Source organism: Carya illinoinensis, chromosome 1, assembly GCF_018687715.1.
Source record: "Carya illinoinensis cultivar Pawnee chromosome 1, C.illinoinensisPawnee_v1, whole genome shotgun sequence".
NCBI classification, from domain to species: domain Eukaryota; kingdom Viridiplantae; phylum Streptophyta; class Magnoliopsida; order Fagales; family Juglandaceae; genus Carya; species Carya illinoinensis.
This window is the reverse complement of record NC_056752.1, coordinates 9,091,212-9,235,390: the sequence shown is the minus strand read 5'-3', so window position 1 is coordinate 9,235,390 and position 144,179 is coordinate 9,091,212. Positions and strand designations below refer to the sequence as shown.

Genomic DNA, 144,179 nt, shown 5'->3' with positions numbered 1-144,179 from the left:
GAGCCAGGACAAGAACGTCGGACTACCAACTCTAGTTTTACACTATCGAATCAGAAAAACCAGTTTGTTCTGGTTTGGATGAAATCTACACTCTCAGAAAAAGTGCTGTCAATGGTCTACGAAATTAAAACTACCAAAGAAGCATGGGTGACACTAGCAAATCGATATGCATCATCCTCAGCCTCAAATGTAAATCAACTAAAGCGGCAACTACAAGGCTTGCATCAAGGTGGCAAAAGATGTCCTGAATTTGTTGGAAGAGCTAAAACTCTTGCCGATCAACTAGTAGCCGTTGGGAAGCCTGTAACCGAGGAGGATCTCATCTCCCACATCCTTGGAGGACTCAACAATGCCTCTACACCATTCATCTCCAATTGTTACTTCGCACAATGAGAAAGGTTACTATCTCTAGCTGATTTTGAATATGAACTTTTTGCCTTTGAATCTTTGCTTGAGAATCAATAGAGAAACTTCCAAGGTGATCATCAAAATTTTGCTATGACAACAAACAAGTTTGGGGGAGGAAAAAATGCCAAAAATAATAACAACAAAGCATGGCAACCCCGCTTCAGTGCACCACCACCACCTCAAAATCGTCCAGCAAATCCTCCTCAACAAAATGTGCGTGTCCCAGCTTGGGAAAATGACGTTGATTTTGATCCTTATGCTTGCCAAATCTGCAAGAAAAGGAGTCATATGGCTCTTGATTGTTTTCACCTATACGATTACAACCATCAAGGGAGACATCTACCACAACAACTGGCAGCCATGGTTGCACACTCCAACTCCCTCCATGAGGATAATACTTGGCTCATTGACAGTGGCGCTAATCAGCATGTGACTGGGGATCTCTCCAATCTTCACGTGGTTGAACCATTCAATAGAGGTGATAAAGTAGCTGTAGGAAACGGTAATGGTTTACATATTTCACATACTGGTAAATTCACATTACATGCACCTGGCTCAACCCTTCAGCTTAAAAGTCTTCTACACTGCCCACAAGCTGCTATCAACCTTTTGTTCATTAATAAGTTTTATCTTGACAATGCTTGCTTTTTTGTACTCACTAGTTCTCATTTTTATGTGAAGGACACCCTCACGGGCTGAATGCTGCTAACAGGACGGAGTGAAGGAGGGCTATATCCCATCCAAGTTGATTGTCATTCTATCAATAAATTGTTGGAAAACCCTCCAAGTGTAAAAATGTCATTTGAATATGCAGCCAACCAAGCCACCCACTAAAAGTTTCTAGTAGCAAATATTGACCAATATTTGTGCACCGAAAGAAGGCTACATCTTGGTCAAGAAACGTGGGAGTTTTGTCCCCCATGGCTCCTTCTATAAAAGGAGGTCATTTGCTAAAGATAAGTTATCCTCATTGCGGTGAGAGATCAAGGCAGGGCTAAGAGCGAAAATAAGTTCTAGAGAAACCTAGAACAGAGGCCATTTGAGAGAGATAGAAAGTTGTTTATGATTGTTTGTAAAATTATACAAACATATTGAAAATACTGATTTTCTGCTTCAATGGACGTATGCAAGTTTCTGAACTACTTAAATATTGTCTCTCTATAGTCTTGTGTGATTTTTGGACAGGCCAGAGTGCGCAATAATTGGTATCAGAGCTTTGGTTTCGTACTGTCCAGAAAAATCAAGTTGATCAAAATCAACTTTTGACCACATAGTGATGTTCCTCACGTCAAGACGAATTCGTTGTCGCAAATGGCATAAAAAATGGATACCAGAGGAGCCCGTACCTGCCCCTACAAGTTGGAGAGTGCACAGATGCGCCTCAGTCGCACCAGAGGAAGAAGACGAGTGGGTAACACGCACCCACGCACCCCACTCGCGTCTGGAGGAAGAAGACGCGTGAGGGACACGCGTCCACGCGCCCTCACACGCACCGAGGGGTTGAAGACGCGTGAGAGGCATGCTCTCATGCGCCCCCACGCGCCTTAGGAGGCCTCTGGTGCATGTTGGCCACGCATCACACGCGCCTTAGACGCCCTACTGCAGCGCGTGTAAGACACCCGCCAGGTGATCTGGACCGTCTGTTTTTCAGATCTATGTTGGGCTAGATCGAAGCCATTCGAAATCTGATTTCAACGATCAAATAGTACTTTCCAACTATTTGGATTGTTCGGACTCATCTGTACGGTGAAAATGTTGAGATTCGCCATCGGTGCTTTCGATCTGAACCGTCCACAAGTTACAGATCATTTTGGGTTAGATCTATGCCAGTTGGAGTTCAATTGTGATGATCAAATAATATTGACAAACTATTTGGATAATTCTGAACTCATCTGTACCGTGGGAATGTTGAGATTCGCTATCGGTACATTCGATCTGAACTGTCCACGAGTTGCAGATCATTTTGAGCTTGATCTACGCTAGTTGGAGTTCCATTGTGATGATCAAATAGTACTGACAAACTATTTGGATCATTCTGGACTCATTCATACGGTGGGAATGTTGAGATTCACCATCAGTACTAATGATTTGGACCGTTCATACTTTAGATCAGTTGTGGGCTTCATCGCAGGCAGTTGGAGTCGTGACGAACTCATCTGTTTTAGGTTTGATCGCAGCCAGTTGAAGTCGTGACAGACTCATTTGTTTTGGGCTTGATCGCAGCCAGTTGGAGTCACTCATTTGTTTTGGGCTTGATCATAGCCAGTTGGAGTCGTGACAGACTCATTTGTTTTGGGTTTGATCTTAGCTAGTTGGAGTCGTGCCAGACTCATTAGTTTTGGGCTTGATTTAAGCCAGTTGGGATCGTGAAGTTTGAAGGAGTAAACTTCAGATCATTGGACGATGTCGATTAAGTTGTTATATCAGCAGGTTTTGCAATCATACAACTCATGGAGCATAATGTTATTAAGAGGAGAACTGCAACGGATCTCATTGTAGCTTTCTTTGAAAAGCCAGTTGCAAATAACAAAGTACAAATGAAGAAACAGTTCAACTTCAGAAAATGCAGAAGGTACTATTTTGCCTAATAGTATTTGGCATTGTGGTCAAAAGGTTGGGAGGTCATGAGAATGGCTATGAGTAATTCTGCAAAGAAAACGAAGTTGAAGTTTCTTAATGTAAGAGATCTTATCCTAGATGAAGAGGTGCGCAGCAGAGATTCTGGCAAGATCTCGAGTTGTTGGTCCTGAATGTTGATAATAAGGGCAGAGGCAAGTCAAGATTTGGACAACAGATGACTCGCTAGAAATTGTGGCAATATAGGCCACAAGAGACTGTTAAAATCAGGAGAAATCTTGCAAGAATGGAGATTATGCAAGTCGAAGTTAGCAAAAATTACACACAAGATAGGCACATCGACTGAAGACAACATCAGGATGATGAGTCAGCCAAATCAGAGATGGAGACCTCAGCAACAGGTTCTCTGACATGTGTCAAGGTCCATGCGAGACCATTGGTTCCTAGTGCAGTAGGAGATGTGTTGCCTTGTATATATGTGTTCATTAAGGGCACTGTACGTGATAAACTAAAGTTATGCATCACTTTAGTTAGTCTTCTAACTTGAAGACATGAGCTGTAAAATTGTATAGATTATAAGGGATTATGCTGGAGATAGAGGCTAGCATGTTGAGAACCAGTCTCCAAGTTGGAGATTGGTGTGATTGTAGGATTATGGAGCCTGGTTTGAAAGCTGTAAAGGCACCAGACAGATTGTTTGCTCGGTTGTGGCTCGAGTGAAGCTCATTTCGCTCAAGGTGTACATGAGTGCGGACTCATGTACTCGAGCGAAAGAAGAATCCTAGAGAGTTGAGATTGTGCAATAAAGTACTTGTAAATCTCCTCTGAAGAAAATCCCTTGCAAGGTCCGTGGATGTAGATGATGCTGATGCATCTGAAGATGTATTTGGAGAGGCATTTGGACATCCATTTGAAGATGTACCTGCAGATGCATTTGATAGCGGAAATCTCTCATGGTTAACAAGTATTCCAATGAAGGAGTGCAATCATTTGAAGGATGCAACCGTTCGTAGCATTCTAGTATGGCACACTTGGGTGGAGGGGGTGATTGTTGGAAAACCCCCCAAGTGTGAAAATGTCATTTGAATATGCAGCCAACCAAGCCACCCACCGAAAGTTTCTAGCAGCAAATATTGACCAATATTTGTGCACCGAAAGAAGGCTGCATCTTGGTTAAGAAACGTGGGAGTTTTGTCCCCCATGGCTCCTCTTATAAAAGGAGGTCATTTGCTAAAGATAAGTTATCCTCACTGCGGTGAGAGATCAAGGCAAGGCTAAGGGCGAAAATAGGTTTTGGAGAAACCCAGAACAGAGGCCATTTGAGAGAGATAGAGAGTTGTTTATGAGTGTTTGTAAAATTGTACAAACATATTGAAAATACTGATTTTTTTGCTTCAGTGGATGTAGGCAAGTTGCCAAACCACTTAAATATTGTCTCTCTATCGTCTTGTGTGATTTTTGGACAGGCCGGAGTGCGCAGCATAAATTTTGTACTCATGTTGCTCTCCTAGGTGTTTGCACCACTTTAGATGTTTGGCATGCGAAGCTCGGACATCCATCCTTGCAAGCCACCTGAAGTATTGTAAAAACTTTTGCCTTACCTACTTCAGCACCATCTAACTTGGATCATGTATGTGAACCTTCTCTTATGGGAAAGGCCAAACAATTACCATTTGGTGAATCCTCTCGAGTCTCTTCTTCTCCTTTAGATCTTGTGCATTCGGACGTATGGGTCCAATAACATCAAATAAAGGTCATCGCTATTATGTGCTTTTCATAGATGACTTTTTGAGATTTACCTGGTTGTACCCTATCAAAAATAAATCAGAAGTTTTCTCGTGTTTTATGCACTTTAAGTCTCTTGTTGAAAATGTGTTCTCCACTAAGATCAAACAATTACAAAGTGACAATGGTGGTGAGTATCTTTCGCATCAATTTCAAGGATTCCTATGAACATGTGGCATTCATCAATGCCTCTCGTGCCCTTACACCTCACAACAAAACGGTATAGCTAAGAGGAAACATAGAGATGTCATGGAAGTAGGACTTTCTTTGTTAGCATAGACACATTTACCTACAAAATTCTATGTTGATGCCTTCATGACGGCTATATATCTCATTAACCGAACACCCACACCAACCTTGTTACAAAAATCCCCATTTTTAAAACTGTTTGATCAAGAACCAGATTACTCATTCCTAAGAACTTTCGTTTGTGCTTGTTACACCTTACTAAGGCCTTATACATCGCACAAACTAGTCTTCCGTAGCAAGCAATGTGTGTTCCTAGGATATTCCTCTAACCATCATGGTTATCGTTGCTTTGATCTTATCTCCAAGAAAGCCTACATTTCTTGGAATGTGGCTTTCGATGAGTATAAGGGAAGCATGTGTGGATTCTATTCAAACCAAAATAGAGCATGTATAGCCGAAAATCATATCCAATATTCTGTCATTAATTCCATATTTGGAGAATGATTCTAAGGCTGAATTCTAGAATTGTATATTGTAACAGTAGCTTAGTTTTAGCCTTACGGTTTACATGTTTCCTAAATTAGCTTCACAATCACTTTGCATATATTTTTGAACTTCTATCAATGAAATGTGTGGGAAAATTATTCATTGAAAATCACGGCAATACTTACTTCTTTACATGGTATCAGAAGAGCCAATCTCTACCGAGTCACCGATCCAAGCCACTACCATGTCTTCCCCATCTGATCAAAATCCAAATTTTACTCTCAACACCCAACCTCCTTCCGCAGCCGATAAACCACTCATTGCTCTCAACATCACTGCCCAAATCAATGAAAAGTTAACTCCCTCCACCTTTCCTCAATGGCATGCTCAATTTGAAGCACTCTTTATTGGTTACGATTTACTCGACTATGTCGAAGGCACCCTTCGGTGTGCCTCTTCCGCTGGTACCGCCGCTGATGAGCTACACAAGACCCACTGGGTTCGACAGGATAAATTAATCCTGAGTGCTATTTTAGCATCTACATCCCCTTCAATCACCCCCCTCATTGCTACGACAAAGACCTCCCATGAAGCTTGGAAAAAGCTTAAAAATTTATATGCTAGCCAATCCCGAACTCATGCTATGCAGTTAAAGGAAGAACTCACCTTAATCCAGTGTGGAAATCGGTCAATCACAGAATATCTTCATGCTGTGAAGGCCTTGGCTAATGAAATAACCATTATTGATCATTCAGTTTTGGATGATGACTTAACCCTTTATGTGTTGAATGGTTTAGGTCCATATTTTCGAGAGATAGCAACGCCTATTCGAGCCCGAGAAACATCACTAACCTTTGAGGAGTTGCACGACCTTCTGGTTGGACATGAAGCATATCTACGGCACTTGGAAGCTGCAACGCAGCAACTGGTTGCTTCTGCAAATTTCACAAAGACGAAGTAGTCTACGCAAGGGGGCAGTCAATCGTGGTCCTTCAGGAAAAATGACACTGCACGTGGAACTCAAGGCTTCAGCCCAGGCCGAAATAATAATGGAGCCCAACGTGATGGGCGTTGCTCCAACAAAAATTCTAGCAGGCCCACTAATTCCAATCGGTGCTACCAGCCCAAATACCAACTTTGTGATCAGCTGGGACATATTGCAAAGTCTTGTTTGAAATTCCATTCCCAGAATGTTTCTGTCAATTGTGCCACCTCTTTTGATGGAAAGGACAAAAATTGGTTGCTCGATTCGGCCACTTCTCATAATATCACGGGTGATCTTTCTAATTTATCTATTCATTTCGAATATGATGGAACTGACTAAGTAATTCTCGGTGATGGTTCAGGTTTGGCAGTCTCACACATTGGTTCTTTGTCTTTGCACTCTCCTCATCGAACTTTTACATTGCGTGGTACTCTTTGTGTTCCAAACCTTTGCAAAAATCTAATTTCCGTTCACCACCTCACCAAACAAATAATGTCATTGTTGAATTTCACCCCTTTTATTTTCTTGTGAAGGACAAGATCACGGGGGTGATTCTACTAAAAGGAGCATGTGACAATGGCATCTACACCTTCTCGGAATCAATGGTGACATCAAAAAAGGTTGCTAATGTGCATGAACGGACTTCTATTGATGGATGGCACAAGCGTCTTGGGCATCCTTCTCTTAAAATTGTTCATCATCTTGTTAAGCATTTTTCTCTTCCTATTTCATCGAACAAAAATTTGTCTTCACTATGTCATTCATGTTCTATTAATAAAGCCCATCAACAACCCTTTCATGCCAATAGTCTCCAAAGTCATGAGCCCCTTGAACTTATTTACACGGATGTGTGGGGTCCTGCTAGTTATATTGGAATTGATGGATCATGATATTACCTTATTTTTGTTGATCATTATACAAAATATATATGGTTTTATCCAATGATCACTAAATCCGGTGTTTCTAATATTTTTCCGCATTTCAAAAAGTTTGTTGAAACTCGTTTTCAAAAATCAATCAAAACACTATATTCAGACAATGGTGGTGAGTTTGTTGCTTTGAAAATCATATCTCTCGCTTCATGGAATAGTTCACTACACCATGGCTCCACACACCCCGCAACAAAATGGTGTCTCTGAACGTCGTCATCGTCACCTCATTGAAACGGGCCTTACGCTTCTTCATGATGCAAATCTTGATTTTTCTTATTGGCCTCATGCCTTTCAAACAACATCTTATCTCATAAATAGACAGCCCACGCCCCTCCTTTAAGAAAAATCACATTTTGAAGTCCTTTTTGGTCAAAAACCAAATTATTTGAAATTAAAAAAATTTGGTTGCATTTGCTATCCTCTGACACGGCCCTATAACTCAAATAAAATGCAGGCCAATCGAAAGCCTGTCTTTTTCTCGGTTATTCTCCAACTCAAAACGCATACAAGTGCTTTGAACCTCAAATAAAAAAAATCTTCATTTCACGTCACGTGTTGTTTGATGAAAATAAACAACATTCCAACCCCTTTCAACCTGTAGCTTTCGTCTCAACCCAGAAAAATCCAAAACCTCAGAAATCTCTTCCTCTTCAATTTGGTGCCCAGCAGGTTGCAGTACCTTCATCACTAGTGTCCGGCGCATCAGCATCATCGCATCTTCCGGAAGGTCCACCCGCTTTTGTCACGTCCTCCTCAGGTAATTTCAGACCCCCTATTTCTTTACTTCATGATTCTTTTCATGCTCTAGATCACAATATCTCTAATCCGAATCCTTCTTTAGATGAAAATAGGACTGTTTCTCCATTAAATCTGCCACCATCCTCTCCTATTTTATCTACAGATACACACCTAGGTTCAGATTCTAATCCCTCAAATCCGAATTTCACAAACCCTCCCCAAACAAATAATCCCCCCCCCCCCCCCCAACGCACTCACAACATGACCACACGATCAATGAATCAAATATTCAAGCCCAAACAGATCCATATAGTGTCCAAATATCCTCTCCCCTAGACCATAGAACCAACGAGTGTGAGCCAAGCCATTTCTCAACCTCACTGGTGCGAAGCCATGTCCAATGAGCTCACTGCTCTAATGAAACATGGGATTTGGGACCTAGTTTTACCACCTTCAAACTGTCAACCCGTGGGCTGTAAGTGGGTCTTCCGAGTAAAAAGGAAAGCTGATGGGTCAATGGACAGATTCAAAGCCCGTCTAGTTGCTAAGCGTTATAATCAACGTCTTGGTGTTGATTACAAAGAAATCTTTAGTCCTGTGGTTAAACTAGCAACTATTAGAGCTGAATTATCTATTGCAGTCATGAATGGATGGGATTTGAGGCAAATGGATGTCAGCAATGCCTTTCTAAATGATGAATTGACTGAAACAGTTTTCATGGCACAACCCTCGGGGTTCAAAGATTTGTTCAAACCTCACCATGTTTGTAGATTGAAAAAGGCGATTTATGAGCTTAAATAAGCCCCATGGGCTTGGTACATAGCACTCAAAAATGCCATTCTTCAACTGGGTTTTCACAATTCCAAGAGTGTTTCTTTTCTCTTTATTTACAGCTAAGGCTCAAATCTTTGTTATTTCCTAGTCTACGTTGATGATCTTATCATTACTGGAAATAATTCAATTCTTGTGGCCAAAATTATCAAGCAGTTGGGTGATATGTTTTCTCTCAAGGATATGGGTTCTCTTAATTTTTTCTTGGGGATTGAGGTAATTCCTACTCGGGCTGGGTTATTTCTCTCACAACATAAATATGTTCGTGAACTTTTAGACAACACCAGTATGAGTGGTGCAAAAGATGTCTCAACACCTCTTTCTACGACACAATCTCTTCAATTAGTTGATGGTACTGCTGTTGTGGATAGTTCCGAGTTTCGTAGAGTAATTGACAGCCTTCAATACCTTTCCTTGACACATCTAGACAACTCTTTTGCAATCAATAAACTTTCTCAATTTATGCACAAGCCAACTACAAATCATTGGACAACAACAAAAAGGCTTCTTCGCTACTTAAAATAGACCATTTTCTATGGTATTCAGATCCACAAAGCTGGACCTCCCGTCTTAAGGACATACTCCGATGCCGATTGGGCTGGAAATGTGGCTGACCATACATGAACCTCAGCATATATTAGTTTTTTGGGCCGTAATCCCATTTCTTGGAGCTCAAAGAAACAAAGGGCTGTTGCATGCTCCTCAACAGAGGCTGAATACCGGGCATTACCTAATGCGGCTTCCGAGACAATTTGGCTGTCCACTCTTTTCAAGGAACTAGCATTTCCAGTCAAAGAATCTCCCCAATTGCTATGTGATAATCTCGGAGCCACTCATCTCAGTTTTAACTCAGTTAATCATTCGCATATGAAACATATTCAGATCGACCTTCATTTTGTGTGGCTTAGTGCAAAAAGGAAGCCTCCAAGTTAAACATGTACATACTAAGGACCAATTGGCTGATCTGTTAACAAAGCCATTGTCAAAACAGCGCATGAAATTGCTATGTACCAAGATTGGTCTTGCCGATGGAAGCTCAATCTTGCGGAGCGTATAAGGGAAGCATGTGCGGATTCTATTCAAACCAAAACAGAGCATGTATAGCCAAAAATCATGTCCAATATTCTGTCATTAATTCCATATTTGGAGAATGATTCTAAGGCTGAATTCTAGAATTGAATATTGTAATAGTAGCTTAGTTTTAGCCTTACTGTTTACATGTTTCCTAAATTAGCTTCACAATCACTCTGTATATATTTTTGAACTTCTATCAATGAAATGTGTGGGAAAATTATTCATTGAAAATTACGGCAATACTTACTTCTTTATAATGAGCACCTGTTTCTAGCAAAAACTTGGAACTCCAACACTCCTCCTGCAGCATCAAATGGCTCCATGACAGGTATGGTCCTTGATCTCACATCCTTTTATTCCCAAGTGCTTGATGAGACACTTCCTGGACCAACTCTTGATAATGAGCCCCATATATATGCCAATATCAACCTTCCAATTGTTTCACTTGATATTGACTTGCCACCCATACCACTCGAAGCAACAGATACTTCTCCAGCTGACATCCCTTCATCCATTGTTGCCAACACCGAACATATCCCACAAAAAAAATTCTCCTTGACACCATATGGTTAGTTGATCTCGAACTGGCTCCACTTGGCCCAAAAAGTTTCCTAATTTCAAAATGTTTTATACCTCCAAACATCCTCTATGTGCATTTACCAGTATGCCTAATATTGTTACATCTGTTACCTTTCCACAAGATGTTCTATCTCTGGAATGGCAGCAAGCTATGCAACAAGAATATGATGCATTTCTTGCAAATGCAACATGGGACTTAGTTTCATGACCATCTGATCACAATGTTATTCAGACCAAGTGGGTGTACAAAGTCAAACAAAAATTAGATGGAAGTCTTGATTGGTATAAAGCTATCCTTATAGAAAAAGGGTTCCAACAAATTGATGGAGTTGATTTTGTGGAGACTTTCAGGCCTGTTTTTAAACCAGCAACTATCCGAATTGTACTTGCTCTTTCTGTTCAATATAGTTGGCCCATCCTACAATATGATGTCTCCAATGCTTTCTTGCATGGTAGTCCTGAAGAACATGCCTTTATCGAATAGCCTACAGGTTTTATCGATCCCCACTTTTCGCAACATGTTTGTAAGATGAAAAAGGCCCTTTATGGCCTCAAGCAAGCACTGTGAGCATGGTTTCTTCGACTCTCCACTAGTCTACTTGACTTTGGTTTTGTTTTCTTGTTTGTTGATACTTCATTATTTACATATCATCATGAAGATATTCTTGTCTTTGTGCTTGTTTAAATTGATGATCTGATCATTACAGGATCTTTTTTATCATTCATTCAGACACTCACTTCTCATCTCCAGCAAGAATTTGCTCTGAAGTCTCTTGGCAACCTTGGTTACTTTCTGGGGATAAAAGCTTCTCGTGATGCTCATGGACTTCACCTACGGCAGAGTAAATATATTATGGATGTACTTCACCATTTCTGTATGGTTGGTGCGAAACCATATCCTGTTCCTTGTGTCTCTGATCAAAAGCTTTCAAATGACCATGGGGAACTTGCTGAAGACATGACTTCCTACAGGCAAGTTGTGGGAGCCTACAATACTGCACGTTGACCTGGGCAGAAATTACATATTCAATAAATCAACTTTGCCAACATCTTCATGCTCCAACTAGGATTCACTGGAAATCAGTCAAGAGAGTTCTAAGGTACCTCAAGGGCACAATTGATCATGGTCTCTATTTTAGCAAACAAAGGGACACTAGGACTCACAGCTTACTGCGACGCAGATTAGGCTAGAGATGCCATAGACCGGCAATCAACTACAGGGTACAGTATATTTTTTGGTCTGTGTCTTGTGTCTTGGTGTGCTAAGAAACAAAGTGTAGTCTCTCGGTCTAGTATTGAGCCTAAATACCGAGCACTTGCAATGGTGGCTACTGAATTATACTAGTTATGGATGTTATTAAAATATCTTCACGTCCTATTGTTTTCTCCTCCTACTGTGTGCTGTAATAACTAGAGTGCTTTTGCTCTTGTTGCTAATCCCATCTATCATGCTTGTACAAAGCATCTAGAGGTTAATTTTCATTTTATCCATGAAAAAGTTGTTAATGGCGATGTGAAACTCTACTATATTTCCACATTGATAAGATTGGTGATCTTTTTACCAAAGGACTGTTGTTTGCTTGATTCCAAATGTTGTGCGACATGCTCATGGTGTGTGATCTCCCCATTTGCTTGCAGGGGTATAAAGTAGCCAACCAATGTCGAGCTATCCAACATCAATAACTCCACAACTACATATGCGGGTTGACATTATTCTAGGATTTTCATTTGTACATGCCTTATTTGTTCTATGTCCTGTATGTAAAGTTTTCTTATGTATATCCTGACATAAATGTAATATGTCTGTAAGTGATAAAATCCAAATGCTATGATAAGTTGTCAAAGCATGTTTATTTTCATAAACAACATTGGGAAGAGCTTAGTACACTCCAGACCACACCACACTACACTTGTGGAGCTTAGAAGGAGTATGCCAGTTCAACGCTCCACAAGCAATTGAAAGTGTCTTCCAATTTCACATGGGATTGAATGATTAATTCGTACGCTCAAATTAGAAGCCACATTTTGGCTATGGATCCCTTACCTACTGTCAGCCAACTATATTTTATCATACGTACACTATGAAGAAACTCAATGTCTTCTCATCTTCATTTGCCCACACTGGATGTCATTGCTACATATATTAATTAGGATCAATCTCCTTCTACACGTGATGTTAAAGGCAAGGGAAAGATGACTGTTACCATCTATGAATGTTGAAGCAAAGTTGGCCACTCCAAATCCTTTTATTATCAACTTATCGCTTTTCTTGCATACTGGAATCAAAACCGCAACACTTCATGCAATGGTTATAGGTAGTGGCGCATCCAATCATATGTCTAACCACAAAGCACCTCTCATTTAGCCAAATGTCCTTAGTCCACTCAATCCAGCTCGTTTACCCACAGGTGAAATTGTTCCAGTATCTCATATTGGAACTTTTTCACTTATCTCCATCTCTTCCTCTTTATTAATGTACTTTTTGTTTCTCAATTCAAGTTTAATCTTTTGTCCATTATCATCTTACCAAATATTTGAACTGTGTTGCCATTTTTTTGTTCCCAACTTTTGTGTTTTTTAGGACCTAACCACGAGGATGCTGATTGGAGTTAGTGATGAGCATAATATACTTTATTATATAAGTAGTCTTTACTACAATCCTTCATGTGAATCGATCCATTGCATTAGACATTTGGCACCGACGACTTGGTCAACCATCTTCTTCTTGTTTACCTAAAATGTTATCTAAATCTAGAAGTTTGCTACATTGTGGTGTTTATGTTAAAGAGAAACATATCTGACTTCCATTTACTTTGATTTCAAATAAAAGCATGTCTGCCTCTTATCATATCTATTGTGATATTTGGAATGGTTATCAAACACTATCTACCATGGGTGCTCATTATTTTTTTAATATTGTCGATGATTTCTCTAGAGTCACTTGGGTTTACTTATTGTGCTTTAAATATGAAACTTCTCAATGTATCAAAAATTTATTTGCTATGGTCCAATTTCAATACAAATTCAAATTCTTCATGATCGCATAGAAAATGGCCAAGAATTCTTGTACCACCATTCTCAACTTTTTTCAGTGACCAAGGTGTCTTACATGAAAGGACAGGCTTTGAGACACCCTAACAAAATAGGGTGGCTGAGCGTAAACATCGACATCTTTTTAATGCTGCTCAATGCTTACGTTTTCAAGCCAATCTTCCCATCACTTTCTTAGGTGAATGCATTCTCACTACAACCTATTTAATTAATTGCACCCCTTTGCAAAGTCATGCTCACACCACTCCCTATGAACGTCTCTTTGATAAGGCCTCCAATATGATCATTTATGTGGTTTTGGATGTCTATGTTATGCTCAAACCTTGTGATATCGTAGGGATAAATTTCAAGCTCGAGCTACTCCTTGTATCTTTCTTGGTTATTCTCTTGGTCATAAAGAGTATCGAATGTTTAATTTCTCATGATGTAACTTTTATTGAACACGTATTTCCTTTCCATAATGTTGTCCCTCAATCACCCACTTAGATTGTTGTTCCACATCCTCCTTTAGAGATACCCGTTCCACCCTTTTATCCTATTGTTGTCCCTCAATCATCCACTCAAACTATTGTTTCATATCCTCCAAATGTCTCATCTCCTACCCTCACCCGAATCATTTCCACCAGACCACGTCGCCACATCACTCGTACCACCTATCTTTGAGACTATGTTTGTCCCACATTGCCGACCCTCTAAGTCCACTATGCCTTCCTCCATGCCTCAATGTTCATCCGATACATCTCATTCCATTGTTAATTTTGTTTCTTATCATAAATTCTCTCTTGAGAATTTTGCTTTCCTTTCTTTCTTTGATTGAACATTTTTATCCTAATAGTTATTCTCAAGCTATTTAGCACTCCCATTGGCATGATGCCTTGGCTTCTGAAATTTATGCTTTAGAGGTGAGTTGCACATTGAGCCTTCAGTTCCTTCCCTCTGGTAAGAAACCCATTGGTTGTAATTGGGCTTTTAAAATGAAACTCCATAAAGATGGATCCATTGAAAAGTATAAGGCTCATCTAATAGCCAAGGGTTACACTCAGGTTGAAGGCCTTGACTATCATGATACCTTTGCCCTGGTTGTCAAGCTTGTGATTGTTCGTTGTGCTTTTGTGATTGTTGCTTCTCGCCACTTACATATCCACCAGTTAGATGTGCACATGACTCCTCCACCTGGTTTTTGTTGTAAAGGGAGACTCGTGTTTGTCTTCATAAGTCTATCGATGGGTTGAAACAAGCTTCTCGCAATTGGTATTCTAAGCTTTTCTCTATTCTTATCTTTGTTGGTATCATCCAATCACAAGCTGATCACTCCTTGTTTACTCGCTCTCAAGTCAAGTCTTTCATTGCCATTCTTGTATACATTGATGACATTTTGTTGGTAGTCAATGATCTTAACATGATGTCAAAGATTTTTTAGTCATTCACTTCAAGATCAAGGACCTTGGTAATCTTAAGTGATTTCTTGGTGTAGATGTAGCCAAGTTTCGATCAATTATTGGACATTCTCTTTGACTGGCACTTTGGGGTCTCAACCTATTGTCTTACCCTAATGGAGCAAAATTTTGAATTAACAGCTTACATTTTCATTAAAGCACTTGGTTGTGACTTATTTCATCATTTTGCTCGCAAGTAGAGCATTATGGATTTTTATGTGTCAACTTGAAGGGAAATGTTACCGCACATATATTTTTGTATTAGCCACCAGCCTTTTTCCTTTTTTTTTTTCCCCTTATTTCCTTGGTCAATGCACAACTTTACTTTCCATGTATCGTGTACATTATAGGGCATAATTGTAGTTTTTGCCTTTTATTTAAACACTTGTACACGTCCTTTTACAAATTAATGAAAGAGATTTCTTTTTCATTTAACAATAGGACCTGCGCCAGTTTTAGAGAAGCAAATACGTTGGAGAAATTTTTAGTGAGCTTTAGTTTATTTTTATTTTTACTTCAGGCTTTATTAACACATATAACTCCCAAGGCATTGAAGTTTGTAATCACATGGTATTCTGTCCTCTTAAGTGAAGATTTTTAATAAAATAAAGGGGCTCACTTTTTTTTTTGGTCTTCAAAGAGATACATATTACTAGAAAGAGCATGATAAATCATGCAAGAAAGTGAGAAAATATTTCATAGCCTACTATTTTGAACTTCTTTAGACTTATATTATTGATCATCATTACTGTTTTTTAATTAGTTAAATATGTATTAAAATAGATCTTGTGGTTTATTTTGAGATAAATTTGTCTCTCTATTCAAAAATTGAAATTTCTAATCTCTGTTTTTTTTCGTCATCTTAATTCTTCCATCACTTTTCTGGTAGTTCTACAGAGGTCACTATGTTAGCAAAAATGGCTCATCAAACTCAGCAGTATGTCAACACATGTAGATTGAAATAAAAGACTAATAAAAAATAATTTTAAAAAAACTTAAGACATTATAAAAATTTCTTAGCTAGAAGGAAAAAGGCTTTCCTACTAGCTCCTAAAGTTCTACGGGTGGTGGGATGCTGCCCTTTCATCTTCGGGATCCCCATGTGGTAGTTGCCAATCACCCCCTTTAGTAAAGCCAATAGTCAGATCATATTAGACCTTAGATTGTAAAGTGATATTTTTAACATATTATATGTAGTCATGCTACTTTATAAGTTTATTTTTATGGGATTTATTTAACACTTTTCATACAGGGAACTCCCATTTTTCTCTTTTCTGTTTTGCAAAATTTTATTTTTTATTTTTTATTTTAAAATATATTAATATTTTAATATACACTTGTTGAAATTTCATTGGTGTTGGCGTGCCAAGAGCTCCAACAGTGAGACTAATGAAGAGTAAAGAATTGATTGAAGTTTAGGGGTGTAAGTTATTCGGTACTAGAAAATCCTATTAGGTTGGACTAAACAAATAAATATATTAGTCTCGTCCGGTCTATATATGTCTTAGAATCTCGTTTCTTGGTCCGATCTAGGGGTGTGGTTTTGTCGACCAGACTGGACTAGACAGAATTTGGATGATATTGCATTTTTTAAATTCATTTTCTCTATTTTTTTATTTTAAAGCTTATTATGATTGCTAATTCTCATGGATGGATATGGATAATTTTAATCAAACTTTTTTTAGGTTATTTTCTAGTACAAATATGTAAATAAAGATAAATAGTTGATATTCAAAAGTGTAAACATTGTGGATTCTTTGTATTGATGGACCGAAAATGGTCAAAATATATATTAGGAGTAATTTTAGGCTTTTTGTATGTTTGACTGTTTTACACTAGTTTGGACCGAATTAAACTGAATGGACCAATAGTTAATGGTGCAATTCGGTCTATAGGGGTAATCAGTCACATCTTGGTTTGGAAAAATGGTAGATCAAAATTTTCGGTCTAGTCTATAGGCAATATGGTGGGGTAGCCTAATCATAGAGAGAGAGAGAGAGAGAGAGAGAGAGAGAGAGAGAGAGAGAGAGAGAGAGAGAGAGAGAGAGAGAGAGAGAGAGAGAGAGAGAGAGATTTATATAGAGCGGGAGTTAGAGAGATAAGTTTGAGGAGAAAGTTACGAGCCTGAATTTTTAAAGGCGAAGACGTTATTGCATGGCAACAGGCTCACAGTGATCGAAGTGGTGGCAACAATTTCATAGAGAAGAGAGAGAGAGAGAGAGAGAGAGAGAGAGAGAGACAGAGACAGAGACAGCCAAGCAAAAATTAGGCAACATTTCAAAGCGTAGAAAATGAAATTTAAATGAATTTTACCGACGATATATCACACTATAATAATATTAACTTCAGCCTAAATTACAATTTTCCCTTGCGGCGATTAATGTACTCGATGGAAATTACATATCTTTTTAAGCGAGTTGATTTTTGCCGCGATATGTATCATTGCTTAAAATATTTTTTTACGGAAAAAGTGGGCAGAGATGGAAAACAAGCACTATTTTGAAGTGCTAAATTTTGTGACGATAATATATCACCATAAAAAGTGTGTTTTCATGGCAGTTTATTGTATCGTCGAAAATAATCCCTTGCAATAGTGATTTTTGACTTTTTGCGAGTAAATAATTTGTGCCGTGAAAAAATCTGGCTATAAAAAGTAATATTTCTTGTAGTGGGGGATGTGTTTAAAACGAAACCTAAGACAAAATGACATCATTAAATTTCATTTATATATATATATATATATATAATGAGCCGAGCGGACGGATGAAAACCAAGGTGGGTTGGGGCCCAACTCTGGCTTTGTACCTTGGCACTTCCTACCGGGGGGGGGGGGGGAGGGCACTACTGTCGGTAATAGGGTAGTATCGCCGCTAAAACTCTACCTTCAACTTAGAGTTGGGTTGAAATTTGTAAAATGAGATCTTAAAAACCTCTCATTGCATGCTTGCACAATGTTATTATGTAAAAAGCTTGCAGTTAACTCGAGATTTGTAAGATTACATCTGAAAGCACGTGCTGCTTAAAAAGTTAAATTCCAGAAAAAGAAAAGAAGTATTTATAGGTGACAATTGATTTTCGTTCGGTGTTGTTGTGGAGAAATTATGAAAAACTAAGAAGTTCAAGTAAGCGGAATTTCTATGCTAGACAAACGAGGTTGACTTTTAAAATATGCATCTTTTGATTTTTGAAAAGAAATATGAAAAAAAACCTCAATTATCTCTTTTAGCATTACTCATGAACTCTGTATAAAAGGAAAATTATTTTTGTCATGACTGGTGTAGACATGAGCTTATTTTCTAGCAGTTTGTTTTTAAACTGTGCAAAAAAGAGTAAATATGAAATTTTGTGCATAAATTATATTTTGTGATCGATTCTATTCTATTCTGTTTTAAAGATGTTTTGAACTCTAATATGATATGATTTGATTTCTGAAAGCTTTTGGCATGCAATTCTGAATTTGTGATTTAGTTTGTGGATGGTGATCTGTTTGATTGCCAATAGTGACTTCTATTTGGGTTGGTACTAACTGTTCTGTTTCTAGTGTATTTACTTTGGAAACAAAACGATTTTCTGGTGGTCTTTCCTGAGTATACACTCGGGGCTCCGAGAATAATAAAGAAAATATTCACATGCTATTTATGATCGGCTAGTTACCGAGTTTGCACAACCCTACTACGGGGGTTAAACATGGTCTCTGATGTGATATGATGTTCTAGTATAATGGTAATCAGTTATGCTATACCAAAGCAAATTTTGAATAAGAATATTTTCTAAAACTTTCGCTGTGATATTTTTGATAACATGTTATGATTCTGCATTCTAAAAGTAAAAATATTTTATTCTACATTCTGAACTCTGTTAATGCTCATGTTTGCACACTAGTATATGTTCTCTGCTTACTGAGTTGTTGATAACTCACCCCTTATTTCCACAATATTTTTTAGATGATTTTGGAATAGTTCAGTTAAGGATCAGAATTATGGAGCATAGGTGAGATGACTATTTAAGTATAGTAGATTACTCATAGAAGATTTCTAATGATTGGTGGATTTTATTAAGATATTTTTTAGTATTATGATGATTTTATATTTTGGAGTCTATAAATGTCTTGATGAAATGTGAGTTTTAAATTATAGGAAGTAACTCTTTGATTCCTACAAATCCGGGGTGTTACACACTTTCCTTCTTCTTGCCCTTTCAATGAACTCCATCTTAGTAGAGTCCCTTCACAAGACTTTAACTTCTTTTGTACATTTTGCAAAGGATCTTGATCATCTGCATTATTTGACCATGCCTCTTGAATAATATCAGCACCTTCCTCCTCCAATACCTATTTAGCTTTAAATCTAAATGTTTTTCTCCTCTTTCTCCCATCAAAGTTTTTTTTGCATTCAAATCCAACATAATTGGTCTATGATCAGACATAATAGCATGTAAAACCTTGACCAATCCATTGCTGAATAAGTCTGACCATTTAGTATTAAATACCACTCTATCCAATCTCTCATTTGTGAAGGAGTCATTAACATGTTTATTATTTCAGGTAAACTTGTCTCCAACCCATCCCAAGTCAAAAAGATTATTAATTTCAATCGTAGTTCTAAAATTGTCCATTTGTCTTTCTGGTCTCTCCCTCCTTTTTGACTTTTTAGACTGTGCTAATATCTCATTGAAATCCCTCATTACACAGCAATGTTGATTTTCAAATAATAGTGAAAATAACCCTCCATGTTTCCTTCCTTTTACTCAGGTGGACTATAAAAATAAGTAAAGTACCAGCATGTATTCTTCTCTAAGCAAGCTACTTTGGAGTGAATATGATGCTGGGAATAATTAATAATTTTGATATCCACATCAACAGACCATAGTCGTGCCAACCCCCCTCTTCTTATCAACAAAACATCCATCAAAGTTTAATTTGTTTTTGGTACTTTCCATCTTATAATCAAGTAGTTTTGTTTCAATAAAATAAAAACTACTTAGGGCTTCTTTTCCGTCACCAAATGGCAAAGTTCAGAAATTTTCTAGGGGTTCCCAAACCCCTGACAGTTACAACTCAATGTTTTCATAATGCTTGGCGTGGTTGCTACACAACCACTGCCATTGATTGATTTGTTGAGTTGCTATCTACCAATTCATCAAATCTCCATTTTTTGATACATTGACCTCTACATATTCTTCATCTTCATCTAATAATATTCTTTTAGATCCAACATTCATACTAAAGACAGAAGTATTACCTGCAAAACTAGCTCTTCTCTTCCATCTTCTTTGATCAGACTTCCCATTTTTTGAGTTCCCTTTGTTGTGCTGTGCTTGCATAACAACCAAGTTTTCATTACCGTTATTTTTGCCAGGGGCTTCATCTATGTCTATTTGTTCCAAATTGGGCCAAAGCCCTAGCTCACTAGCCTCTAAGCCCATCTTCTTTTTTATTGTAATACTTGGCTGGCTAAATCCATATTCCCACTTTCAACCACCACCACCACCAAATTTCCCTCACCCACAACCTTATCTTCCACCTTTTTCCAACTTTTGGAATTTCTCGTCTCAGGATTACATTTGTGGTCTTTACGTTCTTTCAATATCCCTTGAAATCTCGACTGATCAATTTCAAAATTTGAAATTCCTTGATTTTTGTATTCCTTTCCCCTCCACCAGATTCCTCCTTGTTTGCTGTGCCATTGACCTGCACTAGAGCCTTTTTTACATTCTCCAATCTCCAACTCTCAGAGCTTTTACCATGATCATTGTCTCTTATTTTGCCATGGTCTACTTCACGACTATTATTGACATTCCTTCTTCTTAAATTTGAGCTTGCCTGAAGTCAAGCTCCAAATTGGTTTTCCTTATTACTGTCTAGCAAGTGTCGCTTTCCTTTCCCATTGCACCCAGGTGGCCCATGCACTAGCTTTCCAAAGGTAAAACACATTCTAGGCAATTTCTCATTACGAGAAGATGTTTAATAGTCATTCCTCTTGCTTGTGACTTCCTGATGTCAATTTCTACTTTAGCTTTGAGGACATTTCCCTAGCCAATTCCATCATCTCTAACATCAGTATCCTTAATAGAGTCAATAGATGCAATGATCTAATTCCCAGTTGCTTGGTTCATACACATTAGTGACAAATTATGTAATTGAATCTAGAAAGTCTCGTAGTCAAAGTACATCTTCTTTGGGGGTGTTGATCCATCAAACAGTTTCAGTGAAAATAAGAAGTTATCAAATAACCATGGTTTTCCCTCTAGCACCCTGCTCCTATCTTATTGATTCCCAAACGTTATTACAAACAGGGGTAACTGCCCCACTTGATTAAAGTGAATGGTTAGATAATATGAAATCTTAGATTGTATAGTAGATATTCTTAACATCTTATATGAGTCATGTCAATTTGTAAGTTTATTTTTGTAAGATTTATCTCTGACTGTAACACTTTTCATATAGGGAACTCCTATTTTTCTCTTTTCTTTTTAGCCAAATTTTATTTTTTATTTTAAAATACATTTATATTTTTATATACACGTTAAAATTTCATTGATGTTGGTGTGCCATGAGCTTCATTAGTGATACTAATGAAGAGTAAAGAAATGATTAAAGTTTAGGAGTGTAAGTTATTTGGTCTGGACTAGAAAATCTTACCAGACCGAAGTGGACCAATAAGTATATCAATCTAGTTCAATTTATATATATATATATATATGTCTTATATTCTCGATTTTAGGTCTGGTCCAGGGCTGTTGATTTTTTTGGACTAGGCTAGACCGATTGAAGTATATATATAGTTTTTTAAAATATTTTTAATATCTACTATTTTATATCGTAGTTATATAAGGTAATTATGTAATTTTCATCTAACTTATTACCATTGACCATATGCATTTGGAATTTGGGTGATATTGCAATTTTTAATTTAATTTTTTAATTTTTTATTTTTAACTTTATTCTGATGATTGCTAATTCTCATGGATGGATATGGATAATTTTGACAATTTTTTAAATTTCTTTTAGGTTATTTTCAAGTACAAAATGTGCAAATAAAGATAAATAGTTGATATTTAAAAGTGATTGTTGACTGTTTGTATTGATGGACCGAAAATAGTCAAAATACACATTAGAAGTGATTTTAGGCTTTCTGCTTCTAACATGGAAGATCAAAAACTTCTTCTATAAAGTCGTGTTGAAAGTACCAGAGCAGATGATTCTCCTTAACATTTGCTTAAACTATGTTTAATAAAAAAACACTTGACACTTTTTTTTTTTTTTTGTAGCACTTGACACATGATCAATATTAATCTTACAAACTAAACAAAATTTCTTTTCCTAAACGTATTTGCAGGAAATACCAAATGAATAGGCTAAAGGAGAGTTGAGTGATGCTGAAAGTTTGATGGAAGAAAGAGTAGATACGATATTAAATGAGTTTCTAAAAGATTTCAAAGACGGTTCTTTAGAAGCCAACGGCTGGCCTGTCATTGTGCTTGCCTACATACTTTCAAAAGCAGCTTTGATTGCCTATACAAGAGTTGTAGCCAAGAAGTCTCCATCTCTACGCTTCAACTATGCTTGTCCTGGCTATGTCAATACAAATATAAACTACAATGTTGGCATCTTAATGGTTGAAGAAGGTGCTGAAAGTATTCTGAGGTTAGAACTGCTTTCTAATGAAGGCCCTTCTGGCCTCTTCTTTTCTCGGAATGAGGTCAGTTGTTTGATTGAAATCTAATTTGTTTCCATAGACTCTTCACAATTACTAGACATAAAAAAGTTAAATACAAGAATTATTCTTCTGGTTTGGTTTTTGGATAGATTGATCCTTGAATACGGCTTGTGAATAAGCGAATTAACGTCACAGGGACTTTGGGGTATAGTGTCAATATTTGCAACATCGTACTTGTCCCCACTCAACTTATTAATTGTTTGTCTCTCATTTTCTATTTTTATTGGCATTACCATATTGGGATTTCAAATAAATTGGGTTCATTTTTTAAGCTTCTCATTACCCACTGGACTGAAGTCCGAGCTCTTGCAAGAAGGATGCCTCATGTTGCTTCCTTTCTTTACTCTCCGGATTCTGACGTTTGTGCAGCAGGTGTTGAATGATCTACTCTTTATAGGTGTGGGAATAGATAAATCAACATAAATGTAAGAAAAAGCAAAAAGTGTACATCAATCCCTATATAGCGGGACAAGGAAGATACAATAAGTCTGAAGAAGAGTCTTGCTTCGAAGTGTAGGGGGAGAGAGGGAAACTAGTTGGCTCAGCTCTGAAAACTGACGGACAAGAGAGTAAAAATTAGCAAGTTTGGATTTTATATAAATGGATTCGGATCAAAACGGGTTGACCTGTTGAGAATTTAGGGATGTCAAATTGTGTTAACGGGTCGTGTTTGTGTATTATCAAAATATGTATATTATATTAGATATGTCAACCCTAATCCAACTTGTTAAATTTATCGTGTCAAAATCTCAAATCCTAATACGATTCATTAATATAACGGGTAGTGTCGTGTCAACTTGTTTTGACCCATTAGTGAATATTATGAAATAAGTTAACATGACACAATATGACCCGTTTCAAAATGTTTATATAAATGGATTGAATAGGCCTGAAATTAACCCATTTGACTTGATTAAATTTAGTATAATTTTATATAAATGTTAAAATCACAATATTTATAAAAATTATAAAATTAACTACAAGTCCAAAATTATAATCCAAATAATAAAAATATCGAAATTAAAATTTTAACAATTTTATTTTTAAGTATGAGGGTATAATTGTAATTTTAACTTTCTTAACGTGTCATAGCGGGTTATAACGGGTTGACTCGTTATCAACCTGTTAAACAATCGTATATTAATGAGTCAATCCGTTTTGATCAGAACCTGTTAAGACTAAATCCTAACTTGCTATTATCGTGTCATGTTCGTGTTGGGTTAACGGGTCGTGTAACATATTGCCACATCTAGTTAATATCTAACTAATAAACAGATCAACTTGATTAACCCGAAATCAACTTGTAATTTATAATTTTATTATTATTGAGTTGTAATTTTGGTATTTCAATATTTAATGGTGCGGTCTGGTCTATAAGGTAATTGGTCATCTCTTGGTCCGGAAAAAGAATGGATTGAAATTTTCAGTTTGTGACCCCCCAGACCAGATCGGACCGGATTAATTGCACCCCTATTAAAAATCAAAGCACAAGAAGAAAGTTCAAAATTGAAAAATAAGGATCCCAACAACCCTCTTGTTTTGCAGGCAATTTCCATGCAACTATGATTTCCTTTCTTTTAGTTTGATTATATTCATTATCTTGCTCAACAGGATCTGGGTGACTAGAGTTGTTGGAAACTTGATTAGCTTAAGGACAAGATTGGTAATTCATGTTCATGGGTCATACTCGTGTCATGTCAAGTCATAGACATTTAATTATATGGATAAACTAGGACCTGACTGTTAAGCTTAATAGGATAGACCTTCGTGCACCCAAATAACTTGGTAAAATTTGTAAAGTCTTTTGTTGGTAAAAGATGGACATTTAAGTCAAGGAATCCTCCTTGGTTATCAATCATTATATTATAAAGAAAAAAATAGAAAAATGTAAAACTATACAAATTTCTGAAAAAAAAAAAAATTTACAGATTACAAATTTATAATAAAAAAAACATTACAATCTATCTTGGAAGTCATGCATCAAATTCTCTATTTCAAATCTCTTGGATATTCTACCCATGGCATAAACCAAAATCCCTCCTTACGTGTTCGTGTGGCGGCGGCCAGCACATACGTAGGCCAGGTCATCTCTCTCTACCCAACGGAACAATATTGTGTACATTTTTTTATATTAATATTGCTGAAAATCTTCTGCTATTTGTATGCTTCTCATATCATTTATGCGAGTAACATGGGCCATTTGTGCAAATTCAGAGCTTTCCACACAAAAGCTCGATCTGGGCCTAACACATTGAGGTAGGATGGCTTCTAAGAGCATTGGCAATGGACTAATCATTGCGAAGTCTAAAGTTTAGTTAGAATGGTAACTTTTAGCTATAATATCAAATTTTAATTAGATGAGTCCACATTGGACTAGTTATTTTAAATGTAAAATAATAATATAATATTATATATTTTAATAATATTAATTTTTTAAAAATATTTTACAAATATAATTCATATATTCATTAATAATTTTATTAAAAAATAAGGACCAATCTCTGAGCTACATGAGGACCAACCTCTCGATGTAAAAGCCTCCATTTTCTAATATATTTTTTTTTGATAGAAATAAACTTCATTTCATTCAATGAAACCGAAGTTACAGCTGTGACTAATCAACACAAAGAAAAACCCAGATTATCAGCCAAACTACACATCTGTTAGGGGCTCCTCCGACCACAAATTTCTTTGTGACGGACATTGTCTTAACTTCTATAAACTCTCTCTTGATAACAATCAATAGAGAAAGCGCTCTCTTAAAAAAGAGCTAATCGACCTCTCTTCCAAATAAGAGAGGTACAAACAGACTCCATCCTCTCAAGGAAGAGGAGTACAACCACACTCCATTCTCTCAAAGAGGAGGAGTACAATCACCCACACACCTCCTAAGGAAGAGTGGGACTCAAATGCTTTGGACACTTGGTCCAATAGCCTATTTCTTTTTTATTATTAAACCAAAACAGAACATAAAATACTTAGAAAAAGCAATCACAAAAACACTTGCAATAGGGCTATAGCACGTGGGCCCAGTCTAAACACATGGCCTAGTCTAAACAAAAGGACATCCTGTTAGCACGTTGGAGCCCTTAGGGTTTCTTCATATTTTGTAGTCGCCGCCACCCCTCTCCCTTCTTGCTTCTACCTCCGTGAGTCCACCACCACACGAGCATCAGCCTTCGCAGGCATCACAAACCACCGTTGCGCAGGAAGCCCATCCATTCTAGTCTGGCGTGTGTTCATCTTGCTTCACTGTGTAGGCGGCTCCTTCTGTCCGTAGCAGAGCATTTTCTCTGTTTTCCTTGCAGCAAACAGAGCACCTCTGTCCATCTCCTCTGACGTTTGGCTCCGAGAATGAAAACCAGAGAGACCAACATGCTGAAATAGCCTTGCTGTTTTCCTTGCCGATATCCGAGTTTCTTCGTCCCTCTCATCTTTGATGAAAACCCAGAGAAACTAACACTCAATCCAACACTTAATCCACTATGAAGGCCAACCACACGTTCGCATAAACCCAAAACCTGATTTCCGAAGGAGAGGTGGTTGCTAAAGGCTACTGTGCGACAGACACTTCCAAAGAAAACGCCCTTAAGCCACCATAAGACAGCCGCCCCAAGCCGTATTTAAAAAACCCAAACGCCTATAAAACAATAAAAGGAGGGAGGGAGGGGGGAGCAACCTCCCTCTTTAGGGTTTTTTTTTGCTTTTTTCTTTAAAGAGAAAGGTAGACAGCCAACGGCGCAATCATTTTCTAATATTTTTAACTTAATGGACTTCACATACTCTTGGATAATCATTGTAACCCTCTCTGCTTTCCAAAATTGTTAACTACAACGCAGGAGCAACAACCACCTTTCTCACTTTTCCTTCAGAATCAATTTTACACAAATCAGCCCACCCGCCAAGAGTTAGTACTAGGCACTGTCATTAATTTGACACAATTACGCCGTCGATCCCCACTGCCTTCACCACTGAAAGCCAGCCAAAGAAAATATCAAGAATTGCACGCGAATGCATCAAGGAAATATACAGAACACCATGCTCAACCTGCTGCAACCATGCCTAACCAACCTCTATTTTTGTTGAGTAAAACAGAGCACCTCTTAGTACACCGAGCATTGCCAGCCCTCCATGTCACCTGCAGTCACCGCTTGTGAACCACTCCACGCCACCTCCAGTTGCACATAATAACTTCCATGAAGAGAGAATGGAATATGAGGGAAAGAGAGAGGAGTTGTTGGACGGAAAATAATATTCAATGTTTTGATCCTCCTACAGTAACTCACTAACAATGGCGAGGGAGACTAATTTACTGTAGCATAAAGCCAAGATAGCATGAGTTTAGCTAGTGCAATGTAGGAGCTTTTTGACAAATATAGCCAAATTTTAGACTGGCATTGGGCAATGGCGAGGCTATTGCCATTGCCAATGCTCTAAAACATGCATCATTCAGAAAAAGGAACAGTCCAAAGCTTGCGACTGCTAAATACTAAGGAGCATTGGTAATGGATTCTTTAATCTTCATATTCAAAATTATATCTTTTGAATATTGATTTTGAATATGAAGAAAAATTTCTATATTGGATTATGTATTTTTTATCAAATAATAATAAAATAATAAAGAGAGAGAAGAGAAAAAAAGCGAGAAAAAGAGAGAAAAGAGAGAGTTGGGAGGAGAGAGAAAAAACAATTAAATATAATTTGGAGAAGGAAAAAAAGGTCTTCATATTTGAATAAGCACTATATATAGTTATTTATAATTATAGATATGAATAAACCAATGTAGATTATTTTAAGGACATATTCTTCAAATTCAAAGATGAAGATAAAAATAAATAACCCATTGCCAATGCTAACACTAACATTACAGTACTTGACTTGCTGAATGGAACGATCTGGCTTGACTAGAAGTATAACAAGAATTTGAGACTTCTAAGGATTTCAAAATCAGGGAGTTTCTACCTACCTTTTAACGTAGTAGTAGCAAAAATCTGCAAGATTAATGGACTGGACAATTTCGTAGATCAGGATAACCATTGGAAGCCAAAACCATAACCCAAAGCTAAGTTTCAGTAAGCGGCCTAGAGTATATATCCCATACTCGAGTAAAAGAAGGAAGCCGGCCATAAACAACTGAATTGTATACCATATGTGGCATATATAGCAGTTTTGAGCTTCATTATCAGACCTGCAGAAGCCAATGTGCACAACTCAAAAAAGTAATAGCTTAAAGTGCCATGAGCGGTGGACCTCCGGAATGGAAATTTAAGAAGGCCAGCCAGAGTAACTTTGAAACCATACCTTTGTGTTCTGAATTGCCCGCAGCAGCTGGGGTAGCATTGAAACAGCTTCGAGATAAACACAGAAGGCCCCGAAATTCCTGTTTAAGATACGATGCTGAGTTGTAGGATGGATTATAAATGATAGCACGGCACCAAGAAAAGATCAGAGGGTAAATTGCCTAAATAGGTTCACTAATCAGAATACATTAATAAAGTGAGTATTACTATTTGCTTTTCAATGCATCACATACACTTAAAAATGCCTAGAAATTGTGGAACTGCAAATATCAAATCTAATGAAAATGTCAGGAGTACAGTAGTCCTGCTAGACGAACCCAAGAATCTCTGAGAACAAGGAAATATGGCTCTGTTCATGGATGCATAACCAGATCAAGTGTTTTCAAATCAACAAGCCAGACCAGACCTGACTTTTGATTTACACTTGGGGAGGCTTGAATTGGCATGCTTATTAGAGCATAAAAAGGTGAACTGAATCTTGACTATCCAAACACCCCAGGAGGGAATCATTAAGCCATACAAACTATGATGACCTGATCATTTATAACAGAAATAATACAAGACGGAACGTTGCTTTGTTCTGCAAAATGATTGAGGACCCACCACATAGTAAATCTTGAACTTGTCACCATTGTTGCTGAATCAAGAAATTCCATGAGAAAACTGCAAAACAAGATCAGACAATTTCCCCTGCTTGCTAGAAACTGATGCCAGGGCACAAAGAGGGAAAAGAAAGAAGGAAGCTTAATGCCCATCAACAATATCTGTGATATGCTAGGAGTTCAGGGAAAGTACATTTTGCAGTTTTGAACCGCCATCATTATTTCCAGTTTGCACCCAAAACCATCAAATTTACTCAGTTTGCAGTACCCTCAGTCAATGATCATGTTACGTCCTATTTTTCATCAGTTTTGAAAGTCAAAACTCTAATCAAGATGCAAATTGAATAAATTGATAGCTTAGGGTTCTAACTATCCGTTTTAGCATCTCAGGGAATAAATTACTTACAAAAAGAAAAGTATTTCAAGGAGTAAATTGAAAAAAATGGTAGTATTTCAAGGGTGCAAAATATAATTTTCCCCCTCTAAATTGAGAACACCAACAAAGAATTTCCCCGCTATAAAAGAGCCACAGAAATACTTAGGCTAGAGTACCAATTTCAGTATCCAATACCCAAAAGAATTCTATTTTGCCCACAACTTTAATCTATTTTCCCCTTTAGTGTAAAAAATATTAACTTTTGGTATAAACCACAAGGCCCCATTCCAAATCAGAACCAAAAACCACAAGGAGATGAGTGTTGCAGCACAGGTCGTCTCCTTGGTGAGCTTGTAGATAAGTGTTGCAGATGACGTGATAAAAGAGGGCATATATATATATATATATATAGAAAAAATATAGTTACAAGCACAATTGTGCATTAATCTATGTACCAATATGATGTGATTGGTCAAAAAATAGATTTTATTGAAAATAATGTTAATTTAAATTTGAAGTATAAATAAATCAATATTAATACACAGATTAATGCATAACTGTGTTTATATGTAGCAAAACTCATATATATATATATATATATTATATGCATAAACTCTAAAATTTTGTAGCTTGGACTACCGCATCGGTTTAAAAACAAGAGACGTACGTCGACCGTTGAAACCAAAGAATTGAAGCTTCATCCAAACTCTAAAACCACATTACCGCGCGCGTGCCCAAGTGTTCTATTCCTACTACAATTTGGTTAACCATAAGTTGTGCAAATATTGAGATCGATCAAAAAACTATTTTCTGTATTGTTTTTTAGCAAAGCCGAAGAGAAACGATCGAGCAGAAAGTCTGAGCACGAATCCCTAAAGGTAGGCAATCTTCTGCTAATCCCCACTTCCCTCTGCATTATTTCTAAGAGTCTTGGGGATACTGAGATCAAGCTAAATTATTAACTCCAGAGAAAAAGGAAATGGGGAGTACGTTTGGTGATGGAGAAAGTTGGGTGAGAGGGCCATTGATCGGCAAAGGAGGTTTTGGGTCCGTGTTTCTTGCCACTTTGAAGAAACCCAAACCAAGGTTCGTTTGTTTCCCGTCAACCATGGCGGTGAAATCTGCAGAGGTGTCTGTTTCTGGTTCGCTCCAGAAGGAGAAAGAGGTTCTCGACAACGTCAAAGGCTCCCCTTACGTGATTAACTGTTTGGGAGAAGAGATTACGACCCCAGAAAAAGGCGAGATGGTTTACAATCTTTTATTGGAGTATGCCTCTGGAGGAACACTAGCAGATTCAATCGAGAAATCCCATGGCTGTCGGTTGCCCGAAACTGATGTAAAGCGCTATACCTGGTCAATCCTCAAAGGGCTTGGTCACATTCATGACCGTGGTTTCGTTCACTGTGATTTAAAGCCTGAGAATGTTTTACTCGTGCCCACCATTGGCCCCGGCGGTAATTTTGTAGCAAAGATTGGAGATTTTGGGTTGGCGAAGAGATCGGCACAGAAAAAGAAGAGGAGGATGGACTTGGACTTTTACTTGAGAGGCACGCCTCTCTATATGGCACCTGAAGCGGTGATTGAGAATGTGCAGAAGCCTCCCTGTGATATTTGGGCTCTTGGGTGTCTTGTGTGCGAGATGCTTACTGGAAAATCTCCTTGGGATAGAGAGGAAGAGTTGAATGCAGAGGAGCTTTTACAGCTGATTGGCGATGAGCGTGAAGTTCCCAAAATTCCAAATGGTGTTTCAGATGAAGCAAAGAGTTTCTTGAAGTCGTGTCTCGTGAGGAAACCCATATACAGATTCACGGCTGAGATGCTAATGGATCATCCATTCCTGACCGGTATAGGATATCAACTAGAAGATGAGTACATGAAGAAAGAAGAACATGAAGTGGCATCTCCAAGCGTTTCCTGTAACGAGACTGATTCTGAGTTTAGTGGTTCTTCTATTTGCAGCTCGTTTTCTGTTGATGATGATGATGATTCGACCTTGTCTAAGTTATCTTCTTGGCCGGAAGATGGGGAAAATTCGGAGGTCCAGAAGTCAGATAAAAAGCCTTTTGCAGCTTCTTTGAACACCCTCCCTTCAACCATACTTCTTAGAGTTTAACAGTTCCTATAATGAACTTTTCAATTGGACAATGTGGCAGTTCCTTGATGTGCAGTGCGTATATATTTTTGGAATGTAAGTTGTAAGTTGGATTTTTTTTTTCATTATTTTCTATATATGTGAACAACGAGGCCGGGAGTTAAAGAAAGTATTAGGAGGAATTATTCTGATCTTGTTCTTATTTCATAATCTTGTAAATGATTTCGTTTGAGCTTCCCGGCCATTGGTCTCGATCGTTTACTCGATCTCTGTAAAGTCATCACTCATATTCAGGGTGTTTCAATTGATTTTAAGGAAAAAATTTATTTCCACTATTTGTTTATAGCATTAATTAATGAACATCAACACCGGCCAACGCGACAGATGACTTGAGATAAAACTGATAGGGATGAGAAGCTGGAACACAACAACAATGTGACAAAGAACCTCATGATACCCGAACCTAACGCATGTAGATATTCATCTCATCTGTAAATTTTATACTAGTTTCTTATCAAGTGCAGAAACACTTGAAGAAACATGTAAATGAGTATAAATATAACAGCTACTCCAATTCAAACTCAAAAGTACTGAGACGGCCTTTCCATCATATTGTAAATAAATAGATTGTCAATGCTCAGAAAGAAGACACATCCGAACAAAAAAGAGGCAGTCATTCTTGGGTGGCAGGGCTAACTTCACAGGATTTGAAGCACCCTCTTCAATAGGTAATATGCCAGTGTTTCAATTCATATCTGTCTTGACAAAGCCTGGGCAGACACTGTTGATGCAGAAACTTGGATACTCTTTGGCTAGGATTCTTGTATAAGCATTCATGGCTGCTTTTGAGACTGTATAGGCAGATAAAAAAGTTGGCCATCCTTTGGCTGCCAGTGAACCTTCTTTTAGAAACTCCTCCAATACCTCATCCACTTTATCTTCCATAAGGTTTTCAGCATCAAGTAAAATTCCTTCAGCCCATTTATTTTGAATTTTCTAAAACAGACAAGAAAGAAAGTATTTTTAAAAAATAAGCTAATAAGATGAATAGCATAACGTACAAAATCATCTATATGTAAAAAGTTAAATTTGTAACTTTGGGCATTTTACAAAATATTATGTTTTTGTTTTCATATTCAAAAATGAAATGAAATTTGGATACATTTTGTTTTCATATTCAAAAATCGTATGATGCTACGTTTTTCAAAATTATCGTAAGTTTATTAATGTGATCACAATTCAGGGACGAAACCAAGATTATTTGTTTGGAGGAGCCGAACACTTTTAGGTGTGGAATAAATAGTTGAATTGATATTTTATAGGAATTCCTCTAAAAAGGTGATAAAAAATGTGTAAAAAATAAGACAAAACAAATAAATCTCAAATTTATATTTTTTGTCATGAACACTGATAGTTTTTCATATATTACAATTAAAAAGTGAAGTTGAGCTATGGAAACGATCTATATAAAAATTATAAAAAAAAAAAAAAGTTAATATATATAAATCATAAACTAAGTTTTGCATTACATTGAATAATGTATAGCAGGAACATATATTTAAAATCTTTTTTAAGTAGCGCAATTACATACTGTATAGCTAACTATGTACTGAATGTGGAGGCATTTATTAAATATATTTCACCAAGATAATTACAAGATTTAAAAGATAAAATAGTCTAATGTAAATATTATATTCTAATATAGCCCCCACTAGCCCCCCTTCTTGTCGCTGAATAAATTCCTTTATATGAATTTAGACAGTTCTTCATTTTTCAATGCATGCAATCAATAAGCCTAAAATTTTTTCCCTTTCATCTATCAATACTGCTATCGTTTGGTGACCTCAGGTACTTGCCGGAGAAAAATGGCGGGCTTTTGAGAGTCTCCTCTCTTTTTCTCTCTAGAAAAAGAGGTGGAGTGGGAGGGTGCAGAGGCACGTGGAGTTGGTTATAACAGAATTGGTGGTGGCACATTTCGTTGTCAGGAATATTCTCAGGGTGGTACAAGGTGGCAGGACGGAGGAAGGAAGGTAGTTAGTAAGAGCTTTCAGGAGGTGAAGACCAGTGGAAGGAGGTGTTGCTGCTGCTGAAAGGATGGAAGAACTGAAAGAAAGGTGGAAGAGGCTCAGGTTGCTGGAGGGGGAAAGGTTTGATATAGTTATTAACGATGAAGCTTCTGAGGAAATGAAAGACAGAGAGTCAAGGAGTTTGGTGGGGAAAGTCTGCTCGATGAGAGCCATAAGCAAAGAAGTAATGGGGTCCACGATGGCCAGAATATGAAGGATAAGCAAGGAAGCTCAGTTTACTGAGGTAAGCCACAATGTTTTCGTTATAGTCTTTGAAAATAAGATGGACATGCAGAGGGTTTGGAAAGGGTGTCCCTGGTTCTTTGATAATCAAATGCTTGTTTTGAAAGAATTTGTGGGACATATACCTGTGCATCGGGTAAACTTTGATTTTGAATGTCTATGGGTGAGAATGCATAACTTGCCTCTATCTTGTATGACAAAAGAACGAGGAAAATAGATTGGAGGCACGGTTGGAAGGGTAGAGGATGTAGATGTAAAGGATGATGGGAGTGGTTGGGGCAGCTATTTGAAAGTACTCATTTATCTGGACTTAACACAACCTTTAGCAAGAGGAAGAACTATCAATGTGAAGGGAGAGAGCATATGGATTCCATTTAGTTATGAGAAGATGCCGAGAATATGTTTTGCTTGTGGGTGTGTTGTTCATGGAAGGAAGGGATGTTCTAGTTTAGTGGGGGAGGTAGAAGGCAAGGAAAATCGATATGGTATATGGTTGAGGGCCAACCAGGGTGCAAAAACCAAGAACTTTAATAGATCATACAGAAAGGAAGAGGAGGCAAATAGCTGGAGGAAAATGGAGGATAGTTTTATATATGGTGGAGGAAATAGTAAGGCATTTGATGGGGAGGATATAAGGGGGAGTAAGATGAGTGAAGGGCCCAATCCGAAGGGTGGGGAGGAAAGTAAAGGAAAGGATCCAATAGAGAAGGTGTTTTTTGTTGGAAGAAAAGGGGCATATTCTGCTCAAGAGAACTGTGTGGAGGAGAGTGGGTGTGAGATGCAAGGACATTCAAAAGAAAAGCAAGGAGAGGGGGGTCTCTATGAAGTGGAGTTAAGGGAAGAGGCAAGACTGTGCATAATGGGGGGAGGGGGGGGGGGGAGGATTCTGGTAATATAGGTGAGAAGATGGTTTCTGTTGAGGATCCAACTAAAAGGGTAAGCAGCGAGGAAGTAGTGTAGGTGGTTAAAAAAGGGGTTTGGAAGAGGAAAGCTAGAAAAAAAGATAAGAAGGAAGGGGCTGTTAACCATGTAGTGGTCAAACAGAGGCATGGAGAGGAAGATGAAGGTGCTCATGGGGGTGGCAAAGCTGGGAAGAGGGGGAAGTGGTGCAGTGGGACAGAGGGAGGAAGGATTCCAAATGTAGTGGCAGGGGCTGAAACAGAGGGAGGAAGGATTCCAAATGTAGTGGCGGAGGCTGAGTTTCAGCCCCGCCAATCAACATGAAAATATTAAGCTGGAACTGCCGAGGGTTGGGGAACCCTCGGACAGTTCAAGATCTCTGCAACATGGCAGAGAAGAATAAGCCCAATTTAGTTTTCATTATGGAAACCAAACTTAGTAATAGAAACTGTGAAGGGTTGAAGAGAAAGTTGAATTGTAAGGGTTGTTTTATGGTGGACTCAGTTGGCAAAGGAGGAGGAATGCTTCTCTTATGGAGTGATAACGTGGGAATTGAAGTGGTAAGTTACTCCCAAAGGCATATTAATGCCTGGATTGAAGATGTTGAAGCAAAGGTAAAATGGTTGCTCACTTGTTTTTATGGGCATCCTAAAACAGTTAAGAGGAAGGCCACTTGGGACTTACTGAAATCTTTTAAACCTCAAGAACATAAAGAGTGGTGCATAGTGGGGGACTTCAATGAAATTCTCTACAATGATGAGAAGGTTGGGGGCAGAGCCAGACCTGAAGGGCAAATGGAGTTATTCAGGGAAGTTATTCAGGATGGGAATCTTTTTGATTTAGGATGGCAAGGAGATAAGTACACGTGGAGCAATTTACATAGGGATCAAACTTACACTAAGGAAAGGTTAGATAGGGCTGTTGCAAATCCAGCTTGGATAGAGGTTTATAAGGAAGCATGGGTGGAAGTGATGGTGACTGGTACATCTAACCATAAGCCTCTGCTTATTCATTTAAAAATGATAAGTTCTTGGAAGGTTACATTCAGAAAGCTTTTAAATATGAAGCTAACTGGGCTTTGGAGGAGGAGTGTGAAATGATCCTGAAGAAAGCTTGGCAGTGTGATGTTTTTGATAGTAACCAATCCAGCAGAATGATGGAGTTATTAAGTAGAAGCAAAGAGTTTTTCCAGAAATGGAGTAAGCAACTCAGGAAGGCTGGAAAAAAGGAGATAGAAGAGAAAATAAAGTATTTGTACAGATTGCAAGCTGAGGAAAATAGATTTAATGTCATTGAAGTCAAGAAAGTAAAAGAAGAGCTATGCTTGATGTTAGAAAAAGAGGACCTGAAATGGAGACAGAGAGCAAAAACTAATTGGTACAAGCTTGGAGAAAGAAATACAAAGTACTTCCATGCATGTGCTAATCAAAGGCAAAAAAGAAATCAAATAATAGAGGTGGAAAATGACAGTAATATAAGGGTCACGGGCTTTAATGATATTGAAAAGACATTCAGAGCATATTTTGATAAAATCTTTCAAACAACAAGGCCATCTACAAAAGATATGGAGGAGTGTGTGATGGGTATCGATACAAGGGTTACACATGAAATGAATTTGAGTTTGTGAAGCAAATGGCACCATTCAAATCACCTGGACCAAACGGTTTTGGAGCCTGCTTTTATCAAAACCATTGGAGTATTGTAGCTGATGAAGTGTGCAAGATTGCATTATCAGCACTTAATGGTAACTCTATGGACCATTTTCTCAATTATACTTATCTTGCCATGATTCCCAAAATAAAAGAACCCAAAAAAGTTTGTGACTACAGACTTTTGTAATGTAATCTATAAAATTGTCTCAAAAACCATCACAAACAGATTCAAAAGAGTGCTTAGTGCTATCATATCTCCTACACAAAGTGCCTTTCTACCTGGGAGAATGATTAATGATAATATTATGATTGCTTATGAAATGTTACATACTATGAAAACAAGAAAGAGGGGGAAGGTGGGGAGTATGGCCATTAAGCTTTACATGTCAAAAGCTTATGACCGAGTGGAATGAGAGTTTTTGGAGTTTGTAATGAAAAAGATGGGTTTTTGTGAAAAATGGGTTAATCTCATTATGAAGTGTGTTAGGTCAGTAAGTTATTCTGTTTTGATCAATGGGAAGGTAGGTTACAAAATTATTCCCACAAGGGGTTTAAGACAGGGTGACCCTTTGTCACCCTATCTCTTCCTCATTTGTGCTGAAGGCCTTAGTGCCATTTTAAACTCTTATGAGAAGCAGAACTTAACAAGGGGTGTGCAAGTGAAAAGAGGAGGGACAAGCATAAATCATCTCCTATTTGCGGATGACTGCATTTTTTTTGGTAGAGCAAAGCTGGAAGAGTGGAGCAGAATTCAAGAGTTGCTGAAAAAGTATGAAAGAGCATCTGATCAGTTCCTCAACAAAGAGAAGACATCAGTTTTCTTCAGTAGCAACACCAAGGCAGAAGATAAGAGAAGAATTCTAGAAGCTGGAAATTCGGTTGTTTGTGGAAATTATGACAAATACTTAGGTCTTCCTACCATAGTAGGGAGATCAAAGTACCAGACTTTCAGCATTCTAAAAGAAAGAGTGTGGCAGAAGATAAATAGTTGGAAGAATAACTTCTTGACATTGGCTGGAAAAGAAGTGTTGATCAAGGCAGTACTTCAATATATTCCTATTTACACCATGAGTGTGTTTAAGATGCCCAAACGACTATGTGATGATATTAATGGCATGTTTTCAAAATTCTGGTGGGGCAAACAGCAAACTGAAGGGGGAATATAATGGAGGAAGTGGGCCAAGATGGGTGTTCATAAAGGAAAGGGTGGATTGGGGTTTAGGAATCTAGCTCTCTTAGCAAAATAGGGATGGAGACTCATCAAGAATCCTGGATCACTTGCAGCAGTGGTTTTCAAGGAAAAATATTTCAGGCACTCAAGTTTTATGGAGGCTAAGCTTGGGTCACAACCATCCCTTATATGGAAAAGTATCTGGTGGGCTAGAGATTTGTTGCAAGAAGGCTTAAGGTGGAAAGTGGGGGATGGAAGAAAGATAAAGATATGGGGTGACAAGTGGTTATCTACTCCTACTTCATATGCTGTCCAGTCACCAATAGGGTTGATCAGTGGTGAATATCGGGTTGAGGAGCTAATTGACAATCAGTAAAGAGTATGGGATGAAGAGAAGATTAGATCCATATTCTCAGGTGATGAGGTCGAGCAGATTTTAAGCATACCCTTGAGCAAAGGAAAGGTACAAGATAAACTTATTTGGGGTCCATCAAAGAAGGGTCTGTTTATAGTCAACAGTGCATATTATCTGCAATTGGAAAGACTAAAAAATAGGAAAAGGTGGTTCCTCAAAGGAAGAAAAGATTGACAAGTGGTGGAGGAGTATATGGGATTTGAAAGTGCCAAGGGTTGTCAAATTCTTTATATGGAGGGCAGGAAATGATCTATTACCTACTAAAAATAACCTTTTCAAAAGGAAAATAGTAGATGAGCAAGGGTGTCCTCTATGTGGTGCAGGAATTGAAATTGTCATGCATGCTCTTAGGGAATGTACAGCTGCAAATGACGTGTGGTCAGATTCTCAAAGTCTGGTTCAAAAATAGAACAGCACAGAACAAGATTTCCTTCACATGTGGGAAAAACTAATGTCAAGATTGAATAAAAACCAGTTGGAGGAGATGGCAGTTGCATTTCGAAAGGTATGGTTCAGGAGGAATGACTATGTATTTGAAAAAAGGCTTTCATGCCCAACAAGAATTCTTAAAACAGCAAAAGAGTGCCTTGAGGAGTTTCAGCAATCTCAAAGAATCCAGAAGAAGGAAGGTCAAACACCAAGATCTAACTTAATGCAGAAAACCTGGAAAAAACCAACAAGAGGGATAGTTAAGGTGAATTGGGATGCTTCATTGGATCAAAGGAAGAAAAGGACGGGAGTGGGAATCATAGTCAGAGATGAAGAGGGAGAGGCTTTAGTGGCTGTATGTGACCAAAGACAACATGTGCAGAATCCAACAGTAACAGAGGGTTATGCACTGTGGAAGGCGATGGAGTTGTGTAATGAACTTAATATACAGAAGGTCATCTTTGAAGGTGATGCAAAGGCTGTTATTCTAGCAGTTTTGAGTAATGAGGAAGACTTATCAGTTGGTGGTTCATTGATTGAAGATATACGGTTTGTTCTAGCAAACAGACCAGATTGGTCTATACAATTTGCTTATAGGGAACTAAATAATGTGGCTCATGTTTTAGCTAAAGAAGCTTTAAGTTTAGAAGAAAAAAAGGTTTGGATAGAAGAAGTTCCAGCTTGTATTGCAGCTTGTTTGGAAAAAGAAAAATATTGTACTGGTTAAAGTTTTTTAATGAAATTTTGAGGTATTACTTTCAAAAAAAAGGTACTTGCTGGAGAAGATGCAATTGACAGCTTTAAGAAATTTCTTCAAACACTTAGCTGCTACATTTTCTACAATTCTCAAGTATTTGTCTACAAAATATCAGAAATATACTCCATAAGCTGGTATTCTCATTGCTGCTGTTATTTTTTGAATGGAGGAACGCCCAAGCCTTCTAGCAGCATCTATTATTTCGACGAAGTATGGTTTATATGCTTTTAACGCAGCTTGAATATACAAGAAAAGAGAATGTTGCATTCAAAATCTCCTACAAAATAAATTCAAATGATATACGAGTGATTCAGCACAATAATTCGAGAAAATTCATTGGTGGCCTTGAAAATAATTTTTTTGGATGAATGTAGGATGCATAATAGAATTATGACGTGATGTTGAACCTCTCTCACTACCCCAGCATTTTTCTTCCATGGAAAGAACTAAATTTAATGCCAACTCATCATCAAACAATGATGAGTCAAAAATCTCAAAGATAGGATTCATAAAAAGTTTATGGAAAGTAGACCTAGATGAATTGTGCAAAGAAATGGAAATAAAAAAGTGGTGAAACTTTAGAACAAATGATTTTAGGAGCTTTGGGTAATATAAAGTAAGGTATATTCTCATAATATATTCAAGAATATGTTGAAAATATTACAATTATAAAAAATAGATATTCTCAAAATATGCCCAAGAATATTTTGAGAATATTCTTTCTCAATTATAAAAAATGAATATTCTCATAACATATTGGAGAGTATTATCATAATATTTTCTTCTTCTTCTTTTTAATATATATATATATATATATATATTGAATCAATTTCAATTTTTATTTGGCTTATAAATTTGGATTAATCTGAAATAGGGCATAATTATATGATATTATATATGAGGAGGTATTGCAAGTATCAAAAGATATAAGGATATAATTGGTAATCAAAGGAGATATTTGAATTGAATAAAAAATATTTAAATGATATAGAAAAAAATAGAAAAGCTGATATATGATATATTGTAAAAGTCACTATGTAAAATAGAAAAAGTGAGTTTTGGTAATATATTTTAAATATGAGGATAAATAAATGATTGAGAGTGCTCTTAGTTTTCAAATAATGTTTAAGATGCAGATCTAGATCTTAAATCAAGTTAATCGACACCTATTTAGTAACGTGTAGTTTATAAGATGTACTGGTATTACAATAATATACTATGTACTATTTATAACTTTTTTTTTTTGGGATGAATATTATTAATATTAAACTTTTTAATGTGAATATCAATATTAGCATCATGGTATCTGTTGGGTATACAATATGCAAGGGTTGTAAGTCTATCTAACTACTGTCCATGTTGTATTAAAAGCCCACATGCAATGATGGAACAAACAAAGAGACAAGTCGACATAAAATTATGATTATTTTGAAAGCTAGTTAATCAATAGAAAACTGTAGGATTGAGTCTGAATAGAGATTTAAAAAAAGAAGAGAAAACTCTTGTAATAAGGTTTATTGATAAAATTCTATTTCTCCTAATGGAGACTACATGTTGAGTTTAAATAGTTTGAAAACTTGAAATTATGAGAATTTTGCTTTAAAAGTTAAATTTTTAATTATTGCATAAAAATTAAATATGTAACTAAACAACAATCCTACAAAAGAATTGTCCAAAACTGAAATCAGAACTATTTCTAACATTTGAACAGAAATATTTTCCAGAAAAGACAATAATGAATGTAAATAAATGACTTGGGGGAAAAGCAACTGATATTGCTCCAATCAAAGGAAGATTCAATGTTTGTTATCATATTTGGGCTTATTTGACTTCTTAAGGTAGTTCAGCATTATGAACATGAATCTAAACCCGGAACCCATGCACTAGTTTAGATTTGCATCATTCTCTTCGAGTTGGTGAGGATTCGTCTCATTGCAACGGCCTTTTGGATGCCCAATTAAGCCATCTTCCTTTTCTTTTGTACTCCCATCCCAATGACCATGACCAAATTGACATTGTTGGACCAGATTGGAATAAAATAATACTCAACATTTCAACCTCCAAAATCAACTCCTTTTTTTTTTTTTTTTTCACAACTCAAAGTCCAAAAGAACTATTTGCATATATAGGAAAAATTGAAAAAAATAAAAATCCAGCTCCCAAGAAAATCAACACAAGTAATTATTTCAAAAGTTGTTTCATCTTTTGACTTTAAACTTTCGCTACCATCTTCTTTTTCAAGATTTTCTATGTTTTCAATAAAAATAATTACCCCTTCACTAGATCGTCTTTGTCAGGATAAGTACCGTAGATAACTAGTTTAGAGTTCCAATATATGGAAGAATGCTCCTCTTGAAAGTCATTTTCTTCAAGGTAGTATGCCTGTTCAACTTCTTGCAACCAATCAATGAAATCTCCAATTTGCAGAGAACTAGAAAATTCTAGTAAATGAACTCTAAAGCTTAGGTCCCAATGACGTTGTTCCTCCCAACCATGGTATTCCTGAAATAGAATACGATCGATTGTGATAGACTTTCGACGTTGGAGTCAAAATCAAGATCGTCCATATGATCCTTCAGGTCTTGCACCTATAGATGCCGATCTAATCCACAATTAGTACATCTTGCAAGTTACAATTATGGTGATGGGCTTCCTCATTTAGAATCTTCCTAAGTCGACCACGTCCTCGACCACCAACCATGAGAAATTGATGAGAAACCACCCCAAGAAAATGTTAAAGTTCTTATACCAAGTAGTGCATGATAGAATTAGGATTATTATGGTGAATAATTAATCAAAATAAACTGTAGGATTGATATTGAAAAGAGACGTAAAATGCAAAAACAGTTTGGTGCCATCTATGGGACCCATTCGTCATTCTCTAGATAGAAAGTTGAATGAACCGTGAAAGAGCAAATCAAAGAATATATGTAACTTGCCTAGTAAAAAGACAAGAGTCGCCTAGAAACACAATTAGAAGCAAAGATAAGTTGCCTAATTATTTTGTCGTTTAAGCATGTTTTATTGTACTTGCAGATTAAGGCACGTTAAGTACTTATAATATTTTGAGTGCTTATTGTTCTCCACATTTGAAAAACTGGCGCCCAACAACTCAATGAGTGACACTAGAGAACTTGCAAATTAGAGAGTATTGGTTAGCATTGATACATGGACCTACATACTGCTACATGAATGGTGAATAGATGCTAGCGGCTCACCCATTACCACCATGCATTGTGGGAAAGTATCGTTCTCTTCCAATCGCCTTTGTTGCCTACCACCTCGCCTACCGAGCAAACATCAAAAGCTCATGAAAAGCACATTGCTTTGGCAATCTTGCTTTAGTGTATGGTCAAGCCAAGTTTGCCTCTAGGCAACTTGCAACCTCACTTCATCCTTTCTCACTTGGTTCGGGAAGATCACGGCCATAAATAGCCCAAGTCTACACTTGAGTTTTTCTTGAGACTATCTTGGGTATCCCAAGTTCTCGCTCTCACTTCATCCTCTCTCACTTGGTTCGGGACTATCATGGCCATCTATAGCCTAATTCTCATCTTAAGTTTTTCTTGGGATGATCTTAGCTATCCCAAGTTCCCGCTCTCACTTCATGAGTTGCGGCCCTGCGTATTCCTCTATTGAGTCTACTTTGGGATTATTACAACCCTTCACAAACTATGGCTTCCTTTAAATTTGTCTCGAAGTGACTTAAGGTCGTAATTGGTCTTCGCTTGAGTCTTCCTTTGGAGGACTTTAAACTTTACTACTTGAGTTCCCCGTTTGACTCTGACTTAGTGACCTGGCCTAGTTATCCCTCAAGTCTACCTTTGGAGCATTGCAAACTTTATTACTTGAGTTTGTTGCATGACGATCGTGATCCTCCATAGGGCAACTTGATGCCTCGTCCAAACCTCCCTCAAGCTTGTCTTGGGGTGACTCATGAACTCCCTAATTTGCCTCGAGACATTAGTGGCCCCCCACAACCTGTATCCTATTATGTTTGCCTCAAGGTAACTTACAACCATGTCGTGTGATACCCCATATGATAAAAATAAGGTTAGGTGGTGTATAAGATCACACATTGCTAGGAAAGGAGAAGTTCTTGCTCTTTATAAGGTTCCAATGGTCTTTCATTGGAGCATTACAAATGGTATTATAGCCTATTCTAATTAGAAATGTGATACTTGAGCCATGCCACCCACAATAAACAGGCCCGACGAGGACATCAGAAATTTAAAGGGGGAGACTATGATACCTTATATGTTAAGGATAGGGGTAGGTGGCATATGGAACCCCACATTGCTTGGGAATGAGAAGTTCTTGCTCTTTATAAGGTTCCAATGGGGCTTTGATTATATCATTGACTATTTCTTTTGGAGTATAGACCATGTGGTTTGGGCCTTTCATTGGGGTGTTACATGTCAAGTCCAGCTTTGAGCTCGCATTGGGACGATCGCAGTGCTCCACAATTAAAACCCCACATTGAGTTCGACTCGGTGCAACTTGGAGCCCCATTTGGTCCTCCCTTGAGTCTAGCGCAACCTCAACCCTCACAACCCAAGCCCCCATTGGGTTTGCCTCAATGCAACTTGCAACTTCCTTCCACGAGTTAGCCTTAGAACGATACCACACCTCATAAATTGAGTTCTTACTCGAGATTACCTTTGGATTTACGGTCTCAACCAGTCCTCCCTAAAGCCTGCCTCATGAGAGACGCGACCATTCATAGTCCAACTCCCCCTCAAGTTTGCCTCATGAGAACTGTGGCCCATCATAAGTCCATTACAAGTTTTCCTTAGGAAGACTTGCACCCTCGCTGAATCTTTCTTCAAATCTGACTTAAAACGACTTATCCCTCCCTAACCTAAATGTATATTTTCTTGAGTCTACTTCGAGATGATCACAAGCTTTTGCATCCCGAGTGCAACCTTGAATTTTCCTTAAGATAACTTACAGCCTAGCTTGGTCCTCATCAAGCACCGCAACACAAGTTAAATCCCCCCACCCTTTGAGTTTTCCTTGGCGCCACCTTAGGCATGACACTGTCCTTCTCAAGTCTACCTTAGCACAATTCAAATCCCCACTCAATTTTTCCTTGAGGCAACTTGTAACTTTGCCTAATTGTCCCTCAAGTCTGCTTCGCGATGATCATGACCATTCATAGTCCCAATCTCCCATTGAGTTTTCCTTAAATCTTGAGGCCACATCCAGCCTTCTCTCAAGTCTACCTCAGGACAATTGCAACCCACAAAAATCCAAATCCCTTATAGTTTTGCTCTAGTTGACTTTTGACATCACCCTGTCCTCTCTTAAGTTTGCCTCAGGACAACCGTACCCTCCATAGCCCAAATTCCCGCTTGAGTATTCCTCAGGGAAACTTGCTGCTATTCACAACCCCAATCTCAATTGAGTTTTCCTCATGTCTTAAGGTCATAATTGATCCTCCCTCACGTTTGCCTTTGGAAGATCGCATATTATATAGCCTCGGTTCCCACTCTAATTTGCATTAAGGAAACTTGCCACCTTGCCCAAGTCTTCTTCTTCCTCAAGAAGACTGCAACCTTCCATAGCAAAAGTCCTCTCTCATGTTTGCCTCAAGACAGCTTGTGATCTTGCCCTCCACAAGCTACCCTCTAGTGTGTCTCAATGGGATTGAGGTTATGCCTAGTCCTCACTTGAGTTTGCATTGGGCCCAATTTTTGATCTCGATTGGGTCCTCCATTGAGTCTGCGACCCTCCACAGCCCAAGTTGCCATTTGAGTTTTCCTTTGGGTGACTTACGACTTGCCGAGTTCTACCTTGAGTTTGCCTTGGAAAGGCCAAGTTGTCCACAACCAAAATTCTCCCTAAACGTTTTCCCTATGGTAACTTGCGTACTCACCCAATCCTCCCTCATGTCTACCTCGTGACAACTGTTGACTTCCAAAGTTGATATACCCCCTTAGAATTTCCTTTGGGCAACCTACATTGAGTCTGGCTTGAGATGACTGCAGCCCTCCATGGCCCAAGTCCCTTTTCTAGTTTGGCTTGGGGCAACTTGCAACTTTTCCCTTTCCTCCCTCGAGTTTGTATCAGTGTGATCATGACACTCCATAGCCAAATTCTACCTCAAGTTTCCTTAAGTAGTCTCATCCAAACTCATTTGAGTATGTCTCGAGACAATGTATGGCTCTTCACAGCCCAAGTGCCAGCTCGGGTTTTCCTCCTAGTTACTTGCAGCCTCACCAGATCCTCTATCGATTTTTCTTGGGGACGATCCCAGTCTTGCACAGCCCAAATCATCCGTTGTTTTTTCCATTGGGTGACTTGCAATCTCGCTCTGTCCTTCTTCTAGTATGTGGCCTTGAGACGAACCTAAATTGCATAGCCCAAGCTCCCACTCACTTTGCCCCAAGCAACTTGCAGTCTAGCCCGATAATTCATTGAGTTTTCCTCAAGCCATTTGCAGCCCTTCATGGCCCAACACCCATTTTGAGTTCGCCTTAGGGCTACTTGCAGCCTTTCCCCATTCTCACTCAAGTTTATCTCGGTATGATCATGACCCTCCATTGTCGAATTTCATCTACTATTCATTAGCTTATGGGAAAACTAGTAACTCACCTAGTCTTTTTTCGAGTTTGTCTTAGGATGATCACAGCCCTTCACAGCACAAGTATCCACTCCAATTTTTCTTGTGGTGACTTGCAGCCTTGCTAGATCCTCCCTCAATTTTCTCTCAAGACTATCCTAGCCTTCCACAACCCAAATCTCCCTTGTGTTTATCTCCCTCGAGTTTACCTAAGATGACTATAGCCCTTCACAGCCCAACACCCCTTTTAATTTTGCCCTGGGTCAACTCATTGCCTCACCAAATTTTCCTTCGAGTTTGGCTTGAAATAACAACAGACTTGGTAACCCAACTTGCCACCCAGCTTTGGCTCGAGCCTTTTACACTATATATAAAATCTTGTTATGAACTTTAGATTATAGATTTTCTCATAAAAAAAGTAAATACGATGTTGATGAAAAGTTTCTTGCACCTTGAACGGAGTTTCCTTTGCCATGAAAATGTGACCTCATAAGATAATATGTCTAAAAGTAGTCAGCCCCTTTTGGCTAAAGGGAGCCTCAGATGCCTAAGTCAATCAGTGAAAAGGAATTTTATGACTAGTCTTTTAAAGAGGGTGATCAAACATACCTTTGGTTTCCCTTCCCTTTCTTACTTATATTCTCCCTTTGGGGTTTGGTAGTCATACTCCTTTAGTGCCCAACTACCCCCCAATGGGCCATGCTCATCTTGACACGAGCATGTATTTCAATTGTGTGTATCAGAGCATTTAATGTGGCGTGACTCTTAATAAGCTTTTCCAGTTAGGGGCAAGTCTACTTAGTAGGGAATTTGACTCACTTTCTGTGACTGAACCCACATTAGGTGAAGGGAACAGATCTCAATGCCTTTGGGGTTCAAATACTGAACTGTGGGCAATTGGCTTTCTTGGTCTTGGCCTTCCCTATTTACTAGGTTGGGCATGGAGAATTTATCTTGTAAATTCTCATTGTGTGCATGCAACGATATATTTTTTTTGCCATGCCACCGTTAAGATGATTTTTCCAATTATCATACAGCTTCGCCTATTCTAGTTCCCCCACTTTCTATCAACTTTCACACATTTCAGAATCAGTTTGTCCTATTGAACATGGTTCGTTGAGAATCTTTGGTCCGCCACCACCACAACAATAGACTTCAGTTTGGTCTGAGTCTTGTACAGGATGTCATACTCCATTAAACTGGTGTCGCTCATCCTTCTTTGGGATGCAATATTTAGTGGGGTCTGTCGATTTGGTTGCTCTTTACTTCAACATGTTTTCCATGGGGCTGTAACTTCCTTTCTTTCACTTGGTTTGGGAGATTCTGGACTTTTTGGGTTGGATCCTTCTTAACTCACTGAGTGCCTGGTAAATTCTACTACCATGTTACATGGTATGGCGCCTGGCTTTGGAACCTATGAATGACGAGTACCCAAACCTTACGGCCCATGAGATCATTAATTCTCACAATGTTCGGTTGCACCAAGGCAACCACATTGATGGGCGTGCAGTTAGAGCCTCGCTTTTCGATATCAAGGAATGAAGCAAGAAGTTTCTCTTTGTTTTCGACACTGGTTGGGAGTTTTCTATGGGTGAAGCAAGTTATCGTAAGTTTCCCGTTCGGGCAATATGGGGTGTACTACTAACTGCAATTCTCTGGATGTGATCCTTTCCCAACGAGAGGTTGGTCGTCTAGAATTTTTTTGTTCCTACGTTAGAGTGAACCAAGATGGGGATCATGATCAATGCTCTCCTTAATCAGGATAATATAGACCATTTTTTTATGTCTCTGGACTGGAGTTGGCTGCTATTCGTTGTTCGAGGTAAAGCTTGTACCCCTAGGAGGAAGAGGCCTTCCCATTCTCTCTCAAAGTGGGAATAGAAAGGGCCATACCATGATCGACCCAATGCCTATGGCTCGAAAGAGATTCGGAGCTAGTGCCCTTCAAGTGGTGTCATTGCCTCCCCACATAGGGACCTTACAACGCCATGTTTGCTAGTTGCATCTTTGTAGGGAGTTTTATACCTACTGGCTTGATCATGGAACTTTTCATGGACCTGGTGAAAGTACTTACCCAAGGAGAAAAAGATGTTAGAGACCTAATGGGGGCTAGTGGTTGAGGTCCCTCTAAAGGAAAGGGTTCCGTTGCGTTTAGGGACCCCTCAGCGATGCTTCTTAATGGCAAGAGGAAGAAGATGTTGGGGTGATGATGGGTTTTGGTTTCCTCAAACCTTGTGTTGACCCAACAGCGAAAGGGATACTCTAGAGGCCAACCTTGTTGCCCCTTTGTTGAGTCCTATGCCTGCCTCCGATATTCACCCCCCTTGATGTCCTCTACCTCCGACGAATTCTAGTTCTATAGTTGGGGGATCTTAAAGAAGGGGAGGAGAGCATGGGGTCGTTGTCTCCCAATTGCTTCACCCTCCCATTTGGCAAGACTAGGCTTCTATTCTAGAAATATCTCATTTTAGTTCACACTTTTTCACCCTATATTTCATGTTACACTCATTCACTAATTTAGTTTCTAACATACTCTCGGTATATTTATGTATGTACAATGGTAAGACTATGATTCTATATTCTTGTCACTTATGATTATTATAAATTGTTATATTATGCTATGCCTTGTCATTAATTTCAATACATGCCTAAATTTTATATGTAACAAATGCCATGTCATATGCTACATGATTATCTGTTGCACATATATTTGTCACATGAATGCCATGTCACTATTACATTTCACGATTGTCATATTGGTTGTTACATGTTATTATGTTATATGTCACAAATACCAATGCAAATGATACACGTTTATCCATTACATGCCATGAATGTCCTATCATTTGTTACACGTTTAGCCATTACAAGCCATAAATGCCATGTCCTCAAATATGTTACATGTTTATCTATTTTGTGTAATGAATGCCACATTATCAGTTACATAGTTATTTGTTATATGCCATGGATAAATTTCATGAGTCACTCGAGTCCATCAAGAAATATTTTTTCAGTCAGTCATGCATGAGATACTTGTGACATAACCGCTATGATTGTATTAATATTTCAATTGATAATTTATACAAGGTATTTCTGGTGTAATCATTTAGATTGTTAGATTACCTCTATTGAAAATGCTTATGGAGTAATCATTCTAATTGTTAAAGTATTTACATTAAAACTATTACAAGATACTCTTGACGTAATCATTCTGATTGTTAAAGTATCTTCATTAAAATATTATGGTATAATCGTTCTGATTGTCCGAGTATCTCTAATAGAATACTTTGGGTGGAATTATTTTGATGTTCAAATATTCCTAATGAAATAACTGGTGAAATCATTCTTTTTTTTTTTTTAGCATTATATCAAGAAGCATGTGTATATTAACAAATTTTCAAGTTCATGTCAAGTTATGTCATGTTTAGTTCAATCTAGTCAAGTCATGTATGTCCATGTTTCAATCACATTATTTTCAATCAAGCACAAGTCATGCTATTTTCATGTTCAGTCAAGATGTATTTATGTCATTTTTAATGTCATGCATGCATTCGTATATTACTGGTAGCTTGGTAATTTACTAGCTGAGATTTGTAAACAAATATCATTTAGTAGTTCTAACTACCATTCCCTCCAAATAGTAAATAATGGGTCAGCATATCAAGGACCCACACCCAGCATCTGGACGAGGCTGAATAGTCCACAGCGAGAAGGCGATGAGGAGGCATTGATAACTTATGTTATCCACTTTTTAGATGTAATCTTAGACATCATAGCCGAGTTGTGTGAATAGCTCAGCAACTTAATGCAGTAGTTTTGTTTCTAGGCTATATTTATAAAGCTCTATCTCTAGTACTTATGTTGTTATAGACCTATTAGACAAGTTTTTGTAACCATAATGGATATCTGTCATTATGTGAAGTTTTGAAGTATATTTATGTTTTTAGAAAATAGTACTATTACATTGTATTGCTCAAAGAAAAAAAAAATTATCTACTGCGAATCTTGTATACTGTTAACTACATATTAGGTGTACTGTATCTTATATGTTATACAGGGGGTATGTAACCTTATATTACATGTCCCAACGCATCAAACTCTGTCAAATCTAAGTGGCAAGGAGTTTAGGGCATCATAGTTATATCCCAATCATGGTACTAATAATATGCAATAACCCAGTAGATAATAAGTTTTTTTTTTTTTTTTAACAACATACTTTATATCATAATGCTAATCCCAAAACATAATCTCATTCCTTTCATATTCACCTAATCAAAAGTCACATCATTGGGCAAACTAGCCTATAAACAAAATAAACATAGTACTGGAGTAAAAACTCCTTAGTTACAAACAAAAATCTAGACTAAACGCCAAGCATCTCACACAACTTAGCTATTAGCTCCAAAATGATATCCAAAAACTGACGAATCAACTTTATCAGCTCCTCGAGACTAGTCAACGTCATCCAGTCTCGGGTTTGGTGCTCCTCTATGCCCTGACATATCTTGTACAATTTCGAGGGTAATAGTAGTTAGGACTACCATAGTTAGATTTATAAATCTTATTAAGTTATGCTCCTAAGTTACCAACAATATATTAAGCATGTATGACATAAGGTTCAGTTTGGATAGTGAGTTGAGATGAAAGTTAAATAAAATATTGTTAGGATATTATTTTTTAATATTTATTATTGTTTTGAGATTTAAAATTGTTGAATTATTTATTATATTTTGTGTGAAAATTTGGAAATGTTCTAATAATGAGATGAAATAGTTCTTGTATCTAAAAAGGGCGTAAATATAACATGTATGCATGATGAACATGGGTTGGCTTTTGCAAAAACATAACTTAATAATATTATAACATTTCATGAACATGGCATGCTTGCTTGCATAAATGGAATTCATTCATTCTTATTATTGTTGTTACATGAATGGATGCTCCATGGTTCTCCTATAAACCATGTGCTCCTATTGGTATTGCATCACATCAAAGATTCTTGTACGAGCTATGAGTATGTCATCATAAAAGTTTTACACAAAAGTAATTCCATATCTTATACTTGTAGCGTGTTTCAGCACCCACTGGCATTAGGTGACCTTAACTTCGCTCCAAAAACCAGTTTCTTAAGTCTCATTCAAAGCCTATTGATTGTACTTTATCAAACTATAGGTTTCCAGTCCATTTTATTCATTCCAGAGTGGACAGAGGAGCTCCATTAGGATATTCTCTCATCCTAGTATTTGAGGTCGTGATAAACCTTAACAACTCATGTATAATTTAGAAAAAATTTAATGACAGATTGTATACATATGACATGACAATCATCACTTGTGACAGAGATTTATAATTAATACTTATAATGAACAGCATGACATAAATATTTCAATTAAAAATGCATATATCATAACATGAAGTTATTGCGTGGATCTCACCATCTCACATACATAAATATACTAGAAGTAAGTTAGAAGCTAACTTATAAATAAACATGTGCTTCGTGACATGTGACAGATATTAATGATTGATTTACATAACAACATGGCATGAAAATAAAATTTCAATTTAATACACATATAATTAAAACTTGGTTCATGTGCATGAATTTTACTATCTTACATACAGTTACATACTAGGACTAAGTTAGAAGCTAACTTATAATTATCTGTGCATAATGAAAATCTAATGTGGGCTAGGACTGTTCAGCCGACCCTACCAGACCCGATATTTGCTATTCCGACCCCGAACCAAAAATGACATCTTCCGAATCACCTGCCGTTTCAAATTTCTGAATTCCATGAACTGCTAAATTCGGGTATTCTGACTTGACCCGTTCGCGAATCTCTCCTCAGCTTCTTCCTGGTCTTCAAGGCACCGAACAGGGACCTTTCGATTGCATTATCCACAAGATGTACGGACGAGACTGGAATCAACAGTTGCACCAGTTCTCGGTCGAACACCTAAACATTGTCGTAATCTATCCGCCGGAGGCCATCGAGAAGCTCCACAACCGGGTCGCCATGCTTGAGGTGGAGACCCGGTTGCAAGCATGGCAACCCGGTTGAGAATGCCTCAAGGAAACGAAGCCTTCAGGGTTCCAAACCAAAGAGTCAGGTTGGAGACTATTGGCTCCAAATTCGATTTAGGACTAGGGCTGAGGTTGTCGATGATAGCAAAGCAGGTGTCGGCGGATGGCAACTTGAATTCACATAAAATGTGCTTGGTGTTAAATCCAAACGGGTTGAAGAGGCTGAAAACACCAATTGTGCTGCAGGAGTTCGTAAACCACAGCGGGGTGATTCCAATGCTGAGAAATAAAGATGAGGAGGATAGTTGTTCCGATGCTAAGAAGTCAGAACCGCCACTAGGATACTAGAGTTTTTCTCCTTCGGGTTAACGGTTATTAACCAACCTGTATCGAAATAATCTGGAAATGTTCCACTTCCCCTTTTTGGCTATTTCGGGTCAGATATTCCAGGTCGAATCATTCGGAACTTCCAGTTCGGGTCGGGTGAGCAGGCCAAATGTCAAGCCTTAGTGTGGGCTAAGAAACCTTCTAGGATTATAAACTCTCATTTAACCAAATAAAAATATAATTTACCAGCCTAAGACTTTATTTGCAAAATTACTCTTTAACTACTGGAAATTTACAAATTTGGTCCCCAAACTTTCAAAAATTACAAACGGGTCCCAAGATTTTCTAAAATTCACATACCTCATGTAAATGGACTTAGAATTAACATAAACACACAGCTAGTACATAAATCTCTCTTGGCCGAACCAAACAAGTTTAAAAAGACACTTGATTTGCTTTTTGTCCATTTCTCACACCATCATGCCGAGGCCCAAATTTAATAAATTCTTCACATTAGATCCCTAGTTCTAAAAACATGCCAAGACACCAAATCATGTATTTTTCAAGGCCATAAACTTGAAGTTTTAAAGAATCACACAAAACACTAATATTAAGTCAAACCAAAGCTAATCTTGATGTCTTTTCACTTGAATTTTGACACTAAGGACTCCAAAATCTTACAAATCCTAACCTCTAACATAATAAACACTCAATCATTGATGATAATAGGCATGACTAAGAAACAAAAATCAATTTTTTTCTCTAACTGAAAATCGGCTTCCATAAATACCATAGGACCCGAAACTTAAACATTCTTGGCTTGAACAAAAAGACTAAATCCCTTAGTTTCATGCATATATACTTGAAATAATACATCGATACACTTCATACTCATGTCCTAACTTGATCACAATATTCAACATATCATAGCAAATCACAACATGAAAGAATCCATTAAACCGAGATACTCGAAACTTTGTATAAAAACATACCACTTTGGGTATTAATCAAAATCCAACAAAAACTCTATTTATAAAGGTTTAAAAAAATCCAACTCAAACCATAAATTAAACCTTTATGAACAAGAGTTTATAAAAATCAAAACCATCGATTTAAGATTCTAAAGCTAAAAGGAAAAACTAGACCAATAACTTCCATGCTTGAGGGTTTCGATTCTAACACTTTAGAGAACATATCAAAGCACTACATCATAGAATTAGATTTTAAAGACTACTCAACATATCAACACAAACTCTCGAGTCATTCCAAAACTCACTCAATAGAGCACTTCATCACCAAAATACTATCATCCATCCTTCAACTTCAAATAAAAATATCCCATACCCTTCCAATAAATCAAAGACTCAAAGTATCAAAAATTTACAAGAGGTTAAACTTAGGAAAAGAAACTTACAAGTTTGAAAATCCAAAAGAACAAAGCATTAAATTTCTCTCCAATACTCTCTCTTGGTTTGCTCTCAAGTAAGGAGGATGAAAAAAATGCAAAGTGAGAGAGAATAAGAGAGAGGCATGGGATATAGAGATGCCTAACTTGGAGTAGGTGGAAGGCATGACAAGTGATGGGAAGTTGGCTTGTGAAAGTGGGGAAGCAATCGGCCGGAGGGTTTGGAACGCTTGCTATCGAGTGCTAAAAATGAGTGATGTAGTTTGAGTGTTTGATTGCGTAAAAAGCAGACTATTTAGGCTGAACCAGGGGCGTACAATTTTACACCATAGAGTGGTTATTCCATGGGGGGAAGCTTATGTGAAATGCTACGGAAATTGATAGGTCTCTCAACTAGAGCAAAAGCACCAATTCTATTGGCATCATATAGGGTATAGTTAGGGTTTCACTTACGATTTCAAGTCTAGTTGCAATTGGTTTGATCAAATGAGTGTATTATGGTGTAAGAGAGTGGATGTGGGTATTAGAGATAGAACATTAATTGATAGTTGCTTGTAGAAATGGTTTAAACCAATGAGGAAAGCATGCATGTAAACCAATTAGCATTTAGGGTTTGGAAAATTTGGGCCAGGATTCGAGAAGGCTAAGGCCTGGGGTAGGTTCGACCTACCTATTTCCCTTGATCAACCCCAATGATACTGCATTTAGAGGAAGTGACAGCAATGCTTCTCCAAATATGCTTGTGGATTTATGAAGGCGAATGATTCTTGGGGTGAGAGGATGTTGAGTTGACCCTACTGTTTCTTTTCTGTTACTCTTCAAGGATTTGGGATTTCATTAGGGTTTCAAATGCTCTTTGGTGGCTGGCCATAGTTGTACTTTAGTAATTGGAATAGTGTGATTGTGTAAGAAGGCATGTTCTTTGCTTGGTTTTCATTCCATTCACATTACACATTTGTACTCCACATGACAAGTGTAAAGGATGTTCCAAATGGAGGGTTGTGATGGTGGCATGTGTCCAATAAAATTCTCTAGTGGTCCTAGGTTGATTTGGACATCCTACATGGCGATGTGACGTTTGTTTGGTCTAGGTGCCACGTGGCACTCTCTAGTTGACTTAATTTTCACTTGGAAAAACATGAAAAATTTTATTGCACCATAAAATCTTAAATATTTATATAAGTAAAATGGTGCAATTAGTTTCTCCAAATTATGCTCCTAAATGCGCCAAATTTGTCCCCAATGCGGATTATAATCCGATTATGCTAACATTGCCACAAGTTTTATATGTGTAGAAAGAGTCCCCATGATGATTGGTGTGGAACACTTTTGTATTGGCTTCACTTGATAGATAGGTAAAGAAGTTCTCCAGGCATAACATGTGTGGTATCTTTGAGTCAGTTGACCGGGTAGCAAGATTTCCTAAGTTGATCACATGTGTTTGGTGTGCATGTGATCAGGTTGAGTGATTACTTATGTTTGATGATTCGAAACTGATGAATTGACTCTCACGTTGGCTGGATTGAGTCATTCCCCAAGTCAAATGATGGAGTTTCATTTGATAAGATATGATGAGTTTCAAGTGTTTGACAAAGGGGCAATTCCTCGCCTTGGTGATAATTATGTATACTTGATATTTGCATAGAGGGTGATTCCTTTCCATGCTTATATACTTGTAGTCTATGCAAAGGGTGGTTTCTTGCCATAACTATGAATATATGTGTTTCTTCTTAGAGGATGATTCGTCACCATGGAGTGATTCATTGTTGGATATTTATGTGATGAGATATGATGAGTTTCATGTGATTCCCAACAATTTTTTCATAGCTAATTTAATCTAGCTATGGCTTCGTCTTGGAACCATAGACTTTGATGCAAACATAACCCTAGAGGAGGTTCCCGAGGAAGAAAGATCAATCCCGCCCCAGTGGTAGAAATTGAGGCCTCTCACTGTTAGTAGTCATTGTATTTTTTTAGAGATGTATTATTTAGTTAGACAATAAATCATGTTCAATCTGTCATACCTAGATGTAAGTAAAGTATTATGAATATTAGTGTTATTAATAGATGAACATTTTTCTGGTTTAGGCATCCAGCACAATTAGTCTTTAGTTTCTAATTAAACCTTTTACTTATATGTGCATTCCTTGGGAAAACTACACGCATATTCCTAACTTAAATTAGGAGTATTACCAACAGGCTAGCTCTGTTGGAACTACAGATTCTCACCAAATTCTTTACCAAGGAACATGGAGCTATATTTTGCTTTTCAAAACATGTTATTGGTTATATTAATTTTTCTTTATAAAATGATTTAATGCCAACTTTATAGAAAAATCATGATCCACCATGCCATATAACATAATCTAGTTAGTATTAATGCAAAGATTTAAACACTTTAGACTTTTTATCTAAAACTTAAAATTTAAGTTGTTAGGGGAGTAGATATATAATATAGGTTCTACAAAATTTATAGTCACTTGAATAATTTTCTTAAAAACTTTTAAATGATTAGTAAATTCTACGAATAGAATTTATGTACCAGTAGAATAATGACTCCGAGAAATATAAATATGAACTAGGCCTGCAACCCGACAAGCCACAACTGGGTTTGTGCCCAACCCAATCTGTCCCATCACATTTATGAAACCAACCTGATCCGAACCGCCCCAATTAGAATAAAACCGGGTCAAACCTGTGTAACTCGATCCTGCACTCTTTCTTCTTGTTCAAACAAAAGCATATCAAGATTTTTCAAAACACTACATAAAATTCTTCAAATATTCTCGAGAATTTCATTCCTAACCCTGCAAAAAACATTAACGAAACTCTCAACTATTCTATTTCTTTTTATTTTTCAACTCTTCGATTCCCTTTACCCCTTCCTCCCAATACTATCACCAATACTGCCACCTCTGCTGCCTTCTCCATCTTCGACCTCGAAAAGCTTCAAGTCCTTGGCCATGGCAATGGTGGCACCATCTACAAGGTCCATCCACCACAAATGTACCCATGATCCTCTGCCCTCAAGGTCGTTCACGCAGACTTGGACCCCACCCTCCACCGACAGGTTTTTTGGGAGATGGAGATCCTCCAATGCACTGACTATCCCCACGTTGTCCGCTGCCATGGTATATTCGAGAAGCCATCTGGAGACATTGCGATTTTGGTGCATGAGGTACATGAACTTGGGTCCCCTTGACTCGCTACTCAAGACCCATGGCAGAATTGAAAGAAGCTGCTCAAGACCCATGGAGTACATGAAGAGACTAGGAGAACTGAAAGTGACCGAGGTTCTCATGAACGAGACTGAGGTTCATCTCAATCTAAAGACCAGAAACCTGTGATGGTCCAATCGGACTAGGTAGATGGAGAAGCATCACCAGGTTCAGAGAGTGTGCAGATCTGGGCCAGGGTGCAGCAACGAAAGGTCTATGGTGAAAGGTGATGGAGAATGGTGAAAGGTGATGGAGAATGCCGACAAAGAAGGCTGATGGAGACGGCGACAGAGAACGCCACTAATTAGGGTTTCTGCGGGCAGTGGGGGAGAAGAGAAACGGGTTTGACGGTTTCGACTGAAAACAACCCGCTATTATTTGTTGACCCGATGAACCTGTTTTTGTTTGGATTGGACGGATCAGTTAGTCGGACGGATCGAGCCCAAGGCCCTTTATGCACAATCTTAATATGAACGCTTTAAGAATTTATTTCAAAGCTTTAAGAGATCACAAATAAGATAGAATTTCTCATTTATACCATACCCTAATTTGAATTTTTTTGGTGCATAATTTATAACAATAATCAAGTTGTGGGTTATAAAATAAGTTAAAGGTTTTGAACAATTTGATAGTACTGCCAAACGTAATGTGTCTAGATAAGTGCATACTTTACATTAGCGACAAAAACAGTCAATGAGACAAAAATATATATTTAAAAACTTTAACAAACACAAATATATAAGAGAAGGAAAATCATCCATCGTTTGAACCCATTGTTTTGTTTTTGTTTATTTTTTTTTTTCTAAGGATTTGTGTATGTTTGTTTTTTAATGTTATGTTTTTAGTTTTTTAATATTGGAAAAAAAAATGCTTTAAAATATAATTAAAGTTCCGACGGCTGGAAGAAGAAGAGGATCTATGTGCCAAATGGTCCATAATGACGGCGGGCTTTTTAACAAAGCGGTCCGTTGTTGTGTACAATTTTAATGGCCTCTATTAAAAAGCCATCACGTCGACAACTTTTACACAAATGAATATAAGATAATTACATCAGATAAATTCAAGATTTCATTAGTACCTTTGTTCATTGTCCTGCCGCCCAGCGGTCCTCTACTATCGGTTGAAAAGAATAAAAAAAAAATATTAGTGGTAAGTATAATTGAACATTAATATATATGTATTAATTTAATGTGTTTGATTAAAAGGTAAATTTTATTAAAAATAATGTTAATTTAAATTTTAAAAATAAATAAATCAATTTTAAATAAAAAAATCTTTTACCATCTGCCAAGTTTGGAGACAGCTGCTGGTGCCAGACCACCACAACTAGTCCTATCGCCGACCAACATCTTTGACCACCAAGATCAGTCGCTGCAGGAGTCCAACATCTCTCGTTGAAAGGCTGTTATTTGAGGAAAAATAGACAGATCAGTTGAAAGTTTTTCTCTTTTTCCTTCAATAGGGGCAAACGTTAGATTGAGATTGAAATACGTACACAGTAGAACCCATGAAGGTGCCGCCACAAAGTTACAGAACTCGTAACTTCATGGAGGCTCACTTTGGTGGCTGACTTCAGAGTCATCGCTCGCGCGAACTTTCTTCCGAGCTCTCTCCCTTTTCTTCACGGACTTCTTCAAATAATGAAGACCGTTCTTCTGGTTTCTCACCATCCATCAAAGCAACACAAACGTAAGGGAGTCCAAATATGCTCTGTTCTATTCATTTTCGTTCACTCTCTGTTTCAATTTTTGTTTGGTAGATAAGAAACGGTTAGAAAAGGAAAGAAGAGAAAAGAATACTAACCGCAGAGAGCAAGAAAGGCTTTTATTACAGTTTACAGTGATATTGAGTTTGGTTCACCAGTTTCGCTTGGTAGAGATGGTTGGCTGTTATTTTTTGTTCTATTTTTTTCTCTTCTGATGTTCAAGGCGACAAAATTAGTTGATAACGGTATAATTTCTTCTTCTGTATTTCCTTTCGCTCTACTCAGCAAAGAAACAGAAAGTTGATATTTGAGTGCTCTTCTTGATACAAGGATGAAACCATACTAGTAAAAGACAATTATATCTAATGCCTCACACTTTTTCTCTGCAACCAAACAGATCAGGTTATATCGGCTTTTTATTTTCTCCTTCTTCTTCTTCTCTTTTTTTATTTTTTTGATTTTCTCCAGTTGAGAAGCTTGCTTTACATTTTGATCGTTTATCATGCTGTCTCTAAATCACCAGTGTCTTCAATTCCAATTAATTTCTACTGCTGGCTGTAAAAACGGGATTAAGAGTGGTAGAAAGTGATCAAATCGCGTTACGCGTTTAAGTTGTCTCACGACTTCGGAGTTGACTAGTCCTTGCTCGAAAAAGTAATAAATATTGGTCATAAATTGCTAAAAATATCATATTTCTTCCTTATATTGTCTAGCTTTCACATTACGTAGCATGGGACATTCTGTAATTTCATTGTAGAGAATATCGAATTATCTGAACTTCTACTTCTGCAGGGCCTGGATTTCAGCTTTTGATATCTGTAACTAAAGTGTGTCAAAATCACGAGTTGAGCTCTTCCTATTGGAGTTCTAATTGGCCGCATGAATGGATTCCAGGCGAAATAATTTTGTAAGGTTAGTTTGTTCAAGCCCGACTACTTCCCCCAACAGTCACCATTTATTGCTCGGTTTCCTCTGGTTTGGAATGTGACACTTTAAATACTTTCTCCAAGGTTTCGAAGTTGGAGTTCGGAGAATTCCATGAACGATGGCATATATGATCGTGAGCCACGAAATGATGATCAGTCAGGTCCTAGGAAGATGAGAGTCCATGATCCGCAGGATCAATTTCTTCAAAGGTGGAACAAACTATTTGTGCTTTCTTGTGCGATATCATTGGCATTGGACCCACTATTCTTTTACATCCCAGTGTTGAAGCTGAATGACGAGGAGACATGCTTATATACGGACAGAAAACTGGCGATTATTATTTGTGTTCTTCGTTCAGTCACAGATGCTTTTTATGCAATTCATATATACTTGCAATTTCGAACTGGGATTATCATACCTTCTTCCCGAGTGTTTGGAAAGGGTCAGTTGATTAGTCATCCTATGACAATAGCAAAAAGATACTTGTTCACATATTTCACTGTCGACGTTCTAGCTATCCTTCCATTACCACAGGTATGCATCGTGATATTCAATCAATATAAAGTTTTTGTAGTTTTGGATCCCTAATTGAATTCTAAAGCTTAGAGTGGAGTGATATATAATCTTGTTTATCACCCGAACCCTATATATGGTCTTTATGCATTCAGCAAACTCTTTTGCTCAGACATGTTCATATGTTTTAACTTCCATTTTTGTTGCTGCTACACCACTTGAGGAAACGAAACAATTATATCTCTCAAGGGAGAGCAGTCACATGATGAGTACTAAAACTTATGCTCGTCTGAAGTATGTATCCAGATATGTTAGGACATTGGATTATGCACACATTGACAAACTATATGGTTGTTATTAATAACAGAATTGATTTATTTGTTCATTTTTTGCTTGCTCTTCAGAATGATACTTCACTCAAATAATGCAGATATCAAATTCTCGAGATTCATAAACAACTTTTTGGTGGCTATAACCAAGCTGGGTTTTTGTGAATTGATTGGTGTAAAAGAACGAACTATATATGATGCTGCTAATTTCAATTCTGATTGTTCTGCTGACTATGTTTAGGTGGTAGTTTTTGTTACCTCTCCGTCATTCAAAAATGCACTTCCAATGGCGATGAAGGAAATGTTGAAGTCCGTAATCTTCTCCCAATATGTGCCGAGGCTTTTGCGGATCTATCCACTATATGTAGAAGTAATTAGACACTCTGGCAGACTAACTAAGACGGCATGGGGTGGAGCTGCTTCTAACTTTTTCGTCTACATGCTTGCCAGTCATGTAAATTATAGAACTTTTCTTTTTCTTTTTTTCTTTTTTCTTTTTGTTTTTTGTTGTTTTTCCATTTCTTCATCCTACTCCAAGATTTTTTGCTAACAAATATATGTGACATACACTAGGTCATTGGAGCGTTTTGGTACTTTTTTGGCATTGAACGACAGGATGCGTGCTGGCAGAAAATGTGTAGGAAAATTAATGGTTGTCGAGATAAAGATTTTTACTGTGGAAATAAACTTGACCAAGCTGACTTTGTTGGTGTAGTAAGTCAGGCTTGCCGTATTGTCGAACCAGATGAAACTAAAAGCTCAATTGATCACTTTGACTATGGAATATTTACTGGAGTTTTGAAGTCTGGGGTTGTGGAATCAAGAAACTTTTCAATGAAATTCTCTTATTGCTTCTGGTGGGGTTTTCGCAGTCTGAGGTTAGTAATTTCTAATTCCCAGGAAAAATATCATGGCAAGTTCTTTTCTAAATTTGAGGATTTCAAGTGGGGGAGAGATACATTAATTTAAGTGCGCCATAGGTGCATGTGTGTAGATTTTATGGACAACATTGAGGTTGTGTTTAGATGCTGAAATTATCTCAGATGATCTAAGTTAGTTTATCAATAGTAATGTTTTGTGGGTCCCATTATGATGTATTTGAATGTAAATAGGTTGAGATATGTATTTAAATGTATGAAGTAGGTTGAAATGAGTTTAACTTTTTTTTATGGGAAGTTGAAAACGTAGTGGTCCCATTAATGATTGAGTTGAGATGAATTCAACAACTAAACACAGCTAAATGCTCTATAAATATTGTAGGGCCCACATCATGTGTGTATCTTTCTTGCTTGAGATGGTCTTATAGATCTTGTTATAAGCATAAGCTTGTCAACATATGGAATGGCATTTTTAACTTGTTCCTTACCTTTTCTCTCAGTTCTATTGGCCAAAATCTGGAAACAAGCACCTTTTTTTGGGAGATAGTCTTTGTTGTTTGCATAGCCATATCTGGGTTGGTCTTTTTGTTAGTACTTATTGGCAATATGCAGGTAAGATTTTGTTCCTCATGGATTCTCTTGGAAATCTATTTTTCAAGCATTATGAGATCATTTCTATGCACGTCTAGTTTTGTCAATCCATATTCATATGCACCTTATCTAAACCTTCCAACCAATGGTTCTATAATAAACCAGATTTCCAGTAAATTATCAATATAAAGCAAAATTTTTTGTTTAATTCAACCATCTTCGAATACCTTTGAGGCATGTTTACTCTCAACAGTTATGCTGTTCTATTTTAAACTTCTAACTGCTAGATTACTAGCAGAAACACGATATGGATTTGTTCCTTCTAATTCTATCCATCCAACTTTAACCAAAAACCTCTTTGCTGAACACTCATAGTTCTAAAATGGACTAAGGTGATATCATGTTTCTTGCTGTCATAGATATATCTGCAATCTACAACAGTGAGGAGAGTACAAGAACTGAGGGTGAGGAAGACTGATATAGAACAATGGATGTCCCGATGTATGCTCCCTAACGAATTAAGGGAGCGGGTTAGACAACATGAACAGCACAAATGGCTTCAAATTAGAGGTGTGGAGGAAGAGAATCTCATCCGTAGTCTTCCTAAGGATCTTAGAAGGGACATAAAGCGTCATCTTTGCTTGAATCTTCTTCTAAGGGTGAGCACTTTCATCGAATGTTTTGTGCACCTTTTTGTCCATTTTCTTTTTACTTACAGTGTTCATCGAGGTAATTTTATCTTTAAGGTTCCCGCGTTCAATGAGATCGATCAACAACTGTGGGATCCGATGTTGGACCGTCTCAAGACAGGGCTTTACACAAAGAACACCTACCTTATTCGTGAAGGGGATCCGGTAGATGAGATGATCTTTATCATGCGAGGAACTCTAACCACTTCTACTGCTAATGGCGGAACAACTGATTTTTTCAACACTAGTGATCTTAAATCTGGTGACTTTTGTGGTGAAGAGCTTCTTGATTTGTTGTCCTCGACCGCATTACCTATTTCAACTAGAACATTAGTGGCTAGAACAGAGGTTGAAGCCTTCATTCTAAAGGCAGAAGACTTGAGGATTATGGCCTCTCAGTTTCCGAAACTTCGTAGCTGGGAGTCGCAGCACGCTTTCAGGTAAGTCTGCAGGCCATGCTTGCTAACTTTTTGCATAATTATTCCTTGGTTTTTTTCTTGCTTTGTTGTACTTTAATTGTCACAAGAATTATTTATAATAATTTGGAAAGATATTGAAATGTTTAGTGAAAAGGAAACTATAATCGCTATTGGGACTCTGATAATCTCTCTCATTTTCATGAATTTCATATTGGAACTGTGTAAAAATGACTTTCAGGTTCTACTCCCATCAATGGAGGACATGGGCGGCCTGTTTTATCCAATCAGCTTGGCGCCGTTTCTGTAAGAGAAAGCATGAACGGGCGGCTTTGTGTGATGCAGAAAATAGATTGCAATATGCTTTGGCAAATGAAGCTGGGACCTCAGAAAGTCTTGGTGCAACTAAGGAACGAGTGAAAGATATAGGCAATACCAGAGTGCTACAACTGCTGCCATCGAAGCTTGTTGAGCCCAATTTCAACGTTGCAGGTAATAAATTATTAGGGGCGTTTCAAGCGATTATTATGTAATTGTAGTTCATACAGTCACGGTTCATCATATCCAGAAAACATTGATCATGTGTTATTTTTATGAATGTGACTGCTGTCAAACCCGGATACTGAATCTCTTGATAATGTATTATTTTATGGGGAAATAGCCTGTTTAATTTTTCTGAGATATTAGAACTCAAATTTTGGAAAATTGGCTACTCAGGTGACAATACTGCACAGGAACGGACTACTGCAGTTGTTACGGAGCCTGCTACTACACAGACCTCAATGGGTCATCCTCCCAACGTGGCTAATATTGTGCGCACGGAGATTTTTGCAGCACTTGAAGAGCATCGTGTGGGTATGGAGAGGATCATTATGCTCATCATGACTCGATTGACGGACATGGAGGGTCATATGGCTGCTATAGAGGAGGTCCTCCGGACTCGAAGTCTTTAGTCTATTTTGGAGTCTCCAAAAGCTGTATTCCATTTTTTTTTTTTTTTTATGTATTTAATTTGGATTCATAGTATTGATAGCTCTGTTTACTGAAGAAGACTCATTTTATTTTGGAACTGGGATCATCTCTTGTGCCTGCTGAAAGCTTTCCATCTCTTCCTTTGCTTCAAGTAGAACTGATTTGGGACTAACAAACTTTCTTTCTAATACATATCTATTTCTTCTTAGCCAAATTCTTCTAAGAACACGTGTAGCTTCTTCCAGTTCCTTCCTCTATAAACTTGTTGCCATCCCCTCCCATATTCTATAGAATTCAACCTCCGCACATTTCCATTTTTTGTAAACTACTCCAATCTTAACAGTGGAGAGTTGTCTTAGGCTTCTCAATATTTAAAGTTTTATTTACGAACTTATAATTTCAAATCTTTCTGTCAAGGAAATTAGCATGACGAAACCAGAACATTTTAATAGAGGATGAAACCATTAATAGAACAAACTGTCACATCCATGTGGACAATTAATTAAGAATCTACTATTAATATAATTTAAAATTAGACAAGTCTGTAGTAACTTTATAAAAAAGTAAATCCCATAACGAGAAGTGTAAGAATGTTTGGGTGCTTAGTTAATTTCAGTTAATCTCAAACCAATTATTGATATATTTATTATTTTTTAACTTTTCATAAAAAACCTAAAATATATCTCAGCCTATTTCAAACATTCAAATACATTTTAACTCACTACTATTCACAGATAACTGATATCACCTCAACACCCAAACGCAGCCTAAGAAAATATATTTTTTATTTTAGTGAAATTCATTTTTTTACAAAAGATTTAAGTGGGAATCATCTATTTGAGACTTTATCCTATTGTGAAAAAGGATGACAAACAAAACAAAACAAACACAAGAAAAACAATCACACGACACAAAATTAATGTTGTGCCTACGTCAATAGAGCTGAGGAGGATTTATTATGCTGAGGAATCACAGAATATACTTTGGGGTGAAATCTTAATATTTAGGACACTCAGAACCTACAAAGTTGTTCATTAAGCATATATTTATATTATCACACAGCGGAAATCCTAATTTTCACTTTTATGCGATATACGCTTGAGTGAGATCTTTGTCTGATATTTGCTTGAGCTACCTGTCGAGTGAGATTCGAGTGAACTCTCTGCCTAAATTTTGCTTAAGCCACTTATTGCGCAAAAGTCAAACAAACTTTTTGCTTATCACAAACAATGCCAAAAATTTTTCCTAGGGGCATTTCCTATGGACCCACACATATCAGCCCAAGCCTCCTTAAAAATCTACCAAACAATCATAATGCATCCTTGTTGGATTGGGTCATCCAATTGGGACGGCACACCAACAAGCCGAACTCCACAAAATTCCTGCAACAACCAAATTATATTACTCTTACACAATTTCTGATTATTGCTTGGGTTATTTGGAAGTTTTGGAATCTAGTACTTTTTTAGAAAACAGATCTTCCTATCAATGCAATTGTGGATAATTGTTTTGATTATGTGGAGAATTATAGGTTGGTTAGGAAAAGCAGACAAGTCCATCAAAACTTATCCTTACTGAATTGGCTCCCGACCTCCACCATGTGAAAAATGGAAACTTAACTTTGATGGGCAGTCTTTTAATATTTACATCATTGTGCAATTTTGCCAAAAGAAAGAGGGGAAATGATTATGGCTATGCCTAGAAAGGAAGAGGGGATTTTCACAATGGATGACATTAAGGCTGTTGCTACCTTACAAGGATTTCAGATGATTAATCATATGAGCTTTTTACATCTGGTTATTGAGGGGGATTCACTTGTTATTGTGGATGCTCTCTACTCTACTCAAGAATAACGGTCCAGTTTTAGACCCTTAATACAGGATATTCACATTCTGCTATCTTCTTTTCAATCCATTGACATTATGCATGCAGGTAGACAAGGTAATGAAACTACACATCTGTTGGTGAGACATGCGTGTTGTGGATGATACTAGTGAATGGTGGTATGACCCTCCTAACTTTCTTCAAAGTAGTATAGTGGTGGATGCTGCAGGACTTTCTACGATGTAACTTTATATTGGTATTTTTTAATTAATAATATTTTTTTATCATTGCTTATACTTACCGTTGCTGTGTGCTCATTGCCTAATATTTTATTGTTTTAGTTAATTGGCCAACGTCCTTATTAGCACCATTGATGGCCAACATCCTTATAAGTATCATTGATGGCCAACGTCCTTCTTTTTATTAATTTATCTTCTTTATTCCCAGATGCCATATGTACAAACGGCTACTTGTTACATGCATGGTTGAATTTTCTATACAATTGGGGCCTCTGTCTAGTGTACTCTTAAGGTTTTAGTATATGGTGTTGTCTTTCTATACAATATAAATAGAGAGAGAAAAAGAGGATTGTATGTAAATATTTTTTAGAGTATTTTCAGATAAAAGAAATATGTTCTTTTGTTGAAACTTTGAACTCAACTACTTGTGCAGAGTTGGTTCAGGCTATAAGCCGATCAGTTGGGCTGTTATATCTTAGAGAAGTCAAGTCAAGAAGAGTTTTGATGCACCGGTAAATTTGAGATTTTGTATACCGCAGAAGGCTTGAATCTCCTTAAAAATGGTGATATTTTCATGCCTCAGTCCAAACTAATTTCGTTTGAATGTTAATTTTATTTTAATTTTTATTATATTATTGTATACTTCACTAACAATTTTAAGGAGATTCAAATGGTGTTTACAATCGAAAAATGCACGGAAAGCAGTGAATGTCTCAATAAACCCTTTCAATTTGTTGAATGGTGGTGAGCAAGTTCTAGTGCTAATAGGTAAATCTGCTATGATAAACGTTTGTTCAAAAATTATACTCATTTTAAAGTAGAGAAAGAAATTACACTTGGTCATTCTAGTAAAACCAAGGCTGTTGAGAGTGGTGAGGTTGAATTGAAAGTCACATCTGGGTGTATATTGATGCTGAAAGATGTGCTTTATACACCGTATATGAGAAAGAATTTGATGTCGAGTTTTTTACTCAACAAAACGGGTTTCAAACAAATTATCGAATCCGATGAATTTGTTATAACGAAAAATAGAGTTTTTGTGGGCAATGGTTATGTTTGTGATGATATGTTTAAATTAAATGTTGAGCATAAAGCATCAAATATTTCTGTTTATATGTTTTCTTCTTTAAATTTTTCGCATGCACGTTTATGTCATATCAATAGTAGATATGTTGCTGTCATGAGTAATTTAGAATTAATTCCCAAACTAACAAAAGATTTTTAAAAATGTGAAGTTTGTAGTGAAGCAAAAAGTACAAAACAGCCTCATAGAAGTGTTGAAAAAAAAAAATACCAAATTGTTATATTTAATTCACAATGATCTTTGTGAATTTGAAAGAATTTTAACTCGTGAAGAAAATAGATATTTTATCACTTTTATTGATGATTTTTCAAAATACACTTATATTTATTTATTAAAAAATAAAAGTGATACTTTTGAAAAATTCGAAGAATTCCTCCATGAAGTTGAAAATCAATTTGGTAGAAAGATTAAAAAATTTAGAAGTGATAGAGGCCAAGACTATGTTTCAAATGATTTTAATATTTTTGTTTAGTTATTGGGAATTATTCATGAAACTACTGCACCATATTCACCTGCAACTTACAGTGTGGCTGAGAGAAAAAATAGAACTTTGATTAAGTTGACAAATGCTATGCTTATTGATTTAGATGCTCCCTCAAGTTTTTAGAGTGAAGTAGTTTTGACTGTTTGTCATGTTTTAAATAGGGTGACTTACAAAAATTTAAAAACTAAATTATGGAGAGGGTATAAGCCAAATTTGGGATATTTTAAAGTTAGAGGTTGTTTGGCTTTTGTAAGGCTAGCAGATCCTAAAAGGCCCAAATTAGATATTAGAACTACCACTTGTGTCTTTCTTGGATTTGCTAAAAATAGCACTGCCTATAGATTTTCTGATGTTGAAAATAAAGTTATTTTTTAATCAGGCAATGTAATTTTTCATGAAAAAAAATTTCCCATTAAATCAAAAAATAGTGGGGCTCAAGAATTTAGAAAAAATATTTTTTCTGAAGTTAGTTCTTCTACTCTTCTATAAAATGAAGAAGATTTTGAATTAAGGAGTAAGAGAGCTATAATTGAAAAATATTTTGGTCCTGACTATTATATTTACAATATTGAGGAAAATTCAAAGAATTTACAAGAAACTTTAGCATTATCTGATTCTATATTTTGGAAAGAGAATGTGGATGATGAGATGGATTCACTAATTTCTAATAAAACTTGAAAATTAGTTGAATTACCACCGGGTTGCAAATCCATAAGATGTAAATGGGTCCTTAGGAAAAAATTTAGACCAGATAGAACAATTGAAAATTTCAAGGCTAGGCTTGTCGCAAAAGGTTTTAAACAAAAAGTCGACCTTGATTTTTTGGACACTTTTTCTCTAATTACAAAAATAACATCCATTAGATTATTGATTGTCATTGCAGTGATTTATAATTTAAAAATTTATTAAATGGATGTTAAAACAACTTTTACTTTTTAACCTAGATGAAGAAACTTATATGGATCAACCCGAAGGCTTTGTAGAGCCTGACCAAGAAAGCAAAGTGTGTAAGTTGACAAAATCCCTATATGGCTTAAAACAGGCCCCTAAACAATGGCATGAAAATTTGAGTCTTCCATTATTGAGAATGGCTATAAGTCAAATGAAAGTGATAATTGTATATATATCATAAATCTTGAAAAAATTCACATGTTATTATTAGCCTATATGTGGATGATTTATTGATATTTGGTTCTAATTTGCATGTCATAGATGAAACAAAAAGCATGCTTAGTAATCATTTTGATATGAAATATCTTGGTTAGGCTAATTTTATTTTGGATATGAAAATCACCAAAACATGTGATGGTATTTATTTTTCTTAATCAATCGCATTATGTAGAAAAATTATTGAAGAAATATAATTATATTGGATGCAAGCATGTTGTTACTCCTTTTGATTCTAGTGTTCATTTATTTTCTATTGAAAATAATGATGATGTGATTAATCAAGATGAATATGTTAGCATGATTGGGAGTACTTAATAGATTTACTTAATAGATTATGCAGCAAGAGTACTTAATAGATTTACTACCAAACCTATGAGAGACCATTGGTATGCAATGGATCGGATAATGGAATATTTATACAATAGAAAACATTATGGCTTGTTTGATAAAATGTATCATGCTGTACTTGAAGGCTTTAGTGATGCTGATTGGAATATCTTGTCAAGTGATTCTCTATCAATTACTGGTTATATTTTTATTTTGAGTGGTGGTGCTCTATATTGGAAGTCTAAAAAACAAACGATTATTGTTAATTCAACCATCGAAGCTGAGCTTATAGCTTTAGCTTCAGCAAGTGAGGAAGCAAATTGGTTGAAAGATTTATTACATGAGATTCCCTTATAGGAAAAACCGGTTCCAGTCGTTTTAATTCATTGTGATAATACTACTACTGTTGATAGAGTACAAAACCGTTATTATAACGGTAAATCCAGATTCATAAGAATAAAACACAGTATTGTGATATTTTATTTGACTGGTGCTGTTATTAACGTGGATTATGTTAAGTCTTGTGATAATCTTGCAGATCCACTAACCAATACCTTGACAAGAGAAAAGGCCTGGAATACATCAAGGGGATTGGGATTAAAACCCATAAATTCATTAACCATGTATGAGGATATCCAACCTGGGAACCAGAGATCTTGATAACCAGGTTTAATGGGAAAAACAAATCATATGATAGTCGTAAGAAATGCACTATTTTTTTTTCTCATTCATATGATGTGAGTGCATTTTATTCTGTAATGTTATGGAGGATGAGTTTTTGAAGAAATTCTTAATAAAATTCTATAGCTCTTATGAGTCAGGTGTAAAAATTACAAAAGCACCCTTGACAAATTTCACCTATGTAAGTGTAAGAGTGGGGCCGCTTTATATGAGATTTTAGTTTATCCTCAAATACACTCATAAAACCAGGATTAGCACAAGGCCATAATGTGCTGGCTAATAAAACTCATGCCAACACCTGGAGTATTATGTGTGAGTAATAATTCTTTATTTTCCTTAAACAGTCATAGTTTAAGTATGAGACCACTACTGATTTTAGAGTAAAGGTTATTATTTCATTAAGTGAGGATTCAATATAGAGCACACTTTCATGATGCATAATAATCATTCTTTGTCTGTAAATATCTCTTTATTTATTTTTTTATTATTAAAAAATAGTAGGGAAATGTTGATATTTTTTAATTAATAATAATTTTTTACCGTTGCTTAATTATACTTACCGTCTCTCTGTGTTAATAGCCTAATATGTTATTGTTTTAGTTAATTGGCCAACATCCTTATAAATATTATTGATGGCTAACATCATTCTTTTTATTAAGTTATCTTTTTTATTGCCCAGATGCCGTATGTACAAACGGCTACTTTTTACACGCATGATAGAATTTTCTATATAATGGGGGCGTCCGTCTTGTGTACTTTTAAGGTTTTAGTATATGGTGTTGTCTTTCTATATAATATTAAAAAAATTCTATAGAAAGAGAGAGAAAAGGAGGATTGTACGTAGATATTTTTTAAAATATTTCTAAATAAAAGAAAAATAATCTTTTGGTAGATTTTTGAGCTTAATCACTTATATATAATTGATTCGAATTATACGACAATCAGTTAGACCATTGTATCTTAAAAGAGTCAATTCAAGAAAAATTTTACTATACCGGTTAATCTAAGATTTTGTACACTGTAGAGGAATTGAATCTCTTTAAAAAAACGATATTTACATGTCTCAATTCAAACTGATTTCATTTAAATGTTAATTTTATTATAATTTTTATTATATTATTACGTATTTCACTAACATTTTATTTAATACAGATGTCGAAAATTAATATACGTTCTGTACGTATATGAGTTCCATTAATATTGCGGGTATTTCGAAGCTTCCCAATTGAAAAGGCATCTGCTTTCTACATTCTCCATCTTCAATATATATTATACATATGTATGTATGTATAAGGGTGTGATCTGCTGTCAATGAGGCAGCTCTTGGACTAGAATAATTTCAGGCAGAGTGCTACAGAAAAATTATTTTCTTTTTGAAAAATGCTTGATCTAAAACAAAATTTTAGGAAAATAATATACTGATATTATTTAATATGATACGAGTCATTCTAAAATACTTTTTATTGTTAAGGTAGATACAACAATAAACACAAACACCAGCCAAGGCAACATGACTTGAGATAAAACCGATAAGGATGAGAAGCTGAAACACAACAACAATGTGACAAACAACCTGATAAGTTGATAACCGAACCTAAAAAATGCAAAATATTCATGGCTGATAACAAACATGTAAATGAGTATAAATATATAAAAATTATATGTACAGTTATTTTTATGTATTTTTCTGTATATTCTATTGATGTGATTGGTTGCATATTAAAAAAAATTGATGTATTCAATCACAACAGCGGAATGTGCAGAGAGTATACAAAAATGATTATATACAGAATTATTCATAAATATAACAGATATTCAAATTGAAAGTACAGAGATTAGCCTTTCCACTTCTTTAAATTTACTATCTTACACAGGCTATATGTATTTTATTGTAATGCTCAGAAGGAAGACAATTCCTTCTGAACAAAAAAGAGGCCGGAAGGACTGCCATTGCGCATCAGGGCTAACATCACAGGACTTGAAGCACCCTCTTCAGTCGATAATATGCCAGTGTTTCCATTTATATCTGTCTTGACAGAGCCAGGGCAGACACAGTTGATGCAGAAACTTGGATACTTTTTGGCCAGGATTCTTGTGTAGGCATTCATGGCTGCTTTTGAAACTGAATAGGCAGATAGAAAAGTTGGCCACCCTTTTGCTGTCAGTGAACCTTCTTTAAAATCTTTTAGAAACACCTTCAACACCTCATCCACTTTTTCTTCAGTAAGGTTTTCAGCATCACGTAAAATTCCTTCAGCCCATTTATTTTGAATGCTCTGAAACAGACAAGCAAGAAAGTTTTTTGAAAAATTAACTGATATAAGATTAACATAAGTTACGAAAGTAGAATAATCCAAAAGACTTGTCACATTTCAGCATTGGCCCAGAGTGAATTCATCAAGTTAATAAATAGTTTTTGCCTTGTTGACTCAGCTTGATCAGATAATGAGATCATTGAGATGAATTTACCAAAATTTGGTCTGTATTTCACCCATTTTACAACGGTCTAAAATTCAAGTTGAGTCTCTGCTAGAAGTTCAAGTTGCCTGAGTTTCAAGCCTTCCAAAGTAATGTAAAACTCTGTCAAGTTTCTTTAGAAGGTGCTAACAATGTGTTTCTAAGTGTAGAATGTGCTACTTTCATACCTCTAACTTCCCCAAGGACGATGAAATGTTAACAATCCTTGGTGAACTGGACAATTGCAGGACAGAAATGAGTGTCTCAGCCATTCTTCTAGCACCATAGTAGTTTGTTTGCAAGCATTCTTCTGCTAACTCAGAATTCTGAATCAGTTTACTCCGATCATATCCGGCTCCTGCCTGCAGTAGCACCAAGAAGTCAATCTCCGTTGTTACTATCACCGAGTACTGTGAAGACCATGGTAGACTGCAGCAATCTATGGAGAAAAGAGAAAATCACTCTCAAAAAGGCTATAAAACAGAGCCTAAAAGATGCCAAGTTTTCTCAAGGAAAAGTAGATGTTTAAAAAAATATATAAAAAGATCAAAAGCATTTCCATGTTATTGCTTTGCAGAATCTGATAGTCCTTAATGCTTCTTAGAAACTCTAATGTCAACAACAAGATGGAGTCAAACGATGATGACTGAGGGTTATATATAAATTACAGGTTACTGTTCGTTTTTTTAAAAATGAAAAATTAAATAAAAACAAAAGATGGAATGCAACCATGACATTCAAAACAGGAGTTGTTCAAAAACTACTGTAAAAAGACAATTGTAGCCGGTAGAAGTTAACTATTTACCCAAGTACTTACCCCAACATCAGCATCTAGTTTCACTCCACCAATCCCTGCGTTGTTCACCTGCACATAGTTTTGACATTTCATCATTCGTTTTGTCTACATGAGCTATTTTATTATAGGCAGGAAAAGATATCGAATCCCTCCTGTTATTTAAAGGATTTCTAACCCATAAGGATTACCTTAATTTTATTAGGAATCTGAAGTGCTAATTAGCTGTTATAATAATTTTGATTAGCCACGTGTTAGTTCTACCATTAATGTATCGAGATCATATGAATATTAATGTATCGAGATCATATGAATTTCATACAAGTTGGTAGTTTCGGCTGTCAATTATCAAGCTTTATCATTTGATTGAAAAAAAAAAAACAGAGAGATCATTCAAGTGCAAAATGCAAAAATTTCACCCAAGAAAAAGGTTCACACGGGAAAAAAACGCAAAATAATAGTAACACAACCATAACTAAGAAAAAGAAGTAAGCTCAAAATAAATAAATAAATAAACTAAGAAAAAGAAGTCAACGAGTTCCTACAAGAAATCAAAATTCAACTAACTCTCCAACCATCCCATGAAGGATACTTAACCGTTTTCGTAATGTCCAGGGGAAAAAAAAAAAAAAATCAGATTTGAATCATATATACCAAGATATCAAGTTTCCCGAACTGGGTTTTGATGAAATCTGCGATAGAAGTAATGCTAGCAGGGTCAGACACATCAAGCTGATGGAAAACCACTTGATCTGAGAGACCTGAGTATTGCAGTTTCTGCAGAGCTTCAAGACCCCTCTTCTCATCTCTTGCTGTTAACACCACTACGATCCCGTTTGAAGCCAACTGTCTAACTATTTCAAACCCAATCCCCTTATTCGCCCCTGTAACAACTGCATATCTGAAAAGCAAAACACCCAAAAGAAAATGGGAGAGATGGGTGTTACACATGTAATGTGGTTGGGGACTGTGACTGAAAGTGTAAAGATGCCATCGAAGGGCTGAAGAAGTTACCTCTTCGTTGATTCAGCCATTGATGACTAGAGTTGGGACTTTGATTTCGAAAATGGATAACGTGCACTCAGCTCTGAGGTTGGATTTTTAAGCTTACTCGTCCTAGGATTTGTTGCTTCTGGAGTTCTGAAGAAAAAAAGAATCCAGGTGTGTTCTGGCAAGTTGGCAACGTGGTTGTCTAGCGAGCACAGAAAGATTGGAAGAAAGGTTTGGGAGTGAGATCAAAATTTTAAGATTAAAATGAGAGTTTAAAATATTAATTTTAATAATATTATTGTATTAGAATTTGAAAAAGTTATATTAGAATTTAAAAAAGTTAAATTATTTATTATATTTTATATAAAAATTTAAAAAAAATGTAATGATGAGATATGAATCTCGTTTTACATATAAGATAGGAAAATGGTTTCTATTTATTATTTTTTAAAAAAATTAAGAACGACGTATTATATATCACATATTTTTTATTTTTTATTTTTTATTTTTTTTAAATTTATTATTCTTAAATTAATTTAATTATTTTACTCATTACCCATATGCTAAACATTTGGTAAAAATAAAAAATAATATGATGTGTAGACTTATATTTTGAATTTTGAATTTTTCAAAAATTAAAGAAACTAAGTTATTTCTAAAATGATTTTAACTGAACTCCTGAATTATTTTTATTTTGTGCGTGTACTAATGCGGGATCACTACTTGATCCATGCAGGGATCCAATTTCACAGATTTTTCCACGCTCCTCTTTATTTAACCTGTTGTTTTTTTTTTTTTTTTTATAAGGCAGAAACAAGCCTTTAGAACTTTTCATTTCAATGAACTAGAAATACACATAGGGTATTCCTCCATAGTGATGATACAATCTGAAATGGAAAGAGCATTCTTTGCAAGAATGTGAGCTACAACATTACCATCTCTCCTAACATGAGAGACTTCCCACCTTGCAAAATTTATAAGTCCTACCTTAGCTTCGAAAAGGAACATGCTAGCACTGCACCACACCTCTTGTTCCCCCTGCAAAGCTTGTATGGCTTGGAGTGAGTCACCTTCCAGCACCACCTTTGACAGCCCCAGGTCCCTTGCAAACTGAACAGCCTTTAGAGCCCCATAAGATTCGGCCAGAAAGGGATCTGTGAGTAGGGGCTTTCTTTTCCTCAGTGTTGCTACAACCATGCCTTGACAGTCCCTTACCACCACCCCCACCCCAACAAAACCTTTTATCTTGTTCACAACTCCATCCCAATTAACTTTAAACCAATCCTGTGGTGGTGGTCTCCACTCAGATTTAGAGGAAGTTGTCATTCCATGCATGTGGACCTGCTGCCTTGCCCTTTCCTGTTCTTCCTGGTCCCATTGAGTTCTCTCTTTCACTTCCCTGGTGATCTTGTATGGCGGCCAGAACTCTTGGTTGAAGATGAATGCATTCCTTCTAAGCCATAGCTTCCTTGCCACCACGGTGAACTCCTCTAGCTCCTCTTCAGTGAGCAACTGGAAAAGGTTTTCTAAGAGTTGCAGCATGGGGGTGTGGGATAGTGTGCATTTTTGTAATCTCTTTGAGCATTGGCCCCACACATCTCTGGCAGCTTCACACGACCACAAAGCATGTGTTGAGTCATCTTCCTCTCTTTGACATATAAGGCACAAAGGATTTGGGACAACCTTCTTTTTATAAAGATTGGATTGAGTTGGAAGGATTTCTTTACAAGCCCTCCAGAGGAACATTCTCTCATTAGGAGTGACTCTAAGTTGCCATATTCCTCTCCAAATTTCACCAGCACTAGTGCTTGTTGATGCTTGACCCTTTACTGCCACCTCCTTAGACTTTTCCAGGTGGTAAGCACTTCGAACTGAGAAGGAACCCCCTCTTGATCCATTCCATACCAGCTTATCTTCTGTTCTGAGGGAGCTTATAGGTATCCTAAGTATCAAGTCAGCTTCCTCCTGGTCAAAAACTTCCCTAACTAGCTCAGATTTCCAGCACTTATTGTGGGGGTCAATGAGTTCAGATACACTTGCATTTGCTTCCAGGATCCTCTGATTACTCGTGGCCTTGGTGGGTGTGCTCCTAAGAATCCATTTATCTGACCACACTTTGGTTTTTTCTCCTGTGCCAATTCTCCAATAGGCCTCTCTTTCAATAATATGCCTTGCAGAAATTAAGCTTCTCCATACATAGGATGGTTTTGATCCAATCTTGGCTAGTAGAAACGAGGATTTAGGGAAGTATTTAGCTTTTATCACCTTTGCTGCCAGAGAATTAGGGTCCTGGAGTATTCTCCAGCATTGCTTTGAAAGTAAGGCTGTGTTGAAGATTTCCAAGTCTCTAAATCCCAACCCTCCATCCCTCTTCGACTGCCCCATCTTCTTCCATGAAAGCCAGTGCAGTTTGTTTCCTTTTTCTTGTTGACCCCACCAAAAATTGGCCATTGCACTATTGATAGCTTGTAGGAGACTTAATGGCAATTTGAAAACACTCATTGTGTAGGTTGGCAGTGCTTGCACGACTGCTTTCAGGTATATTTCTTTCCCTGCCAATGAGAGGGGTCTAGTAAACTTGCTGTTCAGCTTCTGCTTTATGTTGTCTAGGATTGCCTTGAAGGTCTTAACCTTGTGTCTCCCAACGACTGAGGGAAGGCCCAAATACCTTTCATAAGCCATTGCTGTTCTGACCCCTGCAATTGATGTGATATAACCCTGAGTAGCTCTTGCTGTGTTTTTGCTGAATATTATGGAAGTTTTCTCAATGTTCAACCTTTGCCCCGAAGCCATTTCATAGCATTTCAAAATTTTTATCAATTTGACCCATTCTTCAGCTTTTGCCTTGCAGAAAACCAGGCTATCATCTGCAAAGAAGAGGTGGGACACCTTCAGTTGACCTCTGGCTACTGGTATTCCATGTATATGCCTGTTCTCCTCAGCTTTGGTAATTAAATTACTTAAAGCCTCTGCACACATGATACAAAGGTAGGGTGACAGAGGGTCACCCTGCCTTATACCTCGAGTTGGAGAGAATTGTGGTTGAGCTGTACCATTCACTAGAAGAGAATACTTGACTGTCTCTACACACGTCATCACCATTTCCACCCATTTTCTGCAGAAACCCATCTTGTATAGGATTGCTCTTAGGAAACCCCACTCAACTCGATCATAAGCCTTGCTCATATCGAGTTTGAGTGCCATATAGCCCTCTTTTCCTGACATTCTACACTTCATAGTATGTAGTGCCTCAAATGCCACTACTATATTATCAGATATTAATCTAGAAGGTATGAATGCAGATTGAGATGGTGAAATAATACACGGCAGGATCCTTTTTAGTCTGTTTGCAATCATCTTAGAAATAATCTTGTATATTACATTGCACAAAGAGATATGTCTGAAATCTGTTACCCTTAGAGATTCCTTCTTCTTTGGTATGAGGGAGATGAGTGTGTTGTTGATGCTCTCCAAACTGCCTTCTGAGTTCAGAACATTAAGCACAGCTTCTGTAACTTGGTCTCCTACAATGCTCCAGTGCTTTTGATAGAAAAGGGCAGGAAAACCATCCGGGCCTGGTGAACTCATCCCTTCCATATGGAAAACTGCATCTTCTACTTCCTGTCTACAGTAGGCTTTTGTTAGCTGCCCATTTTGTAAGCTGGTTACTTTGGCCTCCAAAGAAAGAACACACTCAGTTTCTAAATTGGGTCTCGAGGAAGTGAAAAGGTCAATGTAATACTCTTGAAAAAGGCCACTGATTCCTTCTTTTGACTCGACCAAATGGTCTTGGTTATCAAGTATTCCTTTAATAAGATTTGTTTTCCTTCTCTGTGTAGCAGCTTGATGGAAAAATTTTGTATTCCTGTCTCCCTCCTTCAGCCACTTCTTCTTTGCCCTTTGCTTCCACTTGATGTTTTCCATTTCTAGTGCTGTATCTATATCTCTCTGAAGGTGTTTTACTTGTTCAGTTAGGTGACCTGAGTTCCTGTTTTGGAGCTGAGCTAATGCATCCATGTTATCCCTTACCCTTCTTCTTGTGTTGCCAAACTTTTTTCCACTCCACTGGTTCAATTTTTCCTTGCAGTGCTGAAGGCCTGCTAACATGCACTCCATCTTTCCTCTAGCATTTTTTGGGGTTTTCCATGAGTTTTCCACTTGCTTGTAGCACTCCTCATCTAGGAGCCGCTTGGCTTCAAACCTGAATGTCTTTGTTTCCCAGGGGCCTGGTCTTGGTAGTTGGTTATAGGTGATCCACAGTGGACTATGGTCAGAACTGAGAGTTGGCAGTATGTGAACTCTTGCATCATTGTTTTGGTCTGACCATTGGCCATTACAAAATGCTCTGTCCAACCTTTCTTTAATGAAAGCTGGTCCTTGTCTCCCATTGTTCCACGTGAACTTACTTCCAACATACCCCATATCAAAAAGGCCACACTTAGTCACTGCTTCCTGGAACCTGTCCATCTGCTTTTGTGGTCTTGCAGGGCCCCCTTTCTTCTCATTAAAATGGAGCATTTCATTAAAATCTCCAACACATAACCATCCCAAATTGTCATTAGGATTCAAACTCTCCAAAAGCTCCCAGCTACCCCTTCTGGCTTCTGTGACAGGGTTTCCATAAAAACCAGTTAGGATCCATTTCTTTGGTACATGACCAGATGAGACTTGTAAGGATATGTGTGAGTTGGTGTATGAGATCACCTCTGCCTCCGTGTCTTGCTTCCATAGAAAAGCAACACCACCTCTAGCCCTTACTGCATCAACAATAAAACTGTTTTCATACTTCAACACTCTCTTGACAGTTTCCACTCTAGATCTTCTGCTCTTTGTTTCCATTAAGAAAACAAAGGTGGGAGACTTGGATTGCACTAAAAAATGCAAGTTATTCACTGTCCGAGGGTTCCCAAGCCCTCGGCAGTTCCAGCTCAAGCAACTCATAAACACTGGTGGGGCTGGGATCCAGCCACCACCATCTCCTCACCATTCTGCTGTTCTGGTTCCACCCCCTCCTGTTTTATTTTTTTCCTTTGTGGCTTGACAGAGGAAGACTCCTCATGGTTCTGCCTTTTGCTTAAAACTGGAATGGTATTTTCTTTGTTACTAGTTGTCTCAGTAGTAAGTTGGCCCGGCTTTTTTCCACGAGCCTTTCTCTTCCATGTGGCCTTTTTCTTAATTTCCTGCAGCACTTGCACCTGATCAGAGACAAAAAGACCAAAAGATGATACTTGGTCCTTAAGCCCATCAGTATGACTTTTTCCCACTGAGCCTACCTGGGGCCTTATTTGTTGACATATTTGCATATCATTCTTTGGGAAATCTGGTTTGTTGCTTTTTCTCATTAAGCACGGTTCAGTTTGGTTTATATACTCAGAGGTGACATTACACATAGGTAGCCTCACTGTTTCCTCTACAGGAAAGAATGTACCTTTTGCAAGTGATGGGTTGGCAGATGTCTGCTTGTTTCCTCCTCGAGCTGCTGAACTGTCTGCATCAGTGTGCTTTGGTGTCTGCCTAGTTGTTGAGATGTAAGGTTCCTCGGTAGCAGGGTCATCCCTGACCTCCTTGTCTGTTTTCCATTTCTGTTCACCATGGTCATGCTTGCTGCTGTCTGTTCCATACCTTTTTCTTCTCACCATCCATAGGTCTGGTTGCTGGAGCTCGTAACCATGGTCCATACTGCCTCATTTCACTACCTGTGTTGTTAGCAGAACAGCCTTTGGCATTGTGCTTTATGCAACCACACCTAAAGCACATGTTAGGCAGTCTTTCATACTTCAGAACAATCCATGACTTCTTCCCTTCAAACGTAAGGAAAAGACCTCTTTGTATTGGCTTTGTAATGTCGAGTTCCACCTTCATACGTATGAATTCTCCCCAGCATATCCCTCTGGTATCTGCTTGTACTTCTAAACATTTTCCAATGCTATTTCCAATTTGTTGGCCAACATCCGAATTCATGCTTGCAAAAGGTGTGTTGTGTGCCTGCACCCAGAAGATCTCCATAGAGAAAGGGATTTCTTTAACTGACTTCTTTCCTTCGAATGAGTGTAAACAGACCAACCATCTGTCAAAGCACCATGGCCTTCCTTGTAGCACCTGTTCCAGGTCCTGTTCTAGGTGAAATTCTACTAGAAATTGGTTGCTCCCTACTTCAGAAAACTGCATCCAGCTAGTGCATTTCCAGGCTTTTGCCATAGTGTTTTTGAAAGCCTCCTTATTGATAGCCCTCTCAGCGATGACCATAGCCAGTAGACAGTGTTGTCCTTGTTTCAACATCCTTTCCTTTGAGCTGTGTGAGATAACAACCTCTCCTTGCTCCTTTTCAGTCAGGCTGAGAGCCTCCCACTTCATAGCTAAATCCTCTTCCATATCCTCTTCCAACTATCAGAGATAGCTTAAGAGACCAGACTCTTCAATGAGAGAAAAAACCTCACCCTGAAAACCAGGAGAGGAGCTATCATTCTAAAGCTGGGAAAAGCAAAAGAAACAGGGAAAGAAAATCGAAATCCCCACTGTTGTATTTAACCTGTTGTTTGATAGAGAAATATAGTATGTACTCGAATGTATCGCTTCAAGTAACTGTTCATCAATTTTATTTTATTTTTTCATTTATTTTATTCTTTCGTGTGAACCATATAAACGTAGGTAATATTACATAAATCTTATGTAGTGTGCGGTTGATTTCATTTTTATTTTGTTTTTTCACTTATCATTACTAAAGCACCGCTGCTCCGGATCCCAGTGGCTGCTGCCACTTTGAGCGGCAGCCAAAAAACTCATTGGCTCCATTTCAGATGCCTGTGTTGACGGACCTGGAAATGAAAGTTCATAGTGATTCGATATACATGTACGTAAAGGGATCACCTCTTTATTCTACCGTTTTTCTGACAATACTGTATAAATACAAATAGGCATAGAATCCTTAGTCGAAAGCAGACACTTCATTCTGAACAAAGAAGAGGCCAGAAGGACCGTCGTTTGGCAGCAGTGCCAACCTGACGACACTTGCAGCACCTTCTTCAGCCGTCAGCAAGCCATTGTTCTGATTCATTTCTGTCTTGACATAGCCGGGACAAACGCAATTGACTCGAAAAGAGGGATATTTCTTGGCCACAATTCTGGTATAGGCACTCACAGCTGCTTTCGAAACCACATAAGCAGTTGGCCAGCCTTTGGATTCCAAGCGTCCCTCTTTGAAATCTTTCAGATATTCTATCAATACCTCTTCCACTCTTTCATCTATAAGTCTTTCGGCATCCCCTAACACTCCTCTGGCCCACTCGTTTGGTACATTCTGAATCACAAGATGGAAACTTGCATTTGAATTAATGGGAAATTGGATCGCGTATGTATATATATAAAAGACTGGAGTGTTTCTAAAATGCCAAAGGTTCGGAAAGACAATCTAAATTATTAGGAAAGACTCCAATTACAATATTGACTAATCATTTTGATGTATAGTATATGCATAGGACTTTCCTTAGATCTCTATCATTTTGAAAAGATATGACCCCTTCCAAAATAGATGAAACTCAACTTGGACAATTTTCAATGGAAAATTATATATACTATGTTACAATTTTATTTTCATCTTATTATATAAGATGTATTATATTTATCACTATTAGATATTTTTACATGAGAAATGCTACTCATCATCCCTACACCACCCACCAATATGTGATTTATCATTTTTATATATAATTTGTCACGTGTTAGTGTGTGGTATAAGAGATGATAATTAAAATTTTACTTCTTACATAGGGGAATGAAAGTCTGGTGTAAAACATTATTTATTTTCAATTGGTATTAAAATTAGAAAAAACATAGTTTTGACATTCCAAACACAACATTGAAGTAGATCCCACAATGATTAAAAAAAAAAATGGTACACATGGATGTTTACACACACCAACTTTAGTTATAGAGAAATGATATTTGCAATCATAGTTATGCAAGCGCCACGCAGTCTTTTTGAAAAAAGTAAATTAATACGGGACCTATATGAAAAAAAAATTAACTTTTTAATCGTGGACTCCACTTTTTTCTAAAATGATTGCACGACATTTGCATAAATACTGCATGTAGCATTACTCTTAGTATAATATCAACTTTCGATTCAAACCCATTTAAAAACTTGTAGAGAACTTCAATATAAGCGAGGATGCTGCACAAATATATCTGTAGTTGCTTCATACCTTCAAGGTTCCATTGGAAGAGGAAATATTAACAATCCTCGGTGAATTGGATAACTGAAGGAGGGGAACAAATGCTTCAATCATTCTTTTGCCGCCATAGTAGTTTGTTTTAATGCACTCTTCAGCCAACTCATAAGTCTGAACAAACATTTTGCTCATATCGACTATGGCACCTTCCTGCATCAACAAGGAAAAAACTCTGACCATCCTCTAGCGCATGTCTGCCCAATTGCGCATCACTTTCCTCGAGTCCACTCACTATTTTTCTGGCAAAGAAAAATATAAATAAATCATGCTAAAAAAAGCACATACCTTACCATGACCTGAAGCTGCTAAAGCGTCCCCATCTACTATAGCTCCAGGAACCCCGGCGTTGTTGACCTGCACAGTTTTTACAAGATTTCTCAGCACTCATTTTGTTCTGAAAATTCAGTAAAACCAACAACAGAAACATGGAATCTGCCAAAACAGAGACCAAAATATCAGCTTCGGATGATATATACCAAGATATCAAGTTTCCCGAACTGGGCTTTGATGAAATCTGCAAAAGAAGTAATGCTAGCAGGGTCAGACACATCAAGCTGATGGAAAACCACTTGATCTGTGAGACCTGAGTATTGCAGCTTCTGGAGAGCTTCAAGACCCCTCTTCTCATCTCTTGCTGTTAACACCACAACGATCCCGTTTGAAGCCAACTGTCTAACTGTTTCGAATCCAATACCCTTGTTCGACCCTGTAACAACTGCATACCTGAAAAAGAAAAAAAACCAAAAAAAAAAAAAAATTCACGAAGGAATCAGAGAGATGGGGGTGCTATATATACGTGTGGTTTGAGGTTTCGATGGAATGTGTAAAAGACACCATGGAAGGACTGAAAAGGGAAGATTGAGGAAATACCTCTTTGTTGCCTCAGCCATTGATGGTTAACACTTCGAAACTTGGATTGAGAAAAACGAGTAAGGTGAGGTCGGGAAATTGGACTGCCATTTGAGTGGTAGATGCTGGCCTTTTATTGTAGAAAAATGCATCTGACGGGTGTTCGGGGAAATTTTGCAAATCAAGTCAGATTTCGTAACCTGATACGTTTTTTACTTTGAAAGGCAGGGAAGGAGATTTGTATATTTTAAAATTATAAATATTATTTTTTATTTTTATTAAATGATTAATTTATAAATTGAATTAAAATATTTACCGTATATATTGGCATAATTATAAATAAATAAATAAAAGTACCCTAGCTAAGTGATTAAACTTTCGTACAAAAATTAAAATCTTATAGGCAATCTATGTATAAGTCAAAATTGTTTTGAAGTTAAACAAATTTATTTTATTTTTATTTGCATGAACAAAAACTCGTTATTTTTTTAGAGTTATGATACAAATCAAGTTGTTGTGGCATCCATCAACCATTAAATTAATTCTACTGTTTTTAAAATAACAAATTCAATAAATGATAGATAATATCACATCAATACAATATAATAAAGTAATTCTATTTATTATCCTCATACACTATATATTATATATATATATATATATATTTTTTTTGCTATAATAAGTGTATAGTATATGAATGATAAGTAAAATAACTCAATTAGTTTAACAAAAATAAAATAAAATAATGAAATAAACAATTTTTTTTTTTTTTAAAATAAGTAAAGAGTATGGTGTGAAATGATGAGTAGAATCACTTATAAAAATACGATCCCATTTGATTATAAGGATGACATGAGATGAAAGTTGAAAATTGAATAATATATTATTAAAATTTAATTATTTTATTTTATTTTTATTTTAATATTTAAAAAATTGAATTTTTTATTATATTATGTGTGTGAGTTTGAGTAAATTGTAATAATTATATTAGATAAGATGAGATGAAATAGTTTAATTTATGCAATCAAACCAGGCCTAAAACAATAGTATACCATATAACATATGTTTTTAATTCCTCGTATTGACACCGATAATTTTATTTCAAAAAACTTATATATCACAAATAAATTTGTTATTTATACTCTAAAAGGTAAAAAAGCATGAGAAAGCATAATATGCGGGGCATTAAAATTTATAATGCCATACGAATAATTTAATAAAATTTATAATAATCTTTTCTAATTCGTGTGATGTGGATTATAGAAACTTGGATTATACATTAGAAAAATTTTAAATATAAGTCCACACACCATATTATATTTTTTTATTTTTTATTAAATATTTGATATATAGATAATAAGTAAAAGAATTTAATTAATTTAAAAAAAACTTTAAAAATAAATAAAAATAAAAATATAATATAATATATAATTTGTAAACTACGTAGCAAAGATCTACAAGTTATGAACCTTCAACCTATGATGCAAGTTATGAGACAGATGTAAGTTATGATTCCAAAGTCAAAGCAGGTGTCCTGTCGATATTAAACGAAGGGGACTTTTTTTGTAGAAATGAAATGGACTTGACGAGTCCTGAAATGGACGTTTTGAAAGATTCAAATTGATTCCTTAATAAGAGCATTTATCTTCTGTTCTCATCTCGTTTTCTTTTTTCTTTTTTTTAATTTATTTAAATTTATAAAAAATAAATTTTATTTCATTCATAAAACTTAAAAGGTACATTTATGATTAATAAATACAAAAAAAAAGATTATTCATTTATAACATAAATTTCTTTATAATAAATATTATCTTAATTTCTATAAATTATTTACTGATAAAATCTTTTAAAATATGAATATATGTTAAAATATAGATATTTATAAGAGATAATAACAATTCCCTAACATCTAAAAGAAAAGTAGAAAATCATTCCTCATCCTCCAAAGGAATAGAGAGAAGACATTTAACAATACAAAAAAATTACCATATATTCAACCGTACAAGAAAATAAATGGCTCAAAAAGCATCACGTGTTGAATTTTTATAACCCACCATAATGGTGTATAATTCTTCTTCTTGGAAGCAACAGTTTTCAATTGTCAATGATAAATGGGAAAGACTTTCTGACCAGGTTTTAATTAAAAAAAATGATATTTATAGTTATGATTGTGCAAGTGGTGTGCAGTCACTTTAAAAAAATGAATTAATATGAGACCCACATGAAAAAAAAACTAACTTTTTAACCGTAGACCCTACTCTTTTTCAAAATGATTGTACGGCGTTTACAATTCCACGACTGTATGTAGCATTGCTCTTTCAATTATCAATGATAAATGAGAAAGACTTTTGCTCCCGATCAGGACATAATTTTTATTTTTTATTTATTGTATATCACGGGATAGTCACATGTGTAAGTTTTTACTCATGTGTTATAAATAGCTATTGTACATATAGACAATTAATTCAATTTGATTCATATTTCGTTCTTCCATAAAACTCTTTACTTTCGTCTTTTGCTCACAAGGGTTTATACTTCTCGAGCACCTCTTTTACATTTCTTTACATTTTACATGATATAAGATGTTTTTTCTTCTTTTTGAATTGCTTCCATGTCTCCATCTCACAAATTCATCTTTGGGGATACTACTTCTCCTTACTTTCTTCACCCTACCGACAGTCGTATTGTCCTTTTGGTCACTAAGCCTCTTTTCAGAAAAAACTATCATGCATGATCTCAAGCTCTCTTTGCAAAGATCAAGTTTGGATTTGTTAATGAATCTCTTCCAAAACATTTGGATCCGATGAATTCTCTCTTTTTTCCATGGCTCCGATGTAACAAGGTCGTGATATCTTGGATTTTAAAATCTGTCTCTACTGAAATTTCTTCTAGTATCTTATATATTGCAACTGCATATGAGAAGTTACAATATATAAGATATGGTCCGATCTTAAGGAATGATTTTTTCAAAAAAATAGACCTCACATTTCCTCTCTTATTCAAGGTTCTCTTTCGGTGAGTAATTATTTTACTCGTCTTAAGGGCCTTTGGGATGAACTTTCTAATTACAAGCCTATTCTTGCTTGTTCTTGTGGTGTTGTACGAACGTTGAACTCTCATGTTCAACAGGAACATATTTTATAATTTTTTATGGGATTGAATGAATCTTTTGCACCTACTCGTGCATAGATTTTGCTTATAGGGCCTCTGTCTCCTCTTAATAAAGTTCTTTTCTTTTATTTTACAAGAGGAACAATAACGCAAAATATTTTCTGTCTCTTTACCCTTTGCTGATTCTCATGTATTTTCTTTTTATGTTGATTGTACCATATCTATTAAATCATTTTCTAAGAAAGATAGAATAGTATGTAAACATTGTGGAATTATCGGTCCTGTAATTGACAAGTGTTTCAAGTTGCATGGTTTTCCTCTAGGCTACAAATCAAAATAGAGGCAACAATCCATAGCTAATTCTATTGTCTTAAGTGAGAGTAAATCCTCAGTTGTTTCTCCTTTTTCATTGACTGATGCTCAATATCAGCAGCTTTTGCCCATGCTTCCTTCTCCTAAATCTGTTGATCCAATTTCTTCTATTGTCAATATAGTTGTTTCGAATAATTTTTCTGGTATTATTTTTTAACATAATAATACTCATTCTATATTTTCTGGTACTCAATCTGCTACATTTGATTCCAATTCATGGATTCTTGATATTGGAGCAACTGATCATATAGTTCCTTTTATTGATTGTTTTACTTCTATTGCTCATTATGTTAATGCTTCTATGAAACTTCCTAATGGTCAATTTGTGTCTGTTACACATATTGGCTCTGTTTCCATTTCTGAACATCTTATCTTACATGATGTTTTATGTGTTCTAACTTTTCATTTCAAAGTGATTTCTATTAGCAAGTTAACACAGTTACTAACTTATTTTTATGATTTCCTCAGACATTTGTCTCATATAGGACCTGATTCGTTGGAGGCTATTGGAGTGGGTAGATTGTATGAAGGTCTTTATATAATGCAACAATCAAGCCTTTCTAATTTTACTTTACTTCAAATACTGCTTGTTTACTTGAAATTATATCTACATCTGTTTGTTCCACTACACCTAAATGCTCTAGTTATGAGCTTTCGCATAATAGGCTTGGTCATCCTTTTAATTTTAGAATGCTGTTTGTTTGTTTTTTTTTCTCAATTGACTGTTCCATGCAATCCTTGTGTGATTTGTACTTTAGCTAAACAGAAAAATTGCCTTTTCCTAATAATGCTTATTTGTCTACTACTCCATTTGATCTAGTTTATTGTGCTATTTGGGGTCCATATTATGTACCTACTGTTGAGATTACAGTCTTAGAAATTAATAATACTTGGACTGTTACTTCTTTACCTCCTGGTAAGAACCCATTAGCTATAAATGGATTAATAAGATTAAATATCATGCTGATAGTTCCATTGAAAGATATAAGGAAAGGTAGTTGCTAAAGGTTATACCCAAACTAAAGGATTGGATTATTTTGAAACTTTTTCACTTGTTGCTAAAATGGTTACTGTTAAATCTCTTTTGGCCAATGCTATTGTGAAAGGCTAGCATCTTACATAGCTTGATGTAAATAATACTTTTCTACATGGGGATTTATTTAAAGAAGTATACATGGTTCTACCTCCTGGTTTTCATGTTAAAGGGGGGTCCCAAGCTTACAAGTTGAACAAATCACTCTATGTTTTGAAAGAGGCCTCATGACAATGGTTCTCTAAGTATTCAACTTCTATACTCAGTATGGGTTTTCAACAATCCAAAGTTAATTATTCTCTTTTTACTAAGACTGAGAGTTCATCTTTCATTGCCCTTCTTGTCTATATTGATGATATTCTCCTAACTAGTAATTATATGAAATTTATTGAGCTTTTAAAGTCCTTGCTTGATGAGAAGTTTAAGCTCAAGGACCTTGGTAAGCTCAAATATTTCCTTACTTTGGAACTGGCACGGTCTCCTACTGGTATTTCTTTATGTTAGAGAAAATATTCTTTGGAGATTCTTCAAGATGCTGGTTTACTTGCTTCTAAACCTGTTGTCTTTCCTATGGAACAAAATATTAAATTGAGTAAGGATGTGGGGGACTTGTTGCTTGATCCTACAGTTTATAGAAGACTTGTAGGTTGACTTCTTTACCTCACGTTAACTCGACCAGATTTGTATTATTCTATCAATAGACTTAGCCAATATATGGCTCAGCCTAGACAGCCCCATTTACAAGTAGGTTACAGAATTTTACAATATATCAAAGGCACTCCTGGTCATGGCGTTTTCTTTCTCGCTGCCAATACTTTATCTCTCAAAGCATTTGCTGATTCTAATTGGATTTTTGGTCCTGACAGTAGGAGTTCTATAAGTAGTTATTGTGTTTTTCTCAGGGACTCTTTGGTTTCTTGGAAGACCAAGAAACATACCATTGTCTCTAGATCTTTTGCAGAGGCTGAGTATAGATCAATGGCTTCTACCACTCGTGATATCATTTGGTTTCTCACTCTCTTATCTAACTTTTGTGTTTCACATACTCATAGTGCTCAACTTTGTTGTGATAGTCAAGATGCATTACACATTGCTGTCAATCCAGTCTTCTATGAAAGAACAAAGCATATTGAGTTGGATTGTCACTTTATTTGAGAAAAAATACAAGTTGGAGTTATCTAGACTTTTCATTTGGCTTCTGGTCATCAACTTGCTGATGTGTTCACCAAACCTCTTAGTAATTACTAGTTTCTTCACTTAGTTTCCAAGATGAGAGCACACTCTATATACTCTTCTTCTTGAAGGGGGTGTGAGGGGTTCCCCTCCCCCACCCCTCCCTTCTTCTCAGTAGTAAGACCCATCACTTACTCTCCCAAGCTCAAGAACCCCAACACTAGCCCACGATAGCCCAAGTCGACTTGGGGGTATCTGTGTGTGAATATGAAGCTGCCAGGGAATGGATGTGAGCAGCCACCTAAGTACTGCACAACCATCCCACCCATTGGAAATTGAAACCAATGAGAGAAGACCAAGGAAAGGGGAGCCATTGATCCCTAAAACTTAGAGAACAAATGGACAAGTGGAAGTCAATTCAAGATAAGGTCAAACAAGCCAAGCGCCGCATTTATGGTGCCTCTATTGAAGCACACTTGATTGATGTCTACCCAGCTCTAGCCAAGCGCTGCATTAATGGTGCCGCCTCTAAGGCATGCCACATCAATTAGACTGAACCAAAAGTTATGATGTGGACAAGGGACCCACGGGGATAGAGAGGATTTGACTCCTCCTCAGGCACCAGTATAAATAGCCACCCCCAGTACGAGGAAAGTTCTCTAAGTCTCTCCACATTTTACTTTAGTGTTTATTTGCAATCGGCGAACAATCCTTACAAACTTTGGCATCGGAGGCTCCTTGGCCCCCAAGGTGCCCATTTCTAGCTTCATCTTCTCTGAGTTTTATAGACACATTACTAAAGATCCGAGTCCCTAGAACTTGGCCCAAGGGCGTACGAAACACAATGTGAACAGTGGCGCCGTCTGTGGGAACCTTATAAAGACCTTTATAGGTCTTACGTGTACTTTGTGCACCCGAGACGGCTTGTTCTAGGTTCCTCGGGCACCGGAAATGACCAAGCCTAATAAACATGAAGGCATCCCCGCGAGCAAAGGAGATTCCTGGAAAGACAATAAGGGATATCTCAAGGGTGGTTTTGAGCACTGAGGCAGAAGCTGCTTACCCACTAGCTGGGGACGGCACACTGCCGCCACAGCCTAAGCACTTTCCTACAAAAGAGGAAGTCTGGGATGAACAAGCACTCAGGAACCTGGACCCCAACGAACCATCGAAGCTCGTTCATTTAGACCCAAACCGGCCAGAAGCAATTGCAAGGATCAGAAGCGAGATGACACAGGAAACATGTAATGCCCTAACGCAGCACCTTGTCAAACATCAGAACATCTTCGCTAGGGGGCATAAGGACAAGCCCGGGATTGCTCCCGAGATCATTTAACACTATCTGAGCATCGACCCAAAGGCCAAAAGAGCCTGTAAGAAGCGTCAAAATTTCAGCATAGAGAAAAACATCCCCATTGTAGAGGAGGTCGACCGTCTATTATCTACGGAGTTTATTCACGAAGCTCATTACCCCAAGTGGCTATCCAACGTGGTATTGGTAAAGAAGCCCAACAGAAAATGGAGTATGTGCATCGATTTCACTGACCTCAATAAAGCATGCACGCAAGATAGTTTCCCACTTCCTCGCATTGACCTTATCGTCGACTCCATAGTAGGTCATCAAATGTTAAGTTTCATGGATACGTACTCTAGGTACAACCAGATTTGCATGAAGCCCGAAGATGAGGAAAAAACTTTGTTCATCATCGACTGCGGTCTGTACTGTTAGACAGCGATGCCTTTTAGATTGAAGAATGTAGGAGCCACGTACCAGCAGCTTGTCAACCTCATGTTCAAAATTCAAATAGGTTGCAATATGGAATTCTATGTGGACGATTTGCTAGTTAAAAATGAAACCATGAAATAGCATTCAAGTGACTTGAGGGAAACCTTTGCTATACTAAGGCAGTACCAAATGAAACTAAACCTGGCAAATTATGCCTTCAGTATGGGGTCAGGAAAGTTCTTGGGGTTCATGGTGTTTGAGCGTGTAATTGAAGCCAATCTCAAGAAGGGAGAGCCATCCTCGATATGAGCTTGCCCCGAAGCATTAACAAGGTACAAAAATAGGTAGGGAGAGTAGCAACTCTTAACCGTTCGTATCAAGGTCCACTGGTGTTAGCCCTTCTTTAAAGTCTTGCGAAAGGCACAAACATGTGATGAAGAGTGTGACGTTGCCTTTAAGGCTCTCAAATAGTACCTCACCAGTATATCCCTCCTCAATTAGCCCTGGTGCAAGAAGATGCTGATACTATTTGTTGGTCTCCCCCCAGGCGGTAGGTATCCTCTACAAAGTCCGGTTTACTATACTAGCTGAGCGTACCGCAAAGTCGAAGACAGATACCCTCGTATAGAGCAACTTGCATTATCCCTAGTTGTCACTGCGCCCAAGCTGTGCCCCTATTTTCAAGCTCACTTGATGAAGGTCTTCATAGAGGCTCCCCTCAAGAAGATATTGCAACGACCGGACACCTCGGGTCAACTTATGAATTGGGCCTTGGAGTTGAGCGAATTCGACATCGAATATGCACTGAGCACTGCTATTAAAAGGCAAGTGTTGGCAAGTTTTGTGGCTAAGTTTACTGGCATCCCCAAAGAAACCAAGCAAGCACCCCCATTAAATCCCTAACAAGTCTTCTTCATTGATAGCTTATCTTGGCAGGCTAGAGGAGGGGTAGGGGTGCATATGATCACATTAGATGGGGAGGAGCATAATAACGCCATTAAATTAGCATTCAAGACCATGAACGAAGCCGAAGCCTTGTTGTCAGGATTGGTGGTCGCCAGAGCTTTAAGTTCCGCAAAAAAAGAGGTGCGTGCTCACTCAAGTGATGGTCAATCAAGTACAAGGAGAATTTGTTGAGAAAAGTGACAAGTTGAGAAAGTATTTAGTGTTGGTGAAAACTGAGTGCTCCCACTTCAAGTATTTTCAAATTCAACATATACCAAGGGCTAAGAACCACAAGGTGAATAAATTAGCAAGTGCAGCGTCCGAGCAGGAGGACCTCCCCCCACCAGAGCAAACGATAATTTGAATGGTCGAGATACCCGCAATAGGATTCAAGGTGATGGAGGTATAGCCTGAAGCCCTCGGGTGGGCATGAGACGTCATCAAGTACCTGGACAATGGTGAGCTACCTGAGGATTGACAAGAAGCCAGAAATGTTAGAAGTAAAGCGGAAAGGTACACGTTGATCAAATGGATTCTGTACCGATGAAGACACTCAAACAATGTTTTAAATTTCATGTACAGTTATATATGATGAGTATAAATACATAAAAATTATATGTACAGTTATTTTTGTATATTTTTTTGTATATTCTATTGATGTGATTGGTTGCATATTAAAAAAAAATTGATGTAGTCAATCACAACAGCGGAATGTGCAGAGAGTATGCAAAAATGATTGTATACAGTATTATTCATAAATATAACAGATATTCAAATTGAAAGTACAGAGATTAGCCTTTCCACTTCTTTAAATTTACTATCGTACACAGGCTATATGTATTTTATTGTAATGCTCAGAAGGAAGACAATTCCTTCTGAACAAAAAAGAGGCAGGAAGGACTGCAATTGCGCATCAGGGCTAACATCACAGGACTTGAAGTACCCTCTTCAGTCGATAATATGCCAGTGTTTCCATCTATATCTGTCTTGACAGAGCCAGGGCAGACACAGTTGATGCAGAAACTTGGATACTTTTTGGCCAGGATTCTTGTGTAGGCATTCATGGCTGCTTTTGAAACTGAATAGGCAGATAGAAAAGTTGGCCACCCTTTTGCTGTCAGGGAACCTTCTTTAAAATCTTTTAGAAACACCTTCAACACCTCATCCACTTTTTCTTCAGTAAGGTTTTCAGCATCACGTAAAATTCCTCCAGCCCATTTATTTTGAATGCTCTGAAACAGACAAGCAAGAAAGTTTTTTGAAAAATTAACTGATATAAGATTAACATAAGTTACGAAAGTAGAATAATCCAAAAGACTTGTCACATTTCAGCATTGGCCCAGAGTGAATTCATCAAGTTAATAAATAGTTTTTGCCTTGTTGACTCAGCTTGATCAGATAATGAGATCATTGAGATGAATTTACCAAAATTTGGTCTGTATTTCACCCATTTTACAACGGTCTAAAATTCAAGTTGAGTCTCTGCTAGAAGTTCAAGTTGCCTGAGTTTCAAGCCTTCCAAAGTAATGTAAAACTCTGTCAAGTTTCTTTAGAAGGTGCTAACAATGTGTTTCTAAGTGTAGAATGTGCTACTTTCATACCTCTAACTTCCCCAAGGACGATGAAATGTTAACAATCCTTGGTGAACTGGACAATTGCAGGACAGAAATGAGTGTCTCAGCCATTCTTCTAGCACCATAGTAGTTTGTTTGCAAGCATTCTTCTGCTAACTCAGAATTCTGAATCAGTTTACTCCGATCATATCCGGCTCCTGCCTGCAGTAGCACCAAGAAGTCAATCTCCGTTGTTACTATCACCGAGTACTGTGAAGACCATGGTAGACTGCAGCAATCTATGGAGAAAAGAGAAAATCACTCTCAAAAAGGCTATAAAACAGAGCCTAAAAGATGCCAAGTTTTCTCAAGGAAAAGTAGGTGTTTAAAAAATTATATAAAAAGATCAAAAGCATTTCCATGTTAGTGCTTTGCAGAATCTGATAGTCCTTAATGCTTCTTAGAAACTCTAATGTAAACAACAAGATGGAGTCAAACGATGATAACTGAGGGTTATATATAAATTACAGGTTACTGTTCGTTTTTTTAAAAATGAAAAATTAAATAAAAACAAAAGATGGAATGCAACCATGACATTCAAAACAGGAGTTGTTCAAAAAATACTGTAAAAAGACACTCGTAGACGGTATAAGTTAACTATTCACCAAAGTACTTACCTCAACATCAGCATCTAGTTTCACTCCACCAATCCCTGCGTTGTTCACCTGCACATAGCTTTGACATTCCATCATTCGTTTTTTTCAAATGGGTATTTTATTTTAGGCAGGAAAAGATGTTGAATCCTTCCGGTTGTTTAAAATATTTGTAACGGACTTAATTATAAGACTTACCTTAATTTTATCAGCAATCTGCAGTGCATAATTAGCTGTTATAATAATTTTGATTAGCTACATTTGTTAGTTCTACCATTAATGTATCAAGATCATGATATGAATTTCATTAATAGCGGAATTGTCCTCGTACCTACACCCTTGGTATCAACCTCACCTATAATAACAAGAGAAATGATATTTGCAGTTGTAGATGTGCAAGCGGCGTGCAGTCGCTTTAAAAAAATGAATTAATATGGGACCCACATGAAAAAAAAAAAAACTAACTTTTTAATCGTAGACTCCACTCTTTTTCAAAGCGATTGCGTGGCGTTTGCAATTCCACGACTGTATGTAGTATTGCTGTAATAACAAATTGGAAAATGCTAGTGTCATGTCTGATTTTGTCTCCTCATTTTGATCGTTCATGTATTTAAATTTTTTTTAAAAAAAATTATTTAATGATTAAGGAAGTAAAATTAGTGTATTGATGTATTTTTTTTTTCTATTTTTTAAAAATATTTCAATAAGTTAAAAAAATGAAAAGAAAAAGAAGAAAAAATAAAAAGTTAAATTTGTGCTGGTCGGCATGTCCAGTGGTCATTGATGGGCTGCAACCTAGCATCACTCAATGCAAAATTTCTCCCAAGAAAAAGGTTCATGCAGGAAGAAAGACGTATAATAATAATAATAACAATAATAAATAAGAAAAAGAAGTCAACAAGTTCCTACAAGAAATCAAAATCCAACTAACTGTCCAACCATGTCATGACGGATACTTCAAAATTTTCAATCGTGATATTCAGGAAGAATGAAAAAGTAGATAAAGAAATCAACTTCGAATCATATATACCAAGATATCAAGTTTACCAAACTGGGTTTTGATAAAATCTGCGAAAGAAGTAATGCTAGCAGGGTCAGACACATCAAGTTGATGGAAAACCACTTGATCTGAAAGACGTAAGTGTTGCAGTTTCTGGAGAGCTTCAAGACCCCTCTTCTCATCTCTTGCTGTTAACATCACTACGATCCCATTTGAAGCCAACTGTCTAACTATTTCAAATCCAATCCCCTTGTTCGCCCATGTAACAACTGCATACCTGAAATGGCAAAACAACCAAAAAAGAAAAGACAAATACAAGAAGGAATCAGAGAGATGGGTGTGTTATATATGTGTGCGCGGTTTGAGGTTTCGATGGAAAATTTAAAAGACAACATGGAAGGACTGAAACTGAAGAATGAGGAAATACCTCTTTGTTGCCTCAGCCATTGATGGTTAACACTTTGAAACGTGGATTGAGAAAAATGAGTAAAGTGAGGTCGGGATACTAGTTGGTCTGTCATTTGAATGGTAGTATTGGCCTTTATATATAGTAGAAATAGTAGAAAAAGTGCATCTGAGAAGGGGTATGTTTCGCAAATCAAGGCAGATTTTGGAACCTGACATGCTATGTTTTGTACGTTGTATTAATTTTCTCATTCCTCATGTGTACCGAGGTTTATCGTATTTTAATTATCTTCCTAGTAACGCTAGGAAAGTATACAAGTCGTGTGATTTTTCTTTAAAAGAAACTAGCATATTTTATTGAAAAAATAATTTTTTATGTGAATTTTAAAAATAATTTTAAAGAAAGTGTACAAAATATACATTCCTTAAAGACTATAAATATCATTTCTTATTCTTTATTAAATAATTGATTTATCAAGTCAATTAAAATATATACTATATATAGGAAAATGAACCCATTTTTACCAATGCTTTATTTATTTATTTATTTATTATTATTATTCCTATTGATTAAGAAAGTGACTATTATTAGATTTATGTATTTTAAAAAAATATTTAAAGACAATTAAAAATAATTATACTAAACGTCATTGCTGGGATGCAACCTAGCATATTTAAAAAGTGAGATGAGAATTTTATAAATAATAATAGAATGATTTGAGTTAAAATGTTTTATTGGCTTTTAGTGAATGAGAGGAAAAAAAAATTGATTTAAAATATTCTAAAGTTAAAATACTTTTTAAATATAATTTTTTTTAAAGTCTGAAAAAGCAATATTATTTTTTTGAGTTTTTTTCTTTCTTTTTTTTTTTATATATATTTTTTACTTTAAGAAAGTTATAATGATTAGATATTGATTAGATGAAAAAGTTGAATATTTGAAATTGAAAATAAGATGATAGTATATTGTATAATATATATTTTTTAATTCTTCGTACTGACATCTATAAATTTTTTTTATACACTTATATATCACAAATAAACTTGTTATTTATAGTCTCTGAAAAATAAAAATAAAAAGCACAAGAAAGCATAATATGCGGGGATGTTTATAATGCCACATGGATAATTTATTAAAATTAATTAATATATCGGGCATTAAAAATTTATAATAATATTTTCTAATTCTAAGTTTGATATGGATTATAGAAACTTGGATTAAAAGAATGGATAATAATATTTTCTAATTCTAAGGCCTATACAAGAGTATTTGATCTCAAATATTTAATTGATCTCAAACATCAATCAAATACAAAATACTTTTTAATTTCAAATCTTCAACTTTTTAATCTAATCATTACAAATTTTTCAAATTTTTAGACAAACCACAAAAAAAAATAAAAATAAAAATAAAAACAAATTTTTCAAATTTTAAAATAAAAATAATATTACAAAATTATATTCAAATAATTTTTTGACTTTATAAATATTTTTATTCAATTTATTCTCTTTCATTAATTTAACAAAATCTAATAAATATTTTAATTCAAATTATTTCACTACTATTCAAAAATTATTTCTTTATTATTTATAGATATACTGCAAAGTCATGGTTTCAAAGTCGAAGCAGTTGCCCTGTCGATATTAGTCGAAGGGGATTTTTTTTAGCAATGAAAACGAGTTGACAAGTCGTGAAGTACTGGAAGTTTTTGAAAGATTCAAATCGATACCTTATTGGGAGAAAAAGTTGCCAATGGATCACATGCTAAGACTTCGTTAAGTTACTAAAAATGTACTATATTCAACCATAATTTTTACGAATCAAACATGCATACAAGTGGAAAGACTTTGTCACGGTTGGTGACATGTGGGAAGACTTTCCAATCAACATGCAACAAGTGGAAAGACTTTCCATCTATCAATAACGTAAAAATGCATGCATGGGAAGAGTCTATCAACGGTCTATTTCATAATAATATACAATTTGTGTTTCTGATCATTTGCTCAAAACAACATATTTAGAAGGCAACAAAGTAGTAGCACTTGTTGAAGAAATTTGTAGGGATACAATGATCTGAAAAAAATAAATACAATTTTGAGACGTGTAAAATACCATCTTTAAGGTCATGATTATTATCCATACTTAAAAAAGTTTACTACCGAATTATAAAAATAAATAAAAACACATATTTAATAAATATACACATTTAATATCACAATCTACAATAATATAAATATATGAGTACTTCAACTATTTTTTACAATGCATGTGTGATCTTAAGTAGGCTATCCATTCATTTAGAAATTGGGAGGCTTCGAGGATGAGCTAACAGCAGTGAAAACTTTGTTGGAAGAGAACTTTTCCAATCAATGGAGCTACATCTATGACAAACCTTTTCGTTAATTAGTCACAAAATAGACAAAAATTTCTAGATGGAGATTATTTATTAATTTGGTAGTCATAAGTAAGGAAGGAGAAGTACTCTCACCCCTTCCCATTATGTCATATCCTTAAAATTACTTACATATATAACTACTATTTTTTATCTTATGGTAAGGTAAGAGTACCTTAGTCGATCGATCTGCTTGGCCCAGAACGGCATACGTGCATTCTATTGGAGATATAGTTTAGTTAGTTAGTCTAGCACTAGACTAACTAACTAAACTATTCTTTTGTATATAAAGGAAAGATGTATTCATTAATAGATAACTGAATGAATATTTTCCTCTTCCATACTCTAGTCTTGATACATGCATGTATGTATGTATGTATCACTACAACATAAACATTTTTTTGGAACGAAAAATTTAGTCCCAAATTGTAGGTTTTTTGTCTCAAAAAATATTTTGAGACGAAAAAAAATCGTCCCAAAGTCGTCCCAACATCACTGTCCCAGAAGGTATTTTGAGACGAAAATCACCATTTCGTCCCAGAAAATATCTTTAGGGACGATTTTGAAATTAACCGTTCGATACTGTTTGAACGGGCTAGTTATTTGTCACGGTTCAATTTTGTTCCTGAATGACGTTCGAATGGCAATACATTGGGCATTCGAACGAAATTACATTGGTGGAAAGGTTATGAAAACACGTTCAAACGATCCCAAATTTTGATAACGTTCGAATGGTACAAAAGAGATTTTCGTTCGAACGTTAAAAGAAGTGACCGAACGGTAAATGGATCGAACGGTGTTGAGTTATGTTCGAACGGTACGCTAATGAATTTCGTTCGAACGTTTTTTGACCAATCTGGTTTCGTTCGAACGGCTATATCAATAATGTTCGAACGAAAACTATTTTATTAAAATCCAGTAATAATAAAAAACCAATTTGATATTCAAAAGATTTGAAAAACATACATTAGAAACAATTTAGTACTCACGAAAGTTTTATAATAAGTGCGAACTAATAAATAACCACGAGACTGACATTGTTCATACATAATTAGATAATGTCATAATCTATATGTAAAAAACCATCAGTTGCTTGGAGGCCTGTACTGTTGCATAAGCTGCTGCATTTGGAGTTGCATTTCTCTCCTGAACTATTCTTGTTGTTCTTCATGTTGTTTGAGGCGCTTCTCCATCTCTCCTTGTTTCGCCAATTGAGCCTCTAACTCATGCTGCCTTGCAACCAATTTTTCAATTCTGCAATTCGAATTCTCTTACGCCATAGAGGCCGCAGAAGTAGACCCGGAAGAAAAGGAAAAGGGGGAAGGTTTGACACAGCGACCCAAACCCCTCAAATATCCTGAACGTTGACCCAGAACTTGTGTAAAAATCTCAATTTCATTTGTTGAGGAGTTTTGATCTGACGCAGGTTCAGCACGTATGGCAAGCATTTTATCCTATACATAAGATAAATAGTTAATATTATCATAAATATTATAATATATTTATTTAGAACAATTTATAATACTTACATAATTCTCACGGGCATCAGGATGACTCCACTCTCCATTACGATTAGTATGTGATGCAGCATATAATTTTGTCAAATCATAATTAGCATCTGAATCTTGCTATAATAAATATTTGTTAAGATATAAAGTCATTAGGATTCATATATTCAGTTACCTATATACAAATAAAAAAAATAGCAATACCATTTTCTTAGAGAAGCGGTGGAAAGATCTTGAACCTGCATGATGAGTAATCTTCAATTTCAATCTATTTGTTTTGTTTATAGAACTTTGCTCCTACATAGGAATTGAAAATATTAGAAAGCGAAATTAGAAATAGGATGACTAAAATAATTAATATAATTATACCTTATATAATGGATCCTTAAACATGTCATAAAGTTTTTCCCAATCAGAAGGTTTGACATCTTGAAAAGGATGTTAGCGTGCATTTTCCATATTCTCGAACTTATTATAGTACTCATGACACCTCGGCTTATATTTGTAGAATGCATTACTCATAAGTTTTTCCACAGTCTTACGCTCCTCTCTCCGACCAAAATTTAATTCGAAATCATCCTGTAAAAAAAATTTAGACAAACATATTATCATTTATAATATTCTAACTTTAAGTAAAATAAAAAAATTTACTAACTCACTATCTGTTTTAAACATTACCAAATAACGCTTCTTGATAAGTTCTTTAACATCTTGGGGGACTTTCTTCCATGAACTTGTTGCCAAAGGTGCATAAGTTCGAGTAAGAGCACCCACATGCGATACAAGCCAAGTTACTGGTTGTCCTTCGCTTCCGGTATGTTTGTCAAGAATGTTAACCTTGATTTTACTCACCTTACAATATTTTTCCAACGTCACGCCTCTCGTAATGCCTCAACCTTGACGAGATTGTACTGTAAAGTCATCATGATATATAACATTGTAATCAATTTTCTATTATAACCTTAATTAATAAATTTTATAACTATAAGAATTTTACCTTGTTCTGTAGAGTTAATCTCTAATGGTGAGTCTGAAGGAGAGCTAGGAACAAGTGGAGATGGGTTGCGAACTTCCTTTCTCTTCGGAGGCATAATTTCAAAAAACTGATACAATATTCATTAAGTAAAATAGTGGTTATCATCACGTAATGTAAAAACATAATTCGTCAATCATTATCTATATTAGTATCATTTGAAAATTCAGTCTCATCATCTGTAGATACTTCAGATAAATCAATATTTTGCTCAAGTGTCACATCAACAATTTCAATCTCAATATCTTCTCTATTCAATAGAATCATCTTATACTGGCTCAAATCCACAAACAAATTAAAGACGGGTTGACTCTCTTGGTATGCTTCTTGAATAGAGGCATTATCTTCTTCTTCATCTCGCCCTTTTGCCTGAAGGATAACATCATATATATTTCTTGGAGAATCTTTTTGTACTACTCGCCATTGATTTCCTAACTTCGGGTCATCTAAGTAGAATACTTGAGATGCTTGAAAAGCTAAAACAAATTGATCATCCTCGTACCATTTTCTTGATGTATTAATACTCAAAAAATATTCATCATCACGGACTCCAGTTTGAGTATTGCTTAAATCCCACCAATCATACTTAAACAGATACACTGCAAGCTCCGCCAAATATTTCATTCTAATTATATCAACAATCACTCCATAGAAATCAATATTTTATCTATCATGACTTCCCTCAACTCGGACACCACTATTTTGTGTTTTCCTATAATGATCTCGATCTATTGTGTGATACCTACTTCCCCGAGAAATACATGCAGAATATCTTGTAGCGCGTCTCGATGGACCACGCACTAATGCATACAGTTCATCTGATATATCGTTTGGATTATTGGCATGCATTTGTACAACCTACATATTGAGTAAAGCTTCTATTATATAAATAAAAAAAAAATCAATATTTTCTGATGTATTGGATGAGTAAAGCATATGTAATGTCATTACCCGTTGTTCAAACCATCTCGGGAACTCCTCTTCATGTTTCTGATCTATATCATTTACTCCTAGTTCTTTGAGCATGTTAATATGATCACTGAAATTAATGATTACCACATGTATTTTATATTCTTAGAATTTTGTGAAAGTAAATGAGCGAATATTAAATTAAGAAAAGATTAGTACTTATTTCATGTAATTCTCTATCTAAGAGCAATTGTTCAGCACGTACCACTGAGCTTTCTCAAATTCTCTTCCACATAAGTCATAACCATGCACTGCACCAAGTGGACGTACTTGTTGGGAAAACAGGGAAAACACATTTTGTTGTCTTGCTTTATCAACGTCAAAGTTTCTTTCTGGCCTATCAAACCTAGTGTCAACTCCGTGGAAATATTTGGAATAGAAGGTATGCCACTCATCATCAATATATGCTTTTGCAATTAATCCTTCTGGGCGAGCCTTGTTACCAACTGTTCGTTTCAACTTCCCAAGAAATCGTTCAATGGGATACATCCATCTATACTGAACTGATCCTGCAAGTCGAGCCTCACGTGGCAAATGGACAGCTAGGTGAACCATGACATCGAAAAATGACGGTGGGTAAATACTTTCTAACTTACAGAATATTATGAAAATTTCCCGTTCCATTCAATCCAAAGCTTCTACATTTAATATCTGTGCACATAAGTCTTTAAAAAATAAACCCAACTCAGTGAAAGTCACGCGCACGTCTCTAGTCAAATACCCACGGATACCAATAGGCAAGATACGCTACAAAAGGACATGAAAATCATGACTTTTTAACCCAGTTATTTTCTAGTCATTTGTTCGCACACACTTTGTCAAATTCGAGGTATAACCGTCCGGTAATTTAATTTTCATTATCAACTCACAAAAAGTAGCCCTTTCATTCCTTGACAATGTATACCACCCAATCGGCATGTAAACGGACGAACCATTTTCTTGCAATTGCATTTCCGGTCTTATTCCCAACTGCTTTAAATCCTTCCTTGAGTTTAATGTATCCTTCGTTTTTCCTTCAATTGATATTAATGTTTTCAATATGGATTCACATATATTTTTTTCAATATACATAACATCAAGACTATGCCGTAATTTTAACTTGGACCAGTATGGAAGATCAAAAAATATACTCTTCTTAGTCCAATTCAACTTAGATATAGCTCGTTTTCTCTTTCGATTTTTTTTACCAAATTCATTACAACCAACATCTACAAATTGTGTAATTAAATTTTCACCAGATAAATATGGTGGAGGTTGGCCCTATTCAACAGTACTATCAAACATTTGTGAATTTTCCCGCCATCTATGATCACCGGGTAGAAATCGACGATGACCCATGAAACATAATTTCTTCCTATAAGTGAGCCATTCAGATTTAGTATGTTTGTTACAAGTTGGACATGCCATTTTCCCCTTAGTACTCCAACCTGACAAGTTTCCAAAGCTGGAAAATCATTTATTATCCATAAAACGGCAGCATGCATCTTGAACGACTTGTCTGTTGATGAATCAAATGTGACAACCCCATTCTCCCACAAATCTTTCAATTCTGCAATCAATGGCTGTAAGTGTATGTCTATATCATTTTCCGGTGATCTCGGACCTGGAATGAGCAAACTCATCATGAAATATAGATCTTTCATACACTTCCACGGTGGTAAATTATACGGCATAAGTACAACTGGCCAAGTACTATGACTAGTACTCATGTTCCCAAACGGATTACATCCATCTGTTGCCAACCCAAGTCTCACATTACGTGGTTCTTCTGCAAACCATGAGTATTCCTTATCAAATTCCTTCCACAACTGGGAGTCAGCAGGATATGATAAAATATCACGTTTCTAACTCTGGCTAATGAGTGCCATATCATGTCTGCAGCCGTTGCACGTGACATATATAATTGTTGTAATCTAGGTGTCAATGGAAAGTGGCGTACTACCTTTTGCGGTACATTTTGTTTGTCAGATGTCCATTTTGATTCATGGCATATGAGACATTCGTTCAACTGCTCATTCTCTTGCCAAAATAATATGCAGTCATTCTTACATGCATGTATTACTTTGTAATCAAATCCAAGTCCTTGTTTCAATTTTTTTGCTTCATAGAAGTTACGAGGAAGTGTATTATCTGATGGCAGTGCCTCCTTAAACAATTCAAGTAATATATTGACAGCCTTAATTGATAATCGGCACATTGATTTTATGTGAAGCAGTCTTACGGTAAATGACAACTTACTGTATCTTCTGCATCCTAGATATATGTTACCTAATATTATTATATAGAGAACTCTATATAGAGAATGCTTTCGAACGGACTGGACAATTCATCATTTTTTGGGAACGTTCCAAAATCTAACTTTTTGGGACGATTTTCATTTCGTCCCAAACCAAAATCGTCCCAAAATCAATTTTTTGTTGTAGTGTATGTGTAGAAGGTAACAATCCAACCGATACTTTGAATATTTTTACAAGGTGTGGTCTTAAAGAGGCTATCCATTCATTCAGAAATTTGAGGCTCCGAGGATTGATCTATTAGGAATCTAAAACTAAGATCAGTTTTATCACGGTTTAGAATCACGCCTTGTTCATCTTTTTCTTTGCCCTTTGTCACTTTATTTGTTTTTTATTTGTTTTTGCCCAACACCCCCCCCCCCCCCAAGAGGAATCTAAAAACATGAAATGTACCTGGAATCATGGATATTGAAGATTTCTTATAAGCATATTAATTTAATATGGCTCCTTGGCTGCCCATTCTAGCCTTCAAGTTATCACACTATATATAACCTAACTTGATTCATGTTTTTTGTAGTAGAACATGAAATACACTTCCCAACTCAACAAAGACTCTTCACCAACCCTACTTCTACCTTCTTTTGGTTCCTTGGTTTTGAATTCACAACTAATCACAAGTACTTTCAAGAGCATGCCAATTAAGTGCACTTATATATAGCAGCATATATACGTATATATAATATTTGACGTGAAAAACATTAATTTCTACATAAACTATATGACGTGAATGTTACACGTGCATGGTGTTTCCAAAATAGCCTACGTACAATTAGAATAAAGAAAGATCGAGTAGTGTTTAAAAAATCACCCTGCGTGAGTGAGAGACAAGCCAACCATATAGGAAGCGGTCCTCCGCCCGATGATATATGGTCACGAAAGGGAGGCAATCGGTGGTGAGATTTTCTGAGAGAGATGCCTTTTTCTAGGTAGATGAGATGGCTGTCAAACAAGTGTTCTACTAACTCCACTCTGCACTCTCCTACCAGTGAAGAAAATAACTCAATCGATGAAATTGTAAAAATGTATTAGCTTCGCATAAGATTATCAATTGGTTGACATGGGGATCTTGAGGATTTTAATATATTAACATTATGACTTGGGCAATTTTCTATTTCTAGTGGGTTTTAGCTAATTGGGGATGTAACACCCAAGCCCAAGTAAGGCCCAAGCCCACGATGAAACCCAGTCCCAAGCCCTTAGAAACTCAAACCCCAGATTTTTCTTTTTGTTTTGTTTTATTTTTCCCTCCTTCCCACAGGCCACCATCTGCACGACACATACCCAACACCCCCAAACCCACACCCCCCCCCCCCAACACACTTCACCCCACTCCGTACCCTCTGTTACCCCCTTCACAGTCACTCTCTGTCTCTCCCAATCACACCCTCAGATGCCCTCGTTTCTCTCATCGCTCAATATCTCTCTCAACAAACCTTCTCTCCATCTCTCTCATGCTCTCGACTCTCTCTCTCTCTCTCTCTCTCTTCCTCTCGATCTCGTCTATGTCAAGCCGCCTAGCACCACACGGCAGCGCCGCCACTTCAATCTTTCAGATTCTTCACCAAAGCCCATGCCTAGCCCCGTCCAACTTTTCACGGCAACGCCATCGAGAACCACCACTAGCAGCCACTGATTTTCATATCAACACCTCCCTTTGTCACACTGACGTCCAATAGAGAACCATCACCATGCACAAGAGAAGCCAACCCAGCTAGCCACAGGCTAACGGCACTGAAGCCATTTTTCTCTCAAAATTTTCACCATTCTTTACCTCCAGCCACACCATCGTGAATATCGACACAGTCACCTGAGCTCCATTGTGTCCTACCTTTCTTCCGCATGGTGTCCTCTGTTTTTCATTGGGTAAGATATGTCTCACAGCCCTCTGGTTCTAGAATAAATATTTGCTACTTTAAATTGCTGTTAGAGCACTCACATCCCGTTCTGTATCTCTCCCCCATCCTTATAATTTGGGAAAAAATTACCGGTTTGGCTCAAAAACCCTCTCCATCCCGTTCCCCAAAATGGGGATGAAAATTAGGGGTGCTACAGGAGGTCCCCATATTTGAGGACCCACTGTACATCCGCATCGCTCTCTCGCCCCAACGGTTGCCCCTTCTAGCCCGCGTCTTCTTCTCCCCCCCTCCCCCCCTCCCTCGCAACGCAGCACGGCCGGATTCTGCCCTCCTCGACTGTAAGTGCTATTTATTCTCTGATTTGGCTTTGTTTTTCTTCTGGGTTTCCCTGTTTTGTCCGAATCGCTTTTTGTTTTTCTTCTGGGTTTCCCTCGTAACGTCTGTGGAATCAACGTTGCTCTTTTGGGTTGGTTTGGTGCTGTGATCAACTAACCAAAATCCAGACACACGACAACTTCCCTTAACATTCGGAACAACAGCTCACACCAAATCACAAAATCGACAAAGCGTCGCATCACTCGCCGTTGTCATTTTCTCTTCCCGGAAGGGCCGCTCATCCTCTGAGAGGCTCATCTTCTCGCTTAGATTTAGATTACAGGGAGAGAAAATTGAGCGACTCTATTTTTTCGTGGGTGATTATTACTTGTGTCAAAAGAAGGGGTGGGTTGGAAGTTTGGTGCTTGAGGGCGTGTGGTGTGGATCCGGTGCTCATGGATAAAGTCCTTCACAAGCTCCGGAAACTGGACGCGTACCCTAAAGTTAATGAGGATTTCTATAGCCGTACCTTTTCCGGTGGCCTTATCACCCTCGTCTCCTTCATTCTCATGTTCTTTCTCTTCTTCTTCGAGCTCAGTATGCGCCTCTCTCTGTTCCTTTTTTCTTCGTTTTTGTACTCTGTATTTTTATATTTCGCTTCCTGTAAGCTTTGTCTGGTTGCTGATAAAATTTGAAAGTTGAAATTTTTAATTTCTCCACATTGCTACAATTCGTAGTTTTCAAGTCTTGGGGTTAGAAAGTAGAATTTTAGAAGAAACTCAGTTTTGCTTGGGGGCCGACCATGTATATCAATCTTTCAATTTCTTCCTCTAATTCTGTTCTTGAAACTCGATTCTCACATTTGAAGTTCAACAAATGACTCTCAGACGACCAGTTTCAGAAGTTTCATGGTTTTGGGAGGGGGATTTTTTAGGAGAGAAGTCTTGGGTCTGGGCTTCAATAGAACTAGCAGAAACAACAGAAACCATGGCGTTTGAATGGCGTGTAATCTGTGCAATGATCTGTTTGTTTAACTTGTGTTTCGAAGTGGTGTGTGCGTGAGAGTAGGGGAGAGAGACGCAGTAATGCCCGAGATTTGGATTGATTGTAATGTAATTTTTTTATTGTACTTTTGATGATAGTTTCCTGTTATACTTTTGTGCAAGTAAATTGGATGCCATAATTTCAGAAACAATTATAAGTTATGCCAAATTTAATCCACTATTACATGAAAGAAATACGAGGCCACTGTTACCGAGAAAAAAATACGTGAAATTTTATATTCAATACGTGACTTGGTTCAAAACCATTAAAAAAACGGATAAAGAATACTAAATAATAAAACATGGCCATCACGTTAGAAAATGCACTAATTAAATAAAAAAAATTATTATTTTTATAATACGAATTTCGGTTTAAAAAATGTTGTATTTGATAGTCAAAACCGTAAAAAAATTTTATAGAAATTGATATTTGAAAAAAAAGATAATAAGACGAAAGAGTTAGTAGTTAAAATTGTAAATGGAAGAGAGAGAAAAAAGTAATAAAAAAAGAATAGAGAAATATTATTTAATAGAATAGAGATAGGGATGGGGAATGAGATGTGGGAGGTTTTTAGAAGATGAATAAAATTTAGGGATAAATTTGAGGAAAGGTGATTTTGAGTTAAATTATAGGGATGAGGATGAGGATCTGGATGAGGATACTTTTAGGTGTTCAACTTTTCAGAAAAAGTACGTACATATGTTGGTATAATTACAAAGATTGCCATTAAAAGGCCCTTGCGCTGTTGCCATCTTGTAAAGGTTTTGAAACCTTTTTTTAAGTGTTATGACCGAAGGTCCATAATGAACCTGACCTTTTCAGATGGGCTGAACTCACATGGCTTGTTGGGAATAATTGCATGATGTGTATTTGTTATATAGGTTAGGTGCAAGTTATTTTTTAAAGTGTGGGCTGATGGTTATTGGACATGTTCGGATCGAGTTCATTTTGACTTGAAAAGTGTGGGTTATGGCTTGACTTGGGTGTGGCGGTGTGGCGGTTAATTAAGTTAATTTATGAAATTTGTGTTGTACCATGGTTACAAAACTGAGGCATTATTATGGAATAAGCGTGCTGAATTATAGTTATGAATTGTTTTTCTGTTAGTTAGACTGGTTTTGTGCTTGAGTAGATTATTAACACGTTAGTAAATTGATTTAGGTTGTGACATTCCTAGTGCTAGGTTCAAGGTCTAGGTAATTCTCTGTAAGATTCAAGTAAATAGGGTTCTTATGCTAGACTTTATATAAAAAGAATATACTGAAGTTAATTTTATGAAAAACATGCATGCTTTTGTTATAGAACATTAAAAACAACCTCAGTCATTGTTTTTTTCTTTTTTTGCATTACTCATTGTGTTTGAATAAATAAAGATAAAGATATTTTTGTCATGACTAGTGTAGACGTGGGCAAATTTTTGAAATTCTATTTTCTCAACTATATAAAAAGAGCGAATATAAAATTTGAGATTTTTGTATTGGATTATGTGATATGTATCTGTTCAACACTCAGATTCTGATATGAATGGTTATATCTTAAAAACCTCTGACATAACATTCTGATTCTATCTCTGATTTTATTTTTGTTTCTGATCTGATATCTTTGATTCTAATTCTCTTATGGTGTTGGTGCCAACAATTTTGTTTCTGAATGCACTCACTTCGAAAATAAAGTGATTTTTCAATGTGGTCTTTTATGTATAAACACTTAGGGCTTTGAGAATGATAAAAGAAAGATTCACTTTTATTTCTGTTTGGTTTGGCCATCGAAGATAGTACAACCACACCATGGGGCTAAACATGGCTTCTATTCTGATATAATGCTTCTGTTATTTTATGATGATGTTCAATTATGTTATGCTAAATGATTTTTGTATATGAATACTTCTAAAACAGTCGTTCTGATATTTTGATGGCATGTTTTGTTCTATATTCTGAAACTAAAAATGTTTTTATTCTGCATTCTGTACTCAGTAAATGGTTTATATATACATACTAGTATATGTTCACTGCTTACTAAGTTGTTAATAACTCATCTATTATCTCCTCAATATTTTTAGATAATTTTGATGGTTCAGTTGAGAGTCAAAGAGTAGAAAGCCCAAGCAAGAGTTGTTAAACATAAGAGAATAAGTGTTGAAGGGGTACAAGTGATCATTGGAGAGTCATATTTAGTGGAATTAGTTTTCATTTTTTGTATTTAGGGTATTTTGAGATGTGAATATTTTTATGGAGTCTTTATGGAAATTTTAAATTAGTTATGCTGAGGTCTTTCTTTGATGTCTTTATAGAGGAACATATATATATATATATCCAGATTGGATAAATAAATTTATGGACTATAGCACCTTTTGGATAAATATATTTGTGTTATGGAAGATGATTTTTAGGTGACGGGCTCTGGGTATGGAGCGTTATAGGGGACCTTTAGGCTATCCAATTGCGTATGTCTAACGGTTTTTTTTTTAACTGTCTATTGGGCAATTAATTAGGGTGGTAATATATGATATTACCCATGAAACTAACATGAACACGATACGAAATTAGTGTGTTTGGATTTGATATTAACGGATTTAGATCAAAACAGGTTGATCTATTAAGACGCAATTTATAAATGGGTTAATAACAAGTTAACTTGCTTAACCCGAAATTAACCTGATAATAGCCAAATTGTACATAATTTTACTAGTTTAAATAAAGCATTATAATAATTATGTAGTGTTAATTCTTATATTTTTATTAGTTTCAAAATATTTATTTTTCTTACAGGAGTAGTAAAAAAAATAAGCTTTGAACGTGAACGTTAAATAAGAGATAAGAAAAGAACAAACAAAATGGCTGCACATTGGACACAAGGAAATGGAATAAAGATAATTGGATAAAAAAAAATATTAATAAAAAATAATAAAAATAAAATAAAAAAATAAAAATAAAATAAAGAAAGAAAGAATGAATGAATGAATGAATGGAAGATGCAAAGGAACAAAAACGTGGCCCAAGCTCTTGTAAAGTGAAATGTTAAAGAGTCAAGATATGCAACTAGGGGTGATATCCACATATGCAAGGGCGAGACATTACATTCGCTACGCCCTGCCTCACTCCCACTTCAAGGGTATTGATGTCTCATTGGATCTAAAAATTATTTTTGGATACTCAAATTATTATATAATTTAACTTGTAAATTAAAATTTGTATATATAACAAAAATTTTTATGTTATTAGTTTTTAAATTTATTACACTTATTTACAAGATTGTATTGCATTGGCCTCCTTGCAATACATAAAGGAGGTCAATGCAATACAATCTTATGAATAAGTCTACCAAATTGTAATATATATAAATATATATATATAAGCACAATGTATATATATATGCATAAATATATAAGCAGGGGATTAAGACGGGCTGGGCCCCCACTAAAACATATACAAAATCGGACAGAATAAGACTGATCACATCTCTATTGCCTAGGATTTACCCCATCAGCCAAGCCCAACCCATACACACACACATATATTTAAAAAAATAATAGTATCTAATAAAACGACAATTTCTTAAAAAAATTGAAACACCTCCCCCCACAACTTTCTCTCTCTTTTCCCCCTCTCTCATTCCTGTCTTAGTTTCTCCTCCTCTCATGGCCTCGATGTCTTAGATCCCTGTCGTCAACCCGAACCTCTTAACCCCATGTATGTCTCTCTCTCTCTCTCTCTCTCTCTCTCTCTCTACCAGAATTTACTTTTGGATAATTTTAGATTTTTTTTTTTGCTTTTTGGTTGGTTTTGGGAGGTGGTTTGGGTTGTAGCAGAGACTGAGCCATTGGTGTCAAGGCTTGGAAAAGGGATGGATGGCAGTGGGGTCAAAACCACCCCCTAGCGTACAAACGGGGTCACCGCCCACCGGGGCGAGGTAGGGCCCTGGTGCCAAACTCTCCCCTTGACACATGCGAGGGGGAAAGGGGGGGACCAAGTTGGGTTTGATGTTTAGGTGTGGTCATTTTTGTTTTTTTCCAACTGGTGCGTCTCTCTCGGGTTTGATGTTTAGGTGTGGTATTCTATTTTCTTTTTCATTAAGCTAGACATGCTAGGGGGATAGGTGAAAAACATAAGCTAGGGGTTTGATGTTTATGTGTGGTATTCTATTTTCTTTTTCGTTAAGGTAGACATGCTAGGGGGATAGGTGAAAAACATAAGGCTAAAAAGAAATCCATCACCCATGCCTCGATAAAAGGGAATTTCCCTACAAATACCATCGGTTTCATCATATTCACCATCTTCTCTCTAAAAGGGAAATAGGATCTTCTTCAACCTCTATTGTTTTGAGAGATACGTAAGGTCATGAGGGACTGTACAAATCACCAAGTATAGTGGATTTGCTCCCAACACAACCCTTAGATGTAGGGGTTATACCAAATTACGTAAATTTGTGTATTTTTTCTATATCATTTATATTTCCTTCCCTTTACTTATTATTTACTTTCATGGATGAAGACAAGAGCATTGTATCGATACTTCAGCCGCTCTCATGGGCCGTTCAATCATATCATTGGGCTCTAACCATAGAAAAAAATGCATCAATAGTTTGATGCCATCTATGGGAATGATTTATCAATCTATGCCCAAAAAAAAAAAAGGTGGAAGGCAAGGACCTTCAGAAAAGCATATAAGTTTTCCTATGACTCTCCTTTATACTTGAGATGGATTTTAATTTTTTTAGGACTACCTAAAAAGAGAGAAAGTTCACAAGGTGCAGGGTGTGCACTATGCACATCAAGGGTGCTCACTGCCGTGTACCCAAGAGGTTCAAGGGATGCTGCCCGCCAGCCCCCCATGTGGCGCTACCTAAGTTTGCCCCCCTTAATGGATGGAAAGATAGAGATGTTGGGTCCTTCCATTGGTTCTTTGCCTCCAAGGCGCACTGCACATCTCCGTACACCCTGGAAACTCACAAGCACGGGCTTGCTTCATGCCACCCCCTAATGTGGCGCAATTTGAGTCTAGCCACCACGCTGGAAGGCCACATAGAGACGGTGAGAGTTTTCCCTCTAGTTCCTTGCAGCCAAATGTTCTAGAAGTTGGCAAAAGGAATCCTACTAGACATCAGTACGCTTGTGAAGCAACTAGCAACCACCTCTAAACCCATTGGCATGGTGCTCCTTGCCCCCACAATGCGTTTGACGCTGCCGTACATGTAGGCTAAACATTGGTGGGTAGCCACCCCATGCGGGATAAACTTTGGCAGGCAAGCCAAACCACTAGCCTCAATAGAACATTGCGAGCAAGCGCTGGGCTTGCCCATCGCAGCTTGCTGCTTTCTGTGGAGGGCAATTACCAAAGGCATGTTGGCTAGCTTGCCACAGGAGGCTAGTGACACATTGCCCAGCTTGCAGCTTCTTGTGGCAAGTAGCGGCAAGTTCAAAGGCATGTTGCCCAACTTGTTGCTTTCCATAGCTGGCAATGGCCAAAGGCATATTGCCCAGGTCGCCCCTCCCAGTGACAAATAACAGCTAGAGGCACGTTGCCCAACTCGCCACCCTTAGTAGCAGGCAACAACTAAGCGCAGGTTTCCTAACTCGTCATTCCCAGTGGGCGTGCCACGTTGCCTAGCTCGCTATTTCCCAAGGCGGCAACAGCCAAAAGCACAAGTTTGCCACTCCCAAGGCAACAACCCAAAGTACATTTCCCAGGTCCCCATCCCGTGGTAGGCAATGATTTCGCCAACAAAGAGGAACTCCCTGGGGTGGGTGAGGAGGTCACTGCTCAAGGGAGATGGTTGGCAAGCACTGGACTTGACCATGGTAGCTTCCCACACACAATGGTGGGCAAGGAGCCTAAGACGTAGGAGAATCATGAGGCAAACTTCATGCTTGCCCATTGTAACTTACCATAGTTGGAACTAGGAGCACTAGCTTGGGCTTGCTACTCGGAAGAACTATAGAGCAAACTTCATGTTTGCCCATTGTATCTTACCATGGCTAGAACCAGGAGCATTAGCTTGGGGCTCACTCATAGTGCCAACCATGGGGAACACAAAGCTCGCCACTGTGGAGAACTGCAAAACACCACTCAAGTCCAGTTGAGCATGACCATGTACGTAACGTGGCAAACACATGTACATAAAAGGTGCCTTAGCACCGCAATTTACAAGCATTTTGCATGGTTTTGCTCACCCAACACCCATGAGCTTTTCCTCGTGTATGATCATCTGAGAAGGCCACCACTATAGAAACACCAGAGGGTGGGAGATGTGCTTGAGCCCTGACCTCTGCTTGGTAAAGGCTACCCCGTTCACATAACACTCAGCTTAGATATGTGCTCAACCACTGCTTGGCAAAGGCTAGCCCTAATCACATGTACATTGCTAACACTTGGCTTGGAGAGAGAGAGAGAGAGAGAGAGAGAGATGTGTTATGCCCCACCAACCTCCAAGACTTCTACTTTGTCGAGGAAATGGACAACAACCCAAACCTTTCAAATAAGTCTCGGGGAGTGGGCCTGGAAAGCAAGAGCAGCATACCAAAAAAAAAACCCATCTAACACCATACCCATATCCTTTCCAACTTGGTCAAGGATCTCAGCTTGTAGAAAGCATGTTAATTGTCCAATATTACATGATCTATTACAAGAATACAAATCGACGACTTTATCCATGGAGCTATACTATGCCTTTTATTTTATTTACCTTAATCCTTTACTCGCCCTTTATGTTCCAAATCCATTTTCTAACAATAAACATCAACACTAGCCAAGGGCAACAGATGACAAACAAGCTTGGAGAATGAGATGAAATTTTTGTGAATAGTAATAAAATAATTTGTAAATCATAGTGAGATAGGTTGAGTTAATATTTTAAAGAATTTTGAAAAAATTAAAAGAAAAAATTAAATAAAAAATATTTTAAAATTAAAATATTGTTTAAATTTAATTTTTCAATAATATTTTTTATTTAGAGATTTGAAAAGTTGATTTTTTTTTTTTGGTTAAAAAATTTGGAAAAATTATAATGATTAGTTTGAAAAAGTTGTAATAATTAATTTGAAAGTATTTATGTTTGAGTAATATTTGAAAAGGAGATGAAATGAGAATTTTTCGATAAAACTAATGAGGATAAGAAGCTGAAACACAACAATGTGACAAACAACCTGATGACCGAACCTAACAAATATAGATATTCATCTCACCTGTACACTTTATCCCAGTTTCTGATCAAGTGCACCAACACTAGAATAAACATGTAAATGAGTATAAATATAACAGCTACTCCAATTGAAAGTACAGATACTTAGATAGGCTTTCCACTTCTTTGTATTTACCATCTTACAAAGGCAATATGTATTTTATTGTAATGCTCAGAAAGATGACACTTCCTTGCGAACAAAAAAGAGGCCAGAAGGACTGCCATTGGGCAGCAGGGCTAACCTCACAGGACTTGAAGCACCCTCTTCAACAGGTAATATGCCAGTGTTTCGATTCATATCTGTCTTGACAAAGCCAGGGCAAACACAATTGATGCAGAAACTTGGATACTTTTTGGCCAGGATTCTTGTGTAGGCATTCATGGCTGCTTTTGAGACTACATAGGCAGATAGAAAAGTTGGCCACCCTTTGGATGCCAGAGAACCTTCCTTAAAATCTTTTAGAAACTCATTCAAAACCTCATCCACTTTTTCTTCAGTAAGGTTTTCAGCATCACCTAAAATTCCTTCAGCCCATTTATTTTGAATCCTCTGAAACAGACGAGCAAAAAAGTTTTTTAAAAAATAAATTGATATAAGATAGATAAAATAACGTGAAAAAGCCGAATAATCCAAAACACTAGTCACTTTTCAGCATTTTTCTAAAGTGAATTTATCAAGTTAATAAATAATTTTTGACTGGTCGACTCAGCATGATCAGATAATGAGATGAATTAACCAAAATTTGGTCTGTATTTCACCCATTTTACAATGATATAAAATTCAAGTTGAGTCATCTGCTAGAGGTCCAACTTGCCTGAATTTTAAGCCTTTCCAAAGAAATTTAAAACTCTGTCAAGTTTCTTTAGAAGGTGCTAACAATGTGTTTCTATAGGTAGAATGTGTTACTTTCATACCTCTAACTTCCCCATGGACGATGAAACGTTAACAATCCTTGGTGAACTGGACAATTAAGGACAGGAATGAGTGTCTCAGCCATTCTTCTAGCACCATAGTAGTTTGTTTGCAAGCATTCTTCTGCCAACTCATAATTCTGAATCAGTTTACTCCGATCAATTCCGGCTCCTGCCTGCAGCAGCACCAAGAAGTCAATGTCCTGGGTTACCATCACCTAGTACGGTAGACTGCAGCAATCTATGGAGAAAAGAGAAAATACTCTCCAAGGGGCATAAAACAGAGCCTAAAAGATGCCCAAGTTTTCTCAAGGAAAAGTAGGTGTTTAACAAAAGATATAAAAGGTAAATAGCATTTCCATGTTAGCGCTTTGCAGAATCTGATTGTCCTTAATTCTTCTTAGAAACTCTGATGTAAACAACAAGATGGAGTCCAACCATGATAGGTGAGGGCTGTTTATAAAATTACAGGTTACTGTTACTTTTTTAAAAATAAAAAATTAAATAAAAACAAATGATGGAATGCAACCATGACATTCAAACAAGATTTGTTAAAAAAAAAAAAATGTAAAAAGACAATTGTAGTCTGTAGAAGTTAACTATTTACCAAAGTACTTACCCCACCATCAGCATCTAGTTTCACTCCACCAATCCCTGCGTTGTTCACCTGCACATAGTTTTGACATTTCATCATTCGTTTTGTCTACATGAGCTACTTTATTTTAGGCAGGAAAAGATATCGAATCCCTCCTGTTATTTAAAGGATTTCTAACCCATAAGGATTACCTTAATTTTATTAGGAATCTGAAGTGCTAATTAGCTGTTACAATAATTTTGATTAGCCACGTGTTAGTTCTACCATTAATGTATCAAGATCATATGAATGTCATACAAGTTGGTAGTTTCGGCTGTCACTTATCGAGCTTTATCATTTGATTGTAAAAAGAGATCATTCAACTGCAAAATGCAAAAATTTCACCCCAAGAAAAAGGTTCACACTGGAAGAAAAACGCAAAAATAATAGTAACCCAATCATAACTAAGAAAAAGAAGTAAGCTCAAAAATAAATAAATAAACTAAGAAAAAGAAGTCAACGGGTTCCTACAAGAAATCAAAATTCAACTAACTGTCCAACCATCTCATGTAGGATACTTTTATCAGTTTTCGTGATGTGATTGAGAAAGTAGGAAAAGAAATCAGCTTTGAATCATATATACCAAGATATCAAGTTTCCCGAACTGGGTTTTGATGAAATCTGCGAAAGAAGTAATGCTAGCAGGGTCAGACACATCAAGCTGATGGAAAACCACTTGATCTGAGAGACCTGAATGTTGCAATTTCTGCAGAGCTTCAAGACCCCTCTTCTCATCTCTTGCTGTTAACACCACTACGATCCCGTTTGAAGCCAACTGTCTAACTATTTCAAACCCAATCCCCTTATTCGCCCCTGTAACAACTGCATATCTGAAAAAGCAAAACACCCAAAAGAAAATGGGAGAGATGGATGTTATACATGTGATGTGGTTGGGGCCTGTGACTGAAAGTGTAAAGATGCCATCGAAGGGCTGAAGAAGTTACCTCTTCGTTGATTCGGCCATTGATGATTACAGTTGGGACTTTGATTGCGAAAATGGATAGCGTGCACTCAGCTCTGAGGTTGGATTTTTAAGCTTACTCGTCCTAGGATTGGTTGCTTCTGGAGTTCTGAAGAAAAATAGAATCCCGGTGTGTTGTGGCAAGTTGGCAACGTGGTTGTCTAGCGAGCACAGAGAGATTGGGAAGTGAGTGATTCTCGTTTTACATATAAAATAGGAAAATGGTTTCCATTTATTATTTCCTAAAAAATTAAGAGCGACGCATTACATATCACATTTTTTTTATTTTTTATTTTTTATTTTTTCTTAAATTTTTTCTAGATTTATTATTCTTAAATTAATTTAATTATTTTACTCATGATCCATATATTAAATATTTGATCAAAATAAAAAATAATATGATGTGTAGACTTATGTTTAAAATTTTTCAAAAATTAAAGAATCAAAGTTATTTCTAAAATAGTTTTAACTGAACTTGACTTCCCTCCTGAATTATTTTGTGCGTGAACTAATGCGAGGTCATTGCTCGATTCATAAAGACATCAAATTTCACATAATTTTCCAACGCTCCTTTTTATTTAGCCTCTTGTTTAATAGAGAAATGATAGTACGTAGCCTCAAATGTATCACTCCGAGTGACTGTTTATCAATTTTATTTTATTTTTTATTTAATAGTTAAAAAACAGACTATTAATATATTGATATTTTTTTATATTTTTTAAAAATATTATAAAATAATATAAAAATAAAACATTGATTTTAGCCTAGCGGCAACTTGTAGCGGTGGCTTAGTAATACCGCTCTATTTAGTAAGTTATTTGTTTCAACTTTTGATCACATTTAATAAATAATTTAACCTTTTAAAGTATAAAATAAAATTAATATTTTATTTAAATTTTATCTAATCTCTCCTTAAAAATCATTTCAATTCATTATCCAAACTTTTCCTATGAAACAGAAGTGGAATTTTCGTGTGAAGCTTGATTATGTTTGTACAGTCCAATTAATAAGGTTTATTTATGTATTGTACGGTATTTTTTTACCATAAGTGAGGACTTTCAATAAAATTAAAAATGGTCACTCATGAATCATGGATATGCTTTCGTCAAAAAAAAAAAAAAAGTTATTGTACGGTCATCTTATTGTATTTTTTATTATAATATAAAATAAAATCTTTCGTGTGAACCATATAAACGTAGGTGGTATTACATAAATCTTGTGTAGTGTGCGGTTGATTTCATTTTTATTTTGTTTTCTCACTTATCATTACTAAGGTACCGCTGCTCCGGATCCCAATGGTTGCTGCCACTTTGAGCGGCGGCCAGAAAACTCATTGGCTCCATTTTAGATGCCTGTGTTGCCGGACTTGGAAATGAAAGTTCATACTGATTCGATATACATGCACGTAAAAGGATCGCTTATTTATTCTCTCGTTTTTCTGATAAGACTGTAGAAATATAAATAGGCATAGATTCCTTAGTCGAAAGCAGACACTTCATTCCGAACAAAGAAGAGGCCAGAAGGACCGTCGTTTGGTAGCAGTGCCAACCTGACAAGACTTGCAGCACCTTCTTCAGCCGTCAGCAAGCCATTGTTCTGGTTCATTTCTGTCTTGACATAGCTGGGACAAACGCAATTGACTCGAAAAGAGGGATATTTCTTGGCCACAATCCTGGTATAGGCACTCACAGCTGCTTTCGAAACCACATAAGCAGTCGGCCAGCCTTTGGATTCCAAGCGTCCCTCTTTGAAATCTTTCAGATATTCTATCAATACCTCTTCCACTCTTTCATCTGTAAGTCTTTCGGCATCCCCTAACACTCCTCTGGCCCACTTGTTTGGTACATTCTGAATCACAAGATGGAAATTTGCATTTGAATTAATGGGGAATTGGATCACGTATGTATATATGAAAGATTTGAGTGTTTCTAAAATGCCAAAGGTTTGGAAAGACAATCTAAATTATTAAGAAAGACTCCAATTGCAATATTGACTAATTATTTTGAAGTATAGTATATGCATATATAGGACTTTCCTTATATCTCTATCATTTTGAAAAGATATGACCCCTTCCAAAATAGATGAAACTCAACTTGGACAATTTTTAATGGAAATTTATATATACTAGGCTGCAATCTCACTTCCATCTCACTATGTAAGATGTGATATATTTATCATTATTAGATAAATTTACATCATAAATGCTACTCATCATTCATACGCCACCCACCAACATGTGATTTGTCATTTTTACATGTAATTTATTACATGTTAGGTTGTGGTATACGAGATAATAAGTAGAATTTTACTTCTTACACAGTGGAATGAAAGCCTCCCATAAAACAAGAGATAATAAGTAGAATTTTACTTCTTACACAGTGGAATGAAAGCCTCCCATAAAACATTACTTACTTTCAATTGGTATTAAAATAAGAAAAACATAGTTTTGACACTCCCAACACAACATTGAAGTAGATCCCACAATGATTAAAAAAAAATGGTACACATGGATGTTTACACAGACCAACTTTAGTTATAATATCTACTTTCGATTCAAACCCATTTAAAAACTTGTAGAGAACTTCAATATAAGCAAGGATGCTGCCCAAATATATCTGTAGTTGTTTCATACCTTCAAGGTTCCATTGGAAGAGGAATATTAACAATCCTTGGTGAATTGGATAACTGAAGGAGGGGAACAAATGCTTCAATCATTCTTTTGGCGCCATAGTAGTTTGTTTTAATGCACTCTTCAGCCAACTCATAAGTCTGAACAAACATTTTGCTCATATCGACTATGGCACCTTCCTGCATCAACAAGAAAAAAAAAAAAAAAAAAAAAAACCTCTGACCATCCTCTAGCGCATGTCTGCCCAAATGCGCATCACTTTCCTTGAGTCCACTCACTATCTTTCTGGCGAAGAAAAATATAAATAAATCATGCTAAAAAAAGCACACACCTTACCATGACCTGAAGCTGCTAAAGCGTCCCCATCAACTATAGCTCCAGGAACCCCGGCGTTGTTGACCTGCACAGTTTTTACAAGATTTCTCAGCACTCATTTTGTTCTGAAAATTCAGTAAAACGAACAACAGAAACATGGAATCTGCCAAAACAGAGACCAAAATATCAGCTTCGGATGATATATACCAAGATATCAAGTTTCCCGAACTGGGTTTTGATGAAATCAGCAAAAGAAGTAATACTAGCAGGGTCAGACACATCAAGCTGATGGAAAACCACTTGATCTGTGAGACCTGAGTGTTGCACCTTCTGGAGAGCTTCAAGACCCCTCTTCTCATCTCTTGCTGCTAACACCACAGAAATCCCGTTTGAAGCCAACTGTCTAACTGTTTCGAATCCAATACCCTTGTTTGCCCCTGTAACAACTGCATACCTGAAAAAGCAAAACAACCCAAAAAAAAAAAAAAAAAAAATACACGAAGGTATCAGAGAGACTGGTGTGCTATATATACGTGTGGTTTGAGGTTTCGATGGAAAGTGTAAAAGACAACATGAAAGGACTGAAAATGGAAGATTGAGGAAATACCTCTTTGTTGCCTCAGCCATTGATGGTTAACACTTCGAAACTTGGATTGAGAAAAATGAGTAAGGTGAGGTCGGGAAGTTGGTCTGCCATTTGAGTGGTAGATGCTGGCCTTTATAGTAGAAAAATGCATCTGAGGGGTGTTCTGGGAAACTTTGCAAATCAAAACAGATTTTGTAACCTGATATGTTTGTGATTTTGAAAGGGTGGGCAGGAGATTTGTATATTTTAAAATTATAACTATTATTTTTTATTTTTATTAAATGGTTAATTTATAATTTGAAATAAAATATTGACCGTATGTATTAACATAATTAAAAATAAATAAATAAAGTACCATTAATTTTTGTACAACTTTTTCTTCCTCTAGTTAAGTGAGTAAACTTTCATACAAAATTTAAAATCTTATTGGCAAACTATGTATAAGTTAAAATTGTTTTGAAGTTAAACAAATTTTATTTTATTTTTATTTGCATGAACAAAAAACTCGTGATTTTTTTAGTGTTATGACACATATAAAGTTGTTGTGGAATCCATCAACCATTAAATTAAGTCTCGTTTTCTTTTTAAATAACAAATTCAATAATTGATAGATAATATCACATCAATACAATATAATAAAATAATTCTATTTATTATCCTCAATACCATATATTACTTTTTTTTCTATAATAAGTATGTAGTGTATGAATGATAAGTAAAATAATACAATTAATTTAATAAGAATAAAATAAAATAATAAAATAAAAATTTCTTTTAAAAAAAATAGTAAAGAGTGGGATGTGGAATGATTAGTAGAATCCCTCAAAATAGTAATGTCTAGTTTGATTATACAGATGAGATGAGATGAAAGTTAAAAATTAAATAAAATATTATTAAAATTTGATTTTTTTAATTTAATTTTTGTTTTAAAATTTGAAAAATTAAATTTTTTGTTGTATTATGCATGTGAGTTTGAGAAAATTATAATAATTTTATGAAATAAAATAAAATAAGATAGTTTAATGTGTACAACCAAACCATGCGTAAGACGATAGTATACTTTATAACATATGTTTTTAATTCTTCGTATTGACACCTAAAATTTTATTTCAATAAACTTATATATCACAAATAAATTTGTTATTTATAGTCTCTAAAAAGTTAAAAAAAACATGAGAAAGCATAATATGCGGGGCATTAAAATTTATAAGTTAGAAAATTTTTAAATATAAGTTCACAAATCATATAATATATTTTTTTTAATCAAATATTTGGTATATAAATAATAAGTATAACAATTTAATGAATTTAAGAAGAATAAATTTTAAAAAATTTTAAAAATTAAAAATTAAAAATAAAATAAAATATATAATGTTTAAACTACGTAGCAAAGCTGTACAAGTTATGATGCAAGTTCTGAGGCAGATGCAAGTTATGATTTCAAAGTCAAAGCAGGTTTCTGTCGATATCGAACGAAAGGAGTCTTTTTGTACCAATGAAATCGACTTGACAAGTCTGAAATTGACATTTTTGAAAGATTCAAATTGATCCCTTAATGGGAGAAAAAGTTTCCGATGGATCACGTAATAAGAGTATTTAACTTCTCTTCTCGTTTCATTTCGTCTTTTTTTTTTAAAAAAAATATATAAAAAAATATTTAGATTATAAGTTAAATTATTTATCTATAAAAGGTTTTTCTATACGTAAATCTTTTTTGACCAATATTATCAAATTTTTTATAAACTCTCTATTAATAAACTTTTTAAGATATGAAATGAGGCTCCGGAAAATCAGAGAGAAAACATTCAACAATACAAAAAAATTACCATATATTCAAGCATACAAGAAAATGCATGGCTCATAATGCATCACGTGTTGAATTTTTATAACCCACCATAATGATGTATAATTAAAATAAATCAATCTCTTTTAAGAAGAATGGTATAATATATAGATAAATTAAAATTGAAAAGTGAATGAAATATTATTAAAATATATTTTTTTAATATTATTTTTATTTTAAAATTTAAAAAGATTATATTATTTTTATATTTTTTAAAAATTTAAAAAAATATATAATAATTAGATAAAGTGGGACGGATAGCTTATGACACTTATTTTTTATTTTATTTTAAGATAAACGTCACATCGTCCGTCCAAAATATATATATATATATATATATATTTTGTCACGGTTGGTAACTAGTGGGAAAAGACATTTTCCGAAGAAAAAGCTTTTAATTATCAATGATAAATGAGACACTTCCACTAAACAAGTGGAAAGACTTTTCCATCTTATCTTCTTGGAAGAAACAGTTTTCAATTATCAATGATGAATGGGAACGACTTTCGCTCCCTGTGAGGACATAATTTTTATTCTTTCAATTTTTTTGGTTTATTGTATATCACGTGATAGTCATATGTATAAATTTTTACTCATTTACTATAAATAACTATTGTATATATGGATAATTAATTCTTTCTTTCTTCCATATGACTCTTCACTCTCGTCTATTGCTCCACTAGGGTTTTTACTTCTCAAGCACCTCTCTTATAGTTCTTTACGTTTTATATGGTATCAAACGTTTTTTTTTTCTTCGTTCTGAATCGCTACCATGGTTCCATCTTACAAATTCATCTCTAAGGATACTAATTCTCCTTACTTTCTTCATCCTAGCAACAATTGTGGTGTCCTTTTGGCCATTCAGCCTCTTCTAAAAAAAAACTACCATGTGTGGTCTCGATTGATGTCCATGGTTCACCCTATGAAGAACAAGATTGGATTTGTTGATGGATCTCTTTTTAAACCTTCGGATCCGACGGATTCTCTCATTTCTCCATGGCTCTGATGCAACATATTGTGATATCTTAGATTTTAAGCTCTGTTTCTATGGAAATTTTTTATAGTATCTTGTATATTGCAACTGTATATGAGATCTGGTTCGATCTTAAGGAACGATTTTCTTAGAAAAATGGACCTCGCATTTTTCACTTGCAGAAATCAATTTCCTTTCTTACTCAAGGTTTTCTTTCAGTGAGTAATTATTTTACTCATCTTTAGGGCCTTTGGAATAAACTTTCTAATTACATACATATTCCTGCTTGTTCTTGTCGTGTTATGCGAATGTTGAACTCCTGTGTTCAACAAGAGCGTTTATAATTTTTGATGGGATTGAATGAATCTTTTGCACCTACTTGTGCACAGATTTTGCTTATGGAGCCTCTGCCTCCTCTTAGTAAAGTTTTTTCTCTTGTTTTATTAGAGGAACAACAACATGAAATATCTTTTGTCTCTTTGCCCTTTGTTGATTCTCATGTATTTTTTTATCATGTTGACGCCTCCAGATCTATTAAATCCTTTTCTAAAAGGGATAGACCAATATGTAAATATTGTAGAATTACTGATCATGTGATTGACAAGTGTTTCAAGTTGCATGGTTTTCCCCAGGGCTACAAACCAAAACAGAGGCAACAATCTATGGCTAATTCTATGCGCAATCATAATTTTTTATAGTAAATCATTGGCTGTTTTTTTTTTTTTTTTGATTGAGGCTCAGTATCAGCAGCTTTTATCTATATTTCCTTCTCCTAAATCTGTTGATCCAGTTCTTTCTGCTATCAATATAATTGTTTTGAATAATTTTTATGGTATTATTTTTCCTCATAATAATACTTATTCTATATTTTCTGTTACTCAATCTGCTACATTTGATTCCAATTTCTGGATTCCTGATATTGCAACTACTGATCATATGGTTCCTCTTATTGAATTGCTTCATTTCTATTGCCGTTCTATTGATGCTTCTACAAAGCTTTCTAATGGTCAATCTGTATCTATTATACATATTGGCTTTGTTTCTATTTCTAAACATCTTATTTTACATGATGTTCTACGTGTTCTAACCTTTCATTTCAAACTAATTTCTATTAGCAAGTTAAAAAAGTCACAAACTTTTTCTTTTCCTCTAACATTTGTCTCATACATGATCTGTTGCAGGCTGATTAGAGTGGGTAGATTGCATAGAGGTCTTTATATAATGCAACAGTCAGGCTTTTTTAATTCTAGTTTACTTCACATACTGTTTGTTTACCTGAAACAATATCTACATCTGCTGTTACATTACTTCCAAATGCACTAATTATGAGCTTTGGCATAATTGTTCCCCAGATGACTAACACAAGAGAGGGGGTGAATTGGATTGTTAACTTATATTTAAAAATTAATAATTATAAATCAAATATACAATATAAAATATAAATAAAATACGAATCAACAATAAATATAAAGAGTAAGGGTAAAAGAGAAGTAAATTCAACATGTTAATAATGTTTGGCTTCACTGCCTACGTCATTGCCTCAAGCTACTCATTGAGAATTTTTAAATTCACTATTCAACCTTCCTTAGGTGGAAATAGAAATCTAATACACTTTTGAGTAACATTGTTATAAAGAATCTGTGTAGAACACCCTCTACACTTATAATCACTTTAAATGTGGTGATTCAACTACTCCATGTGTAGAACACTTTCTACACGCATAAAGGTTATACACACCATTTTAGTGATACAAGAGCTGATAGTGGGTTAGTTATCAAGTAACACTCCTCAATGAGTGAAATAAGAACAATACAATATAAACTATATCTCTCTCAAAATGAACAAGGGTTAAGAGTTAATACTTAAAGAAGAGAGATTGAAAGTTTTGAATGAATATTGCAAAACTTGTAATGATATGCGTATGCTCTTATTGTTGTAAATTTATACATCTCAATTGAGCTATTTATAGGCATGTGAGACTTCATATTCAAAATAGAAAAGATTCACATGTCAAAAATAACATTATTCACTTTTTAAAAAATTCAAATAAAATTTTCTCAGTTTTACAATTATTAAAGACAACATCATTCATTTTTCAAAATATTCAAACTTAATCTTTTTACTTTTTGCGTATGAAAAAATGAGCATTGTTTACATTTCAAATTTTTCAAACAAAATCATCAATATTTTGCATAAGTCAAAAAGAGCATTAATCACTTTTGAAAATATTCAAATAAAATATGCACATGTGAAATATAACAATTAATCATCTTTAATATTTTTAAAATTCAAAATTTTAATTATATCATATACATGTGAAAGATGAGAATCAATCATCTTTCAAAAATTCAAATTTTAATTTGAAAGAATATCATGGACATGTGAAAAATATAATATAATGCTTTGTGAGAAACGATTAATTTTGAGTTTTAATCCTAATTTCAAATTTTTTTAAAGAGATTTACAAAATTATTCTATGAGTTTTAATATGTGATTGCTCACTTCTTATTCATATTTGGTTCTTTGATGTGCTTGACTCTATTGTGTAGACAACTTGATGTTGAAACTCTTTTATTCTTTGAATTCATTTTTTAGCATCAAAATCAATATGTAGACATAGAATTACATAAAACTTGATAGCTTAGGTTTAACAATAGACTTGGTCATCCTTCTAATTCTAGGATTCTATTTGTGAATAATTTTATTTCTAAATTGATTGTTCCATGCAATCCTTGCATGATTTGTCTTTTAGCTAAACATAAAAAGTTGACTTTTCCTAATGATACTCATTTGTCTGCTGCTCCATTTGATCTAGTTTATTGTAATGTTTGGGATCCATATTTTGTATCATCTGTTGATATTGCAGTCTTGAAAATCAATAATACTTGAATTGTTACTTCTTTATCTCATGGTAAGAAGCCCATTGGCTCTAGATGGGTTTATAAGATTAAGTATCGTACTGATGGTTCCATTGATATATATAAGGCAAGGCTAGTTGCCAAGGGTCATACCCAAACTGAAGGATTGGATTATTCAGAAAATTTTCCATCTGTTGCTAAAATGGCTACTGTTAGATTTCTTTTGGCCATTACTGTTGTGAAAGACTGGCATCTTACACAACTTGATGTAAATAATGTTTGTCTATATGTGGATTTATTTGACTAAGTATACATGGTTCTATTTCCTGATTTTCATGTTAAAAGGGGGTCTCAAGTTTGCAAGTTAAACAAATCACTCTATGCTTTGAAACAGGCCTCATGACAGTTGTTCTCTAAGTATTCAACTTCTATACTCAAGATGGGTTTTCAACAATCCAAAGCTAATTATTCTCTATTTACTAAGGCTGAGAGTTCATCTTTCATTGCCCTTCTTGTCTATGTTAATGATATACTCGTAGCTAGTAATGATATGAAATCTATTGAGGTTTTAATGTCCTTGCTTGGTGAAAAGTTTAAGCTCAAATATTTCCTTGGTTTGGAAGTGGCATAGTCTCCTACTATTATTTCTTTATGTCAGAGAAAATATTCTTTGGAGATTCTTCAAGATGCTAGTTTACTTGCTTCTAAACCTGTTGCCTTTCCTATGGAACTGAATATTAAATTGAGTAAGGATGTGGGGGACTTGTTGCTTGATCCTATAGTTTATAGAAGACTTGTAGGTCGACTTCTTTACCTCACATTAACTCGACCGGATTTATGTTATTCTGTGAATAGACATAGCCAATATATGGCTCAGCCTAGTGATTGAGCTGAAATATTGCATGTTTTAGCTATTTAAAACCAATGTATTTTAAATTCTTCATGACACTATTATTGGTTTTAGATGGAAAAATAGTTAATAAGCATAAATACGAATTGTAATTTTTAATTGATTGATATCATGTTTATGCTTAATTTTATAACTATGATTTAATTGGACAATATTTCCTCACATATATAGTTTATTTTTATAATCTATTTTTCTTTTAATTTATTTTTGAGTGTTATTTTTCTTCTTCTTATTTTCAGCTTAAATAAAATTCAGATGGAATTCGGTTGGAACTTGTGACCAAAAGTGCATATTAACTGAGAGGAACGAAGAGAAGAAATGAAGAAGTGTACTTGGGCAGCTAAAAATAAAGACGAAGACTTTCTTACTTGGTTGTTTAAAGATGCATGAAGAAAGCAACTTTCGGTGGATAAATACATACAATGTAAAAGTCAAGAACAAGTTTGGCAAAAGAAGAAGTGAAGGACAGAAGGGAATGGAGCTGGACGTATACGGAAAGAATGATGGTTGGTGTAGCTAATTGATTGTTTGGCTTTTTACGTTGATAGAGGAGAGGAAGTCGGCTTGATTGAATTGGAGAGAGGCAGAAAAAAAGACGTGGAAAGGCTGGGATTAATTTTCCAAATCAGGAAAATCGGTGGTTGAAAAGGAGAGGTAAGAAGTCGGCTTGATTGAAGGAGTGAAAAAAGGCAATTTCCAGGAGTGTTAACGATGGGAGAGCATGTGATTGATTGGCTGTTTTTGAAGTGAGTAGAGGTTGGTGTGTAAAGAAAGAGAGGTGCCGTGATTAAAGGGGAGTGAAGAGTGGAAAATCGGTGGTGATTGGAGGAGGGAGTTTGGACTTTGGACTACTAGAAGCAGCTTTATATTTATATATATATGTTGCTGGATGGAAGTGAAAGAGGAGGGGCAATCGGTGAGAATTTGAGGGGCAGGTTACATAAGAGATAGAAGACAGTTGATGTGTGTTGCTCATGAGTAGAGAGGGAGAGAAAAGATAGTAGAGTCGGTGCAGAATTTTCAACCAATAGGAATTGAGAGGGGTACGTGGGAGATGGAGGTGGAGAGCAATCGGTGCGGGGCTGGGATGTTGTGTTGAACGTGTAGGCTTTTATTAGTTAATTATCCTAGAAGAAGAGATACGGATGGAGAGAAAGAGGCAATCGGTTAGAAGAGATAGGAAAGGGTGAAAGGGATAGGTGGAAAATTGAGAGAGGAAGAGACGTGTAGGTTGGTTGAAGAAAGGGAGAAGAGACACGGATTGAGAGAGTTGAGGGGAGACGGCTGGAAATATTTATTTCTTGGAGATGTGTAGGCCGGCTGGAGTAATTTAATTGGTTGGGGTTTATCTTGGTTGAGAGTAGAGGGACATAGAGAGGGAAGTAGAGTATTGAGTGGAGAGAGTTTGGAATTAATATAGAGAATCCGTGAGTTGAATTTTAAGGGAGAAAGCCGGATTGAATTTAGTTTCTTTCAGCTTCATGTTTGTCATGTACGAAGAAAAAAAAAAAAGGATTGAGTGGAGGGAGTTTTCATCCATTGATTTCATTCTTATTTTCTACAATTCAATTTCTGGTTCTAATTTATTCCTCTGTATCAGCTGGATTTTCAGATTTTGTTGTTTCTAAGTTATTTCCTAATATTTCTTGTATTTTATTTTAGTTATTTAATGAAGGATATTTTTGTGACTTTTATAGCACTTATAATAAATATGTTTAGCTAAATTTTCATACTAAGGTTAGAGGTGAAATTTAATGATTTAAATATTGTTTCCGAATCCACGTAAAATTTATTCTACGAGCTTGATCAATTGAAAGATTTTATTATTGGATATTTTGATTATCTATATACTCGTCTTGATTCATTGTGATTTCTGAATACAGTGAATGCTTGAGGAATCCCTGTGGTATTCAAATAGATTTATAAATGTTTTAATCATCAATTGTTCATGCTCGATCATAAACGTCTGTTTTTCTTGATCTTAAGTGCTAAATCTTCCAATTAAACGGAATCATTATTCTAGTTTAATTGAAGTAAATCAATCGGAAACAATATCATAAATTATTAGACGGATCCTCGAAACCTTAGTCTTTCTCCACATCTTTATATTAGATCGTACGTTTCTTTTAATAATTTCGTTTCATTGTCTGAATTCATTTTCTTTATCACAAAAGTCAATCCCTGTGGATTCGATCCTGTAAGATACTACAACACCTGTATGCTTGCAGGTAAAACTGCACTAGATTTTTGATTCAGTAATTTGAGTCAGAGTTTAGTCGCAACACCTAGACAGCCCCATTTACAAATAGCCTACAGAATTTTATAATATATCAAAGGCACTCTTGGTCATGGTCTTTTCTTTCCAAGTGCCAATACATTATCTCTCAAAGTCTTTGCTGATTTTGATTGGGTTTCTTGTCCTAACAATAAGAGATCTACAAGTGGTTATTGTGTTTTTCTCATGGACTCTTTGGCTTCCTAGAAGAACAATTAACATACCTCTGTTTCTAGATCTTCTGTAGAGGCTAAATATAGATCAATGGCTTCTACCACTTGTGATATCCTTTGGTTTCTCATCTTTTATCTAATTCTCATGTTTCATATACTCATAATACTCAACTTTTTGTGATAGTCAGGTTACATTACACATTGCTGTCAATCTAGTCTTCCATGAAAGAACAAAACATAGAGTTAGGTTGTCACTTTATTTGAGAAAAAATACAAGCTAGAGTTATCTAGACCTTTCATTTGGCTTCTGGTCATCAACTTGCTGATGTGTTAACCAAATCTCTTGGTTATCAACAGTTTTGTCACTTAGTGTCCAATATGAGAGTACACTCTATATACTTTTCATCTTGAAGGGTTTCCCCCCTCACACCCCCCCCCCCCCCCCTCACTCTCTTCTCAGCATTAAGGCCCATCACTTACTCGCCCAAGCCCAAGAACCCCAGCACTGGCCCATGATAGCGCGAGCCAACCAAGGGGTATCCATGTGTAAATATGGAGGGCCAGAGAATGGATGTGACCAGCCGCCTGAGTACTGCACAACCGTCCCACCCATTAGAAATTGAACCCAACCAGAGAAGACCAAGGAAAGGGGAGTCGTTGATCCCTAAACCTTAGAGAACGGATGGACAAGTGGAAGATAGTTCAAGATAAGGTCAGACAAGCCAAGCCCCGCATTTATGGTGCCTCTATTTAAGCACACCGCATTTATAGCAACACAGCCCAAGCCAAGCGCCACATTAATGGTTCTGCTACTGAGGTATGCCACATTAATGAGACTAAACCAAGAGTCATGATGTGGACAAGAGACCCATAAGGACAGAGAGAATCTGCCACTTCCTCAGGCACCAGTATAAAAACCCACTCCCAAGTACGAGGAAAGCTCTCTAGCTCTCTCCACATTTTACTTTAGTGTTTATTTGCAATCATCCAAGAATCCTTACTAACTTTGGCATCAAAGGCTCCTCAGCCCCCAAGGTGCCCATCTCTAGCTTCATCTTCTCTGAGTTTTACAAGCCCATTATTGAAGATCCGAGTCCCTAGAATTTGGCCCAAGGGCGTGCAAAACACAATGTTACCAGTGACACTATCTGTGGGATCTTTATAAAGACTTTTGTAGGTCTTATGTGCACGTTGTGCACCTGATGAGGCTAATTCCAGGTTCCTCAAGCATTGGAAATGACCAGGCCTAATAAACATGGAGGCATCCCCACGAGTATAGGACATTCTTGGAAAGACAATTGGGGATATCTCAGGGGTGGTTTTGAGCATCGAGGCAAAAGCTGCCTACCCATTGGCAGAGGACAGCACACTGCCACCACCGTCGAAGCACCTCCTGGTAGAAGAGGAAGTTCAGGATGAACAAGCACTCAGGAACCTAAAGCCCAACAAGCCATTGGAGCTCGTCCCCTGAACCGGCCAAAAGCTAATGCAAGGATCGGAAGATAGATGACATGGGAAAAGTGCAATGCCCTAAGGCAACTCCTTGTTGAACATTGGGATGTTTTCGCCAAGGGGCACAAGGACATGTTGGGGATTGCTTCCGAGATCATTCAACACTGTCTGAGCGTAAACCCAAAGGCCAAAGGAGTCCGTCATAAGAGTCAAAATTTTAGCGCGGAGAAAAACATTGCCATTCTAGAAGAGGTCAATCATCTATTATCAGCGGGGTTTATTCGCGATGCTCATTATCCCGAGTGGCTATGCAATGTGGTATTGGTAAAGAAGACCAATGGCAAATGGAGAATGTATGTTGACTTCACTGACCTCAATAAGGTGTGCCCGAAAGACAGTTTCCCACTTCCTTGCATTGACCTTATCGTCGACTCCACAGCAAGTCATCAAATGTTAAGTTTCATGGATGCATATTCTAGGTACAACTAGATTTGCATGAAGCCCAAAATGAGGGAAAAACCTCATTCATCATCGACTGCGGTTTGTACTTTTACACAGCGATGCCTTTCAGATTGAAGAACATGGGAGCCATGTACCAACGGTTGGTCAACCTCATGTTCAAAAGTCAGGTAGGCCGCAATCTGGAAGTCTATGTGTACGATTTGCTAGTTAAAAGTGGAACCACGAAACAGCATTTGAGTGGCTTGAGGGGAACTTTTGCTATACTAAGGCTGTACCAAATGAAACTAAACCAAGCAAAGTGCGCCTTCGGTGTGGAGTTAGGAAAGTTCCTATGGTTCATGGTGTCCGAGGTGGAATTGAAGCCAATCCTAAGAAGGTGAGAACCATCCTCAATATGAGCTCACCCTGAAGCATTAACAAGCTACAAAAATTGGCAGGGCGAGTAACAGCTCTTAACCATTTGTATTGAGGTCCATTGACAGGTGTTTGCCCTTCTTTAAAGTCCAGCGAAAGGCACAATATGGTATGAAGAGTGTGACATTGCCTTTATGGCTCTTAAACAGTACCTCACCACTCCTCAATCAGCCCTAATGTAGGTAGATGCTGATACTATATTTGTTGGTCTCCCCCGTGGCAGTATCCTTTGCGCTGATGAGCTAGGAAATGGGCTACAAAGGCCAGTTTACTATACTAGCCAAGCGTACCATAGAGCCAAAGCCAGATACCCTTGTATAGAGCAACTTGCATTATCCCTAGTCATCACTGCGTGCAAGCTGTGCCCCTATTTTTAAGCTCACCCAGTGAAGGTCTTCACAGAGGCTCCCCTCAAGAAGATACTATAGTGACCAGACACCTCAAGTTAACTTATGAACTAGGCCATGGAGTTAAGTGAATTCGACATCGAATATGCACCGCGCACTGCTATTAAAAGGCAAGCACCCCCATTATAGCCCTAGCAAGTCTTCTTCATTGACGGCTCATCTTGCCAGGTTGGAGGATGGGTTTGGGTGTATATCATCGCACTAGATGGGGAGGAGCATAATTACACCATTAAATTAGCATTCAAGACCGTGAACAATGAAGCTGAGTATGAAGCCTTGTTGTCGGGATTGGCGATCACTAGTGCTTTAAGTGCCGCGAAAATGGAGGCGTGTGCTGACTCCCAAGTGATAGTCAATCAAGTATTGGAAGAATTTGATGTGAAAGTGGCCAGTTGAGAAAGTATTTAGTGTTGGTGAAGACTGAGTGCTCCCACTTCAAGTATTTTCAAATTCAACAGATACTGAAGGCTGAGAACCAAAAGGCGAATAGATTAACATGTACGATGTCTGAGCATGACCTTCCCCCACCAGAGCAAACAATAATTTGAACGGTCGAGATACTAGCAGTAGGAGTCGAGGTGATGGAGGTATAACCTGAAGCCCTCGGTTGGGCAAGAGACATCATCAAGTAACCGGACAACGATGAGCTACCCAAGGACCGACAGGAAGCAAGAAATGTTAGAAGCAGAGCAGCAAGGTACACACTGATCAAATGGGTTCTGTAATGAAGAGGGCACTCAACATCCCTCTTTAGGTGCATTTCCTCATAAGAAGCCCAATACGTGTTGTCAGAGATGCATGAGGGAATATGTGGCAACAATTTGGGTGGAAGAGCACTTTGTGGGAAAGGTGATAAGGGCGGGATACTACTGGCCCCATGCTCTCCGAGATGCTAAGGAGTATTCTTTCAATGCCAGAGGTGTCAAGAATATGCCAAGGTGCCCCGCTATCCACCTAAAGAATTGACATCCGATGCCTCACCATGGCCTTTCACCCATTTGGAGGTCTATCTAGTTGGTCCCCTTCCACTAGGCAAAGAAGGCATAAAGTTCATGGTCATGGCCGTGGATTAATTTACCAAGTGGGTCAAGGCGGAAGCCTTAGCAACCATCATGACCAACAGCATTACACAATTCCTATGAAAAATGGTAATTTGCCAGTTTGGCATCCCACGCACCATCATATCGAATAATGGAAGGCAATTTGACTCAGAGCACTAACGAGGCTAGTGTCAAGAGTTGGGAATCAAGTTTCGGTATTAATTTCTGAGCCATCCCCAGTCCAAAGGTCAAGTAGACGCCATCAACAAAACATTGATGGTAATGCTCAAGAAACGGTTTGATGATCGGAAGGGCACATGGGCAAAAGAACTCTTAGGGGTGCTATGGACGGTAAGGACGCCCATAGGAAAAATGCCTTTTACCCTCACATGTGACCATGGGGCGATGCCTCCAGTGGAGCTTGGGATCCTTACATATCGGGTGCAACACTTTGATCAGTCTTCCAACGAAAGAAAGCTCAAAGAGCAACTGGACCTGTTGGAGGATGTCAAGTTGGAGGCCGAAATCAGGACAACAACTAACAAGCAGATGGTAGAGTGATGCTTCAACAAGTGGGTGAATCTATGGACATTCGCAGTCGGTGATCTTGCTCTCAAAGAGACAGGGACAACAACGTGGGATAAGGGAAAATTGGGACCTTCGTGGGAGGGCCTATACGTGGTCACCGCTACCAATCGCCCAGGCGCCTAAAGACTTAGGGATTCTCAAGGGAACGAACTTCCACACCCTTGGAACGTTGAACACCTATGCAAATTTTACTACTAGAGGTAGCCTAGTCATTGTAAAGTTATATTTCCGTGAATTCCTTGCTGGATGCTTGATAAAGGAAGGGCTGTGTTTCAATGTCAAATTTTAGGAATGTAACTTTCACCAACTTCTTCGATGAAAACATTTTCGGAGATTTACCTTCCTTGCAGGCATCAACAGGCTGGAGCGGGTTCAATACTAGACTGGTCAAATAACCTACCTCCCTACGGGATAAAAAGGTAGGTTGAGTCGAGGGTTGCCCTACTTTCCCCCTTGGCAGAGTGCACACTTATCCTGACCTACGTTGTGACGAAGTCTGGGATCAATGTCAGCCTAACCCAAACGTACCCTTTCTTGCAACATTAACAAGTGGGAGTAGGTTTAGCAACAGACTGCCCAAACAACCTACCTCTAATGAAGGGTGATAGGCGGGTAAAAAGACGGCAACATAGTATCATGTACAAGATACCGAGGCCTTTAAGATGAGAAACTTGACAAGTAGAACTAAACGCTGGAGTGAAAAACACGTCGTTAACAGTGGCACCGTCTATGGAATTATAATAAAAATAATGTGTACTTCGTATGTCGACTACAACATGCTCTCAGATAACCTGTGGACAGGAGGTTTTGTCAACAAATATGGAATGAAGATTTGCCAAAATGGAAGAGTGTATAAGGAAGATGGCGAAGGAAGTGGAGAATCTTCAACGAGAAAATGAAGCCTAAAGGAGGAGGAATGGCTAGCCGTAGGAGGACACGTGGCCAAGTCAAAATGAACATGCATAATCCAAGAGTGCAAGCGGGATAGATGCCAACAAGGATGAAAGAAAGAGGATGAGCCATGAGTTGCACAGTCTTGTGGGTAAATATAAGGAGATAGCGAAGATGATGGAAGCTTTGTCTTCAATCGACCAACTGCTCACCAGCACATACTTTCCCTACAGCATGGAGGTGATGGACGTATCCCTAGCTCTAAAGTTTTGAGTCCCCTAGATGGAGCTGTACATTAGGTTTAAAGACCCTCTCGAGCATCTAGAGACCTTCAAGACCCATATGACCTTGGACGAGTTTCCCAATGAGATAACATGTGAAGCTTTCCCATTGGCCTTAAAGGGAGCCACAACAGAGTGATTTGAGCCATTACAACCCAGTTTGATTGATAGTTTTGGCAAGTTGGTCCAACTATTTCTTGGCGAGTAGAAAAAGAAGATGTTTAGCTGCCTACCTTCTGACTATTAAGCAATGGAACGATTAGAGCCTAAAAGCATACTTGGCCAGGTTTAATAGACAATCTATGTAGTCTACTCGAGCAAAGTGACCCCCTATCAAGCAAAGGAGGAGTTCAACAACAACAATCATCCCATTTGGCGACGATCACAAAGAAGGGGTCTTGTACCCTCACAACGAGGCGCTTATCCTAACCATGCTCCTTGCCAACTTCATGACCAAAAGGATCCTAATCGATAATGGCAGCTCGACAAATATCCTCTTCTAGGACACTTTCACCAAGATGGGGATTGATCCCAATCATCTACGACAAGCACCCATGTCACTTAAAGGATTCTTAGGATACATGGCCAGTAGGAACTATCACCTTCTTGGTCTTGGTCGGCAAGGCTCTTAACACAACCGCAACGTGGCTGATTTCTTGATGGTGAAAGTCCCATCATCTTACAATGTTATATTGAGGCAACCAACTTTAAATAATCTAAAAGTGGTATCATCAACTTACCACATAAAAATGAAGTTCCCGACGATGACTAGGGTGGGAGAAGTTTGGGGAGAGCAAGTGCTCGTGTGAGAATGTTTCATGTAGGAATTGAAGACTGGGTCAGGGGAGGATTGCATAGTGTTGCCCAGATGACTAACACAAGAAGGGGGGTGAATTGAGTTGTATTAAAAAAAATAACAATTATAAATCAAATATATAATATAAAATATAAACAAAATATGAAATAACAATAAATATAAAGAGTAAGGGTAAGAGAGAAGCAAACTCAGTATGTTAACGAGGTTCGGCCCCACTGCCTACGTCCTCGCCTCAAGCTACCCCTTGAGGATTTCCAAATTCACTATTCAACCTCCTTTAGGTGGAGATAGAAACCTATTACACATTTGAACAACACCGCTACAAAGGATCCGTGTAGAACACCCTCTACACTTGCAATCACCTTACACGTGGTGATTCAACTATTCCCCGTGTAGAATATTTTCTACACGCACAAGGGTTATACACACCCTTTTTCTGATACAAAAGCTGATAGTGGGTAGGTTATCAGAAAACACTCCTCAATGAGTGAAATAAGAACAATACAGCGCAAACTATATCTCTCAAAATGAACAAGGATTAAGGCTCAATGCTTAGAGAAGAGAGAATGAAAGCTTTGAATGAATGTTGTATGCTCTTGGTGTTGTGAATGTGAAGCTCTCAAATGATCTATTTATAGGCATATGAGACTTCATATTCAAATTTAAAAAGATTCACATGTCAAAGACAACATCATTCACTTTTTCAAAAAATTCAAATAAAAGGTTCTTCTTTTTCAATTGTCAAAGACAACATCATTCACTTTTTCAAAAAAATCAAACCTAATCTTTTACTTTTGGCATATGACAAAATGAGCACACTTTTCATTTTCAAAAAATTCAAACCTAATCTTTTACTTTTTGCATATGACAAAATGAGCACACGTTACTTTTCAAATTTTTCAAACAAAATCATCTACCTTTTGTATAAGTCTAAAAAAGCATCAATTACTTTTGAAAATATTCAAATAAAACATGCACATGTGAAAGATGACAATCAATCATCTTTAATATTTTCAAAGTTCAACCCTTTAATCAAGGCATGCACATGCAAAAGATGACAATCAATCATCTTTCAAAATTTTCAAATTTAATTTTCAAAAATATTCATGCACATGTGGAAAATGTATTTTAATGCTTTATGATAAAATATTAATTTTGAGCATTAATCCTAATTTCAAATTTTGAAGAGATTTACAACATTACTCTATAATTTTAATGTGAACTTGTTCCCTTCTTCCTCATGCTTGTTTCCTTGATGTGCTTGACTCCATTGTGTAGACAACTTGAGCTTGAGACTTCTTTATTCTTTGAATTTATTTGTTATCATCAAAATCCATGTGTAAATATATAATTACACAAAACTTGAAATCATGAGTTCAACAATCTCCCCCTTTTTGATGATGACAAATACTTGATAGAACCTGAAACCTGTATTAATACTTAAGCTCCCCCTGAGAATGTGCGTTAGTTTTTCAAGCAAAAGTATAAATATAATTCCAAGCATATATAACAAGTTTAGCAATTTAAACAGTGTTAATGTTCTAGTCTAACACTTCTCCCCCTTTTGGCATCATTAAAAAGGATCCGCAGCAAGTAAATAGATTGAAGAAAATGGTGCGTTAGTAGACACTATAGATAGTTGAAAAATGGAGCCGTCCGTGACCCGACAAGTGCTGCGAAGCCTCGAGGCCTAACTCTATGAATTTAATACAGCTGAAGATTTAAAAAATCGCCTGATGTTGTTGACAAACGGGATTGAAGGCTCTGAGTTTCTATAAAAAAATGATCATTTTCATCTATCGGATGCCAAAAAAATAATCGCTTCTTGACCTGAGTTCTGTTTTTCCACAACGATAGAATGGCTGAGCAATTCTCTTCCACTAATGTTTCAGACTTGAATCAGGAACCCTTGACGCATCAATCATCAATCTTCTCTCCTGAGGTCGTCAATACCATAATAGGAGCAGTGAACCGTTTTTCTAGTAAGGCTGATTCTGAGATTATTGCAGAATCAAGAATGCTCAGTAGTCAATATGCTGCCTCTGTTACGATCACGTCTCGGAGGTTAATGGCGAGGGTGAATGAGATTGATCATCTTAACATGCAAATATTTGAGTTACGACAGAAGCTTGCTAATTAAGGATAGTGAGAATAAAAGGCTAAAACAGGAAAACCAAGAGTTGAAAAAATTTACAGATTGGTATGCTCATGATCTGCAACCACGAATAGAGGAGCTGGAACGAGAAAAGGTTCAGATACAAGGTCAACATTGGCAGATAACAGCAGAGGTTCATCGTTTACTAGAAAAATAGGGACAATCTACTGTTAATCTCACTGGCTTAGTAAGAAAACTTTTGACAATGTGTGTCCAGCATATCTTGTATTTCTTTTGATTAAATAAGATTTGAAGAGAAAATAGTTTGTCTTATTCTTTATGCTATCTCTATAAAATCAGTCCTGAAGTTCATCCAATCCGCATCAAGTTTTCATCTCATCTCTATAACTCATCTGCATTCCTTCAGCATTCTCGTTTTAAGCCTTCTATTCTTTTCTCAATGGCTCATTCTTCTAACATTTCTCTAGATCCATCCATGAGGCATTCTGCATCTCAACCTCCTGTCCTTTCTGCAGCTGCCATTGGTGCCATGTTGCAGCAAGAAAATAATAATCTGACTAATAAGTCAGATTCTGATGCTATTTATGACTTGGTGAGTCTTGAGACTCGCTACTCTTCCTCTATTGTTGCTTTTTCTCAGCGGCTACAAGCCAAAAATCATGAGTTGAAAAGCTCAAAGAACAAATTGTTGTACTTCAACGAATTGTTCAAGAGTCTCATACAAAGGAAGGAATCATTCGGCAGAAGAATAAACAGTTGAAATCTTTATTAGATTCTTCATTCCACTTGCCGGTTCCCATGGATAAGAATGACATGATATTGTATGAAGAGAATGAGCGTCTCAAACATGAGGCTAAGAATCTCAAGTTTATGTAAAAGTATATAAAAAATCTATCTCTATTTTTATTGACTCTGGTCTATCTTTTAAGAGATATTCATAGCATGCATCATACCTATTTCTCTTCTGATCATACATAATTTATCTTCTGGTAAAGGTTTTGTGAAAATATCTACTAACTGATCGTGTGTGTTTGTGAACTCTAATATTATATCGCCTTTCTGCACATGATCTCGAAGAAAATGATACCTTATTTCAATATGCTTAGTTCTAGAATGTTGTATTGGGTTCTTTGAAAGATTTATAGCACTGGTATTATCACATTTGATTGGAATGTGATTATACTTGAGTTTAAAATCTTCAAGTTGTTGCTTCATGTAGAGAACTTGAGCACAACAACTACCCGCAGCAACATATTCTGCCTCAGCAGTAGATAGTGCAACAGAATTTTATTTTTTAATAAACCAGGAAACTAATGCATGACCTAAGAAATGGCATGCTCCATTAGTGCTTTTTCGATCTATTTTACAGCCAGCATAATCTGCATCTGTGTAGCTCATTAGATCGAAAGATGTATGCTTAGGGTACCATAACCCTAGGTTAATTGTACCACTAAGATATGTAAGAATGCGCTTAACCGCAATTAAATGTGATTCTTTTGGAGATGATTGAAAGCGTGCACATAAACACACACTAAACATAATATCTGGTCTACTGGCTGTTAAATATAATAAGCTACCAATCATACCTCGATATATCTTCGAGTCAACTGGCTTACCGGATTCATCTTTATCAAGTTTAGTTGATGGGCTTATTGGTGTTCCAATTTCCTTAGCATTTTCCATCCCAAACTTTTTCAGTAATTCCTTAATATATTTTGATTGATTGATGAATGTCCCACTTTTTGCTTGCTTAATTTGCAATCCGAGAAAGAATGTAAGTTCTCTCATCATGCTCATCTCAAATTCTTCCTGCATAGTCTTAGCAAAAACTTGACACATATTTTCATTAGTAGCACCGAATATTATATCATCAACATAAATCTGAATCAAAAGAATATCATCATTTTCATATTTAATGAAAAGAGTTGTGTCGATTTTTCCTCTTGAAAAACCTTTTTCAATCAAGAAACCACTAAATCTTTCGTACCAAGCTCTAGGAGCTTGTTTAAGTCCATATAGTGCTTTTGTGAGTTTGAAAACATGATTTGGGGAAATATGATTTTCAAAACCTGGAGGTTGCTCAACATATACCTCTTCATTTATAAAATCATTTAAGAAAGCACTTTTAACATCCATTTGAAAAAGTTTGAAATCTTTATAACAAGCATATGCAAGTAGCATTCGAATAGCTTCTAATCTTGCGACAGGTGCATATGTCTCATCATAATCAATTCCTTCTTCTTGATTAAAACCTTGGGCTACAAGTCGAGCCTTATTTCTAGTAATGACTCCGGACTCATCTTTCTTGTTTCTAAAAACCCATTTTGTTCCAATAATAGTATGATTTTTGGGTCTAGGAACAAGTGTCCAAACATCATTTCTTTCAAATTGATTTAACTCTTCTTGCATAGCTAGAATCCAAGATTCATCAAGAAGTGCGTCATCAATATTTTTGGGTTCAATTTGAGATAGAAAAGCAGTATGATTGCAAATATTTCTAAGAGATGATCGAGTACTTACACCTTGTGAAGGTTCTCCCAAAATTTGTTCCACTGGATGATCTTTCACAAATTTCGACTGTTTGGTTGCATCTTATATTAAATTTTGATGATCTTTCCTGATGGCTCCATGTTGAACTTCCTCTATTGTTTTCTCTTTGTTGAGATTGAGACTTTCTGTATTATTTATACCTCCTGTTTCTTCATCAATAGATTTCTTGGAGAGTGAAGAATTAGATTCATCAAATACTACATGCATAGATTCTTGTACAGTCAAAGTCTTTTTATCGAATACTCTATAAGCTTTACTATTAGTAGAATACCCGAGAAAGATACCTTCATCAGATTTTGCATCAAATTTACCTAAATTATCCCTATCTTTCAAAATAAAACATTTGCATCCAAATACATGAAAGTAACCAATGTTGGGCTTTTTCTCATTCCAAAGCTCATAGGGGGTTTTATCTAACTTAGACCTTAGCATAACTCTATTTATAACATAACATGCAGTACTTACCGCTTCGGCCCAAAAATAACTAGGCAAGTTGTTCTCACTGAGCATTGTTCTTGCCATCTCTTGAAGAGATATATTTTTCTTCTCTACTACCCCATTTTGTTGAGGAGTTCGAGGAGCAAAAAAATTATGCACAAAACCGTTTTCTTCACAAAATGTTTCAATATTTTTATTAACAAATTCTTTTCCCCTATCACTTCGGATACTTGAAATAGTATAGCCCTTTTCATTTTGAATTCTCTTGCATAACTTGGTAAAGGCATTATGTGCCTCATCTTTATGAGCAAGAAAGATGACCCAAGTATATCTAGAGAAATCATCAACAATAACAAATGTATAATATTTTCCTCCTACACTTGCAACTCTATTTGGTCCAAAAAGATCCATGTGTATCAGTTGCAATGGTCTAGTAGTGAAAATATGTTTCTTAGTTTTAAAAGAAGTTTTTGTTTATTTACCAAATTGACATGCATCACAAATTTTGTCTTTAAGAAAATTTGTTTTTGGTAAACCTCTCACAAGATCATTTTTTGAAAGTTTGGAAATAAGTTTCATATTGGCACGACCTAATCTTCTATGCCATAGCCAACTAGTTTCATTTTGAGCTGAAAAGCAAATAGCATCTTGTGAGGTAATTTCTTCAAAATCGATTATATAAACATTATTGTTTCTAAAAGCAATAAAATAAATATTACAATCATGATCATTCAAGATAATACATTTATCCATTTTGAAAGTAACTGTAAATCCTTTATCACATAATTGACTTATGCTCAAAAGATTATGTTTTAAACCTTCAACAAGTAGAACATCTTCAATTATGAGAGAAGATTCATTACCAATTTTACCTATTCCCACGATCTTCCCTTTCGAGTTGTCTCCAAATGTCACGTGTCCTTCTTCTTTAGATCTAAGATTAAAGAACTTAGTCTTGTCTCCCGTCATATGTCTTGAACATCCACTATCTAAAAACCATTTGTTTTTGCTTGTGGAAGGCTTCATGCATACCTATAAAAACAATTAAAATAATTTTTCTTGGTACCCAAGTTCTTTGGGTCCTTTATTTATTAGTATTAGAAGAAACAAGATTTTTAGGTACCCATATGGCCCTAATAGTCATTGTATGATTTCTTCTAATATGACAAGTATGATAATTATGACCATTTCTATTAAAAAATTACAAATAGCATGTGACATATATGAAAAACTTGAATGATTATAATAATATCCTTTTTTGACAAAATTATTTTTATGAAAAGAATTTTGAATATTAGTCTTTGATGTAGAATGATTATCAAAGAAATTTTTATAAGGTTTGTATTTTTGTTTTGGCATATATCCCAAACCTGCCTTGTCAAAAACACATCTTTGACTACCAAGAAGTTTTTCAAAATTTCTTTTTCCATTCGTAAAGTTTTCAACAATATTTTCTAAATCGGTTTTCTTCTTATTCAATTCAAGATTTTCATCTTTCAAAATGATACTTTCTTTCCTTAAAATTTCAATTTCATTTGTTAAAGAAAAATTTTTCTTTTTCAAAACAGTATATTTGATACCCAATTTTTCAAATTCCTCATAAACCTCTTCTAAAACATTTTGCAATTCTTCATATGAAGGATTTTCAATATTATCAAGATTTGTTACCTCAATGTCATCTTTAGCCATAAGACAAAGATTTGCTGATTCTTCATTGCTTGCTTCACTATCTGAGCTACTTGAATCATCATCCCATGTAGCTTTCATTGCTTTCTTGCCCTTGTTTCGATCTTTCTTTAGCAGAGGACAATCTGGCTTAATATGACCAGGTTTATTGCATTTATAACAAATTAAAGTGTCATTTTTACTTGAATCTTTCTTGGAAAACTTTTTAAAGGATTTCCTTGGAGGAGTTCTATTTTTCTTCAAGAACCTCTGAATTATTCTTGTTATCATCGCAACTTCTTCATCTTTATCGTCATTTTCTTCATCTTCATCACTTTCACTTTCATGAGGAACAGCTTTAAGTGCTAAGCTCTTCTTTGGCTTTCCTTCTTCTTCTCCTCTTTTCAATGTGTACTCATGGGTGATAAGTGACCCGATGAGTTCATTGACTTCGAGCTTCTTGAGGTCTCTAGCTTCAAGAATCGCTGTAACTTTTGATTCCCAACGTTTTGGTAAAGAGTTGAGAATTTTTCTTACCATCTCCACCTTGGAATAAATTTTGCCAAGAGCTGTCAAGCTGTTTATGATATTAGTAAAACGAGTGTGCATACTAGAAATAGATTCATCATCATTCATCTTAAACATTTCATATTCATGAGTAAGAATATAAATTTTTGATTCCTTGACTTGCGAAGTTCCTTCATAAGTAACTTCCAAGTTATCCCAAATTTCTTTTGCCGTAGCGCAATTCATTATTCTATTAAATTCATTTCCATTAAGAGCATTATATAATAAATTCATAGCAGTTAAATTTAAAGTATAAAGTCTATCGTCTTCACGATCAAACTCTTCTTCTTCCTTTTTGACCTTTACTCCATCAACCACTTTTGTTGGAATATAAGGTCCATTTACAATACATTTCCAGATTTCTCTACCTTGAGCTTGAAGAAATATTCTCATTCTAACTTTCCAGAATGAGTAATTATCTCCACAAAAGAGTGGAGGCCGACTGCTAGATTGACCTTCATCAAATGAAGCTGCAATGTTAGCCATAAGATCTTAACTCAAAAGATAGTTAATCTTATAATAGAGCTCTTAGCTCTGATACCAATTGTTGCCCAGATAACTAACACAAGAGGGGGGGTGAATTGAGTTGTATTAAAAAAAATAACAATTATAAATCAAATATATAATATAAAATATAAACAAAATATGAAATAACAATAAATATAAAGAGTAAGGGTAAGAGAGAAGCAAACTCAGTATGTTAACGACGTTCGGCTCCACTGCCTACGTCCTTGCCTCAAGCTACCCCTTGAGGATTCCCAAATTCACTATTCAACCTCCTTCAGGTGGAGATAGAAACCTATTACACCTTTGAACAACACCGCTACAAAGGATCCGTGTAGAACACCCTCTACACTTGCAATCACCTTACACGTGGTGATTCAACTATTCCCCGTGTAGAATATTTTCTACACGCACAAGGGTTATACACACCATTTTTCTGATACAAAAGCTGATAGTGGGTAGGTTATCAGAAAACACTCCTCAATGAATGAAATAAGAACAATACAACGCAAACTATATCTCTCAAAATGAACAAGGATTAAGGCTCAATGCTTAGAGAAGAGAGAATGAAAGCTTTGAATGAATGTTGTATGCTCTTGGTGTTGTGAATGTGAAGCTCTCAAATGATCTATTTATAGGCATATGAGACTTCATATTCAAATTTAAAAAGATTCACATGTCAAAGACAACATCATTCACTTTTTCAAAAAATTCAAATAAAAGGTTCTTCTTTTTCAATTGTCAAAGACAACATCATTCACTTTTTCAAAAAAATCAAACCTAATCTTTTACTTTTGGCATATGACAAAATGAGCACACTTTTCCTTTTCAAAAAATTCAAACCTAATCTTTTACTTTTTGCATATGACAAAATGAGCACACTTTACTTTTCAAATTTTTCAAACAAAATCATCTACCTTTTGTATAAGTCTAAAAAAGCATCAATTACTTTTGAAAATATTCAAATAAAACATGCACATGTGGAAGATGACAATCAATCATCTTTAATATTTTTAAAGTTCAACCCTTTAATCAAGGCATGCACATGCAAAAGATGACAATCAATCATCTTTCAAAATTTTCAAATTTAATTTTCAAAAATATTCATGCACATGTGGAAAATGTATTTTAATGCTTTATGATAAAATATTAATTTTGAGCATTAATCCTAATTTCGAATTTTGAAGAGATTTACAACATTACTCTATAATTTTAATGTGAACTTGTTCCCTTCTTGCTCATGCTTGTTTCCTTGATGTGCTTGACTCCATTGTGTAGACAACTTGAGCTTGAGACTTCTTTATTCTTTGAATTCATTTGTTATCATCAAAATCCATGTGTAAATATATAATTACACAAAACTTGAAATCATGGGTTCAACACATAGTCAAAGGCCCAACCTACAAAACGAAGCTACCAACCCTTCTTGAGTTCACCAACATAGAAGAAGAAGTGAGGGATGAGTAAAATCTCAAAAAGAAGAGCTAGTTTCCCCAGACACAAACCACCCCAAGGCTATGGCTAGAATGGGGATCAAGATGGAACCAAAAATAAGGTAAACAATGAAGGGATTCTTGACTAAGTAGTGGGATGTGTTTGCCTGGAGTCAGGGAGATATGCCAAGGATAGACAACATATAATTGAGCACCATCTCTACATAGATCCCAGGGCAAAGAAGGTAAAGCAGAAGTGCTGAAGTTTTAGCATTGAGAAATGCATTGCTATAGCCGATAAAGTCAACCGCATACTGATCGCGGGATTCCTCTGAGAAGTACACAACCCAGAATGATTGTTCAATGTGGTGTTGGTGATGAAGTCGAGTGGGAAGTAGAGGATGTGCGTCAACTTCACTGACTTGAACAAGACATGCCCTAAAGA

The 144,179-nt window shown here is 36.3% G+C and overlaps 7 protein-coding genes and 2 pseudogenes across 11 annotated transcripts; 4 read left to right on the top strand and 5 right to left on the bottom strand.

The window, feature by feature from the left end:
• The first annotated feature begins 5,638 nt into the window (after window positions 1–5,638).
• On the top strand, window positions 5,639–6,406 carry LOC122304201. The gene has a single exon (XM_043116350.1). It carries the CDS (start codon window positions 5,639–5,641, stop codon window positions 6,404–6,406), a length of 768 nt encoding a protein of 255 aa, XP_042972284.1.
• Window positions 6,407–29,858: 23,452 nt separating this feature from the next.
• On the top strand, window positions 29,859–31,233 carry LOC122309652 (mitogen-activated protein kinase kinase kinase 20-like). Its single transcript, XM_043123190.1, has one exon. It carries the CDS (start codon window positions 30,047–30,049, stop codon window positions 31,178–31,180), a length of 1,134 nt encoding a protein of 377 aa, XP_042979124.1. The 5' UTR covers window positions 29,859–30,046; the 3' UTR covers window positions 31,181–31,233.
• Window positions 31,234–38,090: 6,857 nt separating this feature from the next.
• On the top strand, window positions 38,091–38,762 carry LOC122304128. The gene has a single exon (XM_043116243.1). The coding sequence runs from the start codon at window positions 38,091–38,093 to the stop codon at window positions 38,760–38,762; it is 672 nt and encodes a 223-aa protein (XP_042972177.1).
• Window positions 38,763–57,688: 18,926 nt separating this feature from the next.
• On the top strand, window positions 57,689–63,563 carry LOC122309641 (cyclic nucleotide-gated ion channel 1-like). Of its 2 annotated transcripts, none has more exons than XM_043123177.1 (10): window positions 57,689–58,024; window positions 58,833–58,952; window positions 59,051–59,501; window positions 60,051–60,263; window positions 60,383–60,687; window positions 61,188–61,299; window positions 61,698–61,937; window positions 62,025–62,407; window positions 62,625–62,875; window positions 63,101–63,563. In XM_043123177.1, the coding sequence occupies exons 2-10, from the start codon at window positions 58,924–58,926 to the stop codon at window positions 63,334–63,336; spliced, it is 2,220 nt and encodes a 739-aa protein (XP_042979111.1). In that variant the 5' UTR covers window positions 57,689–58,024; window positions 58,833–58,923; the 3' UTR covers window positions 63,337–63,563. The 2 variants fall into 2 exon arrangements, with proteins under 2 accessions (XP_042979111.1, XP_042979116.1); XM_043123182.1 differs by lacking the exon at window positions 57,689–58,024 and adding an exon at window positions 58,031–58,285.
• A 7,320-nt stretch (window positions 63,564–70,883) lies between these two features.
• On the bottom strand, window positions 70,884–73,635 carry LOC122309606 ((+)-neomenthol dehydrogenase-like). 3 transcript variants are annotated; one of them, XM_043123156.1, is made up of 5 exons: window positions 73,429–73,635; window positions 73,069–73,315; window positions 72,439–72,486; window positions 71,810–72,031; window positions 70,884–71,440 (listed from the first exon to the last, which is right to left on the bottom strand). In XM_043123156.1, exons 1-5 carry the CDS (start codon window positions 73,446–73,448, stop codon window positions 71,063–71,065), a joined length of 915 nt encoding a protein of 304 aa, XP_042979090.1. In that variant the 5' UTR covers window positions 73,449–73,635; the 3' UTR covers window positions 70,884–71,062. The 3 variants fall into 3 exon arrangements, with proteins under 3 accessions (XP_042979090.1, XP_042979082.1, XP_042979076.1); XM_043123148.1 differs by having other exon boundaries at window positions 71,810–72,007; window positions 73,429–73,634; XM_043123142.1 differs by having other exon boundaries at window positions 71,810–71,983; window positions 73,429–73,631.
• A 6,575-nt stretch (window positions 73,636–80,210) lies between these two features.
• LOC122309583 ((+)-neomenthol dehydrogenase-like) lies at window positions 80,211–82,684 on the bottom strand. Its single transcript, XM_043123109.1, has 5 exons — window positions 82,503–82,684; window positions 82,109–82,355; window positions 81,918–81,986; window positions 81,606–81,782; window positions 80,211–80,701 (listed from the first exon to the last, which is right to left on the bottom strand). The coding sequence occupies exons 1-5, from the start codon at window positions 82,520–82,522 to the stop codon at window positions 80,330–80,332; spliced, it is 885 nt and encodes a 294-aa protein (XP_042979043.1). The 5' UTR covers window positions 82,523–82,684; the 3' UTR covers window positions 80,211–80,329.
• Window positions 82,685–91,518: 8,834 nt separating this feature from the next.
• On the bottom strand, window positions 91,519–94,552 carry LOC122309628 ((+)-neomenthol dehydrogenase-like). 2 transcript variants are annotated; one of them, XM_043123168.1, is made up of 5 exons: window positions 94,475–94,552; window positions 94,078–94,324; window positions 93,072–93,119; window positions 92,443–92,640; window positions 91,519–92,073 (listed from the first exon to the last, which is right to left on the bottom strand). In XM_043123168.1, exons 1-5 carry the CDS (start codon window positions 94,492–94,494, stop codon window positions 91,696–91,698), a joined length of 891 nt encoding a protein of 296 aa, XP_042979102.1. In that variant the 5' UTR covers window positions 94,495–94,552; the 3' UTR covers window positions 91,519–91,695. The 2 variants fall into 2 exon arrangements, with proteins under 2 accessions (XP_042979102.1, XP_042979096.1); XM_043123162.1 differs by having other exon boundaries at window positions 92,443–92,616.
• Window positions 94,553–113,006: 18,454 nt separating this feature from the next.
• On the bottom strand, window positions 113,007–115,739 carry LOC122309601 (annotated as a pseudogene).
• Window positions 115,740–116,904: 1,165 nt separating this feature from the next.
• LOC122309590 lies at window positions 116,905–119,252 on the bottom strand (annotated as a pseudogene).
• Between the last annotated feature and the right edge of the window lie 24,927 nt (window positions 119,253–144,179).

Coding starts and splice junctions, on each gene's coding strand:
- LOC122304201 (XM_043116350.1), top strand. CDS start 5,639: ATGGTATCAGAAGAGCCAATCTCTACCGAGTCACCGATCCAAGCCACT.
- LOC122309652 (XM_043123190.1), top strand. CDS start 30,047: ATGGGGAGTACGTTTGGTGATGGAGAAAGTTGGGTGAGAGGGCCATTG.
- LOC122304128 (XM_043116243.1), top strand. CDS start 38,091: ATGGCAGTTGCATTTCGAAAGGTATGGTTCAGGAGGAATGACTATGTA.
- LOC122309641 (XM_043123177.1), top strand. CDS start 58,924: ATGGATTCCAGGCGAAATAATTTTGTAAG. Junction 59,502..60,050: donor CTATCCTTCCATTACCACAG/GTATGCATCGTG, acceptor GACTATGTTTAG/GTGGTAGTTTTTGTTACCTC. Junction 60,264..60,382: donor TCTACATGCTTGCCAGTCAT/GTAAATTATAGA, acceptor GACATACACTAG/GTCATTGGAGCGTTTTGGTA.
- LOC122309606 (XM_043123156.1), bottom strand. CDS start 73,448: ATGGCTGAATCAACGAAGAG. Junction 72,487..73,068: donor TCGGGAAACTTGATATCTTG/GTATATATGATT, acceptor AACTATGTGCAG/GTGAACAACGCAGGGATTGG. Junction 72,032..72,438: donor AACTAGATGCTGATGTTGGG/GTAAGTACTTGG, acceptor TGGTCTTCACAG/TACTCGGTGATAGTAACAAC.
- LOC122309583 (XM_043123109.1), bottom strand. CDS start 82,522: ATGGCTGAGGCAACAAAGAG. Junction 82,356..82,502: donor ATGGCTGAGGCAACAAAGAG/GTATTTCCTCAA, acceptor TTTCTTTTTCAG/GTATGCAGTTGTTACAGGGT. Junction 81,783..81,917: donor CAGCTTCAGGTCATGGTAAG/GTATGTGCTTTT, acceptor TTGTTGATGCAG/GAAGGTGCCATAGTCGATAT.
- LOC122309628 (XM_043123168.1), bottom strand. CDS start 94,494: ATGGCTGAGGCAACAAAGAG. Junction 94,325..94,474: donor ATGGCTGAGGCAACAAAGAG/GTATTTCCTCAT, acceptor TTGCCATTTCAG/GTATGCAGTTGTTACATGGG. Junction 93,120..94,077: donor TTGGTAAACTTGATATCTTG/GTATATATGATT, acceptor AGCTATGTGCAG/GTGAACAACGCAGGGATTGG.